Source organism: Rhincodon typus, chromosome 24, assembly GCF_021869965.1.
Source record: "Rhincodon typus isolate 14 chromosome 24, sRhiTyp1.1, whole genome shotgun sequence".
NCBI lineage: Eukaryota > Metazoa > Chordata > Chondrichthyes > Orectolobiformes > Rhincodontidae > Rhincodon > Rhincodon typus.
In genome coordinates, this window is record NC_063355.1 from 29,525,166 (window position 1) to 29,669,344 (window position 144,179).

General features: G+C 41.0%; 1 long non-coding RNA gene across 2 annotated transcripts; it reads left to right on the plus strand.

The window, feature by feature from the left end:
• The first annotated feature begins 39,558 nt into the window (after positions 1-39,558).
• On the plus strand, positions 39,559-103,035 carry LOC125485957. 2 transcript variants are annotated; one of them, XR_007264681.1, is made up of 4 exons: positions 39,559-39,788; positions 41,076-41,175; positions 82,107-82,162; positions 102,622-103,035. It is a non-coding gene; the product is annotated as an uncharacterized LOC125485957 (long non-coding RNA). The 2 variants fall into 2 exon arrangements; XR_007264680.1 differs by lacking the exon at positions 82,107-82,162.
• Positions 103,036-144,179: the final 41,144 nt, after the last annotated feature.

The window sequence follows — 144,179 nt, forward strand, 5'->3', positions numbered from 1 at the left end:
AACGTAACACACCCAGATTGTAATAGCTGGGCAGATAATCAAGATATTTTTCGTGTTGAACACAAACAATTTATAAATGTTTAAGAAACCATTATCAGTGCTCTTCATGGGGCAACGTTGTTGAGTCAGGAAGACTAGTCTATCATGTGCAAGAGCATCTCCAATTGAGACAAACATAGATGTAACAACTGACCTCAGTTTCTTCAAGAGCAGTAATCTCAGAATTATTCCCAATGCCGCATGCCATTGAGCGTAAGAACGGTAGGATCAACACATGGATGGTGAACTGGTGTCAGAAGGAAGGAATCAGATTTTTGAGGATTTGGGATCAGTTCTAGGGCAGGTGGAACCTGTAAAAGCTGGACAGGTTACATGCTAATAAGTCTGGGGCTGATATCGTCGCAGGGAGATTTGTAAGAGCTATTGGTTTAAACTAGGTTATCGGCGAGATGGGAACCCGAGAGGTAAGGAAGTTACGCCGGTAACAAGAAGCAGAAAAACTGCAAGGGAGAGTAGAAGCTGAGATTCGAGCACATCCAAAATGGAAAATGAAGTAAAAAAGACACACTTAAGGCAATCTTCCTGAATGGAAACAACATTCACAACAAGATAAATGATCTAAAGGTGCAAATAGAGGTAAATAGTTATGATATAATTGCCATTAAAGAAACCTGGCTGCATGGTGACCAGGACTGGGAAATAAATATTCAAAGGTATTTGATGTTTAGGAAGGACAGACAAGAAAGGAAAGGATTGCACAGACAATATGAGATGGCTTCAATACAATTAGAAGGAAGGATCTCAGATCAGAAGAACAATGTGTAGAATCTGTTCAGTGGGACTGAATTGACATTGGTTGAAGTTATTTATAGGCATCAAATTGTAGTGTAATTGTTGGGCATAGGATAATTCAGGAGATGAGGGAAGCTTGTTGTATGTGCAACAATGTAATCATGGGTGACTTCAATCTACATATAGACTGGGTAAACCAACTGAACACTAAAGTTGTGGAGGACATGTTTCTGTAGTGACTTAGGGACGATCTCAAGGAGGGGGACCAAATGTAACTTTCCAAATTTGCAGATGATACAAGGCAAAGCAGAAATAAATGCTATGAACAAGATGTAAAACCTTTTCAGGAGGATTTGGGCAAGATCATGGCAGATGGAACACAGTGTGGATAAACATGAGACTATCCACTTTGGTAGGAATAACAGGTGTGCAGCATATTTCTTAAATGATGAGATGTCGAAAAGTGTGGATGTACCAATGGACCTTTGTTTGTCAATAAGTCACTAAGGCTAACATGCAGGTGTTTCAAGCTATCAGGAAGGCTAATGGAATGTTAACCTTTACTACAAGAGGATTTGAGTACAGGAGTAATGAAGTCTTGCTTCAGTTGTATAGGAGCTAAGTTTGAGTGCACCTGGAGTACTGTGCGCTGGTTTGATCTCCTTACCTCAGGAAAGGTAATATTGCCATAGTAGAATACAACAAAGATTCACCAGATTTGTTCCTAGGATGGCAGGACTGGTCTATAAAGAAGTATTGGGTAAACTGGGTCTGCATTCTCTAGATTTTCAAATAATGAGAGATGATCATATTGAAACTTACAAAATACTTGTTGGGATGGACAGTGTCAATGCAGGTAAGGTGTTTCCCCTGGCTGGGGTTGTCTAGAACCAGGGGCCACAATTCAAAAGAAAGGGGAGTGCAATTTAGGACCAAGATGAGGAGAAATCTTTATACTCAGATTGTGGTGAATCCTTGAAATTCTGTACCCCCCCTTAGGACTGTGGAAGCTCAGTCTTTAAATATATTTAAAGTAAGGGTTATTATATTTTTGATTATCAGTAGGGTGTAGGATGTAGGGTAGTGTGGGTAAAAGACATTGAAGTGTTCATGAATTGTATTAAATGATAGTGCAAGCTTGACAGGCTGAATGGCCTACTGTTCTTTGAACAGGGAAAGAGCAAATCTGATCAGAATTTAGTTTCCTGACCATGACTGCAGAATACCCACAGGAATGTGCAGGCATTTGAATGTCAATTATGGAGAGGATTGCATTCTCTCTAATTTCTCATTGCTGTACTAGAGGACATTTAGGCGAGTGTACAACCAGGGAGATATTTTCAATATATAGCCTATTTCAATCCCAATATAATAATAGCAGGGCAACAATCTGCTCTCCCTGTACTATTTGGACTCTAATAGGCATTGTTAGCTTCTCAGTCTAATGTTAGTATTGCTCAGTGGTAGTGCACTGACTTAGAAAGTTGAGGAGTTAGATGCCATTCGATTAAGCGCATGATCTACACTGGTACCTGATTGCAGGCTTGAGGCATCGATGTGTGGTACATCAACAGAGGTATTTCCTGTTACGAGGTGAAACCAAGGCTGGTGTCAGCCTGGCTCAGGTGGACGCAAAAGATCCTATGATGCAATTCACAAGAAACAGGAGGATATGCGAATAACCTGACCAACATCAACCCGTTACTAACATCAGGAACATAGATTCATTGGTTATTTTCTCTCGCTGCTATCAATAGTACTTCAAGCAGTACAAATTGCCTGTTTGTTTTTCTACTTAACAACAGTGAATACACTTCAAATTCATTCCACAAGCAGTGAAGCACTTTGCAATATCCTGTGGGCAGGAAAGGTGTATATAAAATGCAGATACTTTCTTCTTGTTTGAAATGTCCAGTTAATTGCCAGCTAATCATTAATTAAAGGAGAAAACTGGCTGCCTGTGGTTATCCCTTTGCTGCCTTTCTGCTCCTTGTCTTACAGACATCCCTTGTTGAAGTTTGAATGAGGATTATCATAGCTATCATTGAAAAATACAACAATCTCAATAAGATATAGGAGCAAAAGTAGACCATTCAGCCCATTGAGTTGCTCCACCATTCAATAAGATTGTAGCTGATTTGATAATCAAATGGTTAATCACTATTCTTTTAGCTCCAAGTTTATATCAAAATGGTGATAATTTGGAAACAGTTAAGTAACTTTAGTCATATGTGAGGTATATGACAGGACCACAGTTGACAAATCTTTGTAGCATTCTGTTATGGTGACATTAAAGTGATAATAATCTTCTGAACATTTTGTCTCTGTCCCAATCTCAACATAATGATAATAAAAATAATTTACAGTTATGTGTGACTTCAGCACCAAAAGATGCCCCAAGGTACTTCACAGAATAGTAACTGAGCACAAACTAAAGGGGGGCTATTAAAAGGAGTCCATGTATTTGTATTCCTACATCCTCAGTGGAGTAAAATTGAGACTCTAATATTATCTCCTACATCAACTTATTGTTTTCATGAGATCCAAAATAGGTTGCAGGTCTGAAAAGTGATCACTTGAGCTCTGCAACATGGTGCTTTCAAGAAGGTTCGTCAGCGTAGTAAACCGAGACAAGGTATTCGCATGGATACTGAAACACAAAATCCCTACTGCATCTGCCGGTACATTCCTGAGAGAACTCACAATTTTACTCAAGACCTTCAATAAAGGAACCTTTGTGCGGATAGTGTTAAAGACAATGTGTGCTCCAGTGTGAACTCCTATTCTACCAAGTTATAAAATGGCATAGCACAGGCGCAGCTAATGGGTTCCACCACAATAGTTAAAACACATTCCAGCAAACTCTCAATTGACTCTCTGTATTTAGAGTGCTCAGAAAGCAGCAACCTGATATATTGAGTTCGAGAGTGACATCAGTTCTGGAATTTAGCAGTTTCAGGGTGGTTCTTCTGCTGGCTGCTTGACCAGCTACTTTTTGGTTCTCTGCTGCCACCTGCACTTGTTTCTCCTCACTGGGGCTGCATGTTTGACAGATGGTCTGAATTTGAAACCGGCATCTCCAGGAGGGGAATGTTCCTGTGCTGGTGCTTGCTACAAAGTCAGAAGTCACATGACACCAGGTTATAATCCAATAGGTTTATTTGAAATCATAAGCTTTAGGAGTGCTGCCCCTTCATCAGGCAAAGGACCCTGACAAAGGAGCAACACTCTGAAAGCTGGTGATTTCAAATAAACCTGTTGGACTATAACCTGATGTCGCGTAACTTCTGACTTTGTCCATCCCAGTCCAACACATTGCTGCTTGCTACAGGCAGAGTAAGTGCAGCTATGTGATGTGAGGTGGTTGATTCAGCATTCTCCTGGCTTGCAACTTGTAGTTTGCAGGGGCACTTACAGAAAAACAAGAAGAAGAAATAGAAGAATGATTTCAGCAATTTATTCCCTATAACAAACATTCCTTTTGAAATGCACAGTTGTGCTTTTTAGCAAATGTATGTTTCTGAATGACTAAGTGAATGAGCATAAGATTAGAGGGGGAGAAAAGTAGAGATGCTGAATGGAATATCCATAACCCCCTTTAATTGTTCCCACCAATTCTAAGGCAATGATGTAATTCTTTAAGATGGGTTAAGGTTCCAATGGAAGATCTTTACTGTATTTTCACCTGTCTCTATTAGCAAGGCTTTATTTTACTTTGAGAATAAACTGGTTGGTGAAGGGATGTGAGTTCAGCAAATCATCACATTGAGAGTTTAGTGGTCACCATCCCCCTCAGTCACATGACTCACAGAATGTACAGCACAAAGCCAATTGCTGGTGAACTTGATTCTTCTGAAACATGAGCATGCCTCCATTGAAGGTAATCTTGAAAATTCTGAAATAGAAACACAAAAACATAGAAAAAAGGAGCAGGAGTAGGCCATTCAAGCCTGCTCCACCATTCAAAGGGATAATGGCTAATCATCTAACTCAATAGCATGTTCACACTTTCCCCCCATATCCTTTGATCACTTTAGCACCAATTGCTATATCCCACTCCTTCTTGAAACCATATAATGATTTTGGCCTCAACTTTTTTCTGCAGTAGCAAATTCCACAGGCTCACCACTCTCTGGCTGATGACATTTCTCCTCATTTCAGTCCTAAATGCTCTAGTCCATATCTTTAGTCCGTGACCTCTGGTTCTGGGCTCCACTGTCATTAGTAACATCCTTCCTGCATCTACCCTGACTAATACTGTTAGAATTTTATAAGCTTCTGTGAGATCCATCGTCATTATTCTGAACTCCGGTAAATATAATCCTAACTGATACAACGTCTCCTTATACATCAGTCCTACCGTCCCAGGGATCAGTCTGGTTCACCTTCGCTGCACGCCTACTGTAGCAAGAGCTTCCTTCCTCGGATAAGGAGATGAAAACTGCACACAATATTCCAGGTGTTGTCTCACCAAGACCCTGTATATTTTTGGCAAGACATTCCTGCTCCTATAGTCAAATCCTCTTGCTACGAAAGCGAACCAATCATTTCCCATTTCTGAAGAAGGGTCTAGGCCCAAAACGTCAGCTTTCCTGTTCCTCTGATGCTGCTTGGCCTGCTGTGTTCATCCAGCTCTACACCTCGTTATCTCAGATTCTCCAGCATCTGCAGTTCCTACTATCTCTCTCAATCATTTCCCTTCTTTACTGCCTGCTGCACCTTCATGCTTACTTTTAGTAACTAGTGTGCAAGGACACCCATATGTCATTGCACATCATTCTCCCTCATTTTAAATTGAGAAAATAACCTACCACCCTGATTTTACTCCAAAAGTGGATACGCCAGTCAGGAATGAATCATTGGTGCAGTTCACTTATGCGCTCTTTGGATGTTTGCCATTGCCTTTTCACCATCAGCCTTTTAAGTAACAACCCCAATCTATCCTTGCCGACTTGCATCTCATAGCATTGTAACTTCCTCTATTTAGATTCAAGACCCCAGTCTCAGAATCAACTACATACTTTTCAGGTTGATGAAAAATTCTATCATATTATGGTTGCTCATCCCCAAGTGTCTCTCACAAGATTGCCAAATATATTTTTCTCGTTACACAATGCCTAGTCTACGGTGGTCTGCTCTCTAGTTGGTTCCTCAATGTGTTGGTCCAGAAAACTATCCCATTTACACTGCAAGAATTCCTCCTCTAAGGTGTTGTTACCAATTTGATTTGCCCAATCTATATACAGATTAAAGTCACCCATGATTACAAGTGTTCCTTTATTGCATGTATCTCTTATTTCCTGTTTAATGCTATTCCTAACATCATATATAACGCATGAACATGGATGAGCTGACAACTGTATGAAAAAGACTAAAAAGGTTGCTAAATGATCATCAGACATCCACTGCAAAGATACAGTGATTGAGGCAAAAATGAAAGTGCCCAAGTGTGCCCTACACAATCTGCGGGAACTTTTCTTTATGACATTGCATTCCTGAAGTGGGAAGTGTGCCCACACCTGGTCGAGCACGAAATTCATGAAGAAGATTTTAAAAATAGTTTACACGTTGCTACTTATGGCACATTTCCAGCTGTTATTCCTTGACAAGATTAAAAGGAAGGCATTGCCTTATATGATGCTGAGTGCTGCTGTGATTAATGAGCTGAAAAATGAAGCTGGGGTCTACACGCAGTCAGGATCGTACAATAATCCTAGATAATTTAAGGATGTTCTGACTTCCTTGATTAGAATTATTGAAACCATATTCTGCACAAAGGATAAAATCCAGGAATGCCAGTCAAAATTTGTCATCTCACAAATTTTGGTTCTTGTTGGAAAAGTGTCACTGTGGTCCCAGAGTTAAGGGATCAAGTTTATTTATAATGGCTAAGAACGGGGGCTAGGACCTTTTAAACAAGCTGGTGATGTAATTCTCACACCAGGTTGCATTGGGCAATTTCAAACAGCTCAGCCTTATTAGTTCAAACTTCTTTTATTTACTTAAATGTTACCCACCTAGAACAAGAAAAACACAGCTCTGAGTATTGGAATGTGAACCATTCTTCATTGCCAAAGTAAATCATGATAATGAAATAGTTGCAATAATTTTTCAGCATGATAACTACAAGCAAGAACTTCTGGATTATAACATTCACTTCAGAACCATTGTTTGTCTAACTGTACAGCAGCACCCAATGCAAATAAATAACTCCATATAAATAAGGCAGGAATGCCCAATTATTTCCTTAAAGGACTACAATCATGTAGCAGAAGGCCCTGAATAATTATCTCTAGGATCCCCACAAAAACAATATTACAACAAGGGTAAGTTCCAAAGAGGGTCTTTCATATTGATGAAATAAATAAACAATTAAAAAGTTTTAAACAACAGTGGGAGATTTTAGGTTAACACCTTAGTGGTGGGACCTCCTGTAATAGTTTAATGAGTGTATCTCATTTAATTTAAGTGTGGAGTGAACCAGCCATTATTTCCATGGCACCCTTGAAATTCCAAGTATATCTTTCAGGTGAGTCACTGAAGTCTTCAGGATCCATGATTTATTCACTCTGCTTTGTGTGGCAAAATGCCGCTTGCATAGCAATAACAAAGTTCTTGAAGCAGTCAAGACGGCAACGTTTATTTTTGCACTAAAAGGAAGCCCATACCAATGGAACAGGCTATCAACTGATAATGATACCCATAAGCCGAAATTCTTGAATTGGAAGCAGTTCTGAGAAGGTTCACTTGATTGATTTGGTTGAGCAGCTTGTTATATACCCATTGCAGTTTGACAGAATGGGAGACTGAACTTCTTGAAACATAGTTTTGAGGGGGCTTGACAGGGTAGGTGCTGAAGGTGTTTCTTCTTATACAGGTATCTAGAAAAAGGGAGCACAGTTCAAAAATGTGTGTCTCCCATTAAGACAGACATGAGCAGAAATTTCTTCTCCCAAAGGGTCATTGGTCTTTCAAATTCTCTTCCACAGAGAAGGTTGGATCATTGAACATATTCAAGGTTGTGTTAGATAGATTTTTGATTAATGAGCTTGTGAAGCATTTTGAGGTAAAGAAAGTGCTGTTAAGGGTACAGCCAGGTCAGCCATGACCTTATTGAGTGGTGGACCAGATGTGGGAGTCAGATAACCTACCTATGCTGCAATTGCTTATTTTTGAACCAGCCTGTTGAACAAACTTTGGGAGCACTAAAGATCAAACGATGAGAGTTATATGGATGGCTAGCTTACATTTCCAGACTCTTAGCCATCATTGTATTGTTTCTTCTGGCCACAAATTAGTCAAAGAAAAGTTAATGGCCTGCAGAACATTTTGGCAGAATATTAGCTCATGAGCAAAGTTACAAAAGTGTGTTTGGAATGTGTTTTAAGATATGCATGTAAAAAGCATTGCAAAAAGTATGCTTGAAATATATTAAAAGGACCCTGTTAAGATATATTGTGCAACCAAATCACTGATATCAATAAAGACCTAAATCTACTATTTTTCAACAGGTTTGGCTGTGGAGCACCAGTTTCTGTGCCCGAGTGTTTGGAATCATCTGCCTCATAAAATGTATTGGCCAAGAATCTAGAGATTCAGGCAGAGTTTGAGCAGTGAGCGCTGAATGGCCCATATTAGTGAGAAGAATCTAGTGTAGAAACAATCAGGAAATGTGAACATGTTTGCTAGAATGGACGATACAGCATTCTTAAGGCTCCCTTACGGGTGTATGATCCTCCCCACTTAATCTTCAATGCTAATACAGATCCAGTGTCCGTTCAGCAAATACGTGAAAATCTGAAGAAACTGAAAATGCAATGGAAATGAGCTAGAGGGAACAATTTTACACAGTTCAGAGAGCTAGGTAAGATAACTAGGCAATGGTATTAAATGATTTTAGCTCTTCTAAGTGGGATCAATATAATGGCAATATTTGTGGTCAAAGAGGAGATGACTTTTAAAATGCATGCAAACCTGTCTCCTAGATCAGTATATTGCTGATCCTACAGGAATGAAGCATTTTTTAAAATATTGTTCTGGGAAATGAAGCGGGACAAATAACTGATGTAAGGATTTACAGTAAAGGTCCATTATAAAATAGTAAAAGATGCTGCATAATCACAGATAAAGGCTCTGAATTTTTAAAATAAAGACAAAAGTTTAGTTCATCGCAGGAAGAATGTACAGTAGGTTAAATGGATGGAAAATTTAGAAAGCTGTAGGATGTACTGGCATTTCAACTATGAAATGGATTGAGTACAAATATTTATAACTAAAAAGGGGTTCAAGATGCATTGCAAAATTATGGTGAATTTGTGGCACAACAAATAAAGTAATATTGAATTGAGGGGTATAGAGATACATGACATCTATTAGTAGAAAATAATGTGGATGAAATGCACCCTAGGCTTTTATAGTGAATCAATGAGGAAAAAGCAGAAATTCTGACCACAGTTATATAATGCTACTTAGATATTCAAGTTGTGCAAAGGGACTTGGATGTAGATGATGGGCTGAGTTTTAACAGAAGATGGCTAAGTGTGAGTTTCATATAGGGTTTCTCTCCATGAGGCCTGGTGAGTTTTCTTTATCTTTACAAACTCGCCTTATGACCCACACACATTACAATAGCAATCCACTTGTCAAATTGCCTCCCACTTGCCATAGACAGAAGCAGTTGCCACTGTTGGGGTATCCCGGGGTCCATGGCATAAGTGACATCTTTAAAGCTCACCATACATCCAGACAATCGCTGGCAGTCCAAAGTTGCAATTCACTATCCATGTGTGAGATGGAAACCAAAAATCAAATGCTTTTCCAGGCATGTGGGTGGTATGGCTGACAACTCTTTGCACATGCAAGTGCACATTCTTGTATCTATTGCCAGGTAAGATCCATGCCACACAGCTTGACCATCTTTAGCCTCATCCCATCTCACATCCCATCTCAGTGAGTGCTACACTTCCCCAGTGCCCAGTGTAGCCCAACAGTTTCTCATTGTTCAATATGGGACTGTCACATACTGGAAATTCTTCTTATGTTCAAAACATTCACGTGTAATCAACAACAACAATAGTGAACATAACACAGGCAGTAGCTGCATTTGCCTCTCAGAACAGACAGGGATTGCTTGTCTTACAAGCACCAACAAATTTGCAGTTAATGAATGATCACACCACACAGCTCACACCTACTGGAACAGTGCGTCACTTGAGTCCTGTCTGGCTTGTTGTGCTTGATGCTGCAGTGCTCTGTCGTATAAAAGGTTATGTTACTCCTGCTCAGTGTCTTCACCTTCCTACTTGGAAGATTGCTGCCTGGGCAGATTGCATACAATGTAACACGTATATTTAAGAAGGGTGAGATAGAAACAGCGCTGATATGACTTCAGTTGTGGATAAACATTTAGAACACAAGATTTGAAGTCAAATTAGTTATTTATTAGGTATTTATTGATTCCTGATATCATCAAATATAGTCAACATGGAATATTAAAGAGAGGTCACATTTGAAGATGCAATGGGTTGGGTTGGGGTCCACTTCTGTTCTTGACACACATGCATGCATACAAACATATATGCACAATTATGTTGGACTCATCTATAGGAAGGATGACATTGTGAATTACTGGTGGCACAAGAGTACAAGATTTCACAAACGATATCGAGAATAATGCAGGATTTCAGGAGGACATAGACAGGTTAGCAGACTGGGCAGACAGGTGTAACTTAACGTGGGAAAGTGAAGTGTTAATTTTGGGTGGAAAGGAAGGAATGATGTTTCAATAGGAGCAACTGAGATCCACTGATCTCAGTGGATATGCCACTATATCTTTTAATGAAAGAGCAAAATTAACAATTTTTTGAAACCATTTGGATTTGTAGGTTATATTGATAACCATTCAGTCCCTCAAGCATGTTCTACTATTCTGTTGGATTATTGCTGATCTGTGCCTCAATCCTATTGACTTCCTTTATTTATCATTCATTTCCTAATAAACATCTATCAATCTTAATGTTGAAAATTTCAGCAAACCCAGCATCCGCAGTGCCTAGTGGAAATAATTCCTAGCCTTTCAGGTTGATGTCCTTCTGCATTTCCCACCATTCCATCCCAGACTCCTCTGATTAGTCTACATCTATGTGCCTGACAAACAGATTCCCTGTGACTGATGCATGGCTGTTAACCTCATCCTGTTATCCTTCAATATTTGTTACCATTTTATGACACGCCACTTCTTTTCTTGTATGTCTCACCTTTGCCTTACATTTTCTGTTCTGCCCTTCCTGCTTTCATTAGCGTTCATCTCCTTCGTTTTCTCTTATTTTTTTGTCACTTGCACGCTTGTCAAGGTGAACTATAAACAATCTTGTGTTTGATTACACATATGAAGTAAAACCCTAAGCCATCCTTCAAAGGTTTTACCTCACACACATGGATTTCTGTGTAAAAAGATGTTGACCTTTTAAAAACTCACTGTTTCCTGCCCCATCTCCTTGAATAACTTTCACCTTGCCATTAATTTATCCTTGTCTTTCCACCCTGGAGCCATGCTTCCTTTTTTCTCATTTTGATTCACATTCTCCCTTTCCTGTTCATTTGTCTCGTTGTGTCTACATTTTCTGCAGTCTATCACAAAGACAGAAGAAAGATTAACTCTTTCCTCAGACCCTGAACAGGCTCATCTGGCACAGTTAGAGATAAGAACAGACGTGGAATTATCAAGGTGCAAGTGAGGCTGTTCACAATTGCAGAGCACAGCAGCTAATAGGACTACATCATAAGGAAAAAATGCAGAGGCTGAACGTCAAAAATATACACAGAACATTTGTCACCAGACAAGCAGATGGAAATACATCCCACAGAATCAAAGTACAAGTTCTGTTTGCATTTCGTTGTCCAGGTACCAGGGCTTCTGAGCTGCGGTCAATAATGATCCTTGCAGAGAGAAGGAACACAGCATTAATGAACAAATCCTGCCGATATTCCTGAAATTGCTCGAGTTAAACTTTGAGACCATGACTTATGTTCGATTTTCAAGTCAAACTTGAGATTGCCACTTACATTTGATTTTCACATATGAAGTATAGAACTTATTTCAGTCCAGTAAAGAAATCTCATTAGAAGGAATCAAGATCCTAAGTAAGTCAGTCTTGACACTTGGATGAAATGTCACCTATTGTGAAGAGAGCTGAATTGACATTAGCTCTTAGCGAGTGCATTTTGTCCTGTGCAGCTGACCTGAAGTTCAATGGCTGGATGTCTCTTAGTAAAAAAATTTGTAAGGCTTTTGTGAAGTTGTCCAACATTTAAGCCAAGACTACTGTGTTGTCACCCGAAACCAGATCTGTACCTACACACTTGCCACGCAGTCGGCCCCACTTCTATTTTACCATTTTATTGACATTATGACATAGCCAACACCTTGCAAGAGTAAGGTTGCGGGTGAGAACATAGCCCGAATATACTCCTGCATTAAATGCAAAAGGCTCAGAAAGCTTTCTATCAACATAACCTGGCTCCCTTGTGTGGCCATAAAGCTGTGTGATTAATGATGTCATTTTGGTGGGGACAGACAGAAATTGTAACAAGAGCCATAAACATTCTCTATTCAGTGAGTCAATGGCTGTTTCTGTCCATATAGTAACTCATTGTATTTATAGCACTTGGATCCCCAAAATGAACAAATCTTTTATAAAAATAAAACAAATCATTTTCATCACTAACAGATCAGTTACATTGTTTTCCCCCTGAATTGCAGTATAAGGGGTAGCTCTGCTTGTTGAATCTTATGTGTTAACAGGTCTAAAATGTTAGTTACCACCTCGCTGGGCCTATGTTGGATGGATACTCTCATAATCAACATCCAACAAGGGTCAAAATCAAAAATTTCCTGTCAACTTGCCTCCAATCTTTATTATGACACCTGATTTGTAAATTCTGCTTTTACACCATGATGGTTCCTATAGTGTAATCCATATAAGGTAAACAGGTAGAATTGGATTCAGATGGAGATGTTACATATCAGTGAAAAGGCAGACTAACTTGGCACAATTAGGCATTTGCTTTCCCAAGCCTTCTAAGACATTTTAGTGAAGATATAAAATTAACAACACCAACTAGTATTTATATAACACCTGTAATCACAGAAGCATTATGGTGCAGTAGGAGGCCATTCAGCCCTTTGTGTCTGTTCCAGCTCTTCAGATGAGTATCATTACCAACTGCCAGTTTCCTGTATTTTTCCCCATAACCTTACACATTATTTATCTGAAATAATAATCCAATACCATCTTGAATACTTCAGTTGAACTTGCCTCCAACATACATCCAGGCAGTTCATTCCAGTCCCTAACTACCTGCTGAGTGAAAATGCTTTTTCGCGCAACACATTTTGCAAATTGCTTTAAATCTGTGTCTGTTTCTTGATACTTTTACAAGCAGATGTATGTAGCAGATGATTAACATACTCACTAGAGTATTACCAAACAATATTGACACCGTGATATAAAAGATTAGAATGGATAAACGAAAGCTTGGTCAAAGTGGTAGGTTTATGAAATACCTTAAAGTAGGATGGAGAGGTAGAGGGGCGGAGAGGTTTGGAGCGGGAATTTCAAAGCTTAGAGCTTTGGTAGTTGAAGCCATGGATGCCAATGGTGGAGCAATTAAAAAAGGATCGCAGATATCTCAAAGAGTTGTACGACTGGAGGACATTACGGAGATACAATAATCCCAGGATTTAGAAGCAAAACTTTCCAAAATTCTACAGGATAGTTTCAAATTTTAAGCTTGGTTTCTGCTTTTTATTTAATGTCTCCTCCTTTTCTCCTCTCCTGATCTTGGCAGCATCTTTTTGGATGATAGCTTTATACAACCACTCACTAATACCATGCCTTAGAATCTTTGGTGCGTGAACCTAGATGTGTTAGTGGGCTATTGTGTCACACAGGGTGTGAAAGAATTTACCAACTTTTTGTCCTCACTGACAGCCAAACATGCATTCTGCAGCAGAATCACTGAAGAGAGATCAGGATTAGGAGCCCAAGTCAGAAATACTCAATGGAACAATTGAGAAATTGGGCACAAATTGTGCTTGAAATTGCACCAGTTTGTTTACAGGTCAAGTTTCCACTCAAATTAATTTGCGTAATCACAAACATAAGAACTTCCGTGATCCAGCATACAATATAGAACATAATTGTCTCTTCTATTTTGCATTACAAACAAATTGAAATATTTAAAATTGGTAGCCTGATGCAGTTCTATGAATGCAGTTGATCTTGGCTATATGACAGAAGAAAAGTATATTAAACATATGTACCTGTGAGTAACCTGATTTTAAATCACTAAAATTGGTGAAAAGAACTGTCTTAAACCTTTTACTCATATGCTAGCTCCTTTGGTGAACATTTGTCACTGTTTTCTTTAATAAATAGCTTCTTTTTAATTAAGTATAGCCTTTCAAAATCTAACTATTGGTGCCTGCATGCCTAAGAAAATTAGTTCAATTTGAAGGGCCTCCCTCACAACTGCAAACAGACAAAATCAATGGAAGCTCGCCAATCTCATTAGTTCAGTTTGGAGATGCAGACAGTGTTGAGGGTAGTTCTGGCTTTTTGGGCAATATTATCAATAAACCGGTGTTAAAGATTGCAGAAACTCAATTTATATTTGATATTATTTATACTCAAGCTTCTGCAATCTGTCTGCCATTAAGACAATCTCATTTGTTCGCATTGTAAAGCCAAACTAAGATTAACTAACATAATACAGCAGCAGAGGCTCTTCCTTCTCTGTATTGTTACGTGCTGCAGTAGACAATTCCAAGGAATGGAGAGTATTAGTAGCATTGAGATTATAATATTGTGCAATGTTAACAAAACATTCCTTTTGTTTTGACTGTGATTCAGTAGCTGCTGTTATGGTACATATGGATCTGCCTGGTTGAAGGGGGAGGGCAGAAATTTATTGAAGTGTTTATGGAGCAAGACAGGAGGGCCTGTGTTTTAATACCACTTTATTGTATAATATGAAACATATTTATGTCACATCTCTTGGTCTAGTCTGGTCTGGATTCACTTTCAATGGGGGAATTACCACAAGACTTCAACCAGGTGAAATAACTACACTAGGACTGCCTGGATGGCATTACAGACTGTTTTCTTTGCTGCTCAAAGTCAGCATGAAACCCAAGTAAAAACGGAAGCAGTAAGTTGCTGAAGAATGTGGCCTACATTGAGCAGCCAATGCCTGCTAGGCACAGCAGTCTGGCCAGTGATTAGCAAACTAGGTACAGGGCACTCAGTCCACTTGCCATAGACAAACTGGAAGGGGAAAGAAAAGAAGCTTCTACAGTATTTCACAACACTACCAATATTTAAAAGAAATATCTTATCGAAGCACAGCTGATTAGACCTCAAGTGTAAGAGAAACACGCACTTATACAGCAACACAAAAACACCTCTTTGTGTACAGTGCGCTACTCTGAGATGCAAACACAGCAACCACTTCACATCCAGCAAGATCTCATCCACTGAATAATCAGTTAATTTGTTTTTGCCGGTTTTTAGTTTAGATAAGAATGTTGATCACAACAACAAGATATTTTCCGCGATTTCCTTCAAACAGAACCAATGCTTCTTCCATTTGCACAAACAAAAAGGCATGGGCTTCATTTTAAGCAAAGTCTGCCCTCTAACAGTACATTTTACCTTTCTTCGGCCCTGAGGACTCAATTTGAACTGCCTGTTTAAGTGCTGGATTTAAGCTTGAATGCTGAGCCAAAAGGACACTGATTTGTATAATGAAACAAAGAACTGCGGATGCTGGAGATCTGAAATGTAAACAGAAATTACTGGTGAAAATCAGTAGGTCTGGCAGCATCTGTGAGGAGAAAGCACAGTTAACATTTCATGTCCAGTGACTCTTCATTAGAACTGGTTGTTCCTTAACTGCTGTCAGATGGAATGGCATCAATTAAAGGAAGAACAAGGAAAATAATATGTAATGACATAGTAAAATTCACATATTCTAAGAGACTTCACAACAATAAAATATTTTTAAAGCATATTTTTAAAGTTACCTTTTACAAAAACATAGGAGACAGTGCATACACTCAATGCCAAAAACAGCAGTGAGATTAATGACCAAGGTATATACATAATTTATACATTGGTGGTTGAAGGGTGAATGTTGCCAGGATACTTGGAGACATCCATGCCCAGCTTCAAAATGTACCATCAAATATTTAGTGTTTCCAGGACAATCAGAGAATGCCTTACTTAATAACAGAAGGATAACTTCTAGCAATGCACAACACCTTGAGAATCACATCAATCACAGCATATGTCCATTCGAGCAAGATTAGAACAACCAACCTATTGACTAAAAGGTAGGAGAATTTGAGCCAGGGTTTGAGCACAATAGTCAACAATTTAAAAAATACTAAACTGTACCAGATTAACCTGCCTTCAAACCACCAGTACAAGCGTGGACCAGTATTACCTCCATGTGTTCCATGTGAATCACTGAAAATGTTATAAAATAAGTATTAGACATTTTAAAGCTATCTTACCATGGAGAGGTTATGTTGAATGCATTCAGTTCTAGATTCCCTGACTCACTGGTTCCAGGTGTTGGCAACTTTGAAAGCAGTTAAGATCTTGCCCCTTCAGTGTTCTGAGCACTTGAAAATTAAAAAAAAAATCCTTCGGATCAGATTAACAATGCAGTTTACTAGGAAAACATAATTGATGTTAAATAAATGTCAACGCTGTAAAGTCACAAGTGCTGATACTGGAAGAGATAAAAAGGTGAGAATATGTTTTGAGATTGAATTGAACTGTAATCTCTGCAGATCATGTACTAAATTAATGCATCCAGCCTTCTTCTGTATGCCTGCTTCATTTAATCATGAGTATTACACTTTCTCATGTTTGACCTTACAGGCAGATTTAGTTCATTGTCCTGTGCCTCCTTAAAGTTGAAGTTGAAGTAGAAGTACATTCAAAAATGGGCAATTTGAGTTGCTTTTTTTGAGCTAAGAGTATTTCAGGAAAAGATGTTGTAGAGGTGAGGACCAAATCAGCTAGAAACTTTGTTATCAATGATGTGATGCAGTTTAAGATGGGATAGATCGGAAGATGGCTGAAAGCTTGCTCAAAGATGTAGGTTTTCAGAAGCGTCTGAAAGGAAGGTAGGGAGGCAAAAGTGAAGAGCGGTTTAGGGGGAGATCCTAGATAGCTGAAGGCACTGCCACAGATAGTCATGTAATTAACATCAAGAACATTTAACTGTCTAAATTAATGGGCAGCGTGTATCTTGGAGGTTTGAAGGATTAGAGAAGCTCGGGCTTTAAGGAAAAAGCTGAGAGCTTCAAAATTGAAGCTTGACTGGTTACTAATGTAGAAGAGGGGTAGTGGATGAACAGGACTTGATGCAAATTTGGACATGGACAGCACAGTTTCAGGTGGCTCCAAATATACCGCATGAATTGTTACATGGGAGGTTAGCCAGGACAGGGTTGGAGTAGTCAAGCTAAGAGATTTTCAGCATCAAATGACAACGAACCAGTGTCTGAAACAAAAGCAGAAATTGCTGGCGAAACTCAGCATGTCTGGCAGCAACGTGGGGAGAAAGCAGAGTTAACACTTCAAACCTGCTGACTCTTCAACAACATAACCTCTCGATGGAAAGACAGCTTAAAAAGTCTCGTTCTTATTTTATAATGTTTTCAGTGATTCAAGTGGAACACATGGATGTAATACTGGTCCACACTTGTATCGGTAGTTTGAAGGCAGGTTAATCTGGTACAGTTTAGTATTTTTTAAATTGTTGACTGTTGCGCTCAAAATCTGCCTCAAGTACTCCTGCCTCTCAGTCAATAGGTTGATTGTTCTAGTCTTGCTTGAATGGATCTACGCTGAGTTAACACTTTCACGGGATCCTCAAGGTGTTGTGCATTCTCTAGAAGTTATCCTTCTGCTACTATGCTAAGACATTCTCTGATTATCCTGGAAACAATTTGATGCTTCAATCAACAATGTGTTACGTATATACTTTGGTACTTCATCTCACAATTTTTTTTTGGGATTAGTGCTTGTACTGGCTCCTGTGTTTTTAACATAAGAAATAGTATCGGGAGTGGGCCGTCTGGCCCCTCAAGCCTGCTCCGCCATTCAATAAGATAATGGCTGATATCTTTGTGGACTCAGCTCCACTTACGTGCCTGCTCACCATAACTCTTAATTCCTCTACAGTTCAAAATTCTAACCATCTTTGCCTTAAAAACATTCACGATGTGGAGGTGCTGGTGTTGGACTGAGGTGGACAAAGTCAGAAGACACACGACGCCAGATTATAGTCCAACAGGTTAATTTGAAATCACAAGCTGTCTAAGCACTGCCCCTTTGTCAGGTGATGAAGGAGCAGTGATCTGAAAGCTTGTGATTTCAAATAAACCTGTTGGACTGTAACCTGGTGTCACCTGACTTCTGACTTTAAAAACAAGCAGGGCAGGAATTCCACAGATTTACAATCCTTTGGGTGAAGAAATCCTTACTCAACACAGAGAGAGAGAGAGAGAGAGAGAGAGGGATCCAGAGAGAGAGAGGGGCAGAGAGAGCAAGAGAGAGAAAGGGACAGAGAGAGAGAGAGAGACAGAGGGAGAGAGGGACATACAGATTTACTCGCCCTTATTTTGAGGCTATGACCCCTAGTTCTAGTTTCACCCGCCAATGAAAACAACCACCCTGCTTTTATCTTACCTATTTCCTTCATAATTTTATATGTTTCTGTTAGATCCCTCATCATTCTTCTGAATCCCAAAGAGTATAGTCCCAGTGTACTCAGTCTTTCCTCATAAGCCTACTGTCTCAACTCTGGAATCAAAATAGTGAACCTCCTCTGCACCCCCTTCCAATGCTGGTACATTCTTTCTCAAGTAAGGAGACCAAGATAACAGTATTCTTTAAAAATATTTCACTGTTGTGAAGCCTCTTAGAGCATGTGAAAAGTGCAATGTCAATAATTTTTTTTTACTTGTTCTTTCTTGATTGATGACATTCTATCTGACAGCAGTGAAGAAACAATCAACAGAACCTTCCCAGCTCCTAAACAATGTGGGCATTGGTGAGAAAGTTCAAAGTGTAATGTGAGATTGGCAGCAGTGAGCTTCTTAACATTGAGAGCAAAAAGTCCCATTTTCTAACCAAGCATAGAGCATTGAGATGGGATGCTCATAGTGAGTGGTGAGAGGCCTATTTGCATGCACCGGCATACGTTACAATCCTCCCTATATCTTGCCTCATTGATATGCAGCTTCATAAGTCTCTTAACTGTTAGATAGAAACTAAATGGTGACAATTCCAGACACAAAAGTCATGTTGATAAACCTGGCCACTCCAGCAGGCTGCTTCTCCTCTAGGTCTTCATCATGGACACTAAGCCCCAACATCTCAAGGTACTTTCCATGGGCACACCCCAAACCATCCCATTCATAAGGTATTCAGGTCCCTGTGGGTAAAGGGGGGACGCCAATTTGCCTCCACTTGACATATCTGGGGCAATTGACAGGAACCATGCTGGGCTACTGCAGACTGCTAGTGCTTGACTGGGTGCACAGCTGGGCTCTAAAGACAGTGGCAGTACCAACAGTAAACATTACTTCCTCCCATGACAAGTAAGGAAATAGGTCAAACAGGGGGCACCACGGGCACATGGTGCATGGGTAATGGGCTAAGTTTAGGAAGATAGCACGAGAAGCCCTCCATGTAACTCACCAATATTGGCACTTAGCTGTTTTCTGGTAACATTCAGCCCACAGGAATCAGGAGAAAGAAGGGATTGTGGGATTACTTAGCATTGGAGAAAGTGACATAACTCATACAGAAATGGGGTCCAAGTTGCCACTAACTCCAATCAACTAAAGCTGTTTGTAAGAAAACTAATCAAATAGCAAAAGTTTACCTCTGATTTAATTTTAAGTTAAAGGTGTTATTCTAAACTAAAGGATTTGGTTTCTGCACTAGAAGTCATAAACCCAAAAGATCTGAGCATAAAACAATAAACTCTCAAACAGATCATTGTTCATTGCTACAACTAGTACTTTGTCAGGAAACATCTAATATGCCTTCATCACAGGGATTCAAATGAACCCATGCACCATTCCAGTTCTTTGTATTGTGACACTACTTGTAAGTAATCACCACTGTCCAGGGAAAAGCCAACAAAGCATGTGTGAATACCGGTAGAAAGAGAATCCCAAGAATCAGCTGGTCTCAGTGGAAACAGCTGTCTGTCTGTGCAGCACAGGAAATTAAGAGTGGGAAAGCCAGTAACAGGAAAACAAATGCAACACAATGTGTACCAGTGGAAAGGAGAAAGCTGAGATAAATGTCATGGCAAAGAAAGTATGGAGAGAAATTCCAGAACGCGCGCACAGGAGAAGCATAAAATACTATTGCAACAAAACTTAACGGGGACAGGAACACAGCAGGAAATAATGCTTGAGAGAGCCCGCACGAAGGAAGCAAGGCACAGATTCCTGAGTCCCAGAGACCTTCGATGCTGAGTACATTGATGCAGGAAGCCACAGGGGGGTGGGGAGTGAAAACAATCATTGCAGAGAGCCCTGAATGTCCGGGTATAGAATGTACAAAGAATGAAGTGAGAAGAAGGAAGCCAGACTGACCGGCCCTTCAGTCCCAGAAAATGGTTACAAAGTCAGAATGGAAAATTGGTTTACAAAGAGAAGAAAGGAGAATAAACAAAGATATGAGAAATGATGGAGGAAGCATAAAATTGCAAGGAGATGTTGATAGGTTAAGTGAATGGACAAAACTGTGACAAGTGGATTTCAATGTACATAAATGCCAGGTTATCCACTTTGGAGCTAAAAAAAAAATCAAAATCAGTACTTTCTAAATGGTGGACATTTAGACACAATAAAAATTCAAGGAAACCGAGGTGGTGGAGGGAGTGGTCAGGGTAATTCGATAATTAAAATATCATGAGCAGGTACAGAAAGTATTAAAAACCTGACATTTATTCCTTGAGGAATAGTATACAAGGGTGAAAAAGTTAAGCCATAACTATATAAAGTGCAGTTCACATGACATTTGGACTACTGCCAGCAGTTCTGGACATCCCACTTTAGGAAGGATATATTGGCATTAGAGGTGAGGACAACCAAAACCATGCCCTGACGGCAATGGTTGAATTACAAAGCGAGATTACACAATCTATGGTTGTATTCCTCTGAATTGACAAGACAAATTGGTGTTTTGATCAAAGGTTTCAAGATATCAATGGGAATAAATAAGGTAGATACAAGAAAAGTATTTCCACAGAGCGAGGAATGAGGGACTGAGAGGCATCATCTAAAAATTAGATCCAGTCATTCTCAAAGTGAAATTAAAAAAAACACTTATGGAGTTGCATTCTGATTTCTCTCCACAGATGCTGCCAGACCTGCTGAGTTTTTCCAGCAAGTTCTGCTTTTGTGTCTGATTTCCAGCATCTGCAGTTCTTTCAGTTTTTTACCCAGTCTGTCCAATCTCTCTTCATAACTAAAACAGTCCTGTCCAGGCAAGATCCTGGCACATCTTCTCTGGCACTCCAGTGTAATCACATCCCTCCTATACTGTGGTTGACCTATGACTGTCATCTGAAATGGCTCAGCAAGTCACATGGGGAATAAATGCTGGCCTTGCCAGCAACACTACATCTCCTGACAAAAAACCTGCAGGTTTATTCACATAAAGGAAATAAATATGGAAGAGATAAAAACTCTGAATGTAGTTGAATGTTATGATAAGGGGATTATAAACACTTAGGAAAGGACAAGACTGATGCCCTGTATTATTGCTCCTTTTTATAACTTAGTTTTGTGAGTGCACAAACACACACACACACACACAAACGCACACAAACACACACACACACAAACACATACACACAAACACACACACACAAACACACACATACGCACAAACACACACAAACACACACACGCACAAACACACACACACACACACATAATCTTTATGATAATGAATACAAACCTGACGAATGATGTCAAAGGATGCCTTTACAGGGTTATTCCTGTTTATTCCCGGGCATCACAACTTGTCACAAGGTTAGTTCTTCATACTTACTCCTTTTGAAAGAAGGAGAAAGACACAAGGAGACCAAAATGCTGAGAGCCAAGTTCCGATATACTTGCAGACAACAGATTGCCTGGGGAAAGTAAATCAGTGCACTCAAACTGAACTGAACTTTGAGTCACTGCATTGTCCAGTCAGCCACAATGGTAGATAGTTGCCTCTTCGCTCTGGGGCAATGGAATCAAATGAATCAGGGTCCCCTCTGCCTGCTGGATGTAACAGTCCTGTATGAAATATGTTAGGACTGCCTGAAACCAATTCCTTGTCGGCATGGGTCCACAGGGAAATTATTCCTAGTACAGTACTAATTGGCAATCTCACTCGGAGTTGATGTGAGACATGGAATAAATGTCACTCTACAGTAAACTACAGGGCATTCTTCTGAGATTCAGGCTGATGCTCATTCATAAAGCAGAGTGGAGGGACATCTTAACTTGTGTTCCATTTGACCTAGCTGTATCTAATGGTACAAAGCTCAAAGAGAACCTTATTCTATCTAACCTATATCATTCATCTATTAATAATTCAGTACAATGTAGATAGTTTTATCAAGCCCTAAACTGTTGGAAATACTCAGTAGGTCAAGCACCATGTGCGGAGAAAGAGAGAGAGAAACTGACTAGACATTTCAGGTAAATAACATTTCACCCTAAATCTCTTGAAAGGTTAATGATCTGATGTGCTCACTCTGTTTCTTTCTCCATGGACGCTGCCTCACCTGCTAAGTATTTGCTGCAATTTTATTGTTAAATTAAGATTTCCAGCATCTGCAGTATTTTGCTTTTGCCTCCTGTCTTGCTTTAGTTGTGGCGGAATCTCAGAGTCGCATCCTGATAATTTTGGCCCTGAGAGATTTACTTAGTCTGTTCACAGAACTGTCAAATTACATCTAATATATTCAGAGGATGATCCAGGCTATTAAGTGTTTAAATTATGCATTATTTATTTCTCACAATGGACAAGAAAAATCTGTGCATGTTCGTTGTTCACGTTAACTGTAATTTAGTCCAGTGTTAAAACATTTTTTTTAATTAATTCATTGGATGTGGGAACCAGTGGCTAGGCCAGCATTTATTGCCCATCCTTAATTATCCTGGAGAAGATGGTGCTGAGCCACAGTTATGAAGCACTGAACTCTACATGGTGCAGGTGTACCTTTTAGAAAGGCAGTTCCAGGATTTTTACCCAGCAACAGTGAATGGGCAGCGATAGCGGGATGTCAACATTCAGTTCAAGTAAGTAGCAAACTAGCTGTAAGCTGACAATTGTCTGGGTCCGAGTGGATTCATCCTAGGATCTTAAAAAGTATGAACATGGAGGTAGTAGACACATTGGTGTTACAGTTCCCTTGGTTCTGGGAAGGCTCCATCAGACTGGAAAGTAGAAAATATATCCTTTATTCAAGAAGGGAGAAAAGCAGCAAGCAGGAACCAAAGGCCAGTTAACTTGACATCTGTCATGGGGAAGTTGTCAGAATCGTTCATTACGGAGCTTATAACTGGACACTTGGAAAAGCCCAAGAGTATCAGAAAGAAGTTGGTGTGATTTTATGTAAGAAAAATCATGTTTAACCAATTTATTGAAGTTCTTTGAAGGATAATGTGCACTGTGGACAAAGGAGAACCTCTAAACGTAGTGTATTTGGATTTCCAGAAGGCATTTTGACAAGATATCTCATAAAATGTTATTGCATAAAATAGAATCTCATGGTAGTAAGGTTAAAATCCCAGCATAAATAGAACATTGTCTGGCTAGTAGAAAACACAGATTATGCATAAATGAAACAACAGGAGAAATTATTGGAGAAACTCAGCAAGTCTGGCAGCATCTGCAGAGAGAAAAGAAGAGTAAGCATTTTGAGTCCAGTGACCCTTGTTCAGAACTTCAGGAATTCCATTCAGTAGCAGAGAGTTAACTACATGTCCTTGTAGTAAGATGCAGGAAAGTTAAAATCCCAATGTCACCGTATGAATGGCAGTCCCTTATTTATTTATCACCTTTTCCCTCACCATCTCCCCCTCATCTTCTCAATTTACCTTGACTGCACCACCATTTTTCACAACCTAGTAGAGGCTAGTTAAAAAATTTTGGCTGCTCACCTATGTTTCTTAGTTAAGCAACAAAATAAAGGAGACTTCAATCTTCAGCAGGAAAGATAGGCTTATTATGACTAAAGGCAAGTTATACATGTAGCGGAGTTGACTGCACTCCTGTGTGCAATAATACCCAGTAGAATTTAATGCAGCATTTCAAAATGCCGAAGGACTGACACTGTCTGCAGTATGGACACAGAGTATGTTTTGAATCAGTCTAGAATTCCGTGGTTAATAGGTTATAGATTTAAAAGGAATCAACTGTATTACAGACCACATGTGTAAAAATTGGATATAATGGTTCAGTTACAGCATTTCATAAAATAGACATTATCGGAACTGCAGGGGATGATTAACCCTTTAAACACACATCTGGGAGTTTTCAGAGAAAAGTCAACATTAAACCAGGATTAAGGTTAATCTTTGGTGTCCCACCGGGATACTTTAATAACAGGGAAATGGGAGGCAAAGTGCATTATCACACTGTGCTCGTTCATCTTCAAGTGCCTCAGTTACAAATCCAGCAAAGAAAGAAGGAGATAGAAAAGTGTATAGAGGAATGTATGCACAGACAGAGGATTGTTCAGAAACAGATGGATGGAGCAATGCAAACAGAGATAGAGAACTAAATTTGAGAGAGAGAGGCAGATAGACAAGTGCAGGAAAAAAAATGAAGTGAAAATGTATCAAAAGACAGAGAGAGATCACTGGAGAGTTCAGAAGAAAAAAATGTAGCTAAAAAAAAATATACATTGAGAAATTGCTGCAAAGATAGAAGATGTGCGATATTTTCCCAGATGATCACACCTGCACCTTGTGACGCCTCTACTAGAATGTGGTAATGGGTAAGGATTGTTTGAGGGATCTCGCTGCCAACAGGCCTGTTTTGCTGTGTCTTGGGCTTCATGGAATCTCTGCAGTAGGGAAGCAGGCCATCCAGCCCATCAAGTCCACACTGACCCTTTGAAGAGCATCCCACTCAGACTCACCCTCCTACCCTATCCCATGGCTAATCCACCTAGCCAGCATCTCCCTGGATACAATGGGAAATTTAGCATGGCCAATCCACCTAACTTGCACATCTTTGGATGCAGAACACCCAGAGGAAACCCACATGGAAACAGGGAGAACTCAAAAACTCCATACATACTGTCACCCGAGGGTGGAATTGAACCCAGGTCCCTGGTGCTGAGAGGTAGCAGCTCTAGTCATTGTGCCACCCTGCTTATCTGGTGATTAGTTGTTGAGGACATTTACGATAGAGGTATTGCTCTTCGATAACAAAATGATAGCAATAATCTTAACTATGTTTGGTCAGGAATAACTATTAGGATCTTAGGGAACATGTACAGATACATCTTTTCCTTCTGAAAGCTGTAGTAAACCTCCTTGTCTCCACCACAGACTCTGTGACATTGGTAGAATGAGCTGAGCCAATGTAACAGTAACATTAATCAGGGTCAGGTAGACTCTGGGATCAGAGAAACAGAATTAATGTTTGTTCCTGTGAAAGCTAGCTGGAGCCAGGGAGTTCCTTGGGAAGCTTGGGAAAAAGTGCTCCAAATGGCAGGAGCTTCATTTGGAGAGGTGGTGGGATGGAGTTCACCATGAAACTCTTCTGCCAGATGCTGATCGGAGGCAGACGCAGCAGCTCCTGAATGCCGGGCTGAGCTGTTTTGAAGATCTGTTTGATGTGTTCTTAAATGTTAGGGCTTCCAGCCATGACCCTCACATACCCTTGACCATCCTTCCACCCATTCCACATGCCAACTCATTGTAACACATGCCCCTCCTCCCATATCTATTCTCCATGCCAAGATAGGACACCCCACCCAACCCAATGGTACGTTATATCTCCTGTGCTAAATTAGTGCCAACTCATATACCCTAAACATTCCCATAATCCCTTATAGTACCAATGCCACCTAAATGCCATGTCACAACCTGCTACTCAGCACACTTTGTCCTTACATTCTCCATGCAAATTTACGCACGGGCAGACTTCAGGAGCCATGCTGATGTGAAATAAATAAATTTTCTAAATACTGTATCTATTATAGGCATGACAATACATAAATAACCACTTCTCCATTCATGGAAGCTCTTTCAATAGATCGTTTAAATACCCTGAGGTTCTTAATTCTTACAAAAAACAATTTGTATTCATAACTCCATGTTAAAACAGCAAATCCTTTACTATGAGATAACAAGGTGTAGAGCTGGATGAACACAGCAGGCCAAGCAGCATCAGAGGAGCAGGAAGGCTGATGTTTCGGGCCTAGGCCCTTCTTCAGACCCTTTTTCTGAAGAAGAGTCTGGGCCCGAAACGTCAGCCTTCCTGCCCTTCTGATGCTGCTTGGCCTGCTGTGTTCATCCAGCTCTACACCTTGTTATCTCAGATTCTCCAGCACCTGCAGTTCCTACTATCTCTGAAATCCTTTACAATGCTCTTTGACCTGACAATCAAACTGTGAACTTACAGTACCCCACATTGATAATAAAAAGTTGTGGAAATCAGCCAAGCATTAGTACTGCTACAATAATGGCACTTAAGTTCATGTCAACAAGTAGCAATTGAAATTGTTGGAACAGTTTTTTTTTCAACTTTCATAGGTAGGCCCCCATCCACCTCAATTTTAAAGTGTGAACTGTTCAATTAACCTGGCAGCTTGCCAGTCCTACAGACCTTTTCAGCTCTCCAAGTGCATTTACAACTTCTCTAAAGATTTCTTAAATAAGCACAAACTATTGATCCGTCATAACCAAAACTTATTAAATGATAATGTCAAACTGGTTAAAGCACTTAGCCTAAAATGTGGAAATATAAATGCTTACCTCTCTAACTAACTCGAAACACGCAAAACTAACACTGGTGCACGTATAGCATGTAAGGGGAATAAAAACTTCTAACTGCAGGGAAATAAAATACCCTTGGTCAATAAGTCACAGAGCCATGTTTTCCCCTTTTTTGCCAATGTTTTTCTTGTTTAGGTTCATGGCAGATGGCCTGCCATGGACAATGTCAACATTTCTCATGTAATCTTCTGGTCTTCATCTCATTAATGATGCTACAGGCCTCTCCAGTGGCCATCTTGTGGAATCCTGCAGGAAGGAAAGTCATATCAAACTTGAAAGGTTAAATTTGTTGCTCTTTCCACAGATTCTACCAGATCTGCTGAGTTTCTCCAGCACTTCCTGTGTTTTTTTTTTAAAGAAAATACCACACATACAAATATGTGGCTAAAGGGAAATGGGTACAGTTTCTGAAGTGGGTGCAATCAGCCATCCAAAGGCAAATTGGGCTTCAAATTGCGTTGTTAGAAAATTTCTTTTTTTATTACTACTTATTTATAAAACATTGGATATTGCTGGCTGGGTCAACATTCATTGCCCATCCCTAGTTACCAATAAGAAGGTGGTGGTGATCTGCCTTTTTGAACCAATGCAATCTATTTGGTGCAGGTAGACCTACAATGCTAACACAGTGTGTTACGAAAGCAGACGTTTCGGGTCGGGATGCTTTTTCTGAAAAATCAGAGAAGCATCAGCTCCTCTAATGCTGCCTGGCCTGCTGTGTTCCTCCAGCTCCACACTGTGTTATCTCTGACTCCATCATCGGCAGTTCTTACTATCTCAGACCTACAATGCTATTAGCAAGGAAGTTGCAGGATTTTGACCCAGAAATACAAAAGGAATAGCGATAGCTTTTTGAGGGAGAATTGTTACAAAAGTATACAGAATTGATATGGTGCAGTAGGACACCATTCATCCCATTGTGTCTGCAATGACTCTGACTGTTTTAACATAGTAAGTACCATTCTTCTACCTTTTACCTGTAAACTTGCACATTGGTTTCTATTTAAATAACAATCTGATGCCCTTTTTAATGCCTCCATTGAACATGCCTTCACCACATTTCCAGGTAGTACAATCCAGTCCCTAACTCTTCACTGTGTGAATTTTTTTTTCTCACCTTACACTTGCTTTCTCAGCAAGACATGTTAAGTCTGTCCCCTCAGGTTCTTGATCTATAGCCACAAGGACATGACTGTGGTGCTGCAAGACATTTAAATGCCTCACTTGTGTGGTGAAGGTAACTGAGTTCATCTACTAATGCTATATCCTCAGTGGTTGTTTGATTGCTTTAAACAGAGGTAGTGAGTTGTCCTTCCTTCTGCTGGATACATGTTCAGCAATGCCAGATTAAGCTAGAGTGGCAAGATCCAAAATGGCAGAATGGGCATCAAATATATTTTGCATTTATTTCTGACTGGCATCACTGAATACTTCCATCATACACAAATGTTCTTGTCAAAATGTATTCTGGCACAACTAGCATCGGATACGTGTCACAGATACCATTTTGGTTCCAAAACAGGAGCAGTTGGGCCATAATTACAGATGCTAAACAATTGGATTATACAGACATTTTATCCAAAGTTGATGTCCCAGAATTCAGTGAGGTGCAGGGGGATGGCTAGCGGTAGAAAATAAACTAAAGTAATAACCTTGGATATGTCAGAGTGACAGGACAAGTGTGCACCAGTTCAAGGTTGTGAAGCAGGGCTTAAAACAGATGTCAGGAAATATTTCCTTATGCAGAGGGTGATCACCAGCTGCAATAGTTGCCAGGACAAGTGTTAGAGGTTCAGAACTTTGCACTTCTTCAAGAAACAGCTGTGCAGGGGAGTTGCTCGGCCTGATATTATGGAAGGATGAAAATAAATTTGCTGAAGGACTTTCTTCATTAGCAAATCAATCCTTATGCTAAATCTCAGGATGAAAGGGGAGTTGGTTTGTTAAAATAGATTGCAGGGGAATAGTAACATGCTACCTGCAAACTAAATACAAAACAAGACCACATAACATGGAAGTCTTCTGTCTGAAATATACAAGTATGTGTCTTAATCTTTATTCAAGCAGTGCACACAACACCTCCAGTCAGTGCCTTAGAGAGAGCTGTGCCAATCACCTGTTGATTCCATTTGCAAGAATGTAAAAGTGCCACTCACCCTGGGCAGTTAATAAACACCTTTCCCATGTCTGCTGATCAATCTCCAGCATCATTTGCAGCACTTAAGCCCACTCGTGGGACTTCTGTAAATCAACTGAAAAAAAAAGCTCAAAGGATTTGCTAAACATCAAAATGCATCTAAAGTACTTCCATGTGTTATTTTAATACATATAACATGTCACTGGCTTTCATACTGCAAGCCCTGGGTCTGTCCCCTTTTCTCTTGATGCTTCTTTCAAGTCGGTGTTCCCACTTCGAAGTTCTGACTGAAAATTAGAAATAATCACGAACAGACATCCAACATCATTTCTCTCTACCCACCCCCCACCACCCCAAACCTGCTCCTTCTCTCCTTCCCTCCCCTCATGAAACATCTGGTTTACACATCGTATCAGCAGCTTCTGGCCCTTGTCACAACAAGGTTTGAGAGAGCACCAACAATTATTCTGGCAGGCTTACATGGAACCAGCCCAACAGAACCCGTCATAACAGAAAGTGAACTAGCCAGGAGCAGCGAACCTTAAGTCTCCCCCGCCCGCCACCCCACCTGCTTCTTCGAGTGCAGAGTGCTGTGGGCCTACTTGAAAAGGTTAGGCATAATTCTTTTCATTTTGTGATAAAGTGAACAGATGGACAGGATAAATATGTAGCCCTTTCTGTTGTGCCAAGTGCCAGGTCATTCAATCTGCTTTCACCAGGAATCCAATCTGAAAGGAACAAATTAGATTCAGGTGAATGCAACAGCTCAGCGTCTGAGGTAACGGCTGAGGAACAAGGCAGTTCCTGCTTTAACCAGTTGGCCGCCTGTTGTTGCCATTTTAAAACTTTTGTTTGCTGCATATTTGAGCTTGAACTAGAGCTACCAGAATTCAGGGTCCCAGCATCAATGGCCAGTCTAACATGTTTGAGCCAGTATAGATCTAGAACAACTACAGTTAGCATGATATGATAAGACAGGAGTTATGCTACAGCTGATCTCCACCCCTGCTGGAAAGTCAATGTCAGTGTGGAATTAAGTGAAGATCAAATTGGAACTGGGCCATGATGCAGCCCCTATCCTTCCAATCTCCCACCTTCATCAAATAGGCTATTAGCAGACAATATTCAGGCCCCATATCAGTAAGGAATCTGAATGCAAACTGAGTCCATGTAGAAATATGCAAGATATTGCAAATGCTAGATAACTTAATTAATAACAAGAAGTGCAGTAGAAGCTCACCATCCAGCTTGATTGGCACGACATGCACAAACACCCACTCCCTCCACCACTGACACTCAGCAGCAGCAGTGTGTACTATCCACAAAATGCACTGCAGAAATTCATCAAAGATCCTCAGATAGCACCTTCCAAACCCATTAATATTTCCATCGAGAAGGACAAGGATAGCAGATATATAGGAACATCACCATATGCAAGTTCCCCTCTAAGCCACTCACCATTCTGACTTAGAAATATATCACCTTTCCTTTACTATCACTGGGTCAAAATCCTGGAATTCCTTCCCTTAACAGTATTGTGAGTCAACCTACAGCATGTGAACTGTGGCAGTTTTAGAAGGCAGCTCACCACCACCTTCTCAATGGCATCGAGGGAGGGGGCAATAAACACTAGTCCAGCCTGTGACCCCCATGAACCACAAATTAACAAACTAAAGTCTGGTAGCAGCACAGCAGATTTCTGACCTGAAATGTTCATTCTGTCTCTCTCCACAGATGCTGTATGGCATGAGTATCTATAGATCTGTATCCCAGTAAGGAGAGAACATGAAATATCTGAGAAAATAGGCATTTGAATTCCTGCACACAACACAATTAATTGTTCCATAATTGAATGATCAGTGGATTCCAAAGATTTAATTAAGAGGCATGTAACTTGTCATAATATTATTGTGTGATTTGTAACACCTCTGATTTGGAGGTAAGATTGATAAAATTGAATGTGCATTCTAGACTGGTGTGAGGATGATTGAGATCTATTCCAATACTGTAAACTGGGGGCACAGCTTGCAAACAACACATTCCAACACCCAGACACTCCAACTACTGCAGCACAAAAAAACTTTGTAGAATCATAGAATCCCTACTGTGTGGAAACAGGCCATTTGGTACATTGAGTCCACACCAACTATCCAAAGAGTATCCCATATAGACCTGCCCCACTACCCTATCACTATAACTCTGCATTCCCCATGGGTAATCACCTAGCCTGCACATCCCTGGATACTATGGGACAATTTAGCATGGCCAATCCACCTAGCCTGCACATCTTTGGACTGTGGGAGGAAACCAAAGCACCCGGAGGAAACCCACGCAGACGCGGGGAGAATGTGCAGACTCCACACAGACGGTCGCCCGAGGGTGGAATTGAAACCAGATCCCTAGCACTGTGAGGCATCAATGCCAAACTTTATTACGTGTGCATGGAGTGCAATGTAGCATGTCCCTTGTTTTTATTAGGGCTGCTTGTCGATTGCTTGCCTGCAGTGAGCGTGTCAAGACAGATTGCATAGGGCTATGGCAAACTATAAGGCGTATTGGTACCATTTCCATTAGAACACATACCGACACCCCATTAGCCCCACCTCCACATTCCCACTCACCGAAGCAGCCAACACTCAGACAAATAAGAGATAGTAGGAACTGCAGATGCTGGAGAATCCGAGACAACAAGGTGTAGGGCTGGATGAACACAGCAGGCCAAGCAGCATCATAGGAGCAGAAAGGCTGACGTTTTGGGCCTAGACTCAAACCCCCTTCTTCCCCATTTCTAACCATACCCACTGGGACACCAAATATTCAGACACTGCCCCACCAGAACATGAGACACATGTCTTGCGACATTCTTTCCCTTAATGTGGAACTCATTGGCAGGGCCAATATTTATGCATGTGGTGAAATAAAGAGGTTGATACAATCACATTGGAGTGGGGATGCAGTCATGTATTGGCCTGAGAAAATGGGATTAGGGTGATTTTTGAACCAGCTGCTAAGGACCAATATATCCTCCCCAGTACCGAGCTTGTCATCATTCACAAGTCCAGGCTCGAAAGCAAAAGTTGTCAAATAATCAAAACAATTTCCCTTAGGAGAGGAGGAGAAGATAGGGAAGAGAACTGGGAGGAAGAAGCTCTCCTCACAATGCAGGGAATGCATGCAAATCAGAAATGCATGAGAAATAAACTTTTGATAATTTGCAGGTAATTTCACATGGAATCCCTTCAGTGTGGAAGCAAGCCACTCAGCCCACCAAATCCACACCGTGTCGCCATACAGACCCACCCCACTATCCTATCCCTGTAACTTTACATTTCCCATGGTTAACCCACCTAGTCTGCACATCCCTGGACACAATGGGCAACTTAGTGTGGACAATCCACCTAGCCTGCACGTTTTTGGACTGTGGGAGGAAACCGGAGCACCCGGAGGAAACCCACACAAACACGGAGAGAATGTGCAAACTCCACACAGACAGTTGCTGGAGGCTGGTGCTGTGGGACAACAGTGCTATCCACCCAGCCACCATGCCTCCATAATTGCAGTTTCAAAAGTTCTTAGACTGTCTGTGTCATTAATAGGGAATAGTGAGCATTCTCAGTGTTCACGCAAGATGCCCCCCTTTCATGAGAGACAAATGGGTGTGCAAGATCTTGCAGTGAACAAATATGAATTCCATTAGCAGTGGCAATACCCTGTTGTGAATTTGTGTAAACAATGCGACCACATTCCAAGCAGCTAAACAGCTACAGCAACGAATGAACATTCCACAATGTTTACAGATCCAGCTGCGGAGTGTGTCATTGTTGGAAGAATGTAGATGAACTCCCAATTTTAGCCACAAGCTCCTCAATGTAGCAAAAATTCTAATAGGAGCACTGAGAAGATCTCAAGGAATACATCTGAACAGGTAAACTTTGATCTGCTGTGAAAAAGGTTGTTAAAAATAGAGTGAGGCAGATGTCAATTAAGTGTTTTTTAAAAATTATTTTTAAAGAGAGTTTTGTTAAATCTTTCATAGCTCATGCTGTGGTAATTGTGTCAGTGCAAGATATTCTAATACGCCAGAGAATGGTGTCAAGAAAAAACAATCTGAGCAAAATAATACAAAAATTGATGCTTGTGAAAACACCACTTTTTAATGTGCACTATGTCTGGCTGTGCTTGAGGAATGAAGCCGTTTCAGGAACAAAAACAAAGTTGCTGGAAAAGCCCAGGACGTCTGGCAGCATCTGTGAAGGACAAAACAGAGTTAACGTTTCGGGTCCGGTGACTCTTCCTCAGAACTGAAGCCATTTCAGTGTTTTGGTGACCAGAATTGCTCACCCGAGAATGGCATTGAGTTAAAAGGATTGGGTTCCACCCTTACTTCATGCGGAATCATGCAGAATTGTTACAGTGCAGCTGAAGGCCATTCAGCCCATTATGCCTGTGCTGGCTCTCTGAGCATTATGACTTAGTGTCGATTGCCTGCCTTTTCCTAGTAAACCTGAATGCTGTTTCTATTTAAATAATCATCTGATGCACTCTTGAATGGAACCTGCCTCCACGATACTTGCAGATAATGCATTCAATATCCTAACCATTCACTGTTTGACAACTTTCTCACGTCACATTTGACGCTTTTGCAGACATTTCAAACTAAAAGGAAATTGGTGACCCACTTTGTGCGCAGAGACTTGGAGATCATGGTGGATGGAATAGGATTGGTCACGCAGGACCAACAGCAAAGGCCATGATGCCAAACCATATTGGCCTAATCCAAGGTTGCCACTCAGATCAGTGCGCTCTCAGTTATGTGGAGGAATACACAGCAATGTAACAAAAAGGTCAACCTACTCAACTCCACCATCACAAGTGCCACTATCTTCTCTCCAATATCTCTTACTGTCCCTCCATCTCTGCTTCTGTAGTCATCTCACAACAAGGCTCATGCCCAATTCTCTAATGCCTGCAACATCTTCTTACACTTGCTCTTACTGCACCCTTCAACACCCACACTACTAACCCTAAATACCCCCTGTCCTGCCTACTCACTCACTCAGGGGCACCTCCTCACCTACGTTAACAGCTGAAGCACCCACTTTCATCTCCATTTTACCTGCTTCCTTCTCTCATTCCAGGTAGAAATCAGCCCACAATAGGGCAGAAAGACGAGTTGTAGACTGCCTGATCTACAGCTCTACATCCCTATGTGGACTCTAACTGCCCTGAATGACCGGCTGACCATGTCCAAGTCCAAGGAATCAGAGGCTGCCCTTGACTAACTCTACTGGCAACTTCTGAACAAGGGCTTGACATGACTGAGGGCCTGCAGACAATTATGACAAGCTTCCTGGCTTTGTACAAAATGGCAAGGCAAGATGGCAGTAATATGAACTTCAGGTCTCTGGCTGAAGGGAACAAAACACAAAAAGCAAGGCAGGGATGCTGAGAGTACTCAGGGAGGCTCAGAGTAAGCGTAAGCTACGAGAACAAGCAAAATACACAGAGATGCAACCTGGTCCCATCAATGAGTTGGGTGTGTGTGTGTCCCTGAGTCACCTTCCAACCTAAAGTACAGCATGGAAGTGTGCAGACACATTCTGTGAGTGGATCGGAGATATACCATGAAGGGTTTTAGAGGCTGGGACATGTCAGATGCCAATGTTCGTGCATGTCTGGTACACATGGCTGATGCCCCTGGAGTATGCCCTGAGATGTTGGTGCCTGGTGTCCAACATGGCAGACCTTTGGAGCAAGTGGTAAGTTGAAATCACAAGTACCAGCTGTGACTTCCATGTTGAAAATTCTCAATGTCTAGCTTATTCCCCATGTTTAATAAGATGGAAAACTGCATATCAAGGCAAGGGTAGCTGTTAATAAGGGAATTAAAAACATTAATCCCATTTAATTGAAAACTCACCTTGCCACTTGGTAAATGCATAAAAGATACAGCAAGATACTCCTGATGTTGAGGTAGGCCTCACAGGGCTTCTCACCCAACCCTGCCACAAATCTCACCGTAGGCCATATCACTCAGGCCCCTTTAAAGTCCTATTCTGTCTTTCTACTCTGTCCAGAAAGAGCCAGGATTTAAACACAAACTTAAATTGACATCCATCGGACTTGGATATTCTCCCAGCCTTGCATCCTAGCTTCACAGCATTGTCCTCTAGTGCACAGAGTAAAATGTGGTCTTATATGTATTTTTAAACCATTACCAACCTGTCCTGTAGTTAGTGGAAATACTGAAATCCTGCCTAAGCTGTAGAGTGACCAAGCTTGCCATGGATTTAGTCAGTTTGACTGTCTGCCAGATTTCATTAAATGAAACCATCTGTGTTATAGCTTTTCTAGATGCTCCCATGTAGCCTGCTTGGGTCACTCTTTGGAACCTTCGAGCTGTAGTGGAGTGCTGCTCTGTAACTCCTCCTGGATTTGCTTCTACGTTTTTCACTCTCTTCTTTGTTCTATCAGCTGGCTCCCTGAGAGGTTTGTCATCGCGGCCTTTCATTGCATGTCCATCAAATCCTGCACCCTTCTTCCTCCAGTCATCCTCCTGCCCTCCTCTAACCCCGAGAGTACTACATTCCAGGAGCTGTTTGCCTCCTAGCAACACTCCTGCATCTACATCAGAGGTCAACATCTGTGAAGGGAGTTCTAGCTTGTCTCCAATTTTTAAATTCTATCAAGTTTGCCAAAAGTGGGTTACTGGAGCTTTTTTGTTGGTGTGAGGAATTTCAAACATAAAATACTATTTTTGCGTTAATATTCCCAGAAGTTTAATTTTGCATCAACAGAAACTCAATCCCCCTAACCCCATTAAGATAAATTCTATCCAGATTCCACACACTGAGTCATTACCTCCTGCCCTCCTTCTTTCAGTAATTTCAACCTGTGGCCTTGTGTGCTACTGTTATGTTTTGGTTTAAAGTGGAGTTTCAGAGATATATTTGCAGTGCAATGTTAGACACTGACACTGCATCACCCTTCCAATATCTTAGACTTATAGAATCATAGAGTCATACAGAACAGAAACAGAACCTTCAGTCCAATTCATCCACACTGACCAGATATCCCAATCTGATCTAATCCCACTTGCCATCATTTGGCCCATATCCCTCTAGACCCTTCCTATCCATTTACCCATCCAGATGCCTTTTACATGCTGTAATTGTACCAGCCTCCATCACTTCCTCTGGCAGCTCATCACATACATGCACCACCCTCTGCGTGAAAAGATTACCCATCAGGTCATTTTTACCTCGAGCATTTCCAGTCTTTCTTCACACTTCAAAATTAGATGAAAGATATCAACCAAAAACAGGCCTTCCAACCCAACCAGTCATTGCTAGCGTTAAAGCTGTAATCTGGTCTTCTCTTTTGGGCTTTACTGTTTCCTGCTTTCTCAGTGACGAGAATATGGTCATGGGCTCAGGGTTCCATGATGCTGAACATATTTTTCTCTGATCTGCACTTCACTAGTGAGGTTATATAGATTAAAAAAAGTATTTACTTCAGTGATTGCTATATTGTGATGCTTAACATTTTCAACAGGTCAACTAATTCCACAAAGACACAAACACGTGAAATTAAAAGCAGAATTAAGCTTTTCAGGCCCTTGAGCCATTCAATAAGATCACGGCTGATCTGTTTGTGTTTCAAATCCCACATCCCCATCTATCCTTGATAACCCTTGATTGCCGCCTAACAAGGAACAACCTCTGATTTAAAAGTGCTCGATCACCCATTGCCTTCTGAGACAGACAGTTCCAAAATCACGCAAGCCCCTGAGAGAAAATGTAGCTCATCTCTGTCCTAAAAGGCCAACATGTAATTTTGAAACATTGACCCCTAGTTCTGACTCACCCACAGGACTTTCCACATCCATTCCATGTTTACTTTGTGAAGACTATTTAGGGTTATATAAACTGCAATCAAGTCATCCCTGTCTTCCAGTGAAACAAGGGAAATGAGCCCAATCTGTGCAACTTATCATCATCAAAAAACTTGCTCATTCCAGGTTACAATCGAGTAAATTTCCTCTGAGCCACCTCTAACACATTCACATCCTAAAAAAAAGGAGAACAAAACGACACCCGGTGTTCAAGATTTGATTTAATGATGCCCTGCATAACTTAATCATTGTATTATTATTTTAATGTTCAGTTCATCTTGTAATAAAGAATAGCATCTCATTACTCTTTAATTTCCTGCTGTACTTGTGTACTAGCATTTTGCAATATTGTTATTATCCCTCTGCACCTTAGAATTCCACAGTTGTTCTCCATTTCAATAATACTCTATCATTCTGCCTACAAAACTATATAACATCATATTCTCCCACACCATATGCTCCATCTGTCAGACCTTTTCCCACTCATTCAACCTATCTATATGCACCTGCAAATTCCTTATGTATTCTTCACAGTGTACTTTCCTACCCATCTTGACATAATTTGCAAATATAGCCTCCAAGAGTTCTTTCAATATTGTCAAGTTATTCAAGAGCTTTTACAAAATATCCATTTATTTTCTTCCTAATTTTAAACTTTACACCTTCTTAATATTAAATTTCATCTGCCACCGGCCTGACCACTCATGTCTTGGCCAAGAAAACCTTCAGGCTTTCTAGTGCAAGCTGTCAAATTAGATCAAGATCCAGAAAATCAGGTCCCATCCTGAATGATTAATTCTTAATAGCTCCTTATGGGGCAGAGCATTCATCCATCACATCCCCTTATCATAGGGATCACGTCTCAAATTGGGAATTTTCTTGTCCCCAAGCTGGGTTCTATTGAAGGACTGCACAATGGGAAAAAGAAATCCTGTTGGTGTCCAGATAGATGAATGTAAGGTCTACACAGAGACTGAAAAGCTTTTTGAAAATGTGTCAACAAGTCAGGGCTGCTGGGTGAAGCCAAGCAGCTTTCACAAGGTACTAGCTGCCTGTGTGCCGGTGGGCACTCAGACAGGCATGATGCTGCCCTGGATTATTATAGCACCAAACCTACCCGTCGTATGCCCTCTGACAAGTGGACAGGGAGTCTCCTGATGAGCACATCCCATGCCAACAGCCCAAATTTCTTCAGTCAATTGCTTCATTCCTTTTGAGGTTCCTTTGTTATTGCATAACACTAATTTGGTATCATCTGCAAATTTGAACTGCTTTCATCATTCTTCAGAATTTAAGTTATAAATGTCATGTAAAACGTTGAGATGCTTACAATGATCCCCGGGGCACCCTATTCGGTCTTTTGCCATCCCACCTCAATAACTTATCAAACAGATACTTCCTCCCTTTCAGAAAATTTCTTACTCATTTCCAGGTGGTATCATGAATTCCACTGCTTAATAAACTGCCTTTGCCATCAGTCATTTTCAAATGGCTTTTGGAAGTTTACGCATAACTGTCCAGCCTTCTAGTGTCAACATGGAATCTGATATCTATAGACATCAAGAATGTTGGAGAGGATCAGCCACCTTGAATCTACAATAACTGTTAATCCTTAATTATTTTTTAACCTATTTAGTTTTGCTGATTGATCCACCATTCCAATATGTTTTATCAAAATCTTAATCATTGACAAAAAATTTTCCTCAGTTTCCTTCATTCATCCCCAGATAAATTATCACCTCTTTCAAACCCTCTTCCATCTCTGATGTTTGGCACTGCGCATCCAAAAACCAGAACTGGACTCAACACTCCCCATCCAATTTCAGTCTGGCTGGTCAGAAACCCTTATCCATTCCTTTGTTACTCCTAGACCTGACAATTCCGATGATGTCCTGGCTGGCTTCCCATCTTCCAGTCCACATAAACTCAAATTTATCCAAGAAACTGCTGCCACAATCCTAATTTACATGAAGTGCCATTCATGTGTTATTTCTAACTCCCAGTCTCACAACATTTCAATTTTAAAATTGTTCTTGTTTTCAAATTTTCTGTCACCTTGTCCCTCCCTATCTCTGTAATGTCGTCCAGCCTTACATCCCTCTGGGATCCCTGAACTTCTCTCCATAATAAGTGGCCATGTCTTCAGCTGTCTAAGCTCTGCAATACCCTCCCTAACACTGTCCTGGTCTCTCTCACTTTAAAATTCTCTTTGTCCCAGCTTTTAGTCCTTATAAGGCACAGTGCCAAACTCTGCTTGATACTGTTCCAATGATGGAGCTTAGCAATGTGTCACTATTGAAAAGGCTCTGTATGAATGCAATTTACAGTTGTCACGTTGAAGTGCTTAATCTCTTCTTGGAATGTTATAATTCAGAAGAGACTATGATGACCAGTGCCTCCTAATGGAGAGTGCTTGTATGTGGAGGTTCAATTAAAAAAAAAGTGTTCACTTGTGATGTTGCTGTGTTTGAAAGCCCGTGAAGGCTCTGTCTGGGCTTTTACATGAAGTCAGCTGCACACAAGTGCAAAGCGCGAACAGCATGAGATCATTTTTTCCAAGTAATCTTGCTGCTGGCACAAATACAAGGAATTGAGAGGCTCTGCTGTCAGTGTGGAGACTCACTAGACATAAGCACAGATCAGAGAATGGGCTACAACATTACAGTCCTGTATCTGTGCCCCACACGGATCTAAAGAGGCTGCCCCGGGGAGTGGGGCCTTACAATCTTTTCTTTATCATGGCACATCAATAACCCTGCTGTGCAACAGGGGCCATAAAATGCTGCAACAGCAGGGTGCTCCGCAGATTACTGACAGCACTGGGAGCAATAGCTCATTTGTGCAACAAGGTGAGAATGGAACTGAATGCTTTTCTTCTCCTAGTTACAGTAACATTATACTTGCTGCACACTCCTGTTAAAAGCCATTTTCACCTCATTGCAAGTGACTGACTCTACAAGGTTCCCTGAGCTGTCACTGTCCCATATATACACAGGTGAGAACAGTTAGTCTCACTAAGTTATACACTCAATCCCTGGGCATTGTCACTTTAATCAATGGCCGGAAATGATAAACCAGTTTTTATACCGACATGTTTCTGCTGCAGGGTAAAGGTGCTTTGATTCCGCATGGTTTCAGGTCCAGTTTTATCTCATCTAAGCAATACGATCATGATCTGCTTTCAGTGCAGTTCAAAGATGGGATCAGAGGGCAGAGAGCAGTTAGCAGCTTTATCCTCCAGTTCTGAGGGTTCTTGCCTTTGAACAACTCTAAGCAGGATAGGGATTGTGCAATTTGAGATTGTACTGTTGATTGTAAAAATGCATTGTAAAACTGGAAAGACTATCAGTAACAAACAATTGGTAAATTGTGGAGTACAGTACAAAGTGTAAAAAAAAAGTCTTTTGTCTAAAATGTGAGTTTTTTTTGAGAAAAATTTTACATTTCCTAGCTGGCCAGTGGACAGTAAAAATTGAGTCAGATAAATCTGTTTTCAATCCATTCTGATTTGAAGTATCTGATTTTTCAGGTATATTAACAGTTGCTAAGCTGAGCACCTCTTACGTGTGAATACATGTCGGTCCAAAAACATCATGTCGCCTTAGCAAAGTCTAGTCTTCCCCTGCCCAAGAAACTTCCAACAGCCCTGGCAAGATGCCGACCATCTTGAAGTTCTGGCTAGTTACCCCTTGACTTACCTTAGGCCCAACTGGCACCCCTGACAGACCTGACTTTTGATACATACCTCCCATTTTAAGTCGAGGGTTGGTCAGCTCCATGTTCATGAGGCCCAGCTTTCACATTGGAACAGGGTGACTCCTTTCCAATTTGGGAAATGTATCTTCCCACCTTGCTGTTGAAGAATGAATCCTGGAATTTTCCTCATTGATAAAACAGGGTCTCACAATTCCCTTCCAGCTGGATGCCATTCTTCGCAATATTATGACTACATATTAACCAATTTCTGAAGTTGGCCACCCAGTGCTATAGCTGCTGGTCACACTTGCACAGGAACTTGCTGCTGTATATTTGATTTGTATTGTGTGGCATTAGCAACAGACCAGTTTATTTTAAAAGCCATGCAGCTTAGGAAACAGCCAGTAATTGACTGATTTTGAATTTCTTTGTTCAATCAGTAGACCTTCCACCAGCAGGAACATCAAAACTCTTGTTTTGAATATGGTCCCAAATTTCACTTGGCCTGTCAATGATCAAAACACATAACCGCTCCAACAGGTAAGCAACAGGTATTTATGACTCTTCAAAGGCTAAGATCATCTGGTCTTTGTGTTCAGTTCTGTAGTTTTAGCATCCAGTTCATTCTCAACTTCCTTGAGAATTTAACAGGCTCTTTGTTGCAAGCTGTAGAGAGACTCGGAAAATGGTGTACCAGATATTGAAGTGTTATTTTAGTATAGAGTTTATTCAATTTGGATATTATATAGAATTTCTAAGTTATCTACATCTTTCTCAACTCACATCACTATTGTAAGGTAAATGGAGTGAACTGACTAATGTTACCTATTGCCTTTATCCTTCTGGGAACTGAGTTCCATTCTAGCTCTTTGGAACGTTGGTGAAATGTACTTAGAAAGGGCCAACTGGCCCCTATTAAGCAGAGGGCTCCAGCACAAAACCTCTGTAATTCTCCTTAAACTTTCATAGAATTGGCTATCTTACTGAGAAACTACAGAGAAAGTGGATGGTCCAAAATGCAAAAGAGGCATGTAGGTGCAGTGGGTGGCTCATTTTTAATCGTTGGACTGGTGTGAAGAGTTTTATTCTGCATCTCCCATGTAACAAGTGCTGTTAGAATGCACCAAAACTTTAATCTTTTTCTAATTCCTTCACTGCCTGTTTTGGAAGTGTCTGACGGACCAGCATAGATGGGTGCTTACTTAGTTGGCTTGCCACACCAGATCTGTGGCATTGACACATGGAGTTTGAAGTCCAAAAGTGTCCTGCTTTTCCGTCTTAACATTACTTACCTTGATGAACATCAAATGGAGTTCCAATGTTTTCTTGCAGGATGTCCTGCATAGAATGGTCAGTGGGGGTACAGGGGGGGCAACAGAGAGATGAAATGGCTGCAGCCCTTGGGCAGTCTTTGAGATTCAGATGATGAAAGACTTCAGTGGTGTTGTTCTGAGACAACTGAAATGAACTAAAAGTAAACACTGTTAGTCACCAAGCTCAAGATGACGTGATTCATGTCAGCAGTCCATCAGAGCACCAAGTCAAGCTGTGCATGTGTGTTGTGTAAGCCAGACAGCTCTGATTTGGTTACATAGAATAAGAAGTTCCACGGAGGCAGCACATTGCCATGTTTGCGTTCTGCGTAATCCACTGACAAACCTGTCTGTCAAAATGTGCTTTGAGTGTCAGGAAACTGGGTGACAGCCCGCCTCCTCACTCTGTGCAAATTGAACACAGCTTTTCACACAGCACAGCTCTCATATTATAAAACACTCTTGCTAACAGAAATCCCGTCTCCTTTCGCACTTTGTTCTATAATTTTTCTGACTCCTGGCGGGGAATACTTTTCTGGGATGACAGGAAATCACCATTTCTGCAGTCAAGTGACTGCTCTTCAGCAATAGGCGCCTTTTCACAATTGGCGACAGTGAATTATTCAGCCATGGGGTGCGTCATTGTTCAGCAGACACACATACTTTCCATCAGGGATTACGACATGATTATCAAGAACAGGAATTCTGGATCTTCTCATCACTAACTGAAGTGTGCTGGGGTCATGTGTGTTCCCATTGGTTTTGCCTCGGCTGATGGAAGCTATGTCACAGTTCTGATGGTTTCTACACAATGTTGACTTTTTCTTTTGTTCAAGGAATTTGGAAGTCACTGGCTGAGTCCGTATTTATCTCCCATCCTTGACTGTCCAGGGGGCAGTTAGGAGTCAACCATATTGACATGGGTCTGGAGTCACATGTAGACTGAGTGAGGATGGCAGATTCACTTCCCTACAGGGTACGAGTGAAGTAGAAGGGCTTTTGTAACAATCAACAGTGATTATGTGGTCACCATTCGACTAACTTCTTAATTCCAGATTTTTTTTAACCTGAATTAAAATTTCATCATCGGCTATGGTGGGATTCAAACCCATGTCTCCAGAACATTAGCCCTGTTTCTGGAGGACTGCCCAGTGACATTACCACTATATCACCAGCACTTTCATCTCCACCTTTCTCTCTTAGTGCCTGACTAATCAACATTTTTTATTTGATAAGTCAGTTTCTGACTCCTGTGACAGTGTCCTCATTGCTTTGGAATTTCCCCCTCTAATAATACAACTAGATACTGTCATTTTACACTTACTGTTTTCCCTGCTAGTGATAGAACGAAGAACAATACAGCACAGGAACGGGCCCTTCGGCCCTCCAAGCCTGCATCAACACAATTCACCCTTTCACATTAAAACTGTCTTCACTTACTTATAAATGCAATCTTTTTTATAAATACATTTATTTCTTTATCGAATAATGTTAATCAGGAATAGACCAAATATTTATGATAAATTTATCATATTAGACCTGTAAAATGATGACATTTTCAGAGACTGAATCATTAGATTCAGGGGAAAATAGAGGAAAATAAGGTGTAATTTTAATGGGAAGATTTCTAAATGCCACAAGTACCCCACATCCACAGGCTGTTAGAAAAGAAGAGAAACAAGTCTTCTGGTCTCAGGGCATTTGTCCTGAGGTCCACATTTCGCTTACTTTCAATATCTGACCTTGCTTTGGCTCAACTTCACTGAGGCAGCGTGCAAATTCAGCCTTTCATACACATAAATATGCCTGCTCATGTTGCTGCAGAGTCCACTTTATTGCTGGCACAGAAATATACTTCCAATATCCCACATAAATCCACCAAGTTGGAACCTCAAAGCACTGCACCCGTCCTACCACAGCTTCCAATGAATGGCTTGCATTGCTTTCAAAGATTCAGGATTCTAATCCATAATCTTAAAGATTTTAAAGATAGTTATGAGGAGGAAAATGTAGGTTCAACATTTTCCTTGGTCACAGCACCCTGTGTCATTCAGGTACTGTTATCACCTTGCCTCAAAGTCCTTCTAAAAGCTCAACATGTGAATTAGCTATTCAACTTACTGGGTGTTGTCACATCATCACAGGTTCTCTGCACTACAGCGCTTGAGACACAGGTTGTGTTTGAAGATTGCTCTGAACTGTATAGATTTGTCTAGCTGCAAATAAACTTACCTGACTCTTCAAGTAAATGGAACCCATGTACCTGATTTGTGTTTCATTTAGTTAAGACAAGAATGTTATTACACAGTCACAGCTGGAAATGTTTTCTTTTAAAAAAGTAACAAAGAAGAAATCAGTCTTACGAGCTTGAAGGCCAAGAGGGTAGCAACAAACAAAATATAAAATTCATCCAAAAAGTTCCCACATAACAGAACACAGAAGAAAATTAGTTCTTCACAAAACCTTTGGATATTTCCAAGTAGTTTAGGTTTTACATGCGGCCACCCTTTCGAAAGTGCAGCAGGAGTGAACAAAGTTACATATAAGTGAAAAGGTAATCAAACATCAGAAGGATGGATACCAAATCCACCACCGTGGCTAGAAAGCCATTGATCAACTATCTGAGCTCAAACATTTTGAACATGTAATGCAGCTATGTTTCATAGACCAAGCAAGTTCTTCAACCCAGTTAAATAAGCTATGAAGGCACAAATAGCAGTTGGTAACAAGGGGTTGCATAGAGTTAATAAATTGGCAGGACCAGGAAGAAGCCATTAAGATAATGAAAGTCCTAGAAGATCATCGGCATGCAAGATTCACCTTTAAAATTAATCGTTTAGAAACAATATCCTACAAAAGTCACAGAAATAAATAGATCAGTAAGTCAATAAATGCCATAATAAGGGCAACAAATGTAATTTTCCAGAGGTTTAATTGTCAGGGCAAATAATGGAGTTGGTGATTGTCTCAACACATATCAGAGGTTCCATTAAGACTTCTTGGAAATAAAGAAAGGTCACAGCATAGATTCACTGCTGTCAGAGGGCAGAACATATGAAACTATTGTAGCTGTCAGCAGGCTTTGCAAGCATTAGGTGCAGCAAACAGTACTGCCACTGTAGCCAGGACACAAAAAGCAAGTAGGCTGTGTAACCAATGCAATTTATCACACCGGATGCAAAGCTATCCTGCAGTCCAAGATCTGTGCAAGGTATGCAGTACAAAAGGTCACTGGGCCCTGTGGAATAGATATGGCTCCAAAGGTGCAACAGCTGCAACAGGGCACAACCAATGGTAGCAGGAAATGCACCAGTAACCTGTGTAAACCTAAGCTGGTATTTGGATTTCAGGTCAAGACAGACCTAAATCAAGACCTGCAGTGAAACAACTTCCAACCTGATGATGAACAGGCTTCCACATTGCAAATATGACCCATTATATCCATGTTGGAAATATGACACATTGTATAGACATGATCAACTAATACAGGTTTATCCGACAAACAAAGACTAAGTCTAGATCTAAGATGTCTGAACCGAAAATGATGCCCACAGAATTCCAGGATGAGGGTAGTTAAATCCCAAGTTCACAATTTTTCACCAAGCTGAATGCTAAACATGGATATTGGTCCAAAACACTAAGATAGGAATCACAGAAAGTTACTACCTTCAGAACACTATTTGCAAGATATTACTTTATCAGTCTGTCACAATCTGTTCCAGCAGCATATGGACAGAATTACAGAAGATGTGCCTAGATGTGTGTATTTCCAATTATCTTGTAGTATTGGGCAAAACCAACAAACAGCATGAACAGAGCCCTTACTGATGGCAATTGTTCACTGCTTTCAACAGCAAGAAGTACCAAACATGACCGACATCAATCTTAATAGCTAACAACCCACTACTGACAACACTGTAGAAAGTTCTCATTGAATGGGTGAACCACATGATAAAAGACATATCAGACACTCTCAGATAGTTCCTGCCTTACAGCGATTAGTTCATATCTTGAGAGGTGTTACATTCAAATAAAAACAAGTACTTGAACCTGAAGTTTTTTGCCAGGACATATTGTCATAACTACACCAAGAGCCATGGAGATGGAGTAAATGAGATGACTAGTACATGATACAGCCTATTGACCAGGAACTGAGAATACTTTGGAAAGTCGGTGAGGATATATAAGATCCAGTAGAGCCATTAGCCACATTGAGGGCGAGAAGCTTTCCAACCGCAGAAGACTTCATCAGTCCAATATTATCACTGATTTACTTACCATGAATGGAGATTTTAGCCATTGAATATTTCCACAAATTTCCAGTTGATAACACTTTGAGCATATCAATGCAGCCACATGGCCAAATTCAGTGTCTGTTCATTTCTGCCAATGGGCTGCGTTATTTGGGCAGCTCTTTCAGAAAAAGTGTGTGCTAAATGGTCCATAAAGAATGTGATATTGCCGTCACATTATCACAACCTTATCAAACAGTGTCACTGAGTGAATGGTTTGCACTGTTAAATCACTCTTACTGGAATGTGGGTCAATGACACAAGATTTCTGAATTGCCATGTTACAGAGCTACACCTCTGAATATGAGTTACAATTGCCATTGAAGACCATGTTCAGAAAGTGAGAGTGATATTTCCAAGACATCAGTTTTCCAAATACTTGAAGATGTAGGGTATACCTCAACAAACATATGAGGATGAAGATAGTGCAGATAGATATGCAAATGCATAACAACCTGACAACACACACGTAGGACAAAAGATCACAGTCACACACCCCAGAAAGGGAACATAGCCACAGAGGTTTCCAAAGTATGCAGTGAGCCCAGGTCTCAAGAAGTCACAGTACAGAACAGAGCAATCCTGAGGAGGAATAGAAGTCAACCAAGATATGTGTACAATATTCCAATTGTACACAGTGATCATGAAGGAATGTAGTTGGTCAATGACACCAGGACAATAGTCAACACAATGATGACATGTCTGCAGAGCAAAAAGGGTAGGATCCATACTTCCAGTAGGTTGCACCAGAACAATATCTGAAAGAGTTGTTAAAAGGCTGAAATGATATATGAATTCTCAGACTTCTGTACTTGTAAGTGTCACAATCACTATCTCTGTGTAAGCATGTTCTACTGTATATATTACTTCAGCTGTCAGTAAACTCACCAGAGATCTTCAAATAAACAGAATCACATACCACATTTGTGTTACATTTAGATAATACAAGAATATTAATACAATGCACTCCAACAGTAGCAAGCCATCAGAGCATGCACATTGACATCTTTTCATCTGGTGGAAGGGATGGTACGTGTACAGAGATGATCTAAATCCATTGGTATTTCCTTGACACAGTTTTTGTAATTTTTTTTCAACCATCAATTCAGTTTGCATTTGTTAGTCGATACAAAGCGTAATGCTAAACCATGAAAGAGGAAGCCAATTAAAACAGAAAGTGTTGGAGAAACTCAGCGGGTCTGGCAGCATCTGCGAAAAGAGAAACAGATTCATGTTTCAAGAGCAATATGACTTTTCCTCAGAACTTGGCAGAGAAAGCCATGTCACGGAAGGAACTACATCGGAGAAAAATAAATATTGAAACTTAATATATGATAGACGAGATAAAAAGTTGTAGAAATATAATGAAAATAGAATTAAACCATAATATAATCAACGTAGGGATTAAGTAGCTAATAGCTCTCTATTGTTTTGATAATGGGCACAACAACACAACCAATCCATTCCTTCCCTCAAACATTGCATGGGATGTCAGTTAACTCTATTGGTTGGACAGCAGGATTGCAATGTAGAGAAATGCTAAAAGTGTGGGGTCATTTCCTGCATTGGCTGAGGTTACCATAAAGGACTCTCCTTCTTAACCTCTCCCCTTGCCTGCAATGTGGCAACCCGCAGATTAAACCATACTAGTTGTTTCTCTCTAATGAGAGGGTAGTTCTATGGTCGTATAGGACTATGGTGACTTTACCTTTTGTACGTAGACAGGTCTCTTCCTTGCTTTTCTGGTGTCACACATCAACCATGTGGAAGCCAAGCACAAAACATCCCAAAATGATGGTGATAGAAGAGAGTACAGTTTTGCCATTATGTTATTCGCATGGGCAAGTGAGGTATGGTACTTCAGCTTTGCAAGCACTGCAGCTTGCTCACTTTATTGTATCATATAAAGAGAAGATCCATAGATACACAGCGTCTGACACATTGAAAATTAATGAAGGATGTTCAGGTTATTCGGGCAGTTAAGGTTTAATATGTACAAATATACAGCATTGCGCACTGTAAATAAAAATATCACATATGGAATAGAATGTGCCAAGGAATATGTTAAGAAAACTGATAGTTGACTCGTCACTCACCATGACCAATGTTGTGAGAAAATAACAATCAAAGCAAATAGGATCTTTTGGTACATTTTTAAATCAGTGGAATTCAGAAACTGAGCAGTTAGGTTGAAGTTGTACCATATCTAGTCAGGTGCACTGGAGCACTATGGGAAGTTCTTACCATTGCATAATAAAGAGGTCACATTGTCTTTGTGGTAATACAGAAGAAAGGAACAAAGCCAAACCCTGGCATTAGAAGATAGTTTAGTGGTATTATCACTAGACTATTAATCCAGGCACTCAGGTAATGTTCTGGGGACTTGGGTTCAAAACAGCTATGGCAGATGGTAGAATTTGAATTCAATAATAATCTGCAATTAAGAGTCTAACGCTGACCATGAAACCATTGCCAATTCTCCAGAAAAACCCATCTAATTCATTACTGCAGCGTAGTGACTCAGTGGTTAGTACTGCTGCCTCACAGAGCCAGGGGCCTGAGTTCGATTCCAGCCTTGGGTGACTGTCTGTGTGGGTTTCCTCCCACAGTCCAAAGATGTGCAGGTTAGGTTGTTTGGCCAAGCTAAATTGTCCATAGTGCCCAGGAATGTGTTGGTTAGGTGGATTAGCCTTGGGAAATGCAGAAATAGGGTAGGGGGATGATTCTGGGTGGGATGTTCTTCATTGAGTCAGTGTGGAATTGTTGGGCCAAATGGCCTGTTCCACACTGTAGGGATTCTAGTATCCTCCACTAGACCTGGTATTGTGATCAATTCGAGTTCTGCTGCTTCAAAGAAAGGCACTTCACAGAAGACAAACAGAAATAATAAAATATTTAATGTGAACTCAAAACAATGCCTGCAGCTTATTTATTGCAACAAGACAAGGCAACCACTTATCCAAGGTTGCAAAGCACAAGTTTTGATCCGACACAAAGAAATATTTCTTAATATAGAAGGTGATAGCAACTGCAAGACTTCACCAGGAAGGCACTTGAGGCCGAGAAGATTTGTTGGTATTGAGTTCATCTCAGGACATAACATCTGGGAGGTAGACCAATCTTGTTGAAAGATAAGGTGGTCTGCATGGCCTTTTCCACTCAAATTGATCTTGTTATCATTTAAAGTATCTGAATCTTATCTTGAATATGCATCTTCAAGCCTGCCACCACCCATAGAGTCCCAATTACGCAATAGAAGGCAAACCTGCTGTGTACTTTCAATAGAAAAATGTTTTTAAAATGGTGCTTCCAATTTGGGGTGAAAACTTTACTGTGAATAAATCATTTACAGACAAATTTAAGATGTTACATCACATTTTTCTTATGTCAGATTGATAACAAAACTCTTGTAAGCAGCTTGCCAGATTCCTAATCTGTTTTTATGTCTTGCCAATAACTATTAATGTTACCCTAGTTTCAGTCATTTGCAAATCATACTGAGGGCTACATCTTGTCAAGAATGTTGTCGCTGGGTTTTGTTTGCGGGTGATATCTACAGATCTATAAGGCTTATGCTGGTACATCGAACAGTTTGGGCACAGCCCTATTAATGGCAAAAGAGATTTTGCTGGTCCAAAAATTTCCATTAGCCCCACCACTGGCATCTCTACATTACTATATTGAATAGCGAGCTTGGAATGGATCACCCTTTAACACAGGACTTGGAGGAACATCTGCTGCAGCAGTTAAAAATGTGCAGTGAATTAAGCTACAACAAGAAAGCTGAGTGTGCAGCAGATATGTGGTATAAGTTTTTTTGCCTCTGCCTCGGTCTGAATGGTATGACATAGGAATGGTCAGAAGCCGTAATCCATTAGCCAAGAATTGCAATTTTTTTTAGACGTCTTCACGGCTTTTAATTCACAAACCAATGCTCAATAAGGAATGTCTCAAATGCATGGCAGCAGAAGAATTGAACAATACAGGAGAATATACAATGACCTGTTTAGAACTGGAAACATCTCAAAATAACAAATTTCCACATCTCACTCTTCAAATTGAAATTGAATGTCAAGCGATTATGCAAATTCCACTGTCGTTCAATAGCTCCCTAAATCTTCCACCCAGAGCTATTTTTTTAAAACTCTTCTTTGGCATGTGAGTATAGCTGACAAGGCTGGCATTTATTATCCATCCCTACTTGCCCTTGAACTGATTAGTTGTAGATGATGTCTGGGGGTAATTTAGAGTCAATCACATTGCTGTGGTCTGGAGTCACATGTAGACTGGACCACATAATGGCAGTAGATTATTTCCCTAAAGGACATTAGGAACTGTGTGGGTTTTTACAACATTCAACAATGGTTAAATGGTCACCATTAGGCTTGTTCTTAATTCCAGATTTTTTTAGAAACTCTCATTATGAGCTGACCTTGATTGCAGACCTGCTACCAGTCTAACTTCACACGTTTCACTGCTCTTGTCTTCCATGCTGCATGATGTTACACAGAAATTACAGTATAGAAACAGGACATTCAATTCAACTGCTCAACTACATCTGATATATTCCCCCCACCCACTTCCATCTAATCTACCTATTCCTTTCTATGTCATGTACTTATTCAGTTTCCTCTTAAAATCAAATAAGTTATTGGTTCACTACTCAATGTTCAGCAAGGTCAGAAATCACACGACACCAGGTTATAGTCCAACAGATTTATTTGAAAACACAAGCCTTCAGAGCCTCAGTACTTCTTCAGGTGTTAGTGAGAGAGATAGTATCAGAAACAGAATTTCTAAGTAAAAGATCAAAGGTATACACCAGTGATGAGGATGTACTAAACGAACCTAAGATGCTGTTATATCTTTAATCAGTTAGAAAGTTTTAATTGATTAATAAGAATACATAAATCCCCAAATTCCTTTCAAGTCACAGTCCTGAGAGAACCAAAGGTTTTATCAGCAACTCTCTTGTTTTAACCACGTTCTAGAAAAATACCTTTCTCCTAAAGTCCTAACTAAATATACTAGTGACTATATTACACTTATGGTCCCTAGATTGGATTTTGCCCAATACGTAGAAACATTTTGTCTGTACCTATCCTCTTACCAAACCCTTCCACAATCTTAAAGAGATTTATTAGATTATTCCTATGATATTAGTTATCTGCTAATACCTAGAAGGCAGTTTCACTTTTATTGAATGCTGTTGACAGGAGAAGATGGCATACAATATCCAAGGAATGCATGAGTGTATAGACCTAAGGGAGTTGGTAGATTTTGTAAAACAGGTTATTGAGGTTGTTAAGATCCCAACAGATGGTAATACTGGACACGTCATACTCAGAGTGAAACATGGCTTGATAGATCATAAGTTTTATGTTTGCAGTTTGATTACCATGGTGATCACAGACTAAACATATTCACAAGAGGCTACGAATGCTCTTCAAAATAAAATCACAAGTTTACTACACAAAAAATGCAATTTAAAAGTTCTTAACACAAACAACAAAACAATTCAACCTTTCTACCCAACAATATCCCTTCCAATGAAGATTTTTTTATTCAAATGACTCTTTCCAGCCTTTCTTCTTGAACTGTTCAAACAACTTGAGACATCTTTCCAGCTCTGATGACCTTGATTTTTTCCCAATTCTGACAACCTGGATATTTCTACCCACTAATCTCTCACAATCTGGAGATAGCTACAAACTTTAAAAAAAAACTTACCTTCTGGTAGAATGACTTATCCTCTTGTGAACTCAACCTACTAGTGGTCCCTGCCCATTTGTCTCTTTGTAAGTCATAAAGCTCAACTTCAAAAACATTCAGCAATTAATTCCCTGGGTAGCAGTTCAAGTCATTTAACTTAAGTCTCATGCTTTCTTGGAAACTATGCTCGAACTCACTTTGAAAAAATTACTTTCTGACCGTTGTTCGCGAAAAATAAGTAACTTCGCTGAGCTGAAAAACTAAAATCATTTTCCACTATATTTTAAATCAAAGTTCCCAAATAAAAACAAGATAATACAAATATATAGCACAAAGTGCTGGTGAAATAAAAGACATGAGAAAGCTAAAGGAGTTGGTGGACAAGTGTCATCTGCAGTTGGTGTGTACAAAGTTGAACCTGTACTTGTAGCCAAAATTACTGCAACCTTCCACTGTGGTCTCTTATCTCACCATTATCACTGGGTGTTGCACACCCATACAGTATTATTCTTCTCTCCCTTTTATCCATCAAAGTAGAGGAGGTAAGAAGAAAGTCAAATGATCATAATCAGGAGGAAGAAGAGGATAACTCCTGTAAGATTTTCACAATAATAACCATTGTTTCCCTCACTCTGGCAGTTTAAAAGGCAGTAACTCCCAAAAGCAGCAAAAGAAAGGTAAAAAAGAGTTATCTAACAATATGCAGGCAGACATGAATAGTGTAGAAAGGTTGTCCAGGCAGTGTGCTCCTTTGAATAGATTTCTTCCCTCTGTTGACAAGTTCCATTACATTTATCTGTTCTGTAAATGATACCAAAAATAATGATGTTAAAAGGGATTGAAAATGGCACTTTCTGCCATTTATCATATTTGCATATCTGAACTGGTGAAGGTGCTAATGTAGGAAATGGACTTCCAAGCAAACCAGATATTTCAACATCATACAAACATAGTGTAACCTCAACATAGATATGTCTCATATGACCCTCGAATTGGAGGCACATCAATGTTACCCTCCCCTTCTCTTCAAAAACTTTCAGCCCAAATTTTGTTTTATATGTGCTCTGGAGTAATTTACTTCACAGCAGAGTTAACATCTGATGTTGTTACTTCTAACAGTTAAGAAAGTGTTAAATTACTTTAGAAGTGTGAAACTGAATTAATCAGAGATAAAAACATAAGAATCAGCCAGATCGCTGCTGCTAACATCAATGGTAAAACGGGTAAATATTTCTCCCTGTAGAAAATCAGATGATCTCACACAGAAAGTGCTATGTTATTCAACACCAAAAATAGACACCTTCTGAAAAATGTGGCCTCAGGAATTCACAACACTCTGTAATGTATTCCAAAATTCTCAGTATAATAACTTGCTGAAATCTTTTACATTGTAACATGCCCTGATATGACTCACACCTCAGTGTAATGTAAAATAAAAACAAAAAAGAAAATGCTGGAAATGCTAAGGAGGTCTGGCAACAGCTTCTGTCAGAAGAATCATCGACCTGCAATGTCGGACTAAGTCTTACCACAGGTGTTAGAATCGCAATGTCAGGACCAAACAAAGCTCCTGAACCCACACTCATTGGCAGTATTGAGAGACAACTTCGTAATTAGCTGCTTCTACGTTCTTCATCCAATTAAGGATAATGGGCAGGATGCAGATGATGATTGTCCAATCAGATGGCCAGCAGTTGCATAGCCCCAACAGAACCCACTACCAGAGGTAGGCAATTTTGGAGCAGGTTGGGAATCGAGATCCCTGAGGATAACACATGAAGGATGAAAAATCAGATGGCCAAACACACAGACCTCTCCAAATGCTGCACTGGGACAGTGGAGGCTGTCTTCACCACCTATGACTACCACAGACAGATTGTGAGTTTTAAATCAAAAATGCCTCCATAAGCAGATTGCAATTTCATTTCTTTTGCATGCTTTTATTAGATAAGTGTGTTACCCCATTCCCCCCATGTGCAGGCTTTGACTTTGCCAGAACCATAGCTACACTGTGTTAAAGTAAAAAATCAGAAGATTTATTTCAAATGCCCTTTAAATGCAGAGGTGGGGAAGGGGTGTGTCATGTATGGCAAAAGAGGTGCATTTACAAACATAGAGATTTTCAAAGTCCTGACTGGGCTGGACAGGGTAGACAGAGAAAAGCTGCTCCCCCTTGTAAATGCAAAAAGAATGAGAGAGCATTGATTTAAAGTGGTGTGCAAACAAAGCAAAGTGATGTGAGCAAAAGCTCTTTCACACTACATGTTGTTAGGGTATGGAATACACTGTCTGGAAGTATCATGGAGGTAAGTTCAATTGAGGCATTCAAGAAGAAGTTGGATGATTATTTGGATAGAAATTTTTTTATTCACTTATGGAACGTGGATGTAGCTGGCTGGCCACCATTTATTGTCAGGTCTCTAGTTGCCCGTGAGAAGGTGGTGGTGAGCTGCCTTCTTGATCTAGTGCAGTACATGTGCTGTTGATATGTCTACAATGCCCTTACAGAGGGAATCCCAGGGTTTTGACCCACCGGCAGTGAAGGAACATTGATATATTTCCCAGTCAGGATGGTGAGTGGCTTGGAGGGGATCTTGCAGGGTGTGGTGTTCCCATGTATCAGCTGCCCTTGTCCTTCCAAATGGAAGTGGTTGTGGGTTTGGAAGGTGCTGTCGAAGGATCTTTGGTGAATTTATTCGGTGCATCTTGTACTGTAGATAGTACACACTGCTGCTACTGAGTGTCAATGGTGAAGGGAGTGGATGCTTGTGGATGTAATGCCAATCAAGCAGGCTGCTTTGTCCTGGATTATGTCAAGCTTCTTGAGTATTGTTAAAGCTGCATTCATTCAGGCACGTTCGGAGTATTCCGTCATATTCCTGACTTGTGCCTTGTAAATGGTGGAGAGGCTTTGGGAAATCAGGAGGTGAGCTGCTAACTACAGTATTCCAAGCTTGCTCTTTTAGCAACTGTGTTTATGCGGCAAGTCCAGTCGAGTTGCTGGTCAATGGTAACTCCAAAGATGTTTATGGTGGGGAATTCAGTAACGGTAGCACCATTGAATGTAAAGGGGAGGAGATTAGATTGTCTCTTATTATTGATGGTCATTACTTGGCATTTGTGTGGTATGAATGTTACGTGTCACTTGTTGCCCAAGCCTGGATATTGTGCAGATCTTGTTGCATTTGAACATGAACTGCTTCAATACCTGAGGAATTGCAAATGGTACTGAACACTGCACAATCATCAGCGAACATCCCCACTTCTGACCTTATAACAGAGGAAAGGCATTGATGAATCAGCTGAAGATGGTTGGGCTTAGGATAATCTCCTGATGAAATCTTGCAGCGATGTCCTGGAGCTCGGATGGCTGACACAACCATCAACCATCTTCCTATGTGCCATGTATGACTACAACCACCAGAAGGTTTGCCTTCTGATCCCACTGATCCCAGTTTTGACAGGGATCTTTGATGCCACATTTGGTTGAATGTAGTCTTGATGTCAAGAGCTGTCACTCTAACCTCGCTCTGGAATTCAGCTCTTTTGACCATGTTTGAACTCAGGAGCCGAGTGGTCCTGGCGGAACCCAAACTGGGTGTCACTGAGCAGGTTATTGCTGAGCAGGTGATGCTTGTTAGCACTGTGATGACACCTTCCATCACTTTACTGCCAGACAGGAATGTTCCCTCCCGGTCGGGGAACACTTCAGCAGTCAAGGACATTCAGCCTCTGATCTTTGGGTAAGCATCCTCCAAGGTGGCCTTTGAGATACATAATGCAGAATCGCTGAGCTGAAGCCGATAGCCAGGTTCCATACCCATGAAGACGGCCTCAACTGGGATCTTGGGTTCATGTTGCGCTACATATAATCCCATACTGTTCTGTATATGTAAAATCTTCCTTATGGTCCTGTTTTGACATCCTCACCTTGGTAACTCATTATCATCTCTCTACTTTAATTAGTTTGTACAGTTTTGGATTATTTGTTGCTTTGGTTAGACCCTCAGTGTGTGACTCTTATAGCTATCATGTTATTCCAGCAATTCGCTTTATCTTCAGCACCATTTTATTTTTATTTTTTGTAATTATCTCTCTGCCTCAATGAATCAGATCATAGGTCATCCCTTCACTTGCCATTCAGCTGGTTACACTTTACTCACACCATCTGACACTTTTGATCAGCTGCAGAGACTTAATATTCAACCTGTTGATACCTTACTCACATTATTTGTATGATCTTTTGATCAATCTGCCTTTAAATTCTGTGCTCATGCGCTTCTCTTCACTTCACCTGATGAAGGAGAAGTGCTCCGAAAGCTTGTGATTTCAAATAAACCTGTTGGACTATAACCTGGAGCGGTGTGATTTCTGATAGTTGACTGACAATGAAGAGTAGACTGATGGGGCAGTAATTGGGCAGTAAATGATGTGCGGGGATGTGGTGTAAAGACAGGAGATTGGCACTCAGAAATAGAACCGGTGCAGGCATGATGGCCATATGACATTTCTCTGCACTGTAACAATTCTGTGATTTATGTGATAACACAATCGACAGCATAGCACACCCATCAGGAAATATGGCATGTTGATTGTATGGCTGACATTTACTTCAGAGGGGTTCTGGAAAATTATTGGTAAGTCCAGTCACATGATTATAGCACACACCTTTGTTGGATGTTTATTGTGCATTTTTTTTAAGAAAAACAATCACTAATTACTATATAGAGAGGTACAGTCAACTTTTTTAACTCCCTTTGTGACTGACTCCCTCCTTGGAGAATTCCCTCTCCCCAGGTTTTTCATAGAATCCCTACAGTGTGGAAACAGGCCCTTCAGCCCAACAAGTCCACACTGACCCTCAGAGCATCCCACCCAAGACCCATCCCCCTACTCTACATATCCCTGAACACTACAGGCAATTTAGCACAGCCAATCCACCTCGCCTGCACATCTTTGGAATGTGGGAGGAAACTGGAGCATCCAGAGGAAACCCATGCAGACATGGGGAGAATGTGCAAATTCCACACAGACAGTCACCCAAGGGTGGAATTGAACCCAGGTCCCTGGCATTGTGAGGCTACAGTGTTAACCCCTGAGTCACCGTGCCACCCTACAACTTGCAAAAGTGTCAGCCACCCAGGAAATTTGGCCTAAACAGGGAATTATTCAAATTGGTTGCCGACTTCCCATTTCAAAGGGCAGCTGATCAATATTGAGTTCTACTTCTAGTAAACTTTTGTGGCTGCAGGACTGCATTAGGACCCATGCAGACACAGCTCCCCACTATTTTCACTGCACTCCCTCCTCCTGGCTTGGCATGCTCTCACCCTGGGGCTGGGAAAATCTTGCCCATTAACTATCTTTCTCCCACTGCACATGCCGCTGTGCATTGACAGCACTTTCAACTTATAGTTCAAATTTCCATCATCTTCAATGCTTTGCTCTTCCCTCACTATAACGTAATCAGCGACGGTTTCCATAAATTCTCAGTAAAACTCTCAGACATGCTCCATGCCCCTGATTGTAATTATCTTTGATATAAGTCACACACTTCATTACATATCCCATGTTATAGCACTGATACAATACTGATGCACTTATTGCTCAATCTCACAGCAACATTCTCTGGTATATCATATAACCCTATCTATAATATTCTCCAATATAACCCCATGCTCAGATATTTTCTCATGCAGATGCACTCCTGGTATAATGGTGTACCAGAGATTTTTACAATAACAGTCTCTGAGATGCCCACACCCCTAACTGCAGTATTGGTGTATTTCACTGTGCACTATTCCACACTATACCACTGACATACTACACAACCCTTCATTCTTGACTGTCCATGTCACCTTTCAGATCAATCCATTGGAATGCATATTCAAGGCAAAATACCACCCTAGTGACCAAGCTTTTCAATTGCTCACAGGAAAACTACTTCCTTGACAATTCACACTTGTGTCTGTTGTGAGAAATAGGTGTGCTGCCTTCCTTAAAGAATGAATAATGCTGACAGGGTTGATGTGTATACGTGGTGACGCTTAGTCTAGAAACAAGAAACAGAAGGAAAGGGGATAGAATCCAGTCTAAAGCCAGCAAAAGTGATCCCTCCATAACTGAACCAAGACTGTACAGATTCAATCATTTCCATCCCATTTAAATACAACACACATTTTCAGGGTCATGCAATGATGTAGTGGAGTGGGGGGAGGGGGTGGGAATGCTGGGAGGGAGGGAGGGAGGGAGAGCAGCCTGAGATTCTTTGGAAACGAAGCGAACAGTTTTTGCGCTTAGGAGCTCTATTACTTTGAGCTTAAATGAATCAATTTCCGAAGCGTTGATTTGGTTGAGGATTTTTATTTCTAGACGCACTGGTGCAAAGGAAAGAAAAATAAATGAAGACTTATTCCTGACTTCACCCAGGGAATTCATTCATGAATATGTTTCACCTTTTCCAGACTTATCCAGCCCCCTCGAAGGACATCTGACCTTTGGTAAAAAATAATGGAAAAGAGAAAGTCCTTAGAGAGGATAATGCAACCTTCCCCGGTAATGAGATCTACTGCCTCGAGTTCCCATAGCAACCACTGCCTTTTTTTGTATTATATAAAATGCACATTTGTCTATTGACCACTTGGAGCCATTAACCCTATCTAGTGCAGCTTTACTCCCAGTATAAGACTATTATTGCCTTTTTTGAACCAATCTGTGCATCTGTTCTCTCCTGCAGTTGTCTTTCAGGAGTGTTCCTGTGTTACTGGTAACCAGTGGCACTTCTATGTTTTCATCTTGATTTTCTTGCCATCCGCTCTCTTGAAGGCTTTAATTTATTGGAAATTGGTTCCACTGATACGGAGTGGCCCTCAATCCTTTAACAATCTGACCAATCCTTCACGTGCGATCTGTGATACTGAATATCAGCAGCACACTATTCAACTATCCCATTATTACATTCAGTCCAAACGTAATTTGCACACTGCTCAGAGGAGTCAATAGTGAACTACCAGGGTGAGAAAGTCTAGCTAATTTCCTCTTCCCAGTCTGCATGTCTGGCAACCAATTATAGCATTATTACTGCTGCCCGAACTGAGACAAACCACTAACTCAGAACTGACCAAGGAATTAAGCTTGGGATCATGCTTCTTTGTATCATTCAGTACTGCCCCAGATTAGTAAGGAACTGCAGGTAATGGGGTGAAAAGGAGGCAGAGACTCCTTTGAATATATCTTGCCAAAAGCTTTTGTAAAACCAAGGATGCAACAGGCTTCCGTTGGAAGAATCCACAGGGTAAAGAAGTAGGCTTAAAAATCTGGTTTTACACACTGAAAGAGATTTAAATTTAAAATGTCATCATTCATTATCATTGATGGTCTATCATAGATGAGGATGATTCTCTTCCGCTCTCCGGGTGAGTCCATAAATGGCTTTACAGACCGATGTATCTTCTGCAGGCTGTGCCACACTTAGGGCAGAAGGTGGTCGCGGGGAGAGAGGGATGGGGCTTTGGTGTGGCAGTGCGCTCCTTTTGCCTGGTTTCCACTTTTTCCCCCGACAGCAAGTCTCGTGGTGCTCGACGCAAGAAAGTAGTTTTACAGAGTCACGTATATGAACAAGGTCTCTCCATCAAAATGGGCCAATATTGTATTAACTGATATCAGCAACAGCAGAAATAAGATTGTTGCAATTAGCCTCAATGTACAACTAAACCAAACCTGAAAAATCAACAACATGCAATAGGCGCAATGAATTAAGTCAACTGTGACTGATTCAATCCAGTCCAGTCACCAGTCAATTATCGGTCACTCTAAACAAGAATACCCTCTACCAGGCACCATGACTTGTGTATCGTCAGGTGACTCAGCAGCCCAGACCTGGAGCATCAGGTCATTAGGGAGGAAGAACAACTGTTGCCCTGTGGAAGGGGATGAGAGGTGCATTGGGCAGTTCTCAAACCACGGTTGAGTTCTTTCTCAAATAAGAGCAAAGTCCTGCTGGTGCTGGAACTCTGAAATTAAAACAGAAAGTGCTGGGGAAACCGTACTGGTCTGGCAGCATCTGTGGAGAGACAGACAGAGCTAAAGTTTCTAATCTAGTACGACACTTCTTTGAAGCTCTGGAATGATTCTGATAAGCAATTTTGGTAAGCAGATATGATGCAGCAATATGCAAATCAATTAATGAAGGAAAGAGATAAGGTACTATTGGCATAAAAAGAGAGATTACAGAAGATGTGCCAAGAGCCAAAAGTCTATTAAATGCCCAGGCGCTGTTTTTGGAAATGGCAGGTGACAAGGCAAGAGTTAATGCACAAGCTAATGCACAGAAACCTGTCAATTCTTTCAATCTCCATATCATCCAATATATTAATTCTGATGAAAGAGATACAGTTTCCTCTTGAATAAAATGAGCATGCTGTCAGATAGAGAACATTTTAGTTAACAGATCATCATCACCTTTTGAGACTATATGCAACAGACACACTTGGTGGAAACAGTTAGATAGCGAAACATTTTTCAAGTTGTTCTCCTGACCCTGGGACTGAGTGCATCAGTCTTAACAGGTGGTATTTGTCATCATCCGCTTCAATGTTTATTGAACTCAAGATCCATTCATTTGCATTTTCAATATTTTCGAGTCAACCTGTTCAGTGATGTCATCACACACCTCTGGAGCAGGTGAAACTTGAACCAACATCTCCAGACTCAGAAGTAGGGGTGTTACCACGATGCCATAAGAGTCCTTGGATCGGTCTTAATTGATGATGATTTAATATGACAAACCTATTTTCAAAAGAGTGGCCTTTTTTAATTGATATTGGATTTACACTGTATCACGTGGCAGACCTGGTCTTGACGAGCATCAATATCCTATTGGATGACATTGATCTAGACACATGCAAAAAGAGTGATCACTTAAGTAAGCTACCAGAGGATAGTAAGTTTACATGAAGCTGTCCAATAGTAAGAGTAGATGGCAGGAAAAGGAGGGGAATTATTCTTGACAAAAACTCCGTCCTTCAGAACACCAAACTAGATTTGAATTCTTAACCAAAATAATGAGAGAGGGTGAAAGGACAGAAATAGCTGAATGTTGGCTTGAAAATAATTATTATTGTTATATTCAGGCTATTGGTAAATGTATTATGGCCTAATTCCTGAACATTAACTCAGTCCAACTCTTACCCTGCTGTTTACACAGATACTGATTTGACTGGAAGTTTCGAACTCAGACACTGATTATAATGCAGCATCTTCAAAATGTAATGCTGTCTGTAGTGTTCGATTATTTAATATTCTGTGTTTTATTATGTTAACCTGGTAACTGATCTACACACAGTCCTTACTTGTTGAAAAACAGAAATTGCCGGAGAAACTCAGCAGGTCTAGCAGCACTGCTAGAGTCACTGAACAGAAAACATTAACTCTGTTTCCTCTCCACAGATACTGCCAGACCTGCTGTGTTTACGCAGCAATTTCTGTTTTTGTTCGCTTCAGAAGTCCAGTAACTGGAGTTCTTTGCTTTATCTTGATTGTTTAAGCCTGGGCGATATCTCAGGGCTTGAATACACTGAACAATCTAACTGCTGACATGAGATAAGTATGTGTACAAGATATTTTATGATTGCTGAGATATTTTAAAGCACTATAACTGCTGCACACTTGGAAACGAGTGTCTGCCTTGCTCTGAGGTAAATTTGCAGCAAACCAGCGCAGCAGAGCACTCTCCAGATCTGAATGCATCCATATCTGTCAGCCAGGAGTTAATGTGGCCCCAGTTAAGCCCGCAAGTCCAAAGCTTCTCCCAAGTAGAACCATGCACCAGAAAGTGGAGCAGAAACGTTGATCTTTTCTGCAGGCCTTCAAAGCCGACAACAAGGTCATTGGCTGCCATGGTTGGAGATCTTCTGATTGCTGTTGGAGATCTGCAGCCAAAGGCCTCCTGCCGAACCCTGGCTCCTAGTCTCTAAAAACAAAACAAGGAACCTACCTCCAATCTTAAGGAGGCTGGAGCCAAGATTATAAAGCTTGTTTCTTCTGGCAAAAGTAGAGGAAAATGAGATGGAAGGGGTGGGAATGCTTGGCCTGCATCTATTCCAGGCATTTCTCAGGCGTTCATCCCAGGAAACTTGGTCAGTGCAACTCTATTGCTATATAGTGAGTAATCCTTGCCCTGTTCAATAAACAGAAGGCCTCTGTAGTTACACAGTGAATAACTGTTATCCGTCTGAACAAACAGAAATGCTACAAATTGCATAGTATGTAACCTTTATACTGCTGAAGTCAATTTCATTCTTAAATCCCTGGATGTTAATATGTTCAAACTCACTCTTGAAGCACCGATATTGTGTTCTACACCAATAAATTCCTAATATAGAACCAATAACAGTCTGTGGTGTGTGCTAGCAAGAGACATTCTCCCGCTATTAGTTATGTATAAAAGGAGCAAGATATGAACCGATTGTTAGTGACAGTCGCTTTGCAAAAGGCGTATTAGTTAGTTAGATGGAGGGATTCAAATTAGATAAACCATCTCCCAGTGCTGTGAAACGTGCTGAGTTTCTCCAGCATTTTCTGTTCTCATTTCAGAATTACAGAATTTGCAGAATTATGCTTCTGTGTTAAAATATCTCCTCTCCTTTTTGTCGTTAGACAAAACAGACCAAACAATATTCCATCAGTTGCTGAGAAACAGGGGATTTGCCTGCAAGTCTGTGGACTGTTTATCTCAGTCTATCTGAAACAGCAACATTGGTAATGGTTGGATAAGGTGGAAACTGACTACCATGACAACATTGGACAAGTGGCCCCAAAAACAGACTGAACTTCATCAACCAAAGTACGGGAATGAAAAGTCTGAAAGAATCTAACCTGAAATCCAATTGCAGTATCAATATATAACAGTGATATGCTGCTACAGCAAAACATCTCACTTACTCAGGAATACAGAGGACACACAGTGCAGAAAAAGACCATTCAGCCCAATCAGTCCATGCTGACATTTGTGCTCCATTTGAGCCTCCTTCCATCCTTTCTCATCCAAATTAATTGTTATGAATTTTTAATAATTTAATAATTATTAATTTCTAATAATTAATCATTAATTAACCATCTATTTCTTTCCCTCTCAGATGCTTGTCTCATTTCTCGCTCAATACATCTACACTATTCACTTCAACTGCCCCCTAGGGTAGCAAGTTCCATATTAACACCAATTATTGGGTGAGGAGGAATAGTCTGCCTTTTTTTAAAAATTTGTTTTCATTGAACTATCAAACACATTAAACCTTTGAAAGCTCTCTTTCATTTCAAATGCAAAGGTGTAAAGAAGTAGAGAAGACCACAATGAAACCATGTCTTCCACAATATCCCATGTTGGGTTCTAACTCAGCTATCTAATCACCCATGGGAAAATTCTGTTTAAAAATTTCTTAACTATCAAAAGTAACCAACCAAGCATTGGAGAAATTTGTCTAAGATCTCTCTGTGTCAGCAGTGGAGAGGGCAGTATGCCTGCTTTACACAGAAATTCAGAGGGCATAGTAACTTCTTCCTGTTAGCTTGGCCTTCTGCTAGCAGAAGAACACAAAGTTCAGAGAGAACTGCAGGCCTGACGGGCACTTGGATAATAACTGTTCACCTAGCCTTCCAAGTCCCCTTCACTTTGCTGTCAGCCATCCCCAGACTCTCTGACATCAGGAAGCTTCTGCAATGAACCATACTATAATGTGGTAGGGTCTCTTTGCCTCTGGATGCTCCATCAGCAAGACTATAACAGAAATGGTAAGGAAGCCAGTAATATCCTCTCCTGCATTACTATGTTTCCTCCTAGGAGATCCTGAGAAATCCTGGGCCAATACTAAGAGGGGAATGAGTTGGTACAACAAGGACCTGCTCTTTTTTATGTTGACTTTAACATCTGGACAATGAACGTTCCTTGTTAGTGACTGTCAGGATATCAGCCTCAGAATTTTCATTTGATCTTATTCCCTTACTATTCAGACCTGGCTGGCATCTCCAGCTTCTAGCAGCATTTATCAAATGGAACATTTAATCATCGCCATCTGATCTGACCTGACAATCTCCAACACATTTTCAAAGGTGTTCTTAATTAGCATTGAGACCTCTTTCAAAACACAGTAAGCTTTGTGCAACTGACCCAGTGTTGGATGTTCTGCATTTTGCCACAGAGCTTAGTGGTTCAGTTAAGATGGGGAAGCATGAAAGAATTTAACTAAGAACTTTTGTTTCTTGCACTTTCCATGAGCTCTGGAAGATTTCACATCACCAAGGGAAGATAGACATTTGTGGAAATGGATGAGTCAATGGATCAGCAAGAGGTTGAATTCAATTGTTTAGTGTGGAGGAAAGGGGAAAAAGAGAATCCTAGAGAATGTGTGGTGCAGCCTCCTTATCTGAATTCAGTCCATATTAATTGGACAAAGGTCTTCCGTCCACACGCTGGAAACAGTCAGGGTTTGGCTAGGATTAGTCCAATGCTTGCTGGGAGCAATCCCACAATACAAAGCTGCTTGTAAAGTGGCAACAGTAGTCTCTAAATTGTTGAGAACCAAGCAAAAAAACAAGACAGATTCCTAGTAAGGCCATAATGGAATCTGACTTCATTCTTGCAGTAATGATATTTTATACTGAATTTAGAAATTAATTAAATTACAATGAATTTGGGAATTGTATGTGTTCCAATGCTGGGTTATTATCCCATCCCCTTGAATTTATCTTTTTTACAATGAAAGAATAAGTAAATTTACATTCATATAGTTCTTAAATTCTTTTCATATATTTGAGTATCATTAGCAAAAGCAACCTATATTGCCCGTCCCTAATTCCCTTGAGAGGTTGAATTGTGGTATCTTTTTGAACCATTCCAGACTTTTTAGCAGAAGTACACTCACACTGCAGTTTGGAAAGGAGTTCCAGGTTTTAGATTCAGCAACAGTGAAGGAACAGTAGTATTGTTCCAAGTCAGGATAGTGTTGGGGGTGATTGCAGTCAGTGAACCTCTGATGTATCTGCAGCCTGAGTCCTTGGTCGTAGGGTTTATGTGTTCGGAAGGTGCTGTCAAAAGACCCATGACAAGTTGAGCAGTGAATCTTGTGGATGGTATATGCTGCTGCCTCTGTGTGCAGGCAATGGAGGTTATGAATATATAAGGTGGTGGGTGGGGTCCTGATTAATCGGGCTGCTTTTTCCTGACTGTTGACTGTTGTAGAAGCTGTATTCATCCAAATAAGTGGAAAGTATTTCACCATATTCTTCATTTGTGCCTTGTAGAACGAGGATTTGCATTCAAGATCATAGATCATAGATCATAGAATCCCTACAGTGTGGAAGCAGGCCATTTGGCCCAACAAGTCCACACTGCTCTTCCAAAGAGCATGCCACCAAGACCCATTCCCCCTACCCTTTCCCTGTATTTCCCACGTCTAATCCACCAAACTTACACCCCTGAACACTATGGGCAATTTAGCATGGCCAATCCACCTAACCTGCACATGTTTGGACTGTGGGAGGAAACTGAAACACGCAGAGGAAACCCACGCAGACATGGGGAGAATGTGCAAACTCCACACAGAGTCACCCGAGGATGGAATCAAGAGATTGAGTTAATCACCTCAGAACTCACAGCCTCAGACCTACTGGTTGCTGTCACACTATATTTCAAGTTTTCCTGGAGCATTTAACAGACTACTGTGTTGCAGTTTATACAGGCAAAAGCAGCAGCCAATTTATACAAAGCAAGTTCTCATGCACATAAATATGAAATCCAGGAAATCTGTTTTGCTGGTTTTCCAATGTAATAAAGCAGACCTGTCCAGCTATTGTATTGGAGATAGTAGGAACTGCAGATGCTGGCGAATCCGAGACAACAAGGTGCAGGGCTGGATGAACACAGCAGGCCAAGCAGCATCATAGGAGCAGAGAGGCTGACGTTTCGGGCCTCGACCCTTCATCAGAAAAGGGGGAGGGGAAGGGGGTTTTGAAATAAATAGGGAGAGAGTGGGAGGCGGATAGAAGAGGGATAGAGGAGAGGATAGGTGGAGAGGAAACAAACAGGTCGAAGAGGCGGGGATGGGGCCAGGAAAGGTGAGTGTAGGTAGGGAGTTAGGAAGGGGATAGGTCAGTCCAGGGAGGACGGACAGGTCAAGGGGGCGGGATGAGGTTGGTCGGTAGGAGATGGAGGTGCGGCTTGGGGTGGGAGGAGGGGATAGGTGGGAGGAAGAACAGGTTAGGGAGGCAGGGACGAGTTGGACTGGTTTTGGGATGCGGTGGGGGGAGGGGAGATTTTGAAACTTGTGAAATCCACATTGATACCATTGGGCTGCAGGGTTCCCAAGCGGAATATGAGTTGCTGTTCCTGCAACCTTCGGGTGGCATCGTTGTGGCATTGCAGGAGGCCCAGGATGGACATGTCGTCTGAGGAATGGGAGGGGGAGTTGAAATGGTTCGCGACTGGGAGGTGCAGTTGTTTGTTGCGAACCGAGCGTAAGTGTTCTGCAAAGCGGTCCCCGAGTCCCACCACCAAAGACATCTTTCCCTCCCCACCTTTATCTGCTTTCCGGAGGGACAACTCTCTCCGTGACTCCCTTGTCCGTTCCACACTCCCCTCCAGCTCCACCACACCCGGCACTTTTCCCTGCAACCGCAGGAAGTGCTACACCTGCCCCCATACCTCCTCCCTCACCCCCATCCCAGGCCCCAAGAAGACTTTCCACATCAAGCAGATGTTCACCTGCACATCTGCCAATGTGGTATACTGCATCCGCTGTACCCGGTGTGGCTTCCTCTACATCGGGGAAACCAAGCGGAGACTCGGGGACCGCTTTGCAGAACACCTACGCTCGGTTCGCAATAAACAACTGCACCTCCCAGTCGCGAACCATTTCAACTCCCCCTCCCATTCCTCAGACGACATGTCCATCCTGGGCCTCCTGCAATGCCACAACGATGCCACCCGAAGGTTGCAGGAACAGCAACTCATATTCCGCTTGGGAACCCTGCAGCCCAATGGTATCAATGTGGATTTCACAAGTTTCAAAATCTCCCCTCCCCCCACCGCATCCCAAAACCAGTCCAACTCGTCCCTGCCTCCCTAACCTGTTCTTCCTCCCACCTATCCCCTCCTCCCACCCCAAGCCGCACCTCCATCTCCTACCGACCAACCTCATCCCGCCCCCTTGACCTGTCCGTCCTCCCTGGACTGACCTATCCCCTTCCTAACTCCCTACCTACACTCACCTTTCCTGGCCCCATCCCCGCCTCTTCGACCTGTTTGTTTCCTCTCCACCTATCCTCTCCTCTATCCCTCTTCTATCCGCCTCCCACTCTCTCCCTATTTATTTCAAAACCCCCTTCCCCTCCCCCTTTTCTGATGAAGGGTCTAGGCCCGAAACTTCAGCCTCTCTGCTCCTATGATGCTGCTTGGCCTGCTGTGTTCATCCAGCCCTGCACCTTGTTGTCTCGGATTCTCCAGCATCTGCAGTTCCTACTATCTCTTCTTTAACAGTAATGTTTCCAAGCATTCCAAAACAATTATAAGCCATTAACCACTGGATCTTCCAAACACATACAATCAACTGCACCAAGGTCCAACTCAGTTAGTAGCTGAGAGGTGCAGAGAGTCAGAAATGGCTAATAATTGAAAATTTCTATCAACCCAAAGTCAGGTCAATACCCACAGAATTACTGGACTGAGTTCTCCTGGCAAATAAACAGTATTTTGTAGAGTTGATACATGATACTCTATTGAAAACTTACATCACATGTGTATTACTCTGCTACCAGTACATATTACACGGATTACAGTGATAGTAAGGTACAGTGACAGCTTGCATTTATATAGCACCTTTATGTTAATAAAATGTCCCAAAGCACTTCAGAAGAAAATTATCAAGTAAAATTTGACCTTGAACCCCACATGGAGAGTGAACCAAAATCCTAATCAAAGAGGTGTGTGTTAAGCAGCACCTTGAAGGCGAAGAGAGGGAGGGGATCAGATGCTGAGTAAAGGAATTACAGTGTTTAAGGCTGAGATAGCTGAAGGCATGACCGGCAATTGAGGAGCAATTTAAAGTGGGGATAAACAAAAGGTTGCACAAGCATAAACCCATTTGAAGTCCAGATTATGTATTACTGGTTTATAATTTATTACCCTATTTGGTGCTCTTTGATGTTTACAAAGTATATTACACCTCAGAGCCTGCCCACTGCTGTAAGACGAATCCTCACTACTGCTTATAATGTTGAATGAGCTAACTGATAGATTGTCTTGACCCAAAACGTCAGCCTTCCTGCTCCTCTGATGCTGCTTGGCCTGCTGTGTTCATCCAGCTCTACACCTTGTTATCTCAGATTCTCCAGCATCTGCAGTTCCTGCTATCTCTGATAGATTGTCTTCCCTGATAGGGATCTACAGAGCTTGCTTGGTCTCATGTGGTGGGGGGAAACCACATGGTTACCTATGCTGGAGAGGTTTTTGTCTTAAACAAGGTGTAATTTATTGCTTTATATTAATTACGTACAAATTACATTGCTATGATAGATATTGTTACAAACACTACGAGGAAAACCAAAATGGTAGGTTTTACTCCTTCAAGAACTGAAGTTGCTCTCCCTGAACATCCATGTGTCAATATCATATTGGGCAGTGCTTAAGGCACTCCTTAATATTAAGCTTTCCGAACATTTACGCCTCATGCAACATCATGCACTGAGGATGTTACCCAGCATGGTGACGAAACATCTGCGAAACAAGAAACCAGCTCAGCGAGCCAACCAACCTCAACACCCACAACCCGAGCTACAAATCTACTCCAAACCTGAGCAACATCTCCTCCCAAGCATTTTTTTCCATTTTAATTATATATAACTTTGTGGATATAATTACCTTTAGCAGTGTGACATTTCCCACTTAAGACTGTAACTTCACAAACTCAGGCAGCCTGGAGTTCTCACTGTTCTGTTAGAATGTGTTCTCATCAGACTTACTTGTTTGTCTCTGGTTTGAAAATTGTTGACATTGACTCTGTTCCTGACAGCACGAGGTTTGTGACTCCCTTTAAACTGGAAGACCTTTCATCTCTTAGATTTTGCTTGTTTTTTTGTGTTGTACTCTGGATTAGGCAATTACATCTTTTTGACAGTATCCTGAATTTCTGAACCAGACTGTTTCTTCTTGACTGTGTACTTACCTTTGGTCATTGCTTCCCAGTGGTGGCCACCACAGAGCTGAATGTACCACATTTTCAATTTGTGCCAGAAGATTTTTATTCTCCATCAGCTAGTAAATCTGTCCTGAACCAAGTCAACATTTTGCTTCATTGTTGATTATGTTGAATGCTTTCATTTCCTATGGTGACTGTACTACTGGTGAAACCAATATGTTCAACCCCTCCGTTCTAATTTTGAGGATTACTTCTTGCTTGGCACAGTTTTTGTCACTGTCATTGAGGATGTTTTCTGGAAAGATAAAGAAATATTCTCCTTGATCTTACATCTTACTGCATCTGACGTCAGACAGTAGTGCTGTTTGTTCACCACATTGTGCCGCACTTTGAATGACTTCATCTGAAGGTTCACCAATGAGCTGAAGTGGCGCATGCTGCTCATTAAATATCTGAATGATTGTGCTTTCTCACAAACCTCGCTGTTTCTTGCAATCTTTTCAGTGTTTGTTCTTTTTCTCGCTTCAGCAGTGTCAACGGTAGAAAACATTTCAGCCAATCAAGTTTAGTCACAGATTTCCATCTTACAGACAGCTTGAAACCAAGTTCTTTTGCAAAACCTGCTTATCTCAATTGGATTGTCTTCTGTTTAGATTTTGCCTTGAGATAGAGAGCCCTGTGAAATGTCCTACTAGTTGCCGTTTTACTAATTATTGCATGATTGTCTGTCCAATGACTGAATGTTCTTTGACCAGTCGCTTATTGACTTTAACTAATTTGACTCTTCCCCCATTTAAATAAGATTCAGGTCAAAACACAGATTTGTGCTCAAGAGTGAGAATTCTTGTTGTGATGTACGTATATATTCTGTACTATTTGGCATAACTTGTGTTACAGAGTTACTTGTAACTTACTTTTAATCTTAAGTGCTATACCTCCTGGGCCATGTAACTGCTTTGCTGCTGGCTGCAGACTATGTTTCTTAACCAATGGCATACTTTCTGATAGTACAGTGACATTTACCTGTATTTAGCTTATAATTAGTGAGGTAGCCATTGACATATATATTGTTGTCCGAAACATCTATTTCAGCCAAAAATACTTTTGGCGTTTCTTCTATTCTATTCTTTGCTACCTCATGAATCTTTTTTTTGTGTGAGTAACTACTTGATCATTCCTCATTAAGAGCTTGGCACTGTGAGCATTAGGGTGGAATGAGGTTGAGTGACTTGCTGCTGAATTCTTACTCTCTGACCTTCTTTTATGGCCACTGTATCTGTATGGCTGGCCCAGTACAGTTTCTGGTCAATGGTGGAATGCTGTCAGTGGGGGGAATTCAGCCAGAATAATTCAAGTGAATGTCAAGATGGTTAGAAAGGTAGACACTCCCTTTTTGGAGATGATCTTTGCCTGACACATATGTGGCACAAATATTACTTGTCACTTAGCAGCCCAAACCGGTACAATGTCCAAAGCTTGCTGCATGTGGATCCTCATGCTTCAGTATCTGAGGAATCATGAATGCTACTGAACTTTGTGTAATCATCAGCGTACAAACCCCCAGCTCTGACCTTGTAATGAAGGTAAGGTCATTGATGCAGCAACTGAAGATGTTTGGGCCTTGGACATTAATCTGAGGAACTTCTGCAGTGATGCCCTGGGACTAAAATGATTGACCTTCACCCACCACAATCATCTTCTTTGTCTCAGGTATGATTCCAAGCAGTGGAGAATTTTTCATGATTTCCATTGACGCTAACTTTACTCGGACTCTTTGATGGCAAACTTGGTGAAACACAGCCTTGATATCAAGGTCAGTCGCTTTCACCTCACTTCTGAAATTCAGCTCGTGTCCATGTTTGGACCCGATTTGTAATGAGGTCAGAAGCCGAGTAGCCCTGGCAGAACCAAAAGTAAGCATCAATGAATAGATTATTTCTTTGCAAGTGCCACTTGATAACACTGTCAATAACTCTCTGTATCACTTTGCTGATGGTTCAGAGCAGACTGATAGGACAATAATCGGATGCTTTTGTGCACAGGGCATATCTGGGCAATTTTCCACATTTTAGGGTCAATGCCAGTGTCCTAGCTCTCCTGGAACATATTGGCTAATGGCTACAACTATTTCTGGAGCACAGGTTTTCAGTATCATTGCTGTAATATCGCCAGAGTCTGTCGCCTTTGCAGTTTTTGCTATGTTCAGCTATTTTGATGCCATGTGGAGCAAATTGCATTGGTTAAAGGCTGGAATCTCTGATGCTGCGGACCTTAAGGCAAGACCAGATAGATCATCCACTCTGCACTTCCAGCGGAAGCTGGATGCAAATACCTCAGCCTTGTCTTTTGCACTGATGCGTTGCGCTCTCTCAGCATTAATGATAGAGATATTTTGGGGAGACTCTGCTTCCTGTTGGTTGCTTAATTGTCCACCATCAATAACAAATTGATGTGACAGGGACCACAGAGCTTAGATCTGTTGGTTATGAGATTGCTCATCTCTGTAAGTTGCATGCTGCTTCCACCATTTGGCATATTGAAGTTACATTACCTACACAAACCAGATTATCTCACATTGTCACAAAGCCATTAGTCTCACACAAGGTCTCAATGGAAAAAGCCATACCAAATCTGGTTCCTGATAGTTGTAATTATACCTAACTAGGTAATGCTGTCACATAAGAAACTATACCTTATAATGCAAGACAAGTACCTTTTCTTGACAAGACTCTGTAGCGATCTATCCTCCACCATTGGCAATTAGACAGGTCTTTAGGCTCATCATAGACAAGAGTATTGAATGCCCATCAGGGGCTGTATAAGTAAATTTTGTTTATTTAAAAGAATGGAATGGAGGATTGAGGACTCTTGTGGTACAGTGGTAGTGCCCCTACCATAGACCAGGAGGTCTGGATTTAAGTCCCACCTACTCCAAAGCCTTTTGATAACATTCCTAAACAGGTTGATTAAGAAATCTAGACACAAGGATTACCATGAGTCATGGCTACCTTGGGGACAAGAATGCATCATTATCCATCCAAAATGATATTTTAATTTTTAACTTTGAGAGTTTCCTTGTTGATTTGATTCTTTTTAAACTTAGGGGCTATCAATTCTAATTTGTTTTAATTTGGTCCAATGTTTTATTGAAAATGGTAGAAAGAAGGATTTGAGTAGAAAACTACTCCAGCCACAAATACCATTCCCACACCCACCCCCTCCCCCGACTCCCTCCGTATTTGGTACTTAGAGCCCAATGTGACAGATGGCATCCACAAGAGCTACTTGGTCTATAGTGGTAGAGGAAAACCTATTGATAGTCTAACGAGAAGAAGCCAACTTGTCTTAACCAAGATATTGTTTATTGCATGGTAGTGCTATATACTATGATAGAAGTTTATAAGATTGCGAATGGCATGGATAGAGTGGAAAGTATGAGGCTTTTTCCCAGGGTGGAGGGGTCAATTACTAGGGGACACAGGAACAAGGTGAAGAGGGGGAAGTTTAAAAGAGATGTACGAGGCAATTTTTCACACAAAGCCTGGAATGCACTGCCAGAGGAGATGGTGGAAGTAGACATAATAGCAGCATTCAAGAGACACCAATACATAAACAGGAAGGGAATAGAAGGATACGGACCATGTAGCTGAAGACAATTTTAGTATGGAAGGGCAAAATGTGTCAGTGCAGGCTGGGAGGGCCATAGGGCTAGTTCCTGTTCTGTATTGTTTTTTGCTATTCTTGTTCTTACATTCATGTGAGAGACATATTTACAGAAATGAAGAAGATCCAGTCTTATTCTTTTGAGATTGTAAGGTGTTCTCACCCCCAAGTCCAAATCACATCACAGTATTGAGTAGTGCTTAAGGCACTCCTCAGCATTAACCCCATTCAGACCCCTACACCATTATGCAACACCTACCACTCGAGTTTTAAACATTTCAGTGATAACTTTCTGCATTACATGTGGATTGCTATAGAGCTCAATTTACAGATATATTATACTTACCACATTATATTCTGCATACAATTTAATTATTATCCAGATTTCTCAACAATTGTCACACTTCTTAATGAATTGCTCAACTTACCTTATTTATAAGGTGTTACGTGTTTACAGTCCAGATTAGCACCTGTCACAGTGCATACAACCTACATTTTATGTGTTAACTGGTTTACAGCCAGATCACACACATTCCACCAATGTATCAGTTTGTAAATTCTGAATCTGCCAGAGTACAGCCTCTGAATATTTCACTTAAAGCAATTAATGAGCAAAGAAATTGCCTGGAAAAGGGATCGTTAAAGTGGGGAAACTGTAATGTTATTATGTACCGAACCACCTGGCACAGTAGAGATAACAAGGTGTCGAGCTGGATGAACACAGCAGGCCAAGCAGCATCGGAGGAGCAGGAAGGTTGACGTTTCGGGCCTAGACCCTTCTTCAGAAAATTTTCTGATGCTCCTCTGATGCTGCTTGGCCTGCTGTGTTCATCCAGCTCTACACCTTGTTATCTCAGATTCTCCAGCACCTGCAGTTCCTACTACACCTGGCACAGTAGTTTTGAGGAATAGCTTTACCAAGAATCATTTTTCAATCATATAATCTATTGTTTGCCTGGTATCAAATAGATTGTGATATTCAGTGACATTGGAAGCAAAGAAAGAAATGAACAATTCAGCTCAGTGAAGGAGTAGGTAGATGTGATTTAGGGGACAACAGAGAGGAGGGAGGCAGAAGGAAAATACAGTAAGACAGCTTAATAAAAATAAATGAAATTTTTACGTGCTCTGAAGTGAGGTTGTTGGAAAGCTATGTTAACAAAATTTGATTTTTTGCGAAAATCTTTATTTGTGACAGCTCTGAAATGGAGTCTAGACAGGCAAAGGAAAAAGGGCAATTTTTGTCTCTTTAACCAAATCTGCAAGAGAGATTTCATTTTTCTTTGAGAAGAAGCAGCATGTTGCCAAGGTTTTAATAAATTACACATTTAGACTGGGCACTGCATCCATGTTTGTTTAAATAAAGTGTTTCCAACTATGTAAAGGAGCTCGGTTGCTACAACAAATCCAAGTATTTCTAAACAGCACAGCTACATATATTTTAAAAAAAAAAAAGATTTTGACAGCATTAACCCATTAACAACCAACAGAAACATCTTCAGGGGCTGCAAGGCGTTTATTTCCAGTTATCAGGGTGTTTTGACGATTTCCAGCAATTAAACTCACTCTCCTTGTTTCGGTCCACTACGTTTTAACAATTCCCCCTACTTGGAATTGATACGATTCAAAGTTTACATTTTTATGCAAGGAAGCAAGGTCATTTTGACCTACAGATATAATGGAGGCCATTCTAACCTTGCCCCACCTGAAAGAAACACAGAGAGGGTGGTGATTAAAATTTTCCAAATCACTTAACAAACCTAGTGACATCGTGAAATGCAGTGCCACTATTTTTATCTTGCTCCACTGAACAGGTGGCGTTGGATGCCCATCCAAAGCTGGCGGGGTCTTTTTTTTAATAAATATGCCTCCGTATGGGTGTCCGCAGAATCCTAACTTTGGTAATGATGCTCCCTTAATCCGTCTGAAGTCTGTCTGAATACTTAGTCATACAGGGCCCGTGCAAACCAATAAACTGCTTTTTTTAGCAGTAAGGTGCAGATGCAGACTTATATCTATAATCAAACAATGACTTGGTAGAAGGGAACATGAATGTTACTAAAAAGTGAATCATTTTACTGAAGCTTTCCCTCTTTTAAACTCATCAGGACAAATCATAATCTATCAATCAATCACAGTCGATCTGCCAATCCAGCAGCACCCTTTAGTTTTATTTTCTCCTGTACTGTATATTCTTGTGATCATTTAAAATTTGGCATTCTTGTGTTTGTCCTGATGAATGGAAGCCAAAAGGCCTTGGCAACTTGGATCTCTTTTCTGCTATTTCAAAGGAGTGATCATCCAATCAGTGCCATCTTTTTAAAAACCCTTTCACTGACACAACTCACTGTGCTGCTGGAAACCAAGCTCCACTATTTCTGGAGTAGTCACAAAAGTTAAAAATTTTACTTAAAAGGTATGCAAAAATTTCCCAAGTTACCTGATTTTCAGATCCAGGTTGATGGAAAGCACAGACCATTTTTTTGCATTTAACCCAGAAATACTATTTATTGCAAGTAATTAGACTCTAGCTACCGTTAAGTTGTTCTAAACTGTAGCATATGCCACCACAATCCCCTTATAAACTTCCCATTATGCACATATACAGACACACACACGCACACATGCTGGTAGGGGAGAAAAACACATGGACGGAGAGAGATCTGGAAAGGCCGTTCACGAGTCTTTGTTAACAAGATTTATTGACTTAGTTCTTGCTGATCAACTTCTTGTGCCAACCAGATCTCCATCTGAATACAGTATTCTCGATTCCAGTTTGTCTGTAAACTATTCTTCAATTACTGCTTGTTGAAGTAGCTGTTTAAACAATGCTTGTCATGGGTATCAGGTTACTTGCTTTTCAAAGTATGCAGAATCATTTAAAATATTGCTTTAGTTCTCATTTCAGTTCATAATTTTAATGAACACAAAAATAAGAGGATTTTATAGTCCCTATCGCTGGCTAGCCCTAATTTCCTTGAAAGAGTGGTGGTCTGTCTATGTCCCTTTGTAATCTCTTGTTCCCACCTGCACAACTTTACTGTGTCTACTATTAATTCAGTATTACTTGCAAACTGAGATATGCCACTCTTTATTCCTTTATTCAAATAACGTTTTCAAACTTCTAACTTTGAGGAGATTGGCTGGGAGTGTGACCATTTGTAAAAAGTAAAAGAAAGTAAGAGCCAAAGTGTTTCACCGTCAATTAATTTCTTATGAAGCGTGATGACTGTTACTTTGTTGACCAATTTGTAAATTTAACAGGGTCAGAATCAGGGAGGAACAGGGTATGAATGCAATGTTATTATTCTGATCAAAGATGAGGAAATTCAGAGCTAATCTATTTAATGATGTCTGAGAGTGAATGGCCCACTCTTATTTCTGATTGTTCTTTAACATCTACCTGAATGGGTAAACGGGACATTTAAACCAAAAAATGGTACCTCTGACAATGGCATACTCCTAGAGTCATTAAGTGTGGAAACAGACCTTTCGGTCCAACTCATCCCCGCTGAACAGACATCCCAATCTGACCTCGTCCCACTTGCCAGTATTTGGCTCATATCCGTCCAAACCGAACCTATTCATGTATCCATCCAGATGCCTTTTAAATATTGTAGTTGTAACCCCCTTCACTATTTCATCTAGGAGCATGCTCCATACGGGTGGCACAGTGGCTCAGTGGTTAGCACTGCTGCTTCACGGCACCAGGGACCCACGTTCGATTCCACACTCAGGCTGTGGTCTGTCTGGAGTTTGCACCTTCTCCCTGTGTCTGCGTGGGTTTCTGCCAGGTGCTCCAGTTTCCTCCCATAGTCTAAAGATGTGCAGGTTAGGTGGTTTGGCCATGCTAAGTTGCCCATAGTGTTCATGAATGTGTAGGTTAGGTACATCAGCCATGGGAAATGCAGTGTTACAGGAATGGGGATGGGAATGGGTGGGATGCTCTTCTGAGGGTTGGTGTGGACTTATTAGGTTGAATGGCCTGTTTCCACAGTGTAGGGGTTCCATGGTATACATGCACCACCCTCTGCATGCAAAAAATCCTTTCCCTCGCACCTTAAACCTATGCTGTCTAGTTTTGGACTCCCCTAAAGTGTCAGACTAGATTAAAGCCTACAGTAGGCATGCCAGCTATAACCTCATCTTTACAAAATTCAAAAGCACTTCACTGACTGTAAAACCCTTTGAAAAGTTCTGATGTTGTGAAAACACAACATAAATACAAGACGCTGTTTCTTTCTTAACTCGAAGCAAGAGGAGGGTTTACCTGTTCTGATGAAGGGTCCCTGGACCTGAAATATTGACTCTGCTCTCTCTCTCTCTGCAGATGGTACCAGATCTACTGAGTTTCTCCAGCAATCCCTGTTCTTGTTTCAGATTTCCAGCAACCGCAATTATTAGTTTTATTTTAGGACTTTACCAACAAGCTAAGCTGACAATCAGACCAGCAACAGCTCTGTGGCATACAAATAAAAGCAATCAGTTACAAGGTGGTGAGGACAGAGATGTCTAAAATGAGTGGGAAAATAGGTTAAACAAAAACCAGTAGAGAAGCAGTGGCAGATACGTAATGAGATTTTTAATAACTCAACAACAATATATTCCATTGAGAAAAAAATATGCTACAAGAAGTTAATAACTTGAATGGGAGGACAGGCTGTATTGTAACCAAATTTGTTGATGATGCAAAGGCAGAAAGGAAAGCTAGTTATGAGGTCACGATAAAGCATCTGAAAATGAACACAGATAGGTGAAGTGAGTGGGTAAAAATTGACAGATGGAGTATAATTTGGAAAAATCTTAGGTGATTCTGCTTTGGCAGGAAGAATTGAAAAGCAGAATACTGCTTAAATTGAGAGAATCTGTAAACTGCTGCAATAGAACAGAACCTGGGTCTCTTCTTGTGTGAATCATTAAATGTTAATATGCAGGTGCAACAAATAATTAGGAAGTTTAAATGGAATGCTGGCTGGAATTATGAGAGGAATAAAAGTAGAAAAGTCTTGCTACAATTGCACAGGTCATTGGTGAGACTGCATCAAAAGTTGGCAAATCATGTTGTAATTGTATAAAACTTTAGTTCGGCCACATTTGGAGTATTGTGTGCAATTCTGGTCACCATGCTATAGGAAGGATGTGAAGGCTTTGGAGAGGATGTAAAAGAGGTTTACCAGGATGTTGCCTGGACTGGAATGTATTAGTTATAAGAAGAGGTTGGACAAACTTGGACTGTTTTCACTAGAGCATCAGAGGCTGAGGGCGACCTGATAGAAGTATACAAAATTATAAGAGAAATGGATACTGTCCAGGTATTCTTCCCCAAAGTGGAAATGTCATATATTAGGGGACATGGGTTTAGGGTGAGAGGAGGAAAGTTTAAAGGAGATGTGAGAGGCAAGACTTTTACACAGAGAGTGGTAGGTACCTGGAATGTGCTGCCAGAGGAAGTGATTGAAGAAGATGCGATAGCAATGTTTAAGAGACCTTTAATCAGACACAGGAACAAGCATGGAGTAGAGGGATATGAACAAACTGCAGGCAGATGGGATTACTTATATCAAACATATAAGATTCTAAGATTGCGGGCTAGCGGTTTAAAATTACAGGGTTTCCCATTTAAGATAGAAATGAAGAGTTTTTTTTAATCTCAGAGGGCTGTTAGTTTTTGGAATTCCCTTGCACAAAGAACAGGGGAGGTTGGGTCACTTAATATATTTAAGACTGAGTTAGACAGATTTTAGATTGATGAGGGAGTCAGGAGTTATGGGGATCAGGTAAGAAAGTGGGCATGAAACCACAATTAGATTAACTATTAGCTGAGTGAATAGTGGATCACAGTCAATTAGCGAATTACATATCCTACTCCTATTTCTTATGGCCTTGTGAATTTGTCACAATGTAGATAACATCAATTATAAACATGTATGCAAATCTATACATATATTATGAAATTCTTACTTTACACACAAGTCATTTGGTGCTTTGCCCACTTTTTATTTTCAATTTTTACTCTAGATTCGTTACAAGTTCATGATTAGACAGTCAAAAAAATACGCTTTTCTTTCAAAGCACTAATCCTGATACTTATTGTGGGGATTATCTCATATTATTAATTTAGAAATTCTAGTAATAACAATGAAGCAATTTTAAAATGAATGCTGGTCACTTAGATTCAGTGATGAAAGTAGTGTAGTCATTTAGATCTGAGGCCGTCCATGTTCTGTCTCTACATTTTTCCTTTGACTTCTTGATGACCCTCATATATCTGTTATCCTTATATCCACTCAAAAGTTCACTATTGTTCCACTTTGCCCTGTGTTGACTATACATGTACTGGAACTGATGCTGGGGCACATGTGAGTCACAAAGTACCAGGCAAGTGTAGATCATTCTCTTTGACATGGTGTGTGCTGTACCTAGTGTTGTTGTATGTAACAAAGATGAAAGGTCTCTCTCTCTCACTCTCTCACACACACACACACACACACACACTCTCTCTCACACACACATACACACACACAAACACACACTCTCTCTCACACACATACACGCACACAAACATACACACAACAAACACACACACAACAAACACACACAAAAGTTTATGCCCACTGGAAGAGGATCAATTGTTTATTGGACCTAAATTTATAGAGGGTTGACATAATTCCCTTGTTCGCTATCATAGGAAGCACAGGTCTAATATCAGGAGAGTGATTTAATAACATCAGGCATTGAACCATTGACAATTACCTCCAAATGCAAAACTAGTGTGGCATTTTGCTAGCATGTGGGTCTAGGACATCTCAGGCTGTAATGACCACTAACACTCCTTGTTTATCCACAACTCTTCAACTGCCATCAGAACCCAAGCCCTCAGCCATGTCAGTGCAATCCCCTAAGTAAATAAACATTCATCTCCTAAGAGCCAAACTGCCAAACTTGGAAATGATTCTGTCTCGCAGCGTTAGACCCAGCCAGTACTCTGACTCACTGATGGTGACAATACAGGCCCAAGAAGTAATGGGGCTGCCAACTCCAGTATTTCCAGGGGCGATGAATGATTCATTGCATTCACAGAGGGCAGTGTTTCGTGTAGCATTCACAATGTTTCATGCTCCAGTCTGTTCAAGTCACATTTCAACCTAACACTTTGCCATTTTTTCCTGCATATTACCTAGATCCCAATCCATCCAAAGACAGGTGAAGCAATGCTCCCTTGAGAAAAATGAGTGCTGTCAGAAGATCTGAGGATATTAATGGATTGAATCTAACAATGCTGGTTAATAGTTACCATATGAAGTATGAGTCACCTTCAACCTGCCCTATATGGGAATGAAGGTTTACTCTCCTTCCAGTCCTGTTCATCTCTCTTCCTATTTGGCATAAAAATGACAATAATGACTGATTGAAATATTAAAGGATGGGAGGATGTTCCTGATTTGCTGAGTCCATCCACTGCACCACTCAAGAAGATACTTGTCCAAAAGACAAACATTGTTTTCAAGAAGGATATTTCTAAAGGGATCAAAGATTATGGGGAGAAAGTAGAAACAGGGTACCGAATTGAATTGAAGGATGGCCATGATCTTATTGAATGATAAAGCAGGCTCAAAGGGCTGAATGGCTGACTCCTGCTCCTTTTTTTACATTTCTTTAGGCAAGCTGTGCTTCTGGAAACAAATCCACAACAGGAATATTGATGGCAAAGTGCTTGTCCTAAAAAACGAGAGCATTAATTTTACATTGAAAGCAAATTTGGGTCTGGTGCCCATCAGTAGCAGGGGCAGTCTTGGCTAGTTTTGGCTTGGTCTGATATTGCAATACTCAATCCTTCCTTTTACTTCTCTTGCACTTCCAGCATTTGACAAAGCAGTGCAGCATTTAGAGCCAGCAACAGAATTGGCCAGTGAAGGTGGGTATGAATTCTGGAAAAGAAACAGGTGGAAAGGGATGGGAAATATAACTTGCTCCAGTAAAAGTTGTATTTTCACTGTAAAGATAGCGAATCCCCAAAACGACTGAAGGCAGTTGAACCGAGGGTCAAATGAAAAAAAAGGCTTTGTTGTTGTGAATTTCCAAATGTGACAACTCCTAAGAGAAAAACAAAAATGAAGAAATAAAACCTGTAAGCTATAGCACACCCTCCAGTTCTTTAGTTGCAAGAAAGTTGTTGAAACATTTTTGAGGGGGATGTGCAAAGACCTCATACTAAATCACATCAATGTTGAGGTCAATGCTCAGAGCCAACACTGTCACCAGAAACTCCGGGGTTTACTTTTGCAAAGCTCCATTGCATCAAAAGTTCCTCAAAAGGTCCTCAGCCATACACGGTGAGTGTAAGACCCCACCAGTGGAACAGGCATTCTCAAAATCTCACTCAATCTTTATGTCCTCACACAATCAGTTCTCTGGGTTAGTTAAGGCAATAATAGATGGCTGTGTGCTCTGGCAATTTCGCCATCAATATGTTCTTCAAGGAGGGAGCTCAACATAATTGCTGAGAACAGCATATTCATAGAATCGCTACACTGTGAAAGATGGTCATTCAGCCCATCAAGGTCACACCAACTTTCCGAATAGCATGATACCCAGACCCACTCCCCTATAACCCTGCATTTCCCATTGCTAATTCACCTAGCTTGTACATCCCTGAACACAATGGTAATTTAGCATGGCCAATCCACAAAATCTGCACATCTCTGCACTGTGGGAAGAAACCAGAGCACCCAGTGGAAACCCACGCAGACACAGGGAGAATGTGCAAACTTCACACAGACAGTGACCCGAGGATGGAATTGAACCCAGGTTCCTGGTGATGTGAGGCAGCAGTGCTAACCACTGAGCAACTGTGCCGTATTTGTTGGAACTATTCCAATTCAAGGGGGTGGCAATTGTCATTTACAAATCAGAGTTTATAGGGGAGATGCAGAGTGATGCCAACACTGTGGGTTCAATTCCTGCATTGGCTGAGGTTACCGCGAAGGCTCAGCTTTCTCAGCCTTGCCCCTTGCCGCTTGCCTGAGGTGTGATGACTGTCAGATTAAACTCACCAACAATTGTCTGTCTCTTATGAGAGAGTGCTCCTCTGGGATTTTGGTGACTTTATTTTCAGACATGACACAAACTGCAGTGGTTCAAGAAGACAACTCAAATTCTCAAGCGCAACAATGGCTGTATAACCTGGCCTGGCTAATAACACCTACATCCTGTGAATGAACAAATATATATGCAGCCTTATTTTTGTCTTAGAAACATGCTGATACCTTTATGCCGTGTCTTTCATTTTGCATCTTTTGTCGCAGATATGGATTTGACTGCAATTGGCTCAGTGCTGCGTCTGTCTCCTTGTGAACCTAAGGTAGGTCTCCAATGATATGCCCAAATACAACTGTGTGGGTCCCTAAATGCAGATGCTAGTGCAATAACAAGTGGTGCCCACATTTCATCCTGTTTAATTCAACTTTCATGAGGAATAGTAAAGATAATCTCATAGGACCTCTTATTGTCATCATTTTGCGATTTGGATTGCAGCTGCAAAATTGCAACTGTGCAAAGGAATAGGGAATAAAATCCAAAGAACGCAAAGAACATGCACTCTGCAGAAACTATCAGAGGAGGTAAATTCCAACTCCGTTCTTGAAAAGATTTTTTTTTGCTATAGTTTTACACTGCTGCCTGTGACTTAACTCGTGCGAAATGAAAGATGCCAAAATCCCACAGGACCATAGGCTGCTCTTTCATTGGAGTGCATGAGTTCAACCTGAGGATCACCACACATCAGGAGAGGGACAGTGTTAAGAAAACAGGTCTTTCTCACTAACATCAGCTAGTTATGGTGTTCAAACCCATTGTGTCGGTGTCACTCTGCATTGCAAACTGGACATGCAGCCAACAGAGCCAACCAACCTACTTATAGCAAATCTTGTTCCCCTATTACCCCTGGTCTTGCTGATCTTAGCTTGAGATCAAATAACATCTTCATTATAAAATGGTTATCCAAATCCTCTATGGCCTTAGCTATCTCCGTTACTTCCACCAATTCCTTAACACTCTGAAATATATACATTCCTCTAATCCTGGATTCATGTGCATTCCCAATTGTAATTGTTCCACCATTAGCGGCCATATCTTTCGTTGCTTAGTCACCAAACTCTGAAATTCCTTCTCTTTACCTCACTTTTCCCCTTTAAGCCACTTCTGAAAAGCTACCTTTTTGACAAGTTCACTGTTTGTCTTCGTGCTGGAGGCCATGACAGCCCACTTGCAACATCCAGTTTATTCATCATAAAATATGGTCCAAAGCAAACAGGGACCATGCGTCTGTTCGTCTTGATTTCCTCACCCACATTCACCAATACGGAGAGGTTGTGTGCCAGCAGAATCTCACAAAGTCAGGGCTGAGATTTATTCTAGAAACATCAGTTTGACATGGAAGAGAAGGAAAATAAAGTACTGAGTCCAAAAAAAGCTCCAATTCAGCAATTTGAAAATCAGCTTACCAAACAGCTTTGCCAAGTCCAAAATCTGAGAAAGGGCAAGACAGATGCAGAGCGGGGAGTGGGACCATTTGTTTGCTTTCCTACTAATGAAAATTTATCAATAACCTTACTAACCTTGATAAGTGATGGATCCCGTAGAAGGCCAAGAATTACAATTATTTCTGGATTCATTTCCTCTGTTTCAAGTTTGTGCATTAAAGTAGCACAGGCACGATTTTATTCCAAACACATAAACAAGTGCACATATGAAAATGAAAGGCAATTGTGTCCTTTTCTTAAATCTACAAATTCTCCCAGATAGTCCTGGGAACGGATTAACCAGTTTTAAACCAGAAGGGTCACCAACCTGGTTGCCAATTCTGCTCCACTCCAAATATTTATCAGGATAAATTACATAACTACTTCATGTGATCTGCAGTGTACCTGCTTGTCGTAACCTTTGATTATAACTAACAGACACTCTGATGGAGGTATATTAAACGCCACGGGACTTGCTGCTCCTGCAGCTTTATATCAGCCTCACCACTAATAGCTGAAAACCTTAATATTAGAGACTCATGCTCTGAGTTGCCAGAGGCAGTAAAAAACACTCCATAAAAAGGGTCATATATAAAAGCCTGCAAGTGCGCTGTGCTATTACAGTAACTGGAATGGTACCTTCGACCCTGCAAAATGTTATCAGCTCACAGCACTCTATAAACCTGCCTCTTATCAATCAATCACATGGGGCAGGATCAATATTCTCCTCTAACAACTATCTGCCTTGTTTTGCAGTGCTGGGAACACAGAACCTCTCCTGGTAATGAACTACTCGACTCCCATCTTTCATTTTTTTATTTACTTGTGGTCTTGGTGCACTAAAAATAACAGCTACAATCGGCTTGAGATGAACCAAGGGCAAAATCTGTGGCCTTCATTCAAAGAAACTGGAGTCTATTCATTCCTTCAGATAGTGATCTCAAATTTGGTGCATAATTTAAACCATAATGAACATAAAAGCCAAATTATTCTATGTTTATTGAAAATTTACAGTGCAATGTTGGTCACCTCAATTTCTCTGTTCCCCTCATTCATTCTAATTTCCATTGAACACACTGCACTCCACTCTCTCAGGTCCATCCCTAACATTGCCAGTGAACCTGTTGACAAGGCCACAGTTGTTGCTTGGTAAACTAATATGACCTAAGAAAAGGTGGAATCTAATTCTCCAACACCGACACCCACATCTCCTTGGGTCATAAGGCAACCATTGAACAGCAAGCTATTATTTGTAAGACTTTTGCTGGCCTCAACTCCTCCAGAGAGCTTCCATCCATGGTCTTAACCTCATAGTGATTAACAAGGGTTGGGAGCATTCAATTCCAGAAAAGTTTAAACATAAAAATCAAAAAAAAAATGAGAGACCAAAAATGCAGGGCAATGAAGAAGTTATCATCAATGTGACAGGAAGTGGCAGAAAATGTAAATAGAAAGTGCAGCAGAAGTTAGAACCAGAATAGATAATAATGATGAAAATGTTAAAGTTTAAAGCTCTTTATCTGAATGCATGTAGCATTTGTACCAAACCCGAACAGTCCCCTTCCACTCCCTTCTGAAGTTCTGCAAAAAGGATTGCACCGGTAGACCTATTGTTTCCACATGTGCCTGCTCCACAGAACTGATCTCTTCCTACTCAATTTCTTCCCCCTGTCCATTCTTCACCCCCATTCCCCCCTCCACCCTAGGCCTGCATCTCTTCCAATTCCCTCCACCACTTTACCACTTGCCAGTTACCTGGCCCTAACGTCACCTGCTTGTTGACATTAAAAAACTTCACCCTAAATTCCACACAGCTCCTCCACATAAAGTGGTTGCTATAAGAACCTATTCAAGTCATAGGTAATGCTGGCATTTTTGTGAGGTATCTTTGTTCCAGTTCTACTCAGCTGCCTCACTTTCTCTTCTTCCGGTATCTAGATAACTGTATCAATGCCATTTCCTGTTCTTGAACAGAACTAGAAACATTCATCAAACTTGCTTTCAACTCCTTACCTCCAAATGATCAATTTTCAACTCACACTTTTCCTTCTTCACCTTCTCTGTCTCTGGGAGTACACTATCATCAAATATTCACCATAAGCCCCATGGACTGTCCTAGCTTTCTCAACCAACTTTCTCTCAGCAAACCTGCAATCCCAGGAATCAATTTGGTAAACCTTCACTTCACTCCCTTATCTAAAGTTTATCTTTTCTTAAGTAAGCAGACCAAAACTGCACACAATAATCTCAATGTGGCCTCACCAAGGCTGCAGTAAGACTTCCTTGCTCCTGCACTCAAAACTTCTTGCAATGAAGGCCGACACACCATTAACCTTCCTAAAAGCTTATTGCAAATGAAAACAGGGTGATTGTTGTGTGGAACACATCCATGTCAAGGTGACTCTGAGTTTCCAGTCTTCTGCTTTTTTAATTCTAGATTCCTAGTCTGGCATCTTTCAATATTGCTATGATGAAGCTTAAGGTAAACTCAAGGACCAGCATCTCACCATTTGATGTTGCAGTGTTCCAGACTAAGCATTCAACAATTTCACAATATAACTTCTATCCAACCTTTTTTTTGTGCGTTTATTTTGACCATATGTGCTTTTTTGAACAGCTGGTGATAATCTTGTATTTTTCCATTTATTTCACCTCCAAGTCCATCTTTTGCTACTTGTCTTGTCCCCGGATCATTCTGTTTTACCTTTCACCATCAATTCTGTTGTCTGTTAATCTCACCTGCCTTGCACCCTACCAAAGACTTGGCTTTACCTCATCTACCCCAGATTCTTTTGGACGTCTCTACCTTTGCTTAAAACCAGTTATGTCTCTAATTTGTGCCAGTTCTGACAACAGGTCATCTACCTGAAAAATTGCACTGGATTTAGGAAACCCAAATGGAATGGAGTCAGCTGTACCAGAAATTCTTGTGTGATCAGCAGCATTCCACCCCTGAGCCATTTTGAAGTGGGAAGTATGGGTAGGCTGATAGCTACCTCCTTGCAAGCAGCAGTTAAGATCATTAAAAGGCTAGTTAAGCCCAACGATCAGTGACCAACTGGGCATGCTCAGTCTATCACATGGGTGTGAGCCAAATGTCTAAAGGCAGTCTCCAGTTCGCTGACTTAGGATGGGTGCAGCAATCCCAAGTCAAACTGAGGTTCCCATGGCCCCTCGAATAGCCGCCCGCTACCATCTCCTCCCCCCCACCCCACCCTGACCTGGTCTCCCCATAGAAGCTATACCTACCTGGCCACATGTGTAGTCAGAGCTGCAGTCATAGGCTACCCTATGGGGGTATTTTCCCTTGATGGTGGCAGTCTAACAGCTGCAGCCATTTATATCTTCTAATTTATGAAAAGTGTTGAGTGACAGCTTTTGAGGTGCAGTGGAAGTATCCCTGCCTCTGAAGCAGGAGTCCCACCTGCTCCAAAAGCTGTGCCATAACTGTCTATGAAAATATCTGTGAGAGGTGCTGAAAGACTGCTTCCATCTTGAAGCACCTTCTCTGTGTCTCTCACACCTGTATCAGTGGGCTACAGCTCCTTCAATTCTTCAGGCTCCCTTATAGACCCTGCAGTTTTCAGAGTCCTACCAGCCATTGAAAGGCAAGCCATGAATCATGATTGGCCTTTCAAAATTGCATTGTGTCTGTAGCTATAATGCCATCTTTGCTCACTATTCATAAATCATTTTGAAAGCAGGATCCCAAAACTGAAAATCCGGTGCATTCTCTCTGTTTCTCTCACCTTAGATACTGCCAGACCAGTTGAGAGTCTCCAGCATGTTCTGTTTGAATTCACATTTTCAACACATGCAGTAATTTGCTTTTGGAATTATACTATTGTTTCCCCTCCCATGCACCCTTGGATCACCTTTTCCTAGAGGGCAGAATGCATGTCTTCAGAATCCATCATTGCCATTAAATTGAATGTGTAATTGTTGTGGACTTCATTCCTTTTAGCTGCAAGAAATCCTGACTGATTTCCCATTTCCCCAGCTCAGGGACAATGAGCCCAATTGCAATGCTCCTGTCATATCCCAGCTGAAATCAGTTAACTCAACACACACGTGAGGTTTGAACCCTGGAACCTTCATAGTTTTAGTAGTTCAGTGCCACATCAGGGACTGCATGTATTCAATGAGTTGGAGTGAAATTTAACTGTAATTTTTAGATTTCCTTCCTGTCCCTGTCTGAGTTTCCCTATTCCTCACAATGCTGAATAAACAAAAGGCCAAGAGGGTAGAGCATAAAAAAATTCATACACACATATCTACTGAAACTTTTGACATAAACTCAAATGTTTATTTCTTTAACTTGGAGACAGTAAGGACTGCAGATGCTGGAAGCCAGACTCAAGCTGAAGCTGGAAAAGTACAGCAGGATAGACAACATCCCAGGAGCAGGAAAGTCAACATTTCAGGCCGAAACCCTTCTTCAGGACTGGGGAGTTGGAGGGGAGCCCAGCTGTAAGTAGAGGGAGGGAGGATGGGGCTGGGCGAAGGGTAGGTGCAATGGTGATAGGTGGATGCAGGGAGGGGGTTATCAAGATTGGTCCATGGGAAGGGTGGAGTGGATAGGTGAGTAGGGAGATGGACAGGTTAGGTCAGGTCAGGGAGGTGAGGAGGAGGGGGAGGGCTGGACATGGGATAAGGCTGGTGGTGGAGGAATTTTGAAGCAGGTGAAGTCAATATTAAGGCCATTGGGCTGTAAGCTCCCAAGGTTCCATCCTTATTGTTGTTGGGGGGGAGGGGATTTGAGGGCAGAAGTGTGGGAAATGGAGGAGATGCAGTTGAGGGCATCCTTAATTACAGAGGAGGGGAAATTTCAGTCCCTAAAGTAGGAGGATATCTGGGATGTCCTGGAGTGGATCGCTTCGTCCTGGAGTGGATTGCCTCACTCATGGGAGCAAATGTGGTGAAGGTGGAGGAATTGTGAGTACGGGATAGAATTTTTGCAGGAGAGTGGGTAAGAGGAGGTGTAGTCAAGGTAGTTTGTGGGAGACAGTGGGTTTGAAACGGATGTCAGTGGTGTGTCGATTTGTGGAGATGGAGACGGAAACGGAAAGATCCAGAAAGAGGTGGGAGGTGTCAGAAATGGTCCAGGTGAATTTGAGGGCAGGGTGGAAAATATTGGCAAAGTTGATGAGCTGCTCAAGCTCCTCGCAGGAGCATGAGGCAGCACCGAAGCAGTCATCAGTATGGCAGAGTAAGAGATGAGGGATGGTGCCGGTGTAATTGTGGAGTAGGGACTGTTCCACGAATCCTACAAAGAGGCAGGCATAGCTCGGGCCCATGTCTATTAGATTGAGGTGAACAGCCTGATCTCAGTGACCATGGTCACATGGTCAGCTCTCCTTGTAATTCTGATTGTGGAAAGGTGTGATAGCCTTGCATGCAGAATGCAGATCCTGAAAGGTTGAAATCATTGTCTTTAAGGAAGACTTTAATGTTGGATCACTCATCAGATCTTTGTTGGTGGTTTTGGAGCCAGCCAAGAGCTTGGCTGTGTCATTTAGCCTGCATTACTCAGAGCACTCACAGAGCTCAAGAAAGGTTTGCATGACTAGACTTACATATGAGTTACATATAATCCATCCTCCTCATAGATTAGAAGTTCTAGTTTGGCTTCAATGCAGTCAAACTCTATCAGTGTTTTTTTCATGTTAGGAGGTGGAATATTTAACAGAATTGAGAGACTTCTTTATTAGTGTATCGTCGATCATCCACAAGGCTGTATTGAGGGCAAAGTCAAAGCGTTTTCTCTGGATGCTGTTTGTCCACACTGGGTGCAGCATCCTGCTGAAGTTCAGACCAATGCAAGGCTGTCAGGGTGAAGATTGTGTACACAGCATCCCCAGAAATAGCACTGCCAAAAGCATATCCCCTATCCCCGAGTATCCCTGCAATTGGACTATCAAGCAGCCATGCATATTTCTGAGGTGGAGCATTGCCAGGTGCCCCACCATGTTGCAAGCTTCAGACAGATTACCATTGACCTCATTGTGAAAGGGGATCCATCTTGAGGAATTCTTCAGCGTTCCTTGTTCAAGTCCACAATGCCTACTACTTTCTTTCTCTATCATCAGCATCAGACTACACAAAATAGGAACAGGGGTAATCCATTTACCTCATCAAGCCTGCTCCACCATTCAATAGGATCCTGGCTGATCTGACATTCCTCTTTCATTTTCCCGCCTTTTCTCCATAACCCTTGATTCCCATACAGATCAAGAATCTATTTCAGATGTAATGTACACAAGGATCCTGCAACTCACTGCTCTCCCACAGTTGCAAAGACTCACAACCTTCTGAGAGAAGAAATTCCTCCTCCTCTCAGTTTTTAATTGGTGCCCCTTTATTCTGATTCTATACTCTCTGATCCTAGACTCTGCCATTAGGGGAAACATTCTCTCAGCATTTACCCTGACAAACCCCTTAAGAAATAAAATGTACTCCTGACAGATGAGGCTCCTCAACAAGAGCCTGGATGTGTTGATGGAGTTAAATTGAAACCCTTGAGCCACTTGGTTAGCTTTGTGCATTTTCATTTAAATAAACCATTGACTAGTTAGGTAAAGCCAAACAGCAAAATCTCTATTACTTACTGTATCCCAATTAGTGGGCAGCTTCTGGGATCCACCTATGCCACAGAAACATGCAAATTAGACTTTTGATTGGCATCTCATCTAATGAGTGATGTCTCTAGAAGTACTGCTTTAGCAACACGCTGCTGTGTCAGGCTATAATACAATTTTATATCACATTTATAGATTGTAGTTGCATCTATAAGACGCGGTTTAAATCCTCCAGTGTAAATGAAAGATTTCCCTAAAGACATTTCAGTGATAACATTCTAATGTAGTCCAGCTTCCGGTAAGCATCTGTTCAGAGCATGAACCTGCCACATGTAGCACCAACTTAAGATGTAGTAGTCATCTTAATCTTGGCCTCTTCATAAAATATATCCTTCGCCTGGTAAGGATATGTACTCTTTTAAAAAAAATCCTCATTCAATCTAGTGTTGATCCAGACCATCTTCTTCCAATCAGCCTTAACACTTTTTTCCCTAAACAAGAACAATTCACATGGAGGCTGTGGTTTGCAAAGAAATTTCAAGGTCTGTCTTTACCTTAACTCCAAAAAGCTACAAGGAAACCTGAATCACAATAAGAGAGAAAAAAATCTTCAGCCAGGGCAAGTTTACAACAGCAATTGAGACACATGCAAACCATTAGGACTTTCAGTGTTCAGCATTCCATAACTGTCCCATGAGACAGGCAGCCTCACTCTATGTTTACACTACAGAGCATTACAATGCCATAAGTTAACTCAGTTTCCTACACAGCTCCTGGGCGATTTAGAGCTCCATCACTTGAGAAGCTGATTTTTACAGTTCTGCAGATTTCACACCATTGCAATCTGAGAGCTGATCTCATTCTCTTGGAATGTGCAGGCTGTAATCTCCAGATAGTATCCACACTTCAATTTCAAGAAGATCTTTGAAACCAAGGACATCTGCACAGCTGGCATGAATGCTGCACTGTGTAAGCACAATGTGCCATATTTTATGGGGTGAATTGAGATGGGATCCAAAGGGATGGCTGCCATCTGATGGGGTGCATGTTCTGTAGAAATTTAAGATGCTCCACGTAGTGACTTCCTTCTGACCCCGAGCAATTTTGCACCGTTACTGATAACCAAGTTCAGATGGTTATTAAAGCAAAGATCCAAACCAGGTCACCAACTGGGACATGGCTGGGGATAGATTTTGACTGGTGACTAAAAGCTGGTCATGTTTTATATCTCACACAATTTTTATTCCAATTGAAGTGAGAAAAATAAATCTCAGGAAGGAATAAAGGACTGGCTTCCAATTCACAATTAGCTCTTTTACACCAACAGTAAATAAAATAAGCTGTCCACTATAGTTTAAAAAAGACTCCTCCCAACAAAAGTAGAAGTGTTTTGAATAAACACTTCCCCTTACTGAGCCACCAGTTAAAATTTGGGAATATTTCATGACTGTAAGTTGCACGAGACTGTGGCAATGAAACTGCGCAGCTTAGGTCATACCTCTGGAGCACCAAGAGGCCGATACACATTAATCAAGTGAATTTCTCTCGGAGAAGGGGCACCTCCAGAGGAGTGCTTGCCAAAAGTCAAAATGCTGTTAGCAACACTAATTCATTTTGAAATGTTTCAATTTTTTTCCATGAGTTTCTGCTCTGTTTTTGGAATGCTTTTTCATTGCAATACTTGTGAGGTAATGAGAGCATCAAATTATCAGGAACAGAGGAGTCACTGAGTCTTGAGCAGTGGCAGTCACTGAGTTTGAAGATGTAAGGGAGAAGTCACTGGGCTAAGGTCCTACAAAGGGATATAGATAGCTTAAATGAATGGACTAAAATTTGGCAGATGGTACATTAGCCTGAGTCCAAGCAGGGTTGGGGCATGAAATGGTGCCAGCAGGAATTGGGAAATGCCAACTAAGAGCCACCAGCAGTCCCAGTCCTAACATAGAAGTTCTACGAAGATACGTTGATGCCCCCTTTAAAGCAGAAATTAAGCATCAATAGCTCCAAGATTTGAAAAGTAGTTGCACAGATTTTGTTTGTTAGCTGGCGTAATGCTTTCATCCAGCATAAGTCCAACATAGGGATAGTCAACACGGTTTTGTGAAGGGTAGGTCGTGCCTCACAAACCTTATTGAGTTCTTCGAGAAGGTGACCAAACAGGTGGATGAGGGTAAAGCGGTTGATGTGGTGTATTTGGATTTCAGTAAAGCGTTTGATAAGGTTCCCCATGGTAGGCTATTGCAGAAAATACGGAGGCATGGGATTGAGGGTGATTTAGCGGTTTGGATCAGAAATTGGCTAGCTGTAAGAAGACAGAGGGTGGTGATTGATGGGAAATGTTCATCCTGGAGTTCAGTTACTAGTGGTGTACCTCAAGGATCTGTTTTGGGGCCACTGCTGTTTGTCATTTTTATAAATGACCTGGATGAGGGCGTAGAAGGATGGGTTAGTAAATTTGCGGATGACACCAAAGTTGGTGAATTTGTGGATAGTGCGGAAGGATGTTGCAGGTTACAGAGGGACATAGATAAGCTGCAGAGCTGGGCTGAGAGGTGGCAAATGGAGTTTAATGCGGAAAAGTGTGAGGTGATTCACTTTGGAAGGAGTAACAGGAAAACAGAGTACTGGGCTAATGGTAAGATTCTTGGTAGTGTGGATGAGCAAAAAGATCTCGGTGTCCATGTGCATAGATCACTGAAAGTTACCACCCAGGTTGATAGCATTGTTAAGAAGGCGTACAGTATGCTAGGTTTTATTGGTAGAGGGATTGAGTTTCGGAGCCATGAGGTCATGTTGCAGCTGTACAAAACTCTGGTGCGGCCGCACTTGGAGTATTGCGTACAGTTCTGGTCACCGCATTATAGGAAGGATGTGGAAGCATTGGAAAGGGTGCAGAGGAGATTTACCAGGATGTTGCCTGGTATGGAGGGAAGGTCTTATGAGGAAAGGCTGAGGGTCTTGAGGCTGTTTTCGTTAGCGAGAAGAAGGTTAAGAGGTGACTTGATAGAGACATACAAGATGATCAGAGGATTAGATAGGGTGGACAGTGGGAGCCTTTTTCCTCGGATGGTGATGGCTAGCACGAGGGGACATAGCTTTAAATTGAGGGGTGATAGATATAGGACAGATGTCAGAGGTAGGTTCTTTATTCAGAGAGTAGTAAGGGCGTGGAATGCCCTGCCTGCAAAAATATTAGACTCGCCCACTTTAAGGGCATTTAAATGGTCATTGGATAAACATATGGATGATAATGGAATAGCTTAGGTTAGATGGGCTTCAGATTGGTTTCACAGGTCGGCGCAACATCGAGGGCCAAAGGGCCTGTACTGCGCTGTAATGTTCTATGTTCTATGTTCTATGTTCTTCCCAATCTTTGATCCACTTACTGTCAACTGGGTGAGCATTAATTGAAAGATCATACAGGAAGCATTCATACTGCCAGAAGGCAATTAATTTATTCCCTTTGTGCAATTACTAAGCTCATGGGCCTGTGATACAGCAGACTGTAGGTGGTATCCATTCAATTTCTCTCCCTGATTGGTAAAAGCAGAGAAGATAATGGAGCAAGGAGCTTGCAAGGTACTAGTATGATCTTCCTGAAAGGTGATATTGCTGCTGCCTTAGTCCTCTGCAAAAAGGTCACAACTGCAACTTCCCATGATGTGTTCATATATTTCATGGCTGACTGTGAAATATTAACGTCTTGCACTAAAATCCACACAAACTAATTGTGAACTCCTCCACACCTTCCAACATGCTCTGGAAGTAGCATTCCTGCTGGTGGAATTTCAGTTCAGTTAATAAAAGGTAGTCTCGGCCATGGTGACCATGAAAACTATCATCAATTGTTGTAAAAAAAAATCAGGTTCATTCCTGTTCTTTAGGGAAGGAAATCTACCATCATTACCTGGTCTGGTCTACTTACGACTCCAAATCCACAATAAATGTGGCTGACTCTTAACAGCTCTCAGAAATGGCTGAACAAACCACTCAGTTCCAGGACAATTAGGGATGGGCAACAAATGTTGCAGCTGCTTTCCCACATCCCACGAAAGAATTGTTGGTTTAGAGGCTGCACCCTGAGCATATTCATTGCTAAGACTGACCTGATCTATTGGCAAGCCATATTTCCTCCTGCAGTTACTCCTGCTCACTCATGTTTTCCTGCTCCTTTGTGTTCACTGATTCATCCATTGCAGAAATCTCTTACACCTTATTTCACTGTAGATGGAGAGTCAATTTTTAAACTGTTTTACAAGGATGAATACAAGTAATACAAGGCTCTCCTCTTCAGTATTAGTTGTGCCCTCATTCAGAATATCTGATGAACCCAAAGAAGAACAACACATGTTGCCATATAATAGCAAGGCTCAGCAGTAGCTGATGCATGGCAATGCAATGATCTCCTTAGATAGGCAGGCAGATTGTGTATCAAAAGAGAGTTCATTACAGCAGAAGGAGAAGGGAAAGATGGGCAGCCAACCTGGTTATGCAAGTCTTCCAGCCTCACCTACTACAGTTCTGTGCATTCTCCCTCTGTTACTAATTATATTGGTGGTTTTCTCTCCTGGTTTCAGCACTTGCATTGATGTCAGCCTTCCTCCTGATTGAGACATCTCCCTGCTGTTGTTTGCCATCCTTTCCAAAAAGCAGAGTGGGAATGGCCGTTTGTGTGTGCCCTGTTGAAGGCCTCCAGGTATGGTGAGTTAGCTTCATGTATTGTGCAGCCTGAGGGAGAAAAACAGTCAGTATAGGAAGGAGGGCAGAGTCCCTGTGAGGGTAATGGTAGGTTCTGACTGTGTAACTGAATGGTGAAGTGTCTTGGGACTAGCAAGGACACAAGATCAGATAGAAGAAAGGATCAGTTATATTAAAGGAAATATATAGGGAGTCTTTGATACAACTTTGCCTCTGGTCTCCCATAACAGTAAAAACTGGACATGGATATCAAAGTATTGAAGAATCCAACAGATATTTATTATAACTACTAATTATATACAGACTTTACATCTATAGGTACATCAGTGTCTGGGTTATCATTAAAGTACAAGGTTAGAATTGATCAGTATGCTTCCAGTAGTGTGTCATCCTTTAAATGATTCCTGGCAGGTTGGAGTACCTTCGGGACGCATGCTATAACACAATGTGATATCATAAGCGTGTCTGTTAAAGATATACTGACTGGGAGACATTTACCTTAATAGTTCTGTTGAGATCATTCAACTTTTTCTGCCAGGTGAAGAGAACAGTTCTTGGGGCATTGACATTTCTCTCATTGCTTCTGTCCTCTTTGTCTAGGAAGCCAGAATATGTCACTCAAGAAAATGACCTATTTCTCACTACTGACCTGCTCCATGAGAACATTGTCTAACATCAGTGGTAGGAAACTTGTTGGAAGCTATTCTGAGGGAATTAAGCTACAGAATTAAGCTGAGAATTAAGCTACACTTGAAAGGCAGAAATTAATCAAGAATAGTCAGCATGGTTTTGTTAAGAGGACTTCACATCCATCCAATTTGATTTAATTTTTCAAAGAGGTAACTAGATGTTTAGATGAAGGCAATCCATTTGGCATAGTCTACTTGGACTTCAACAAGACTTTTGACACGGTCCTGCATGGGAAATGGACAGCAAAAGTAAGAGCCCATGGGATTCAGGGAAATTTGGCAAATTGGATGCAGAACTGGCTGAATGGCAGGAAGCAGAGGGTAATGGTTGAGAGGTCATTGTGTGACCAGAACCCTGTGTCCAGTGGGGCCCTGTAAGGATTAGTGTTGGGGCCCTTGCTCTTTGTGGTAAATATAAATGATTTAGATTTCATTGTAGGAGGGTTTGCAGATGATACAAAAATTGGTAGGCTGGTAAAGAGTTGGAGGATAGCCTTAGATTACACAAAGTAATAGATGGGCTGGTCAGGTGGACAGATCAGTGGCAGATGAAATTCAATAGAATATGTGAGGTGATGCATTTAAGCAGCACAGACTGGGCAAGGGAATATACCATGAGTGGTAGGACCCCGGGAAGCACCAGGGATCAGAGATCACTTGTTGGGAATATAGACTGGTCCCTTGAGGTAGTGAGACAGGTAGATAAAGTAGTTAAAAAGAAGGCATTTGGGATGCTTGCCTTTATTAGACAAGGCACAGAGTTTAAGAGCAGGAGTGTGATGCTGGAACTGTATAAAATGTTGGCTAAGCCACAGCTAGAGTGTGGTCTCTCATTCTGGAATCTGCATTATAGGAGGGATATGATTGCATCAGAGAGGGTGCAAAGGATATTTACCAGGATGTTGCGTAGTCTGGAGAGTTTCAATTATGAAGAGAGATTGGACAGACTGGAGTTGCTTTTCTTGGAGCAAAGGAGACTGATGGGGCATATGATTGAGATGTATAAATTTATAAGGGACATAAACAGGACAGACAGGAAGAAACATTCCCCCCCATGGTGGAGGGATCAATGACTGGAGGCATAGATGTAGGAAAGTTTTTTTCACCCAGAGGGTGGTGGGGATGTGGAATTCACAGCCTGTAAGGGTGTAGAAATCCTCACAGTATTTAAGAAGTATTTAGCTGTATAATTGCGATGCCAAGGCACACAAGACTATGTGTCAAGTGCTGGAAAATGAAATAAGTATAGTTAGGTGGTTGTTTCCAACTGGCACAGACTTGATTGGCCGAAGGGCCTTTCTCTGTGCTGTAAACCTCTATGACTATGATTCTATCCATGACAAATTCTGTAAACTCAGGTATCCTGGCTGCAGTTATTTTCTCCACAAATTTTGAAAGACCAGTTCCAAAGTTCTGCTTAAACAGTAATTTAAATTTAGATAATTAGCAGCTTGGCTTGTATATTAAAATGTGGCCCAATCATGAAAATGGGTAAGTCCCTGTCCAATGCTTGCATCCGTAGCCCAAGATTCAAGGTTCATCTCAAATACATCATACAACATGAGGGAGCAGTGACATGGTGTTCAAAATGTGAGAGGAATTATGGGGTCAAATGATCAGCGAAGGACGGCTTCCAAGATAAGTTGGGAGCATTTAGTTGGAAAATTTTCCTATCCACTATCAGTACAAACCAGTCATGTTTAAAGTTTTCAAGAGGTAAGAGAACACATGTTTCTCTGGTGCAGGAAGTCCAACTGATTCCCCACCAAATCTTCAGCCAAAACTGCCCTGTGCAATTCTCCTTACTTTTGTTTATTTGAAGGCTTGACCTTAGTGTTTTGAATGCTATGGAAGTTGGATAATGGAGATATACGTGGGTTAACTTTCACAAATTGTGATCAGAGCTGAGAGGGAATGTTGAACAATCTTTACAAGAATTAGGAGAAATTTACTTTTGCCACAAAGCAGTGAATTGGGGAAAATGACTCTCAGCCAAAGGGAGTTATGATTTTTTGTTACAATGCTGAAATCGCTTCAGAGATTTTGTTCATTTCTCCAGTGGATATCTGTGTTAAATACCAGGAGGATCATTTCAAAACCCGCTTTAAGCTTTACTTGATGGCAGTTGACCCCAGTGAACTTCTGTTGGGAACAGGAAGAAGGGGAAAAAACTCAAATAAAGAAGTATTTGAGCACAGGACTGGCAGCGATAAGGGCAAGTGTCAAAATCAACATGACGTTGGTTCAATCATTGGAATATCAACAATAGGCAATAGCTGATCAAGGCCGGTTAGGGCTAATGCATACCCTGCTACTTCAAATTTTTTTGTGTATTCATATCATTTACAGATTTGTGGTTTATTTTAACAAAAGAACTGATATCCAGGACTGTCATGTCGTGAATTTCACTCCATTAACTCCCTGCAGTGGAGAAACTTTATTAAGTTTCCCTTTCTCCTTGTGAAAGTTCACGTCCAAAATAATGATTAATCTTCAGATGGGAATTGAAGTTTTGCTGTGTGCCATTTTGAGTAAGTTTTATTTGTGCACACATACATTAACTAGCATGAGAGAAGTGAGAATTTGTTGCAAATATGTTAACTAACATTGATGAAGTTAAGAAAAGTACTCAGCCTACGACAATACAAATTGCACAACGTCAGATAGAAGGAACATAGAAAGACCAGAAAGAAAGGGACACTCAGCTGTTATTGTATTTCTTCACCAGATCATGTACAGTTTACTCTATCATAAATGCTCTATTATTCCCTGGATATAATCAGACAAAACTCCAAAGTGTGCATAAGAAAAAGAGTGAGGGAGAAAAGGAAACAAATGTGATTCATTCTCAATTCATTCCCTTTAATCTCAGACATTCTCATTATTTGAAATGGGTTAACAATCATGTCAAAACAGTACAAAAATAAACTTTGCATGTTGAGCTGTGTACTAACAGAGGAAATTAAACTCCTGTTCATTAAATAGTGTGGACAATTTATTCAGTTTAATTTATTTAAATTACAAAATCTGCACTTCTTACTCTGAACAAAGATTAAACTGATAACTAAGATGTTTTAAGGGATCCAAGAAGGAGAAAGCAAACAAAAGAAATTGCTATGCAAAAAAAAACTGCCTATGAGATTCTGAGTCTTAACATTTCAAAATCATTCTTTGGGGCCTTCAGGAAACTCAGCCCTCAGGCGAACCCAATAAGTCTTTCACTGAGACGGAAGGTTTCTTAGTTTTCCTTTACTAAATGTCATTGATGTTGGGCTGTTTGATTAGTCTTTGCTGCACCTACTCTGCCTTCTGTCGAGATCGCTCTCAGCCCAGGCTCTGCCTCTGCTTATTCCTGCATTTTCAGGGGCTCGAGAGGTGCTTGAAAGCTGGATTGAGGCCCAGACTGTCTGGATGCAGCCAGCACTGGAAGGGCCCATTGTTTTCTTTGGCAAGCAGTTCAGTATTTTTCCCTTTGCTCTCAGAGAGAAAAAAAAAGCCTTCACCAATTTGCAGCCACTGACCTAGGGAGGGGGAGGAAGGGCCAGACTTGCTTTCCACCCTTTTCCCCTGAACTAATCTGACTCTGTCTGCTGGGTTCTCCTATCTCTACTGACTCAAAGAAGGCGGTTTCAGCTTTGGAGAAAGAAAATAAAAATGTTTTTCCTCAGCCTCTTGCATTTAACTCTTTAGCTGATGATAGTTTTTTTCTCCCCCATATTGGGTTTGATTAAGGGCTCTGATGAACAATCACCGGACTCAAAACATTAACTCTGCTTTCTTCCCATAGATGCTGCCAGACCTGCTGAGTTTTGCCAGCAATGCCTGCTTTTGATACGGGGCTCACTTCTTTCTGCCATTTTTATCCTTCGCTGGAACTCATGGTAGCAAATGGATGCTGGATCTCACCAAGTGGTCAAGAATGGAAAATCTGCCCAAAGCATTCCTCTTTCATTTTCTATTTTCACAAAAGGGATTTTCTCAAAAGTGCAAATAGAATGATGAAAATGGAGGGTGAGAGAAAGTTGACAAAGCAAAGACGGCCAGAATTTTACCAACTTCGTAAATCTCCTGACGTCACAATCAAGAGTAAATCCCACCCTGGTCATTGTAGCCATTCACCCCCTGCCTGATTTTACCATAAGGCAGTTGATTAGAAGGCCATTTCTGCAAGCACCAAACAGTTAAGGACAGGAAGTGGAATCAGCACTTCGCTGGCACAATGGGCGTTCCACAGCTTTGTCTTGGTGCCAGCCCCTCCAAGAGAGGTGGGTACATCTGCTGCAGGGAGAAAGCCAGGGGACCTCAGGATGGAATGCTCTTAGAAGATAAAATGCAATGATTAAGACTATTTGTAGGCACATCTTTAGGGCCAACATATTGTGTAGGGGATGACCTCCTTCACAGGATAACCTGAGATGTCTAGTGGAACTGGATCCTTGCCAATGGATAAGTATAAGGATCATTTTGGACCATCAGCCCAACAACAAGCTTTTGGATTTCTGTGCTGGTCCCATATCAAACCTCTCGAGACCAGGCTGGATGAGATTTTGCCCCAAAGTGGTTGAAAAGAAAACTGAGGAATTTTGATACCAAGACTGAAACATGATAGCCTTTCAATGTGACTGGATCTTTTGGAAAGAGCTCACTGTTACAGTTTAGAACATAGTAGGGTTCTTGAAAATCTTTAGGTGACTTGATAGAGGTGTACAAAGTGATCAGAGATATAGATAGAGTAGACAGCCAGAAACTTTTTCCTAGGGTGGAGGTAGCTATTACAAGGGGGCATAGTTTTAAAGTGAGTGGAGGTAGATACAGGGGAGACGTCAGAGGTAGGTTCTTTACTCAGAGAGTGGTAGGGGTGTGGAATGCATTGCCGGAGAGGTTAGTGGAGTCGGCCTCATTAGGGGCATTTAAGCGGCCATTAGATAGGCATATGGATGATAGTATAAGGTAGGAGTGGAGGTTAATAGACCTTAGGATTAGGGTAAAAGTTCGGCACAACATCGTGGGCCGAAGGGCCTGTACTGTTCTATAATGGTGACATTTGGAGGCTGTGATGGCTATTTCAGGGGCTACTGCCTTCCATTGCTACACAGATCACTAGAAATTTCAGCCAATCAGAGCAAAGCACTTCCACTTTCTGTTGTTACTCTCAGAGATATTTCTGCAGGAAAGGCAGTCAAGGATAGTTACTCTGTGTGGAACCACAGGGTAACTTTATCATAGGACCAGCCTAACAGCCATGAGCAAGAGATAGTGAATAAGTAAATGCTGTGCCTTGCAACATTTTGCTAAATTCAAAAGATATCAAGTTTTCTCGCATTTGGCCAGATACAACCAAACCACATCCTAAATCTTCACAAACTTGTTCTTTCTAAGCTTCATGTGCATTCCAGTACTGCAGTGAGGGACACTCAGTGTTACTGTCATTTCAAACCAGAACTCTTTTTGCATCACTTGGAACAGTTACACACAAGCTGCAGACTAACCAAATGGTTCATGTTCATTTGTTTAAACACACGCCGAAGTGCAAGATGATTGTTTATGCTTCACTATCTGCTTTTTCAAGCTTCCAATTTCTCAACACTACTGTTGAATTACAAAGAAAAGGTGATGGACAAGCAGTAGAAGACGACCTAAACAGAAAGATGGTTCTTCATTTCAGTTTACATGGGCTACACTCAACACTTAAAATCTGAAATGATAGAGAGGGTTCTGCAGGTATGAACGCGAAGCTTTGCCAAAGCTCAGGCTGGGTACCATCCTTATTATCCTTTCTCTGGTCACACTCAGACACAATGTGGCCGACTGCCAAGAAGGCTCTGTTTGAAAGGTTGCTATGTAGACAGCATTCTAGGATCTGTCCTACTTTTCCTTTTTGCAGCCAAGCACAAAAATTAGTCATAGGCCACACTGGCACACAAGGACTCTGTATCATTCACTCCTTCCAATACAAACACACACACATATATCCTACACCATGAAGAACAGGAAATCAATTTGTGGAGAGTGTATTTGGCCAAGCAGAGCACAAGGGAGTACGAACCTGATAGTTGGAGGATGAGCATGTTCTTCCTCAGCTGTAAAGGAAAGAGATTTGAGCCTCAAAATACCTTCATTTAAATGAAGGACGCTTTCTAAGCACGAATATTCCTTTCTGACATTGCATACCAAATCCTGCATGGTTTACTGGCAACTGTGAAGGAATCCACTGTCCAGCCTATGTAGTCATGTATCTCTGTCTGACAGACTGCCCTGAGTATATGGTAATTCTTAGGATCAATTACAACAGAGCCTCAAGCATCACGGTCCTATTGTATTGTAAGGCCTGTGATTTATATTTATTTTCATATCATTTATATTAGAGTTTTGAAATTTGAACTGGTGGGATGTGGATCTGTGTATGTGAGCAGGATTTAATGACTGCTGTCAGTATTTCTGAAGAATTTTTTAAACCAGTACGAAAGAGGGGAAGTCACTGGGTGATAAGAAAATTTGTTTTAATTGGAATAGGTTTACAGAAGAAACATTATGAAGCATTAGTTTGCTTTCTGTTTGGAAGGATCAGGACTTTTTCTTTTGGCTTAGCAGTTAAACCCAAAGCTTCAAAAGCTTTTGTTGGTCAGTTCACAGCAGTCCTGATTGAAGTTAGGTGTATGAGACAGTTTCTCCTCGAGAAAGGACCTGGTGCAGAACAGTTAGGAAATAGGTTACCTCAGCATCGGGATTTTCGTTTTAAAGCTCCAGACCAAAATTGTTTAGTTAGAATGCAGAAAAGGTTACTTGAAGCTGAAAAAGTCTAAGCTCAGTTGAGCAACTAATCAAGAAAGAGGCTATAAGACTCTCAGAACTGATAATTGAAAGAAACAATTGAATCAAACTTATAGATAGAGAATATGATAGAGAAGTGAATTCTATCTGGTGTTTGAGTACTGTAATATGATGATGTTATATGTATATAGTCTGTTTATTCTTTGTTACCTTTCTCTTACAAAACAAACATATTTTATTTTTAAAGCCAAATCTGCAATATTGCATTCTTGTGTTTCAGTGAAGTAAATAAAACAAATTTATTAAATAAAAACAAAACAAAACATGATTCCCTCAAGCAGATTTGAGTCTGGCATCTGACTTTAATAACATAAGCTGGGATCATAACACTACAGTCAAAGCTTTTTTAGACTGTGGGCTTGGGCTCGAATCTTTCACAACTGCTTTAACATGCTGGAGGTTCAGTCAAGTAGGTTGATCAAATTCAAAACATGGACTGTTTTTCTCTCGACAGATGCTGCTAGATCTGCTGAACCTCTCCTGAACCTCTCTGTTTTATTTCAGAGTGAAAGACACACCCTAATTTGTATCAATGGCGCTGAGGTGGAGGAGATCGAGAGCTTCAAGTTCCAAAGAGTAAATATCACCAACAATTTGTTCTGGTCCATCTGTATCGATGCTACAGTCAAGAAAGCATACAAATGCCTCTACTTCCTCAGAAGGCTAAGAAAATAAAGTATGTCCATAATGACTCATCATTTTTCATAGATGCATCATAGAAAACATCCTTTCAAGATCAAAGCTTGGTATGGCAACTGCTTATTCCAAGATCGCAAGAAACTGCAGAGAGTTGTAAATGCAGCCAGGTCCATCATAAAAACTAACCTTCCTTCCATTGACTCCGTCTATACTTCCCGCTGCCTCGGGAAAGCACCCAACATAATCAAAGACCCCCCCCCCCACCCCAGTTATACTGTCTTTCCCCTCTTCCATTGGGCAGAAGATATACATATGTGAAAACACGTACCAGCAGATTTAAGAACAGCTTCTTCCCCGCTGTAATCAGACTTATGAGCGGACCTCTCATATATTAGAGTTGATCACTCTCTGCACCTTCTCTGTAGCTGTAACATTATATTCTGCATTTTGTTATATTACCCTGATATACTTATGTAAGGTATGATTTGTCTGGTTAGCATGCAAAACAGTACTTTTCACTGTAACTCAGTAAATGTGACAATAATAAATGAAATCAAGATTTCCAGCACCCATAGTAGTTTGCTTTTATTTGCAATTTTGGGTTTGGTGCTTTCCTTAGTGTACAAGATATTGATCCCGGGATACCTTCATTACAGCAATTTTATATGCAGCAATTTCTATCTCAATCTGTCCAGTGAATCCAGAGCAGCAATCAAGTCAATCAATAAAGTATTCAACAATATTGTCAAAGCATCTTACAAACTGCATCCCGTACAATGCACCAAGAAATAAAGGAGACAATTAAACATTGGGGACACTACAGAAAGGAACATCAGGCCAATTTCTATAATGAGGAAAGCAGGAGAAACTTATACTTTTTGACTTACAACGATGGTTCTTCCAGGTATATCCAATAGAAATGTATTGTGCAGTTAGCAGATTGAAAACATTAAACTAGAAAATGATATTTAATTAAACTATGGGAGTCTATATGAATCTAAAAACCAGGAGTAGGCCATTCAGGCCCTCAAGCCTAACTTGCCATTTCAATAAGATTATGCCAGATCTGATTGTGACTTCAAGTCATTGCTGCCTACCTCTGATAACCCTTTCACCCACATTCTTATCAAGAATCTATCCACCCTCCACCTCTACACCTAGAAGATCAAGCGCAAAAATCTCCAGTTAGGGTAATGGAGATGAGCTAGAGAGAGACGATTTCACAATGTTTCTGTATAAATAATTTAACACTTGCAAAATGGTCTTTATAGGAAGTCTTGTGGCACTGTTATAGCGTCCCTTCCTCTGAGGCAGAAGCTGCAAGTCAGAATCCTATTGGCTTGATGGCTGTGGAAGGTGGATTCATGTCAAAACCAAACAGGTTGAATGTCAAACAGAAAACTTTTCCAGCTCATGTAGGTGGCAAGTATTCACTAAAGGAGAGATTTATGGCCAGCTAGTGATGGCTTTTGCCATCACTATCTATAACTCTAGGCTACAACATGTATGTTTCGTTGTATGTTTCCACAGCAATAGTCTCCCTGAGTGATTTGTGACACACCAACAAATGGTCTTCTTCTTAGGGGTGATTAGGCCCTGTTTATCTTACACAGAAATTGACATGATGATACCTGTTGCAGGACTACCTCATGACCCAGCATATGGTGAAACTTAACAGAGTTCTGTAAAAAATACAGGGGAGAAAACAAAAAAGTTCCTAATCAAATAACTCTTAGTGATAAAGGAAAAACTCTAAGAACTAGGGTTATTTACTTCAGAGAAATTCAGGCATTTAGTGGAGATCACTGAGATTTGAAAAATAATGAAGAGATTGGTCTCAGTCCAGTTCATTAGATTATTTGAGATGGATAAGGATGGTGGGAGATGGAGATCATCCATGTCAAATCCTCAGAGAATGATGTTCAATGCCAGAAGGATTTCTTTAAACATCTGGAACTGACTCTCAAACACAGACTTCGGGCTTTCTGCACGCTTGTGAGAGGGAGCTTGAAAATGTCTGAGGGAAAAGAGTATTTTCAGTTATATACGGAAAGCCACTATTAGCTTTTGCAAAGTCATGGAGTACTGCCATCTCCTGGAACTCATTTAACTGCCTTGGGGGAGTCAGAGAAGAATTTCTCAGAGTTTTTCCTGAATTGGCTACAGTTTTGTTCCTCTGTATCATTGCCTATACTGGCAAAAGCCATAGATTGAGGTGAGTGAGTAGTAAGCATAAGCATGGCTGTGCCCAGTTTGATAGGTTCTAGTGCTTTTATTGTCCTTACCTCTTTACGTTGCATATACAGAGGTACAATGTCAGCTTCCTTTCAAACACCTCCCACTCAATCCCAACGGCTCACCATCCCCCCTGTCCCACTACAGGAGAACCAGAAAGGCAAAAGTATGACAGGTTTAAAACAAGTCACTTTTGGGAATGAAATTTGATCTTGCTTTATTTCAATTGTGTCCTGAAAGGTTTCATTTGTGAGTGAAGGACTAGCACTTTTGTTTACCGAGTTAATATAAGTTGAATTGGATTAATGCCAGCAAAACAATGATAAATCTAGTTTTTGCGTTATTTCAAATTTGCTTCCACAAAATCTCCAAATGAACTACTCCACTCTTTATCAGTGACTTCCTCACCCAGAATGTACTGACCTCGATTGCCCATTTTATGCATTCAATCTGATCATATAGTATAGTTTCCATTAGAAAATTGGAGATTAATACCTGTGAGATAGCAAGAACTGCCAATGCTGGAGTCAGAGATAACACAGTGTGGAGCTGGAGGAATACAGCAGGCCAGGCAGCATCAGAGGAGAAGAAAAGCTGACGTTTCGGGTCTGAAGAAGGGTCCTGACGCAAAATGTCAACTTTCTTGCTCCTCTGATGCTGCCTGCTTTGTTGTGTTCCTCCAGCTCCACACTGTTATCTAGATTAATACCTGTATTGGTTTTCGTACCATTGGTATTCATTTTTGTATTGAAATTGAGCCGCTCTGCCATTTTGAACAAGACCTCTTAGGGTGATACCTGCTTGATTTTCCAACCTTAAATAAATGCCTGTTTCACATTCAAGTTACCAATGACAGTACCAATGACAGTACCTTGACAAACAAAATATGGGCAGCTATCACATGCTCAGGTGCACCTGCACACAATAGATACACGGACACACAATAAACAAATGTATGACGAGCAAACCACATGCCCATGCAGATTGTACTGCCACACACCCAAGAAAACAGAAAGGATATGATCTGCACTCAGACAGATACTGGAGGAAACCTGAGAGTGAATGCCTGATGAACTCTCAGTTTGGAGCATTTAGAAGATTGAATGTGTCAAATTGGATGATAGTTGACACCCAATGTGAAGAAGTTTCAACAATTTAACAACAAATAGCATATCACAACACAGAGCAAGAATAGGATCTTCAGCCCACCATGTCTGTAACAACCATGACACCATCCTGGACTAACTCAATCTACCTGCACATGGCTCATATCCCTTTATTCCTTGCCTGTTCATATATCTGTTTAAACGCTTCTTATATATTGCTATCGTAGACATGTGGACAAAGAACTGGAAACCTTGGGGCAGAGGAAAGCAAGAAAATAAAATTGTCTAAACAGACAAGCAAGGCCAGTAAAATTAAGTAACTCCAAAAATCCCTTTCTGTGGCTACTCTGTCCCTTTCATCAATAAAGAGCCAAACACCAACTAAGGAAACAAGCAACACATCTAATAAAGGTTTTAGGAAATACAGGCACAGTTAAAGATCAATCATAATAAATTATACAGCTTGAAAAAAATACATTAGAAACACAGACGTCACTTTTTAAACAAGAGTCAATCATACAAATGAATGTCAAGTTCTAATTATGTCAACATAGCCAGTACTGTGCTAAAGTCAGCACTGGAGGTTGTAGTTGTATCTTTCCCATTAACCCAACTCCTGTTGGAAGACCTCACTGAGCCAAGTGTGTGTGCAGCCTAACCCAACTCCCTCAGAAAGTCCTGAACTGATCTGGCTCCCCACCAGCAGAGCAGACCTGACTCCCATCAGGATCCCAGAGAATAGAGTCAGTCCTGGAGTGATCTGACCCATCTCCTGACAGGGTCCTTAATTGATCTGATCCAAGTTTTAGCTGCTGGGATTATGAATGGCATCAAGAATGTAATCACTGAATAAGTAACAATTTATAACTGAATCATCTACAGACACAAAAATAGAAGTTGCTGGAAAAGATCAGTAGGTCTGGCAGCATCTGTGGAGAGAAATCAGAGTTAGTGTTTTGGGTCCAATGACCCTTCCTCAGAATTGCGTTCTGAGGATCACTGGACCCAGAACATTAACTCTGATTTCTCTCCACAGATGCTGCCAGACCTGTTGAGCTTTTCAAGTAGTTTCTACTTTTGTCTCTGATTTACAGCATCCACAGATTTTTCAGTTTTTATTTAACCAAATCATCTACATTTGTCCATCCTCACCATGTTAAAAATAACTGTCCTAATAAGAATTAATGAATGTGAGCACCACTAGCAAGAGCAGCATTTGTCACTCATTCAATATTGTCCTCAGGAAGATGTAATTTACCATTTGTAAGTTCATTTATTTCCATGGGTTTGGTTAAGCGAGTTGGTTAAGTGCCAATGCTCCAACTTGCTGTGGTGAGTGACTTCTGTTTACATTGTGGTGCTGTAAACAGGACCCAAATCTGGGCGCCGCACATTTCAGTCACACTGTCTAATGGGACCATTATGTCCAGGTCTAGAAAATACGCTTTATGAAATCTTCACTGGGGCCATTTGAACTAAATGTCACATACTACACAGCTGGGAGCATGATCGATTCCATATTTCTGCTGATTACAAGCCAATTAAGTTCTTTTAGAGTTGCTGGAATGAGCTTTGCACAAAGGAAATTGTGATTGGCTAGTTTTCTGTCATTGCCACTTTTAAAATTCGTGTTGAATGAAACCAGTCAATTGTTATTTAGACTGGTAGGTTGGTTAAAAATCACCAAACTGAGTGACAATTGTTTCTTTTTCACAATACAGAAAAAGAATACAGCAATGAATATTGTATTATTGCACTCAAGAAGTAAAAAGCAAACATATTCCACTTTTGTAAAGTATCAGCATGAAGAACTCTGAGGTAGGTATTTGCAGAATAAAGCTCTATCTCGTCCCATCAAACATCTGACACCAGTTAAAAGTGTGAGTTAGATTCAGTCAAGCAGTCCCTCTCATGTGCCTTTATTGTTAGATATTACTGTCATGGCAGAAATGCAACAAAGCTTCACCAGTAATGTTTCCAGGATCATGGTACTGTCCTATGAGGATAAATGTGGGCATTTGTATTCTCCAGAGTTTTGAAGGATAACAGGTGATACATTGAAATATAAAATACTTAAAGGATTAGCCAGGGGAGATGCAAGTGTGATGTTACCTCTGGTTGGAGAGTCTAGAACAAGGGGCATAATTGAAAATAAAGTGGATCAGGAGAATTTATTTTACTCGGAGTGTGGTGAATCTTTGGAATCTGCACCCATGAGAGCTGTGGAAACTCCGTCTTTGAATATATTTAAAGTAGAGGTTGATACATTTCTGATTATCAATGGCATAATGGATTATGGAGATAGTGTAGATAAAAGGCATTGAAGTGTCCAATCAGCCATGATTGTTTTAAATGACACAACAGATTCAATGAGTTGAATAGCCTATTCATGTTCCTACATTCTTAATCTCATTCTCAGACAAGGACACAGTTTAGATAAACTTATACTACTCTACTTTTGGTACCACTCACATGTATGTCATGATAGACAATTACACTCATGTCCTTTTCTTCTCTGTTATACGCTTTACATACATACAATGCATAACTCCTCTGCCATACATACATGAAAGGATTCTGGGATAGATTGCACTCCATTGCCCAAATTTAAAATTTGTAACCTTCTATTTAGTCAATGGAGAGCTGGATGGAACAAGTTTTATCCAGAATTCTCAACACGGTGAAATGAGAAAAAAACGGGAAAGATGGAGACGGTGCAGGGAATCAACCTAATCTGTAGTTTTACAGGTTTAATTCAATAATAACACAGCACAATTCACCAGAGAGTTATGGATTATTTCTGAGGAAGAAAGATGAGCATTTGCACACACCATAATAATACCACAGAGTCCGCAACAGGGGAGGAGATCTTTGTTATCTCTTCCTTGGCCCAGAGTGCCAGCAGACAATAATGATTCATATTTACACAGAAGCTTTAATGTAGAAAAATGTCTCAATGATAGAAGCTCAATCAGATAAGTATTGGTATCAAACCAAAAAGAAATATGGATGTGGTGACTGAGAGCTTCGTAAAGCTTTTTTTTTGGAGAATCTTTTTTAAATGTCCAGAGGACAGATTTGAATGAATACAGAAGTCTTGGAGGTTTACAGAGGTGGAAGCATTTGGAGGGGTAAGTCCAAATCAAAGTATGAGAATTTTAAATTTGTTGGCTTAGGTAACTAAGAGCCAATATAGATTAGTGAGAGTGTGATTGGCTATGGATAGAATATGATAATAGTTTTGGATGAGCAAAGGATAGGTGGCCAGCCACATTGTTAACAGTACAAAAGTCAAGAAAGGGGGTGACTGAGGCGAGAGTTATGGCTTCTGTAGCTTATGGACTGATTCAGGAGTGGAGTCAGCAAGGAACTGGAAGTGGACAGGTTTTGTGACACAAAGGAAGTAAGGATGGAATTTTAACCTGCATCAGATTGTATGCCAAGGTTATGAAAAGGCTGATTTCCAGGATGGTGGGACTGTCTAATGAGGCGTTCGACTCAGAGAACGATGGCAGGAGTGCAGAATACGCTGAAGAGGCTGGAGATGAAGACTTTGGTCTTACCAATGGTTCCTGGACTGAATGATGGACAAGCAGTTTCACAATGCAAAAGCAAAGCAATCATTGGCAAAGGTGAAGAAAAGGCAAAACTGCTTGTGCTCAGAAGTGATATTGAACCTGATGTTGCAGAAGTCGCCAAGGGACAGAATGTGAATGAGAAATAGGGCTCAGAATAATTCTTGGAAAATGCCAGGTCGAACAGTGCAGTGGTAAAAATATTTCTCAGAGTGCTTCAAAATAAGAAAACCGATTGTGGTTAATACCAAATAAAAATGAAAAGGGCTTGATGGACAAGAAATGGTTCATTTAAAAATAATTGAAAGCGAGGAGGGTAGTGTCCTGACAGAGAGAACTGTGTTAACCATCTCAAGGGCCAGCTTCTCCTAGCAACTATGACTAAATACTAACTGTGGCTATTCCTGAGTCACCCTTAGCCCAAAAAACCTATAAAATTTACAAAATGACTTCACTTTCAGAGCACATCCAAGTAACATCGAAAACTCACAAACTAGCACAATTGCCAAATGCAGCATCCAACATTGCACTGAACCATGGAGAATAATTAAGTTGTGATTCCATCATTGCTCGATGCTGAGTTGATTGATCTTTGGCCAGGTGATTGGAGAAAAATTTCAAACGTCCTGAGCTAGAGCAATAGTAAAGTTTCTACTCAAGCTTACCATCCATTAAACGTAGGCTAGAAATACTTGATTCTGTACATCTTGGTTGGACACAACAGAGACTGTTTTTTGTGGTGGAACCATTTCTACAAGTGGGCAAAATAAATGTTTGAACTGACAGCAATAAAGCTCACACCTATTTTCCCCCAACTGTTAAAACATTCAATCCTTTTGTTTTTAATGTTGAAGTCCATAACAATAGTATACCTCACATACGAGCATGTCTAGAACAGCAGAAATTCTTGTCCCACACCACAGTTTTAACGCAAAGAATTTGTAAATGGGAACGTACTTTACTACGTATCATTGTTTTCATCGTTGTAGAAGTGGGCAAAGGGTTAAAGAGATATGGTGAAGAGATCTAGGAGCTGGCCTATGTGGAATAATAAAATTCACAGAATTAACATGCAGGTGAAAATCAGCTGGTCCAACAAGTTTGTCCTTCACTTTGACAGACGGAGCATCATGACCAAAACCTACTCATCACATGATGTCCTGGGAGAGAAAAAACCCAGGGCTCATAAGAAAAAAAAATTCTGGAAAATTCCTCTCCAACCTCCTCCAGTGATTTGAAACTAGTCCAGGAGATTACATGGGCCAAATGTTATCTATAATGACAGACTCATGGGATTATCCCATGTGGAACAGTGTAAACCCACCTGTAGTTTCTGACATAATGATCCCAGCGTGATTCTAGGCAGCACAATGTAAAACATACCTGCGTTCCTTCAGATGGTTGAAACTAAATGAGAGAGAATGGGAGATAAAAACTATATTCCTTAAGGAAATAGAGTTTCACACTTGGAAGTGCATTGCCTCCTGGCTGCTTGACTGCTGGCTAAGAAAGGAGACTCATTAATATTCTACAATTTGTTCCAACAAAGAAAACAAGACGACACTGGAAATTGCAACATGGAAATGAGCTTTCAGCATTAGAATGTAAACAAAGCTTTCCACACAGCTCAAGGAGACGAAGGCAGGCCGCCTGAAAAGTGTCATATACCTCACAGAAAAAATGAAGAAAGGATACACACAGAAACATTTCTTCAGAAGACAAAGGAGTAAAATGATCTGAGGAGTGTACCATTAGCGCAGAAGGATCTGACGGGGGGTGACAACCAAATTCAGACAAATGTTATATATTCCTCATATCCTTTCTCTTAAAACAAAGAGAGTAGCTGGAAGGAATGAGAGTATAGCTTATAGCCAGCTGGAGAAATGCCTCCATTTTTTTCAGGCACAAAGCTCTCTCTCTGGCATCTTGGCTCTGGCTCAGTTTGGAGAACACTTACTCCCAACAGCACAAGCCATACGTTCCCGGCAGCATGCTCCTCAGCATAGATGGTGTATCAATATTCCCTCCCTGCAGCCTTTCGACTAGGATCAAAAGCAGGGGAGATTGGTATGGCAAAACACTAGCTCAATGCCCTTGAACTTCTGAATTTCAAGCTAAGACTGGATTGAAATAATGGGGAGGATAAAGGTAACTCACTTTCCAACTTTGTGCTTCAGGTGGAGAGCATGACACTCCGGGAATACAGACTGGATAATTAGGCTTAATATTCCATGCAGAATTGTAACATAAGATGACCCCCCCTTTTTGCTGTCAAGGGTGCTTTTTGAAGAGCAGTTTGTTTCATGCAGGAATATTGATTTGTGGGGTATTTGGGAGGGATGGGGAGGTGGTAGTTGGGGTGTCGATGGGCTAAGGGTTGGAGGGTAACGTCTTACCATGAGCAGATTTCTAGGTTTTTACCAGTATTTTGCAGATTTATCTTCCTGCAGGATCATCGGGCAGAATCCTCGCTCCCAATGGGTGTTGTACTCAGCAATGAGAAGGGCATTCCATCATTGACAGCAGTGATCTACCAAAGTACCACTGCCCGCTGACCTCTACTGAAATGAGTTTCCGGCAGGAAAGCGTATGGTTGACCCTCCTGCCCTGCCACCATGAGGCCCTAAAGAGGCCAACTAGGACTTCTTAAGGGCCTCACTGGAATTAACTCAGCTGCAGACATTCCTTTCACCATGTGACATGAATAGAACAAGAGAAACCATGTAGACATGCTACCAGATGTTGGGGGTAGGAGGTAATGTGTGGCACAGAGGCAGGTTCCTTAACTGAAGGATGGGCGTTACACTAGGAGGGAAGGAGTTAGGTGTCTGCTGAGAGGCACCATCTTGACCCTGCTCCTGAAAGTTTTGTCTCCCCGAGCCATCTTGGAGGCTACTCTGACAGCATCTTCTGCTTCCCCCATGGTCCCTGATTGGCCGGCAGCTCTATCTGGGTAGGACCTCCATACCCAGTGTCTTGATGCGTTGGTCTGCCAGTGATCTCACAAATACCTCACTGGGATTGGCTTTGAAGGACCTTCAGCAGGATGGGTAGCAAGAGTATGTCTCATTGGCTATCCAGTGAGCTGACAAAATCCCTGAAATCACACCCCAAGATTCCTCCCCAGTGATTCTAAAGTACTCGCAAACTTTCTCCTCCTGTATAACATCAGTGCCCAGAAATACTCTATACGCATATCCCACTTTTTAAAAATCCAACTTAATGGTGCCAGTCTCTGCATTGTTACTTCTTGTACGATAATGTGAATAATGTGTAAAGACAGAGAGATAAATCTCATGGTTTATTTTGGCTAAGTCCAAGTGGCATCATCTTTCTGGAAGTCTTGTCCTGAGATTCAATGAATTTCCCTTGCCATATCTCACCAATTCATCTCATTAATTAACTACCACGGCCCATTGAATATCACAACCACTTTTCCACATGCTATTCCCACAACAGCTTGCCATTCAGCATATATCCTTGAATGGACTGGTATCCCTTTTGCCTGTTCACAGTGAGTCCAAAGCTTCCCTGCATAGCTCCTGATATTTTGACCTTGACATGGCACACAGTGGGGGTAATTGGCACCTCATTGTGTAGGCAGGGTCTTGGATCTCCTGCTGGACGGGGTGGTGCCAATGCAGGACTTGCCCTTCTCTGAGGACCAGCAGTGGAGGCTACAATACTAGACCATGCCAGCTTGGTCTGAGGTTACTACCCAGGTGAAAGCAATGTCAGTCATCTTTAAAAAACAATGTCCCTTACTGGCAATGCCATGACACAGCAGCCAAAAATCCACACTGCTCATGGCATGTAGCTGACACTCCCTCGCACATACATTCCCATTAACTACCTTTGTCATTCTCTACCACACCACACAGTTTACCTGTCCTTTCCCGCATTCTGTCTAAACCTCACTAGGTCACCATTACTCTGTCCCCAGTGCTCATTGGAGGTCCATAGCTTGTCATTGTTTAGATAGAGAATGTCACAGCAGGCAAGAAATCAGAATACTCCAAACATGAGCTGTCTGCAGTGCCAACCAAATATTAGCATTATGATCAATGACTAGTTTACATTCTGTCTCCATCTGATGCACCCAGCTCTCATCTACAGGAACTGGGCATCAGTCATCTCCCAAATAAAAAATGAAAGAACTGCGGATGCTATAAATCAGAAAACAAAATAGAAGTTGCTGGAAAAGCTCAGCAGTCTGGCAGCATCTGTGAAGCAAAAAACTGAGTTAACGTTTCAGGTCACTGCTGTCCCTATATGCCACTTTGCAGCCCCCTCAACAATCACCACAGACACCCAGGACTATATTTGTCTTAGACCCCTGATCAACTATAATGAGCAGCCCCTGGATTTAACTGACTGGATCCCGGACTGCTGCGTTTGCAGCTCTCCGAATGATGATCTGCGTTTCCTTTGACTGCTGGGGCTGACCCTGCAGGACTGATTATTACCCACTCCTACTAGAAGCTGAACCAAACAAGAACCAGGTCAATACCCTCATTCTCTGTAATCAGCAGCATTGCAGATGATACTTTAGTGAGGCAGAAAATAAAAGGAAGAAACCGCCATCTAAGAAGAAGTTATTGGGGCTTTCAATCTTGTTGCAATCCCGGTGGGAAGAATGCATTGGTAATCCAGCCCTACCATTCCATGACCCATTATAGAACTACACATGACCATACAGTCATATAGCGTAGAAACAAACCCTTTAGTCCAACCAGTCCATGCTGAACATAATTCTACACTTAACTAGTCCTACCTGCCTGGTCCTAGCCCATATCCTTCCACACCTTTCCTATTCATGTACCTATCCAAATGTCTTTTATATGTTATAATTGTACCTGTATCCATCACTTCCTCAGGGATTTCATTCCACACGCGAACCACCCTCTGTGTAAAAAAGTTTGCCTCTCATGTCTTTTTCAAATCTCTCTCCTCTCACTTTAAAAATCTGTCCCCTAGTCTTAAATCCCTAGGGAAAAGCCAACTACCATTAACTGTATCTATACCTCTCGTTATTTTATAAACTTCTATCAGGTTGCCTCTCAACCTCTTATGTTCCAGTGAAAAAAATCCCAGCCTATCAGTCAAACCTTCCATACCCAGCAACATCCTGGTAAGTCTCTTCTGAACCCTCTCCAGCTTAAAAATATCCTTCCTATAACTGGGCAACCAGAACTGGACGCAGTATTCCAGAAGAGGCCTCACCAATGTCCTGTAGAATCTCAACATGACTTCCCAACTCTTATACTCAAAGGACTGTGTAGTGACGTCAAGCTTGCCAAACACCTTTTTAACCACCTTGTCTATATATGACACAAACTTCAAAGAATTATGTACCTGCGCCGCCTTGTTCTCTCTGTTCTATAACACTACCCAAGGTCTTACCATTAATTGTATAAACCCTACCCTTTTTTGTTGTACCAAAATGCAATACCTCGCATTTATCCAGATTGAACTTCATCTGCCATTTTTCAGCCCATTGACCCATTTGATCAAGATCCCTTTGTAAACTTGGAAAACCTTCTTCACTGTCTGCTAAGCCACCAATTTTGGTGTCGTCCGCAAACTTACTAACCATTCCTTCTATATTCTCATCCAAATCATATATATAAATGACAAATAAAAGAGGACCCAAAACCAGTTCCTGTGGAATACCGCTGGTCACAGGCCTCCAGTCTGGAAAGCAACCTTCCGCCATTACTCTGTCTCCTGCCATTGTGCCAATTATGTATCCAGCTGGCAAGGTCCCCCTGAATCCCATATGACTAACTTTATTAATTTGTCTACCATGTGGAACCTTGTTAAGGGCTTTACTAAAATCCAAATAAACAACGTCTACTGCTCTGCCCTCATCAATCTTTGTAGTAACTTCCTCAAAAAGCTCAATCAAGTCTGTGACACACGATTTTCCTCGCACAAGCCCATCCCTAATCAATTTTTGCCTCCCTCAATGTCCATAAGTTCTGTTTTTTATAATCATCTCCAACAATTTACCCATAACCGAAGTCAGACTCACAGGTCTATAGTTCCCCTGTTTGTCTTTACAGCCTTTCTTAAACAAAGGTACAATATTAGCTACCCTCCAGTCATCAGGCACCTCACCCATAGTTATAAATGATGCCAATATTTCTGCTAGAAGTCTCGTAATTTCCTCTTATTTTCCACAATGTTCTGGGATATATTAGATCAGGTCCCATAGATTTATTCACCTTTATGTTCTCTAAGACCTCCCAAACTTTCTCTTCTGTAATAGGAACTTCTTTAAAAATCAAAGTTTATTTCTCTGCATTCTCTAGACTCCAAATGAATCACAATCTGACAATGTTAAAACCACATCAACGCAATGGCCAAGAAAGCACAACAACGTCTCTACTTCCTCAGGAGGCTAAGGAAATTTAGCATGTCCACAAAGTATCTTGCCAATTTTTACAGATGCACTGTAGAAAATATTCTATCTGGATGCATCACAACATGGTATGACAACTGCTCTTCCCAAGACTGCAAGAAACTACACAGAGAGTCATGCCCAGTTCATCACATAAACCAACCTTCCATCCATTGGCTCGATCTATACTTCCACCTGCCTCGGGAGAGCAATCAACATAATCAAAGACCCCCGTAGCCCCACCCCAGTTATATTCTCATCCTCTCTCTTCCGTTGTGCAGAAGAGATAACAGTTTGAATACACATACGAACAGATTCAAGAACTTCTTCTTCCTCACTGTTATCAGACTTTTGAACCGAACTCTGAAGTGGTAATTCTGATCGCGTTCTCTGCACCTTCTCTGTGGCTATAACACTGTATTCTGCACTCTGTTCTGCTAACCTGATGCACTTTGTATGGGATGATTTTGACTATATCGGTACAAGTGACGACAATAAATCAAACTCAAAAAGTATTCTTACCAAGACCTTGGAATTCAAGTAGCCTCTTCTAAGATATAGCACTAGCACTAAACCTTTATCAAGATCCAGCACATAACAACAGACCTTTGACCACCCTTAATTATGATGGGGCATTCTGTATTGTGAGGCTGCCAATGAGCAGAGCTAATGCCAGAGGGGCCCCCAGTAGAAATGCTTTAACTTTGCTTGTGAGGCCTCAACTGCAAGTAATTTGATTCTGCTTTTTTTGAGCTGCACCTTACTAACAGGTTGAGCTTGTTTCCTTGTGTCTAATACAAGCTTGGCTCAGGCTACTGAAAAATTAATTTCATACCATATAGCTGATAGCAAGCATGGATATAAGGAGGCTTCAAGCTAAAATATGCATGCAGTGGGGAAAGAATATGCCAATTCAAAACCTGAGAGAGTGTGAGAGTAGTTTTCCGTAAATATGTCTAAAAGTGAATTGAATTGCAGTTTTTTTCCAGGTAAATGCTTACATTTGCCGGAAGTAGCCCACCTGGACCACTAGTAATAGACTATACTTTCAGTTATGGAGATAAAGTTTCACAGATCACTTCTCAAACAGGATTCCCCACAGCTATTGAACCAGCATTTGGCTTGAATGTGATTCATGGATATAGAACATCATTAGAATTTCTCAAAACAATTCACTTATTTCTCTCATTACAATGGAAGAAATGCAAGAAAGCTCAAATACACAGACTTGTTGGAAGGTCAGTCCTGGATAAAGGTGCACAATCAAAACCTTCGCTAATGCGAAGAGAGAGAGAGAAGTGAGATACAGGTAAAGAAACAGAAGCAAAGCTAGAACTATAGAGTGGTTCAGTACAGAATGAGGTAAATGCTGGTCTTCCTCTCCACATGAAACAATTAGCCTAAATAAATGTTCTTCTCACTTCTTGTATCCTTTAACGTTCCAAGATGGTGGCGATGGAGTAGGCAGTATCTGGGCTCCTCAGCTCAGGGCTCGTCCATACCGTCCATTTTTTGCTTTGTTTCCTCTTTTCCCGTTCTTCTTCTCTCATATTAAAGTTTTTGTGTGTGTTTTTTTTTAAATCTTACCTTGGAGCAGCGGTGACATGATTGGAGTGGCTAAGGGCCGGAGCGGAGTGGGCTGGAGACAAGGAGATGAGCGGACTCGACGCTCAAATCTTGAGCAGAGCGGGGATGGCCTGCAGTCTGGAGGCCCAAGCGGAGCTGGCATGGCCAGTGGGGCGGAGGTCTGAGCAATACGGGGATGGCCAACGTGCCCCGGGTGGAGCAGGATAGCCAACGGGCTGGAGACCCGAGCGGAGCGGGATGGCCAGAATGCCTGAAGTGGGGACGGTTACTGGACAGTCGGCGGCTTGTGAGCCCAGTCAGACCACATGTGGAAGCCCCCTGCATTGATCTACTGCAGGCCCTTTACGGAAAGACTGTAACGTTTATCTCTTTAACTTTACTTCTTATTTTTCTGACTTATGCTATGAATAGTTGTAAGGTAATGTAACTATTTTTACCTCTCTATTTTGTATCCAAGATTTGTACCTACGTACTTTGTATCTAATATGGTGCCATGTGGGACAACATTGTAAACTTTTCACTGTATTCTTGTACTTCTGTACTTGAGTACATGTGACGATAAACCTATTCTAAGTCTAATTTGTCTTTTTGTCATGCCATTATTTTATCTCTTTTAAACGATTTGTGAGGTGTGCCACCTTCTTAACAGTGGTTTGACAAATCACAAGATCTAGAGCAATAGGCTGAGAAGGAACAGGAAATTACAGCTTAGGAAATCCCAGCTCAGCCAACAATTGAGACCTCCACTCAGCATTTGCTTTGTCAGGGGTGTTCATAAAATGTTCCAGTCCGAACAAGTCAATGGGGAAGCTTAGAAGCACCAGGCTCCTAGGGTAACCAGAGCCACTAAAGTTTCACTGGATCATTTTGCCAGTCTCCTCGTGGAGTTATGAAAGAAGAATGACAGAGATCCTGAAGAATTTCAGCTCCATGAATTTTAGAGAGTAAACAGTGTTTTACTTTCCATCTCATTCAAGGAAGAAAATAAACAGAGACTTGTGTGTTACTGTGCCTGCTCTCATCAGGTCATTGAACTTATTTCCCAGCTCTACCCTGAAGTTCTAAGGGATAAGAGCAAAGGGACACTCCAGACAACTGCCATCTCTGTCTACAGACAAAACATTGCCCTCCCATACACCAGGTGTTTTTACTTTTTGCTGAACATCATTTTTGAACTACCCTAAGGTCAGTTAGTGAAATTGTGTCCTCTTCTTCTCTTCCTATTTGCATATTCTTCTTTAGGATTCTCTGTCCGGTGCTCTATTTATTCTTTGACAGCACCATCTACTCTTGGGTGAGCCCTCTCATCTCTATCTTACAGTGCCTTCATTCTTGCAAAACTTTGATTACTTACCTGACATTCCCCATCTGCTGCTGCAATCATCATTTTCTCCTCCCTCTTCAAAGACCAGGTGTGTTCCCATGTTACATGTGAATTGTAATTCTAAACACGCGGATTATATGAGAGATGTAAAGCTATTTATGTCAGGAAATAATGTACAGGCTGGGTCCCTTCTCTCTCGAGAAGGCTGCACACAGATGTAATGATGTCAGTAGACTTATAATCCAGAGCCTGCTTCTTGATATCCAGGGTTCAAATTCCAACACGGCATATAGTGAAATTTGAATTCTGCAACATCTGGAGTTAAAAGCTATGCTAACGACCTTGTAACCACTGTCAATCCTGTCTGGTTTACTCATGTCCTATAAAGGACCAGATAGGGATGGACAGGAAAAAGCCTTGCCAATGCTGTCCCAATTTATTCAAAAATAAAGCAGAAAGGCTGACAGGTGACCACTTAAAGGTATTTGTTTTGATAGCTTTGATGCAGAGACAATGTTTCCTCTTGTGGAGAAAAGCATAACTAGAAGCCATCAATATAAGATAATCACCAAGAAATCCAAGAGGAAATTCAAAAGGAGGTGAACAGTATTAGATGCATTTAAGGTACAAGTAGACAAGCATAAGAGGAAGAAGAGAATGGAAGATTGCGATACTACATTCAGTACAAAAATATGGGAGGAGGCTCTGGTGGTGTTTACATGGACTGGTTGTGCTATAAGGCCTGTCCCTGTGTAATATATTCAATGTAATAAGTAGATATGTCAATTAGTTGAATAATGAGAGGATGAGCAAAGTCCTGTCTCCAGGCCATCTCGCCAGTCTAAATGGGTTCATAGATTCTTAGGGTCTGATCTCATTACTTGGAATGCTGAGGGTTGTTTTTTTTTTCTTTATTTATTTATGGGAAGTGGGCCAGTACTTGTTGCCCATTGCTAGTTATGGAGAAAGCAGTTAAGAGTCAACCACATTGCTGTATGACCAGAGTCACATGTAGGCCAGACAATGTAATGATGGCCAATTTCCTGCCCTGTAAGACATTAGTGAACCAGATGGGTTTTATTTTTGAAACGGTGGTTGACACTGGTTACATGAACACCATTACACCAGTTTTCTAAAAAAAATTTCCAGATCGTTTCTAAAAATTGAATTTGTATTCTACCAGTTGCCAAGGTGGGATTCAGACCTATATCCTGAAGATATTAGTTTGAGGCTCTGGGCTACTAGTTCACAGAGATTACCCCATGTCACCACCTCTCCATTAATGTTTGCTGCCCAAAAGAGTGGACCAATTATATAAGGCCTGGAAATAAATTCATAAGCTCAAAGCCCAACGTGAAGGAGTGCTCACACAAGGACTGACTGAAACTGAATTACAGACGTCACTAGCTATACGAAATGTGACAGATGGTATTTGTTCCCCTACTGCTTGGATTGCAGGGAGGTATGTGACATTGTGATATATATCATGGCATTTTGATAAACATAAACCAGACATAAGGTGAACAAACCTGATTGCCAATATCCCTTCATTAAGTATCTTTATATATGTTAGTACCTGCATTTCTGAAAGCTTATAAAAGCAAATATTGCTGCAACATTTAAGTATCTTCCTCATTCTCGTCAGAACAGACTCACGTGTCAGAGAATTCTGTTTCGCTGGCATACCAAACAATGGCTAATTGTTTATTAGGAAAGTTTATGCCTGAGGTAGTGAAAGAGATGAATCATAAAGAAAAGCCTCAGGCCCAATGTATTCATCCTTTTTAAAGATCACCCCCACCTATTTAATTAAAATCATTGATGTTTACAGCTTCGAAGGCAGAAGTTTCGCGCATCATTTGAATGACAGCCCTTTTCAAGACAATTCTTTAAACTAATCCCACTGTCTTCCCGATTTCTCTCTTTCTCTCTGTCTGTACGATCTCTCTTCAGAAATGCATTCAATTGTTTTGTGAATTTATTTGAATTATTTTTTAGCCTATTTTTTCTGGAATTCTATTACTATTGGTGTAAAAATTCTTCACCCATATTTCAATCACCATCTGAAACTCCTCAGCTTTCACTTGTTGCCTTGGCGTTTGGTCCCTCATCATAAAGTGAAGGTGTCATTTCAGCAAAGAGGATTATCTAGCCTTTCGTGTTCACACCAACTCTCTGTAGCTTTTTTCCCTAAATTGACCTGTTCAAACATGTTATGACACACCTCAGAAGGAAGCAGACCTTGAACACTGGCCTCCTAGCTGGGACACAACCATTGCATCACAAGAGCCCTTAAAAATTTCTGTAGGCATACCATGTCAGTCTAATTCTCGGGCTCAGTATGCGTGTGTACTTCAAGTTATAGAGTCATAGAGGTTTGCAGCATCAAAACAGGCTCTTTGGCCCAACTTGTCCATGTTGCCCAATTTTCACAATTAATCCAGTCCTATTTACCTGTGTCTAGTCCATATCCCTCCATACCTATCCCATCCATGTACCTGTCCAAATGTTTCTTAAATGACAAAATTATACTTGCCTCCACCACTACCTCTTCCTGACAATCACCACCCTCTGTTGAAATAATTGCCCCCTGGGCTCTTTTGTATCTCACCTTAAACCTATGCCTTCCAATTTTAGACTCCCCTACCACAGGGAAAAGCTGTTAGCTACCTACTTTATCTGTGCCTTTCACGATTTTATAGATCTCTATAAGGTCACTCCTCAGCCTCCTACACTCCAGGGAAACAAGTCTCAGCCTATCAGCCTCTCCTTATAACTCAAACCTTCCAGTCAAGATAGCATTATTGTAAATCTTCTCTGCTCTCTTTCTACGTTAATAAACTAGAAAATAAACTAGTCCCCTCCCAATTTCCTTTTGTAACACTGATCACATCTGCTTCCACTGCTTTCATGGACAAAGAGCTCCAGGTCATTCTCATTTATTGCAGAAATATTTTTACTGCAGAGTTGTTCAAAAAGAAGATGGCATGGAATTCTCCAACACTGAGAGTCAATTACAGTCAGGAGGATTTTGAGGGAGAATACCCCTTCATTCATAAATCATCCCCAGCAATGTCCTTTGCAGAACTGAAGTTGTTTAAAGAACCATCTAATTCGAAATGAAGAAAGACATCAGCCAGGAATTTGTGTTTTATCCATATCTAAAGACAAATGGAGAAAGGTGTTTAAGACAACAGCCAACCAATGATGATCCTAGCAACCAATGTGTCTTCCACCTTCCTTATATAAATATCTATTGTTTATATTGCACAGCATAAAAAGATTTCACATTCTTAGTCACGTCCTCTGGCTCAGTATTGAGCCTGTTAAAAATGGACAAACAAAAAAGGTCAAAACAGACAATTAGGTTCTTCAAGCAAGCCCCACCTTGTCATTTACCATTCATCTAGTCATGCTATCTCCTGGGAGGAGCAGGGAAACAGGGAAAACAAAAGCTGAAACCAATCCAGGAACAACTGGGATATTTCTCTCGGACTTGATAAGGTAATTAAGGGAACTCTAGGAGATGTCAGTAGTCCACAATTCCATGGTTTCACAATTAACTAACAACTTCATCCCTGTAACTGAAAATGTCCCTCTCATTCAAGATCCTGTGTAGCCCCTAAAGGATGATATCTCCTCCATTTCCCAACCCTTTGGAATCTAACATTTTTAAATAGCTATCCATACACAAAATTTTCTCACTTGTTTTGGAAATCCCCGTTCATGGAGTCAACATGAATTATAATGTTTTGCATTTCGGTCTCTTTCTCTAAAAGTTCAATCAGCTTACTGAGGGGTAGACTTAAATTTCATTAAACCCATACTGGTTATCTCTTAAAACCACTGGACACTTCAACTGGTTATATATCGCACCTTTTATGATGTTCAATGCTTGACAACCTGCTCTGCTCGGGTATTCAAAGTGCAAGTTCCACCAAGCGATCAGCTGCCTTAAAACAAATTGTACTTCTCCTGAGCACATATAGTGCCTCAGGGCCATTGCCAGCCCATATTCAATCTCCCATCTATGAGTTTTTTCCTCAGATTTGCCGGGGGTGAGGCAAGGTGTCTATCATCCATATCACCTAAAATGTACAATCTGGTTGTGGAAATGCCTCAGTCATGTTAGTAAGGCCTGAGGCCTAATTTTAGGTTATCCTCAAGCTTCTCAGTTGAGCAGGTAGGGCACTTGTATCAGGCTCAAGCTGAGCCTAAATTAATTTCTTTACCAATCATTATTATCAAGCCAGATTTTAGAGTTAATATTGGACCATAAATTCCCAGTGGGAGCTTCTGCCTGTAACTCCAGCTTTTTCTTCCTAACATCGCTATTGATCCAGCATTCCATACATATTTTAAGTGACTCAGCCTTTACAAACAATGTTAAACCCTAGCATTTCATTCATTAAATTATTACCAGCTTTATCAGCTACCGAGCTTCAACCAAGTGGAACAACATTATAAGCTACAATATCCACTGTCCAATCCAATTTAGATACTTCCCCTTAGAGCTTCCTCCAGGCTGAGCTAGTCTCTTAGTTGCCATCCTTGTCAAATGAAACTTATTCTTCCTGAAAACCTTTCTTTCCCAGAAATTGTCCTCCAAATACTTTGAAAGAGGCTGCTAGGGTCCCAGTGGGTATTGGCGACAGAGTAGAGCTGACTTAGAGAGTGTTTAGACAGGATGTAACATAGTTTTTTGATTTTTTTTGTTTATCCATGGAATGTGGATATTGTTGGCTGGCAGTATTTATTAGCCATCCATTGTTGTCCTTGAGAATGTATTGGTAAACTGCCTTCTTGAACTGCTGCAGTTCATTGGTTGCAGGGACAGCAACATCGCTGGGGAAGGAGTTCCAGGATTTTGACCCAGAATAATGAAGGAAGGCGATATATTTTCAAGTTAGGATAGTGAATGGCTTGGAGGGAAATTTGCAGGTGGTTGTGTTGCTGAAATAACTTGACAGAGGCTGATATCCCATCTCTAAGTCACTCTTTATTTACATGTGAACAGTTCTTGACAATAGCATGGCCTCATCGAGAGTCAGGCACCAGAGTGTCATCATCCCTGACACTCAAATATTTTATGATTGAACCAGATTAACATCCCCACTCAAGGAATTCATATTCTAAGATGTCCAGCTGGCTGACCTCATTGCAATCACTACAGTTCCCATGTATATGCTGCCCTTGTCCTTCAAAATGGTTGGTCTTGAGTTTAGAAGGCACTGTCTAAGGAGCCTGGGTGAATTCCTGCAATACAGCTTGTTGCTAGCACACACTGCTGCTGTGCCATTATGTTGCCAGTGAGGGGCAATGCCAGATTGCTAGCCCAGTTTCAAAGATGGCACGGGCACAAGAAGTGTCAATCTTTCATTGGATACCTGCTGAGTACTGATTGGTTCCAGGAACAATACTGGGTGAGTGGGGCTGCAATCAGACATGAGAGATGCCATGGGGGTGTGGTCGTTGATTAGTGCGGTATTAATGTGTATTAAGTTATGTGAGAGAACTTACTACGTTTCACAGTGACAAACCTTCCAGAAAACTCAATGCAACTTGGACGTGGCTAAACAAAACATAAGATTCAGCACTAGTTTCTGTACAGTGTGTGGGAGAATGTGAAACTGCTTTTAAATGAGGCTCTAACTGCTCATTAGCAAGTTTTTTGTCTCAAAACTTAGTTGCAGAATCAAACATTTTAATTCCTCAACATTGTGAATCCCAATTCTCCATCTCCTCATATTTTCTCAACCATTTCACCAATCACCACATCATTCAGAGGTTGGAGGATATGGAAGGACTGTCCATACTTTATCAACCAGGCTCCTGATCATTCTCCAGTCATTAGCTGTCAAGAGGATTCATTGTGTCCATTCGTACCTATTTCTGAAGCAGTTATTCTTTTACTTTCCAACTTCACTTACCACCATCTCTGGTGTCCCTGTACATTGGCCGAGGCTCCAGAAAGTGGATAACCATCCTACTAGACAGTTTTCTCCTGCACATCAGCCTGACTATGCACAGAGTTTTTATCAAACAAGGTTTCTTTCACTTAATCTTTGGATTTATTTTAGTCTCTTTGGAGATGGTCATGTTTTAGCTTTGACTTTCCTCTGCTTTTTGGGAAGGGCAGTAAAGATAGCAGATCAACTCTTCAAAAGCTACAAATTGGCTTTAGACAGTTGCAAATAGCCCATTTGATTCCAAATAAGAAAGCAATTGTGCATACTTGCAGGAATGTTATATTTGTAAGATGAAGCTGCAATGGGCAACGAATTAGGTGAAAATTTATTAAAATCAACTACCTTTTTAAAGCTTTCAACACCTTATAAATTATTTCAATGATTTCTACTTTTTGGACAAAAACATAGGAAAATATTTGTTACTATTCAGAAATATAACTGATTGGAAGTGACTGCATATTTCAGACTTAATACCATCCTCACCTGATTAAGGGCCAAACCCAAATTTATATTTGCAACTGATTTGCCCCACGCCCTTGCAGGTTTTGTTGCACAAGTTTTAACTCTACTTCTTGTTTATCACAGCTCTTTCCCAGACTGTTATTTTATCTGAATAATCTAACAGGCAGATTATTCATCCCAATTGTTTTCAAGTGCCTGCTCTAATGTTATTGGTGATGCCTTCCTTCTTTCTCTCCCAGTACATGTGGGGTTAAGAAGCAAATTTGCTGATGGAAAAATAAACCAGTCTATTTGCATGCACAAGACTGCAGAATGCAGAGGCTATGTCTGTTCAGATATCTAAAAGAAAGTCCACCCATTCAATTCAAAGATCAACAGCTTGCGTGTTTAGTTTGATTGGCAGTTTCCATCGAGTTTTAAAGATACATGATAAAATCCCTTTTGCACTGAACATTATTTCTCCCCCCGAGATATATTTATCAACCCAGCCTGTAGGAATTAGAGAGCCATTCTGAAGCAGCCAGAGAAATAAAGTGATAGCCCAGAGATATGGATTGTCAGCAATAAACCACTTAGTAAAGGATAATATTGAGGGATTTGGTGTCTGGTTCAGTTCAAATTACCACAAAAACCATGTTGTTTATTTTTCTATCAGCCAAAAGAGGAACTGAAAATCTAGTCTTTACATTATGAAAAATCTACATTGCTTCACCTGGAATTCTTGAGTTCAAAACCCATCACAACAAGTTGCAAAATTCAACTCAAAAAATTGATAAATTTGTGTACAGTTACCACAAACTTATATCATCATAGCTGCCCAAATTTTGGATAAGTCAAATTATTTCAGAAACAGACTATGGGATCTGATGTTTACTTACATTGTGTGGTCACTTCCATTCAGTAATCAGATAAAAGAGATGCCAAAAAGCCAAATCATGGAAGATGTACAAGCTCGGCCCTATCCACTATCCTAAAGTTCAGAGGTTTACACAGTGAACGACCCTTACCCTGTTGATTAAACCGCAAGTCCAGACAATCACCTAGTGAGTAAACCTATGCTGTTAAATAAACAACAATCCTATATCGTCTCACTAAGTGACACATACCATGCTGAGTGGCAGAAACTCTGTACAATCGCACGATATTGTAAGAGGGAAACAGTGCTACAAATCAGCAATAAATTGTAGGCTGCATTTTTGTGACAACTTTCACTTTATTTTAGGCTTCCCTTTTCCACTCATTGAGTATTTCTTTCCATGGAACTGCTGAAGGGTTACAAACCAGCTGAAAAGCAGAACAGAAAAATGATTTGTACCTCAAAGTTAGAACACATCAGGAGCATAGATGAGTCATGTGCAGTGTGCTGTAACTGGATATCTGAACAGTGTTATCTACAGATCACGATATATTTTGACAAACTGGTACCCGTGTAAACACGTATATTTTATGTAATTTCCAAACCGATAAGAACACAGAATACTTCAGCAATGAAATCATTCATCCTTCCGATGAAGCATATAGTAAGTAACTTGATATCTCTCTAGTTATCCTCACTAGCAGTGCAGTTCATGTTAAAGGGTACTTTGTGACATGGCACAACCATTTCCCTTACACTTACCACTCAGCTCGGAGTCACACTCAGGAGTTGTCTTACCTCTTCTCTCTCAAAGGTCCTGAGGTGTCACTGAGGTGAATGTTTCACAGATGCTAACAGCTCTTTGGTATTGTATTTGAGTCACCATTCTTTGTGGGTGAGTTTAGAAATCGGATATTGCGCTGTTATTTATCTGTAATGGGCATCACAGGTTAGTCAACTCCTATCCTCCCCCACTGTCCACCAGACGCCACTGGATACTGGTGGGGAATTGACAATTGGGCTGATTTCCACCAACCTTCCCCTTCCTCAAATACCACCCTCCCCAACCATCACCCTCACAACCTTTCATTGGCATAGGGCTGATAAGATCATTTGTACCAACATTACACAAAGCGGAAATCAATTAATTTAGCACAATCTGACAATAAAACCTTCATGTTCTAAGTACATGGTCTTTTGGAGCTACCTTAAGCAGGTAAATACTGGAGAAACTACACATGCACAATGTTTTCCTGCAGGAAACTACCCTGACTAACATAGTTTTTAAAATGTCAATATATTTTCTGGAAGCAGAAACCTTCTCTGAGAACAAGAAACTCATACAGTTAACTCAAGCAGCTCCATTCTTACCTCATCTCACATCAAGAGTTATTACAGAAAGCAAACCTCGCTGCCTCGGCCACAGCCTCATGATCCTGTCTTACACAACTAGTTACTCGGAATCTTCTGAATTAAAACCCGATTGTCGCCTATCCACATGTTTAGTGCAAAACTGAGTTCAACCCTCCAACTTGCGAAGCCACAAAGGAAAAAGGTTCCATTAATTCACTAGTGAACCAGTAGGGGGCATCCCTGTCATATAGAGATAAAGTGCTCAGATAATTCCATAGCTCAATATTAAGATCTGATTTTTTTTTTCCTTATTTAGGTCCCTTTTACTAACCCTTGGATTGGGTTTCCTTAACTGTGCAGTATAATATTGAGTGCACATTTTGATACCTGCAGAAGAGCAGGCCCAACCTGATATCTCCTCACTTGATGAGTTCCTGATCTCAGTTACAGAAGGTACAGAAGGTAAGTATTGGCAGAACTGTCAGGCACCTCCCACAGGACAGTTATAAGAGTGGTGATAGATGGCATGTTTGAGATGCTATCCTGAAGAAACAAGGGTCTGGGAAATGGAATTTAGAACAACAATCTTTGAAGAGGGATCTCCATCCTTTCAGCAAAGTGTTTGGCATGATAGAGATCAGCTCCTGGTCACAGCTGAGCCCTTGGCAAAAACAATGCTCTCTTCCACCTTTTCTTTGAGGGAGGGAAGGCTCCAACTGATACCACCTGCAACCCAGTGCACCACATCACCCAAGAATCAGCTACATTCCGTCTGTCACTTTGTCTAACATCTGGTGAATGTTACCTACTCCCATTGACTACAGTCGTTATCAAGTGATATTCAAAGCTAGAAGTTCTACCTTGTTCCATGTGAGGAGCCTTGTCTAATTGGGCAGGGTTTAAGAGGAAAAGCACGTTTGAAAAGACTCGGAACTTACTCGGAAAAACAGAACAGGGCATAATGTAAAAATACTTCTGGTTTATGGTGGAATCAATCACCCTGAGGGTGAGATGCAAGTTTAATGATGCTTACAGGTCGTGACAAATTGAAATTGCTTTCTTCCTTCATGTCCAACAGGTTTGTCATCATTTTGGATGGTAGCACATAGGTGTGTTATTCACAGAGCCAGTCACCTCATCTGTCAGTATAAATCCATCAGAGATACACCTGCTACACATGTTGTGAAACACACATTTCTGGGGTAATATTAAGTGCAAGAAAATATCTAGATCCCTCCCTAACCTGTACTGAATTACCTGATCTCACCTTAGATGCTGAATGCAAAAATTGGTCTCCCTCTATTCTGGAAGTCGGGGATGGGGGGTGGTGGGGGTGGGGTGCGGTTGGTGGTGGGTAGCTGGTGGAATGAAAAGAGAAACCTGCAAGAGATCTAACTCCTGTTTCTGATCCAGTCGCTAGCCCCATCTTGTCCCTCCCAAATCAGGCACTCACAACAATCACTGTCCATACCTACAAACAAAAATGCCAAATGAAGAAGAGAGAAAGAAAATGAAAGTAGACGTGTCAAGGGGTCAAATGCCTGCTAAACAACCTTAATTCCTGGGCATTCACAGCCAACATATGTATTCAATTGTGTCAGTTTTCCAGCTCAATTGTAGGAAGATTTTGACGTGCTACCATTATGCCACTTTGGGCACTCTTGGCTGCAATCTTCAATTCATTGTTACTTTAAGTACTGAAGTCAGCCTGTGTGGGAGTTAAAGAATATCCTTCCAATTTTACACCATGCTCAAACATCACCCTTTGAACTTGTTGGGTTTGACACCATGTAACAGTCATAATTTCAATAAAGCAAGGGCCCTGGTAATTCAGACCTACATAACATACACATTCCTCTTTAATCTCAATGCAAATAATGTCCATGAAAGCTCCACTTGATATTTTTAAATTGCAATCACACCATTTAAACTCTGCCAAACAGATGATAATTTTCTGCATAGTCAACATGCAGGATGCTGGATTAATCAACACTAAGAAGTCAATAACTCAACTCATGTGGACTGGCATTGAGAATAATTCAACCATCCCCTTCCTTCCCTTTACCCCCACAGGGGAAAAGGCATATCCAGGTTGGCATTGTGCAACTCACAATAGCAGTGTAAACTGCAATTGGAGGAAAAAAATGAAGTCGCAGTTCTCATTAAAAAAAAACCTCACTAATATGCAAAGCAGTTAAATCTTTGAAACATTCAACTTCATCAAATTGAAATTTGAAGGTTGAGTTAGAAGGAAGGGCACAACTGCATTTAACTCTTACACTGCTGGACCCTTTCAAACAGCTAGGAGTAACAATGGACCTGGAAAGAGAGCAGGAAATGGACAGAATGGGATCTCTTGCATCACTTTTGCCAGTCTGCTTCTCCTCACAGTGCAGCATTAGGGAGGAAAGTGGCAACATTGTGCAGTCTGTGCTGATAATCACCACATAATTGCACAGTTTGAGTATTTGAAATATGAAAGTTTATCCAAACTTTCTTACAAGTTGATGTACTCACCCATATGAAATTTGTCTGCTGGAATCAACATCACTTTTTTTTAAAATAGTTGGCTGAGAAAATTAGATTGCCTTTTTCTCATTTTATTATATGAATCCATCTTCAATGTGTTTCTGATGTTTCAGTCTTGATTCCTTTGGAACTTCCAACTGTATTTGTGGAGGTATGACATAACTTATGGAATAATCAATAATAAGTGTTTTTTTTACATTTTTGAAGAGTGGAAGGGATGCATTACTTTTCAAGCTTTGCATGGAATATGCTTCTAATTCCAAGGTAAGCTGTCTTGTCTGCTCTGGGAAATATAGTAATAGGTGATTACTACGCTGATTTATTTTGATTTGTAAGTAAAATTCCCTAGATGGAATCCTGGGATCTGTTTGAAACATGACGTAGCAAGATAATGTTAATACTGTCTATGCAGCAATACCTCAAGGTGTTGATCTTGAACTCTCTCCTCCCAAAAACTGTTATAAGTCAATTGATCACTTCAATCTGAGATTGATAGATCATTGTTAGACAGGGTATTAAGGGTCACAGAACCAAGGGAGGTTGATGGAGTGAAGATCACAGTGATCTAATTAAATGTCAAAATAGCTTCAAGCAGCTGAATGGCCCAATCTTGGTCTCATGTTCCTTCCTCTGTGATAACCCCTGAAAAATAATGTTAAATTATTATTTGAGCCACCAAACCATTTTTCCCATAGATCATTCCACCCTATCAAACTCCAAATGGAAAATTCCTTTAGACAAGGGAATCCCAAGGAAATGATCCCCACCTTCCAATTGTTTAATATGGCTGTGGTCCACTCTTCCCCTACCTAACAGAATTCCCCAACATCACAGAAGCAATTATGTTCCATGGAGTTGGCGATCATCTTAGTCACCAATCTGATGCCAAGCCAAGGCACCTATCTCTGAAGGGATAAATCGGCCCCAGCTGACCTGTTACTAGGAAGAAGGAATGTCTCTTCTAATCTCTGGTCTCACCTGTGGGCTTGTACCTTTGAATATTGTGGCTTCTGTTTGTATGACCACAATTTGAATTGCAGTTAATTTTAATGTTTATATTTATATCATCTGTGGCTTTCCGCATTTCTCCAATGCAAATAAACTAAACACTGTGACTCTGTCCTTATGGTGAATTTAAAAAGGGATTATGAATTCTTAGTGCCTTTGGCAGCAAAACTATTCAAAGCCCCCCACATCCCCCAAATCGATTAAAATTCAAACGTGTTGCATAATGTATGCAGAAAGGGACAAAACTGAATTAATACTAAAGCAAATCTAATTACAATATTGTATGCTTAAATTAAACTGCACTGGTGGTGGTATGCAGCTTTCTGCTGAACAGTGACCTGTACAGAGGACTCGTGTCTGGCTAAATCTCCAGGGTATGATACCTCCTGACTTCTGTGTTAATCATCCTTGGTTGAATGTTGAATAATCGTTAAGACAAATTTTTACTATCCACAGTCCCACAATTTGGTTTTATCTATATTTCCTTAATTCCTAGGGCACAGATTTAATTGTTTCTGGTACATGATTGGTTTAGCCATCCATCATCAGATGTGAATCAACCTCGTCAATATTTGTCAGGCCTCACTCTTCACACAGAAATTTTCACAATTCCAAGAACACCCTGGAGAATAAAGATAATGCTGACTACTTTTCTCCATTTCCGGCTACCTCCTGAAATCCTTCTTCAATCTCCCTCACCTGTAACAACTGATTAGCTCGGTGTAAGTTGGATTAAAACCATCTGTACTCTAACCTCTGCACACCAGACCTGCTGGACCAACAGTTCTCAACAATCCTAATCTCTCCTCCACTTTGGACGTTTCATGCTGTGTCAATCTTCTTACAGGTTACCTTTTCTTTAGGCTTTATCCTACACTTCTCCCTAGATTCCTCACCATTTTTCTCCAAGGACATTTCTTCCATGAAGCCTAGCTCCTATTCCTTTGATCACATTACCATTAAACTATCAGACCACTGAAAAAGAAGGTGATGGCATAATGATCATAACACCGGCCTAATAATCACAAGATCCGGGCTAATTTCTAAGTTCAAATCTCACTCACCCCACAACAGCTGGTGGAATTTCAATTTAGTGAATGAATTGGAAAGGAAAGGCTAGTCCCAGTAATGGTGACCATGTGAAACTATCACCACTTGACTTTAACCCATCTGCTTTGTGACTGTCGGAAGGAGAAAGAAATCTGGTCGATGTGTGACTCAAGTGGTGTGGTTCACTCTGACACAGCATGCAAGTTACACCAAACTGCTAGAGAAAGGTTTAGCATTTTGAGTGTTTACAGATTACCGCAGTTCAAGAACATGACTCACAATCTTATTCTCATGGACAGTTAGACAACAAATGAATGCCAAGCCAGTGAAGTCCACATTCCATGAAAAAAACAAAAGTTTCAATTCCTGTATACAATTTGCATTCCTCAGTGACTACAGCCCCATTCTAAACTCACTGCGATTACCTCCTCCTCAAAAACTTAAATCCCTACCTTTTATTTTGGACATCAGTCTCTTAATGCTGGATCCACTGCTTTTCATCATTTATATAAATGTTTTGGATGTGAACCTAGGAGATATGATTAGTAAGTTTGCAATGACACCAAAATTGAAGGTGTAGTGGACAGCGATGGTAACCTTAGAGTACAACAGGATCTTGGTCAGATGGACCAATGGGCAGAAGATTGGCAGATGAAGTTTAATTTAGATAAATGTGAGGTGTTGCATTTTGGAAATGAAATCAGGGCAGGACTTATACAATTAATGGTAAGGTCCAGGGGAGTGTTGCTGAACAAAGAGACCTTGGAGTTCAGGATCATAGTTCCTTGAAAGTTGAGTTGCGGGTGGGTAGGATAGTGAAGAAGGCATTTGGTAGGCTTGCCTGTATTGGTCAGTGCATTGACTATAGGAGTTGGGAGGTCACGTTGTGGCTGTACAGGACGTTAATTAGGCCACAATTGGAATATATTGTGCAATTCTGGTCTCCCCATTATAAGAAGGATATTGTGAAACTTGAAAGGATTCCGAAAAGGTTTACAAGAATGTTGCCAGGGTTGGAGGGTTTGAGCTATAGGGGGAGGCTGAATAGCCTGCTGTTATTTTCCCTGGAGCACCGGAGGCTGAGGGGTGGCCTTATAGAGGTTTATAAAATCATGAGGGACATGGATAGGATAAATAGACAAGGTCTTTTTCCCGGGGTGGGGAGTCCAAAACTAGAGGGCATGGGTTTAAGGTGAGAGGGGCAAGATTTAAAAGGGATCTAAGGGGCAATATTTTCATGCAGAGGGCAGTGCGTGTATGGAGTGAGCTGCCAGAGGAAATGGTGGACGCTGGTACAATTATAACATTTAAAGGGCATCTGAATGGAAATATGAATAGGAACGGTTTAGAGGGATATAGGACAAATGCTAGCAAATGGATTTAGATTTATTTAGGATATCTGATCGGCATGGATGAGTTGTTCGAAGGGTCTGTTTTCATGCTGTATATCTCTATGACTTTATGACTCTATGACTCTGCTCCTCTTCAAGATCATTGAACATGCTCAAATTCTCAACTCTATACTTATCTTCCCAAGAGCACTGCAGTTGGATTTGTCCAATCAGGTGTCCACCTAAAACAGTACCAGAATGATGTCAGCATTGTCAGAAACAATATTTGATTTGATTTGATTTGATTTATTTATTATCATGTCTATTTTGTTACAAGATAGTGTAAAATGTTGTATAGCATTGCCACTCTCCAGCCCATCTTAAAACACAGAAAAATAAAAGCAAAATATAGAAAATAAAAACAGAGAAATAAAGTCCAACTTTACAGTCCTTCTTGTTAAGTTCTCCACCATGGGCCAAGGGCCCAGTAGCCAGGTCTGAGGCTCCCACACTGCTGCCACTAGAAACAAAGTTGCCAGTCTATGGTGCCATCTCACGTCCACCACTCACCACCACGAGCCTTCGCTGGACCTCGCCAATGTAGGCACCACTGATGCTGCCAGGTACTTCACCGGCCCAAACTTGACTCCGCCACCTCGATGAGTTCACTTCTGGCCCACCTTGCAATGCAACTGTTGCCGATGCCACTGAGTCTCATACTGGGCCCAAACTCGCCATCACCACTGTCTCCATGAATCTGCACTGGACACAGACGCTGCCAGGAGCCTAAACTTACCTCCGCTGCAGCAGGCATGAGTCAGCACCCAGACCACCACCAGTAACCCAATATCACCTCCTCGCTGCTGCCACAAGTCCACACTGGGGCCAATCGAGTCTGTGCTGAACTCACTTGCCACTACCGATGTCATCACCGTGACCAAGCTCAATGATATTCAGATTCTGACGACTCTGCTGACTCTGTCTGAACTTGTTTTGAGAGCCCAGTCTGCAAATTATTCTCAATTAATATCTCAAGCATCAGTCACAGCAGCAATATTGCCTGTAGCTGTAACCATCTTTGCCAGATACACCTCAACCATCCTACAGCCTTCAATACAGTTGACCACACTCTCTGTCCTGTACGCCTCCCCCCACTGTCAAGCTTAGTCTTGATCACTTCTTTCCACTTTACTTATTACATTGGTGTTTTTAACGAGGGCTTCTAAATCTGCTCCAGCGCTAGCACGGAAATCCTTTAAGTAGTTACCCAGAGTTTTTGCTTCTTTTTATAAACATATAATGTTTCCCTTTGGCATCATCATCTGTATACATGAAGGGCAGGCTGGGATGTGAGGGGGAAACTGCTAGTTGGGGGAGTGGGGAAATTAATTTACTCAAAACCGTTCATGTGCTGAGAATTAAAATCAATCTTGGAGTCAGATTACAGATATTGTGCTGGCAACATCCAATTCTAAATTTCTCTTGACCTACCCAATGTTTCTGTGTTGTCAGACTATTTGTCTGATATCCATGTTCTGGATCCATTGCAACTGCCTCCAGTTTAAATAAATGAGGAAACCATTGTCAGTTCCCCTCATTAATTCCATTCACTTGTCAGAAATTCCAACCCGCTCCCACTGTCTCAAGCTTAAGCAAATTATTCAAGTTAGAGCTGAGCTTCGACACCACAAACACCACCTACCTCCATTACTACGACTTTGCCCCTCCTAGCTCCTGTCTTAATCTATCTGTTCCAACAAACATTCCTTCATGTTTTTGTGAACTCCAGATACAAATATTCTGATGCTGTTCTGCTTAGTCTTCCATCAATCACCTTCTCTAAACTTCAGCTCATCGAAAAGTCTGCTGTCTGTAATCCACCCCATATCCCACATCATGCTCACACACCTCTACTGTCATCATTTAGCTGTATTGGCTCATTATCTGCAAACTTCAAACTTGAAATTCTCATCCTTTGGTTTAAACTTAACAATCAATGAAGATCTTTCTTGAGGTGTAATCTCTGTTGTAACGTTAGGAAATGTGGCAGCCAGGACCCACAAACAGCAAAGAGACGTTGATCAGATTATCTGTTCTAGCGATGTTTGCAGAATCAATATCAGTCAGGACAGTGGATAGAGCCCTCTTGCTCTTCTACAAATACCGCCATGAATCTTTTACAATGACCCAGGAGAATAGATATAGTCTTGGTTCAACATGTCATCCAAAAAAAGCATGATATTTCCAATGTCAATGCAAACACTCAAGTCCCAGGAGTGGCTTGAGAACCCACAGCCTTCTAAAATCAGAAAGGTGTGACACATTTGACTTATGATAAAGGGAGTTATGTTTATTTTCTTCAGTAAAGAGGAGAAGTAAAACTGGTGTTATAGAAATCTGCAAGAATCTGGTTAAGTTGGTCAGAGAAAATCGTTAATGAATGTCAAAGGTCTGAATACTCTAGACAAAATAAAACGTTATTGAAGCAGGCAGTATAAATGGAACCAGTGTGAAAGAAGTGACCAAGGATTAAAAAGAAATGATAGATTCATAATAATGATGTTAATCAAAAAGTACAGATACGTTAGGCTTAATGGTTTTCCAGTCTTTGGATATTATTCTTAACAGCAGTTCTTTGTTCACAAAGTGAACATCGAGTGAAATTATTGGTGCAAAGCTGCTTTCTGTTAGGTATCTGACTCTGACCCAAGAAGTTTCTCCTTCAAAGTGTCATTAATGAACAGTCAATTCTCAAAGTATTAGTCTAGCCCACCTTATTGGATCATGATCTACAACAGATAAATAACCAAAGGTAATTGTTCCAAACTTCCTGCAGAATCACGTTTCAAATGAATTGGAAAACATGTTGAAACTCTCATGAAGCCCTCAGCGTGTAAAGAAAGAATGAGAGGAACATTACCTGAAGCATCTGTCACAAGTAATTTCATCTGTTGACTTCTGGAAGAATTCTGAACCATTGTTTCCTGAGGATAAGTGCTTTCTCACCAGGGACAACACCTGCAGAATGTACAGGTGAGTCAAGGCTGATGCACATCAGGTGATGAGGGCTAAAGCAGGCAGATAACATAACCTCTTAACTGCTGGCAATAAATTCATTCATTGAATAAAGATTATAAACAAGTATACGGATGTTTAACTAAGATTATGTCCATCTTTCATGTGAACAATTCCTTTGCCTCAGACAAGAAACTGAGTAATTGGAGTAGATCTGCTGACTGTCATCTTTTGTGTTACAAAGTGTGCTATGATGTGGTCTAATGATAATCCAAATGCTTTTTGCATGCTAATAATGGAATTGCCAGTTAAATGAAGTATCTTCAAATTAAAAACAAACTGTATTACACAGCTGTAGCATTACGGAGTTTACCACCCAAAGAATAATAAATACTTCACAAATGATGCAACTATTTTTGATTTCATCCTTTTTCTTGATTGGGATTTTTTTCATCTACAATGTTGTTGACTTGAAAATGAGAAAAAAAAACATGAGTATTTAGACAGAATGGACAGTTTTCATGCTATAATTTCTATGTAATTTTTATCTATTTATTGATAGTAACCATACTATTTCACTTATTCTTTAATCTGTATTTTTCCTCCACTGACCAATTTTTTTTTCCTAAAGCAGAGAATTCATGGTAAGGTACTTTATGATTTCTACAATTCTGGACTGGGTGATAAGGAGCCGGTTGTAGGAGTCATTGATTTCAACTCACCTGGAGCCCCTCTGTCAGGTCAGCCTGCAGCTGGCAATGAGATAGTTCGGAGGATGAAGGTCAGCATTTTATCCAGATTACAAAATGGAGAATGAATGGAAATGTAGCAGATGATTTGTCAAATGCTGACATGAAAAGAAATTCGGAACCACAGTGTTTTTCTCCGAGCAGCTTCATTGAACCACACTGACTAAACTAAGTACCCTCAGATTAGCAAGGAACTCAAATTTGATCTCCACTATGAAAGAGAGGAACTTACTGTTTGTTTTTAATGCCACAGCTTTACTTCTAGAATGTAAAATTTCCAGACTTCAGCCAATTCGATTCAGTCCACCTGATATCAAAAATGGTTGAAGGGACTGGATACTGCAAAATCTCTGGGCCCCGACAACATTCCAGCAATAGTGTTGAAGCCTTGTGCTCCAGAGCATGCTGCTCCCCTAGCTAAGCTTTTCCAAGTTACAACACTGGCATCTACCCAGCAAAGTGGAAAATTGTCCAGGTACAGGTACAAATTGTCCCGTATGCAGAAAGCAGGACAAATCCAACCTGGTCAATTACCACCCCATCAGTCTACTCTCAATCATCAGTAAAGTGAGGGTGTCAGTAACAGTGCTATTAAGCAGCACCTGCTCAGCAATAACCTGCTCAGTGTTGCCCAGTTTGGGTTCCGCCAGGGCCACTCAGCTCCTGACCTCATTACAGCCTTGGTTCGAACATGGATAAAAGGGCTAAATTTCAAAGTTGAGGTGAGGGTATCAACCAAATGTGGCATCAAGGAGCCCTAGAAAAACTGGAATCAATGGGCATCAGGGGGCAAACTCTCTGCTGGTTGGAATCATACCTGGCACAGAGGAAGATGATCGTGATTGTAGAAGGTCAGTCGTCTCATCTCCCATGACATCTTTGTAGGAGTTCCTCAAGGTACTGTCCTTGGGCCAACGACCTTTAGCTGTTTCATCAATGATTTTCCCTCCATCATAAGGTCAGAAGTGAGGATGTTTGCCGATGATTGCACAATGTTCAGCACCATTCACAACTCCTCAGACACTGACGCAGTCCATGTTCACATGCAACAAGATCTGGACAATATCCATGCTTACCATTTCCAGTAAGAGACAATCTAATCACTGACCTGTGACATTCAATGGCATTATCATTACTGAATCTCCTATTATCAACATCTGGAGGTTACCATTGACCATAAACTCAAATGCACTCACCACATAAACATCATGACTACAACAGCAATCGGAGGCTAGGAATACTGTGGTGACTAATTCACCTTCTGACTCTTCAAAGCTTGTTCATCACCTACAAGGCACATGTCAGGAATGTGATGGAATTCTCCCCACTTGCCTGGGTGAGTTCAGCTCCAACAACACTCAAGAAGCTTGACATCATCTAGGACAAAGCAGCCCACCTGATTGGTACAACATCCACAAGCATCCACGCCTCAGTAGCAGCAGTGTATACTCTCTACAAGATGCACTGCAGAAAATCACTATAGATCCTTCCACAGCACCTTCCAAATCCACAATCACTTCCATCTAGAAGAACAACAGCAGCAGATACATGGAACCTGCAAGATCCCCTCCTAGCCACTCACTATTCTGACTTTGAAATATATTGCTATTCCTTCACTGTCACTGGGTCAGAATCTGAATTCCCTCCCCAAGGGTATTGTGGGTGAACCTATAGCACATAGACTGCAGCCCACTGCCGCCTTCTCAATAGCAACTAGTAATGGGCAATAAATGGTGGCCAGCCAGCAACACCCATGTCCCACAAGCGAAAAATAAAAAAAAACACTCCTTTATCAGAATCTGATTCAGCTGAAGTGCCTTGACTGCTCCACTATCGTCTATAGATTTTTGTTCATACACGTGTTCCCTTCTTCCCTGATGGTGTCAAGTCATAATCTTCTATGAGTGCTGATGTGTCCCATCACCAAGGATAGATGGTAATTCTTCATACATGACCCTCTACAGTCAGTATGAATAGTCTACTTCACCATGTCTGGACTTTACAGCTGAACATCGAAGGAAATTGCACTTACCAGAAGGGTCTTCTGGATAGCTATATGTCGCAGGACTCATTCCCCACCCTCAAGAGTACTGAAGGCAATTGTAGCACCTCAGCCGTTGCTCCAGGTTCAAAATTGTTGGCTCAATATAGACTGGGGGAACCTTGGCTGTAAATTGACGAGATTAATATTGATGCACTGGTTGCTATCTGAAAGGCACTCGCCTCTCCAGTTAATGAGTTGGGTCTCTCTCCAGCGACTGCCACTTTACAACTGGGGCCCTGTATTTACTGGACTAATGACATGTCGATTTGTAACCAAAACAAAGTAAAATATTTCATCTATTGAAATGAAATCCCAATAAACTCAGCGTTCAATTTGTTTTAGTTATGTGGGAAGGACTTAAACTCTTTTTTTATGATGTCATGAACAATCTTTTTGACTCTGGAGCTCCCCCCGAGACATTGTAAAGTTGTTGATGAGAGACTGAAGTTATTTCAGTTTAAGCGATAAACACAGTTAGAACAGCTAATCCCAAGTGGCTTGGAATAAGGAAACTCCTGACACAGCAGAACTCTCCAAGTTTCATCAGTAGAGGGTGAAAAAAAACACATCTGCAACACAGTGCCAGAGAATTGAGATTTATTTTTTAAAAAAAGCTATTGCTCAGTTTTTGAAATGTTGCTTTGATCTACTTCCTTTCTGATTGACTCCCCCTCCTCTCCTGAAGACCTGAGCTGGGATACAGTTCTCCAACCATCTGCTGCCTTTCAGAATAATCAGCCATAACACAATTCTTTGCGTGTAAAAATTGAGTGCAGACTACACCACTGGAATAACACCATGAAGCAGAATACAGTCTGTACCAGATGCCCATATATGCATGCAATCCATCATTGGGCAGGGACCATCAGTTGCCAATCTAGCTGATTTTTTCATAACTTAACCAAGAGTTTTAGAGCTACCTTGGAGGACTTTCAAAACGATTTTTCGCAGTGATCAGCAGAAGTATATTCCAGTGATAAGGAAGAACTGTAGGAAAATAGAGAGCCAGCCATGGATGTCTAAGGAAATAAAGGAAAGTATCAGATTGAAAAAACATATACAAAAAAGCAAAGTGTAGTGGGAAACTAGTAGACTGGGAAATCTTTAAAGGCCAACAGAAAGCCACAAAAAAAGTTATAAAGAAAAGTAAGAAAGATTATGAGAGTAAACTAGCTCAGAATATAAAAACAGGCAGCAAAAGTTTCTATAAATATGTAAATCGTAAAAGAGTGGCGAAGGTAAACATTAGTCCCTTAGAGGATGAGAAGGCCAATTTAATAACTGGGAATGAAGAAATAGCTGAGACATTAAACAGTTATTTTGTGTCGGTCTTCACAGTGGAAGACATAAATAACATGCCAAAACCTAATGGCAAGAAGGTGAGGACCTAGAAATTATCATTATCACTAAGGAGGCAGTGCTGGGCAAGCTAATGGGGCAAAAGGTAGACAAGTCTCCTGGCCCTGATGAAATGCATCCCAGGGTACTAAAAGAGGTGATGGGGGAAATAGCAAATGCACTAGTAATTATTTACCAAAATTCACTGGACTCTGGGGTGGTTCCTGCAGATTGGAAAACAGCCAATGTGACGCCACTGTTTAAAAAAGGAAGTAGACAAAAGGCAGGTAACTATAGGCCAGTTAGCTTAACTTCGGTAATGGGGAAAATGCTTGAATCTATCATTAAGGAAGAAATAGCAAGACATCTGGATGTAAATTGTCCCATTGGGAACACCCAGCATGGGTTCATGAAGGGTAGGTCATGTTTAACTAATTTGGTGGAATTCTTTGAGGACATTACTTGCATGGTGGACAATGGGGATTCTATGGATGTGGTATATCTGGATTTCCAGAAGGCATTTGACAAGGTGCCACACCAAAGGCTGCTACATAAGATAAAGTTGCACGGTATTACAGGTAATGTATTGGCATGGATAGAGGATTGGTTGACCAGTAGAAAGCAAAGAGTAGGGGTAAATGGGTGTTTTTCTGGTTGGTGGTCAGTGGCTTGTGGTGTGCCTCAGGGATCAGTGTTGGCACCGCAATTGTTTACAATTTACATAAATGATTTAGAGTTGGGGACTAAGTGTGGTGTGTCAAAATTTGCAGATGACACTAAGGTGAGTGGTAGAGCAAAGTGTGCAGAAGACACTGAAAGTCTGCAGAGGGATATAGATAGTCTAAGTGAGTGGGCAAAGGTCTGGCAGGTGGAGTACAATGTTGATAAGTGTGAGGTCGTCCATTTTGGTGGTAATAACAGCAAAATGGATTATGTTTTAAATGGGAAAAAATTGCAGCACACTGCTGTGCAGAGGGGCTTGGGTGTCCTTGTGCATGAATCGCTAAAAGTAGGATTGCAGGTGCAGCAGGTAATTAAAAAGGCAAGTGGAATTTTGTCTGCCATTGCTAGAGGGATGGAGTTTAAAAACAGGGAGGCTATGCTGCAGCTGTATAGAGTCCTGGTGAGGCCACGCCTGGAGTACTGTATGCAATTTTGGTCTCCTTACTTGAGAAGGGATATACTAGCACTGGAGGGGGTGCAGAGGAGATTGACTCATTTGTTTCCAGAGTTGAGAGGGTTGGATTATGAGGAGATACTGAGTAGACTGGGATTATACTCATTGGAATTCAGAAGAATGAGGGGAGATCTTATAGAAACATATAACATTATGAAGGGAATAGATAAGGTGGAGGCAGGGAGGTTGTTTCCACTAGCAGGTGAAACTAGGACTAGAGGGCATAGCCTCAAAATAAAGGGAAGCAGATGTAGGACTGAGGTCAGGAGGAACTTCTTCACCCAAAGGGTTGTGAATCTGTGGAATTCCCTGCCCAGTGAAGCGGTTGAAGCTACCTCGCTGAATGTTTTTAAGCCAAGGCTAGATAAATTTTTGAACAGTAAAGGAATTAAGGGCTATGATGTGCGGGCAGGTAAGTGGATCTGAGTCTCTAAAAGATCAGCCATAATCTTATTAAATGGTGGGGCAGGCTCGAGGGGCCAGATGGCCTACTCCTGCTCCTAGTTCTTATGTTCTTATGTTCTTACCTCTAGTGTCCCAGTGCTATCTGGCTGACATTCGCAAACAGAGAACAGACTGGCAATCCAACTTAAGGACGTCTTGGCTTTATTTTTATTTGGTTAACTGTTATTTGGTTTGAATTCGCTGACATTAATACAATTGCTGAATCTTTAGTATCAGAAGTTCACAGTCACTGATGGTGGGGGAAATCATTAATGCACATAACTTCTGCCCTTGGATTTAAATATAGCACAGCAAAATGGCAGTTGATAGTCCAGTGCAGACCAAATGGAATGGTGATGTATTGGAGGTGCTGTCTTTCAGAGGAGATACTAAAACAAAATCCTTTCTGGCGGATGTAAAATATTCCATGGCACTATTTTGAAGAAGAGCAGTATAGTTAGTCCAATATCCTGGCTAATATTTATTCCTCAATCAACGTCACTGGAACAGATTATCTGGTCTTTATCCTGTTGCTGTTTGTAGGACATTGCTGTGGGCAAACTGGGGACTGTGTTTCACAAATTGCAAGAATGACTCTACATTTCAAAAGTGCCTTATTGCATACAAAAACTTTGGGATGTCCTGTGGTTGTGAAAGGTATTACATAAAGGTATGTGTTTTAATTCTTTCTTAAATAAAGGATTCTATTCCAAATACTTGCTGTTGTCTTCACTTTGTGATTATATATCCTAAAAACAAACAGCGTGATGTCGTTCTGAAAACTCAATTTGAAAGAGTTCAGACTTGCTGTTGCTTTAAAACCTAATCTTCTTCCACCTCCATCTCCTCACAATAATACGACAAAGTTGCTGTGACATTGCAATGCAGCAATCGTGCTATAATCAAAACATATTTATAATGTCACAGCAGATGTCTCAGAATTAAGCAGCAATGAGCACAAAGGGCTCAATACTTTGGAGCTTCGAGTTATTTTATTGTGGTGTGGGCGTTTATTAGTCAACAGAATGCTGATAGTAAAGAAATCCATTCCTGAAATGTCTCCAAAAAACACTCCTCCAACAATAACTGCTGAAAAAGAAGTCATTGTTCCCCAGACATCAAGCAAATAAACTGTGTCGGAGGGAGGTGGGCAACACAGAGCCAAAGGTCCATAGTACCGAATCAATTTGTGAAGTGTCAGTTGGTGTAATCCTAGCAATGGTCGAGTCACTATAGCTCAGTGCTCTTAGCCAAGGGTATGTAGAAAAGAGCCAGGGTTGCTGTTGTCTTATTTCTATCCAGTGAACATGTTACAACATTTGTACACATCACTAAGATGGTGCAAAGTTCCATTGTGATGCCCTGAAAGATCTTGGTGTTTCCCCCAGTGCTGACTTTTTGAGCACCCACATTGGTGGGCACACCTTCAGCTGCCCAGGCCCTCAATTCTGGAATTGCCTCACTAAATTGCCCCTCTCCCTCTCAATCCACTTTTAAGAATCTCCTTAAAACCTCTCTCAATGATCAAGCTTTTGGCACCTACTCTCTTTCCCTTGACGTGGTTTGTAGTCACATTTTGTTTGAATTTGCTTCTGTGAAGTGCCTTGAGATATTTTGCAGCCTACGGATTAGGCATCCAATATTCACTGTTTGAGGGCACATGAGAAGTATAGCTATTTGCTGAGGTTGTGAAGGGTTAATGGTGCCTGTGGAACAATGCCCAGAAAACATTAGTCCCTTCAGGTCAATGGGAGAGCAAACAAAACATCTGAAAGGAACATTGAAAAGATAAGGAAAATGTGTCTCGCCAATGGTTTTTAAGGAGTTATTTAACAGCTGTAAAGGATTAAACTTGCCTAGGCCCCAGT